General features: G+C 41.1%; 6 protein-coding genes and 1 long non-coding RNA gene across 13 annotated transcripts; 2 read left to right on the forward strand and 5 right to left on the reverse strand.

Annotated features, from left to right (window-relative positions):
• Positions 1-6,622: 6,622 nt before the first annotated feature.
• Positions 6,623-13,464, reverse strand: myorg (myogenesis regulating glycosidase). 2 transcript variants are annotated; one of them, XM_080892429.1, is made up of 3 exons: positions 13,349-13,464; positions 10,989-11,366; positions 6,623-10,806 (listed from the first exon to the last, which is right to left on the reverse strand). In XM_080892429.1, the coding sequence occupies exons 2-3, from the start codon at positions 11,249-11,251 to the stop codon at positions 9,015-9,017; spliced, it is 2,055 nt and encodes a 684-aa protein (XP_080748555.1). In that variant the 5' UTR covers positions 11,252-11,366; positions 13,349-13,464; the 3' UTR covers positions 6,623-9,014. The 2 variants fall into 2 exon arrangements, with proteins under 2 accessions (XP_080748555.1, XP_080748556.1); XM_080892430.1 differs by having other exon boundaries at positions 10,989-11,390; positions 13,349-13,426.
• A 198-nt stretch (positions 13,465-13,662) lies between these two features.
• On the reverse strand, positions 13,663-16,259 carry LOC308402202 (uncharacterized protein). 4 transcript variants are annotated; one of them, XR_013972716.1, is made up of 5 exons: positions 15,338-16,259; positions 14,619-14,926; positions 14,494-14,541; positions 14,274-14,384; positions 13,663-14,167 (listed from the first exon to the last, which is right to left on the reverse strand). XR_013972716.1 is itself a non-coding variant. In XM_080890889.1 (5 exons), exons 1-5 carry the CDS (start codon positions 15,455-15,457, stop codon positions 14,074-14,076), a joined length of 681 nt encoding a protein of 226 aa, XP_080747015.1. In that variant the 5' UTR covers positions 15,458-16,259; the 3' UTR covers positions 13,663-14,073. The 4 variants fall into 4 exon arrangements, 2 of the variants coding, with proteins under 2 accessions (XP_080747015.1, XP_080747014.1); XR_013972717.1 differs by having other exon boundaries at positions 13,663-14,194; positions 14,494-14,544; XM_080890889.1 differs by having other exon boundaries at positions 13,663-14,164; positions 14,494-14,544.
• Positions 16,260-16,432: 173 nt separating this feature from the next.
• LOC308402132 (BOS complex subunit ncln) lies at positions 16,433-23,870 on the reverse strand. 2 transcript variants are annotated; one of them, XR_013972709.1, is made up of 17 exons: positions 23,745-23,870; positions 22,125-22,287; positions 21,307-21,497; positions 20,999-21,143; positions 20,767-20,864; positions 20,555-20,632; positions 20,343-20,446; positions 19,814-19,902; positions 19,561-19,700; positions 19,286-19,464; positions 17,987-18,074; positions 17,829-17,867; positions 17,335-17,507; positions 17,181-17,234; positions 17,007-17,085; positions 16,621-16,821; positions 16,433-16,519 (listed from the first exon to the last, which is right to left on the reverse strand). XR_013972709.1 is itself a non-coding variant. In XM_080890755.1 (16 exons), exons 2-16 carry the CDS (start codon positions 22,258-22,260, stop codon positions 16,765-16,767), a joined length of 1,650 nt encoding a protein of 549 aa, XP_080746881.1. In that variant the 5' UTR covers positions 22,261-22,287; positions 23,745-23,870; the 3' UTR covers positions 16,484-16,764. The 2 variants fall into 2 exon arrangements, 1 of the variants encoding a protein (XP_080746881.1); XM_080890755.1 differs by having other exon boundaries at positions 16,484-16,821.
• Positions 23,871-26,503: 2,633 nt separating this feature from the next.
• Positions 26,504-35,337, reverse strand: fam219aa (family with sequence similarity 219 member Aa). Of its 2 annotated transcripts, none has more exons than XM_080891192.1 (6): positions 35,106-35,337; positions 30,938-31,034; positions 30,270-30,363; positions 29,504-29,584; positions 27,867-27,921; positions 26,504-27,408 (listed from the first exon to the last, which is right to left on the reverse strand). In XM_080891192.1, exons 1-6 carry the CDS (start codon positions 35,163-35,165, stop codon positions 27,250-27,252), a joined length of 546 nt encoding a protein of 181 aa, XP_080747318.1. In that variant the 5' UTR covers positions 35,166-35,337; the 3' UTR covers positions 26,504-27,249. The 2 variants fall into 2 exon arrangements, with proteins under 2 accessions (XP_080747318.1, XP_080747317.1); XM_080891191.1 differs by having other exon boundaries at positions 27,846-27,921.
• Positions 35,338-35,720: 383 nt separating this feature from the next.
• Positions 35,721-52,339, forward strand: dnai1.2 (dynein, axonemal, intermediate chain 1, paralog 2). The gene is made up of 20 exons (XM_080890435.1): positions 35,721-35,938; positions 36,081-36,140; positions 36,264-36,362; positions 36,543-36,623; positions 36,899-37,025; positions 37,837-37,892; positions 38,001-38,156; positions 38,308-38,367; positions 38,488-38,613; positions 39,015-39,099; positions 39,224-39,341; positions 39,449-39,492; positions 39,657-39,904; positions 40,116-40,205; positions 40,366-40,453; positions 40,586-40,665; positions 43,693-43,841; positions 45,635-45,734; positions 48,803-48,988; positions 52,097-52,339. The coding sequence occupies exons 1-20, from the start codon at positions 35,900-35,902 to the stop codon at positions 52,196-52,198; spliced, it is 2,094 nt and encodes a 697-aa protein (XP_080746561.1). The 5' UTR covers positions 35,721-35,899; the 3' UTR covers positions 52,199-52,339.
• Positions 52,340-61,944: 9,605 nt separating this feature from the next.
• Positions 61,945-66,684, forward strand: LOC308403185. The gene is made up of 3 exons (XR_013972873.1): positions 61,945-63,535; positions 64,196-64,892; positions 65,312-66,684. It is a non-coding gene; the product is annotated as an uncharacterized lncRNA (long non-coding RNA).
• An 11,983-nt stretch (positions 66,685-78,667) lies between these two features.
• LOC308402356 (RNA-binding protein Musashi homolog 1-like) lies at positions 78,668-104,019 on the reverse strand. Its single transcript, XM_080891125.1, has 14 exons — positions 103,859-104,019; positions 103,280-103,320; positions 102,414-102,495; positions 102,191-102,275; positions 94,547-94,588; positions 93,993-94,085; positions 87,183-87,231; positions 86,592-86,674; positions 86,311-86,428; positions 85,036-85,116; positions 84,376-84,432; positions 83,150-83,212; positions 82,773-82,927; positions 78,668-81,166 (listed from the first exon to the last, which is right to left on the reverse strand). Exons 1-14 carry the CDS (start codon positions 103,921-103,923, stop codon positions 81,125-81,127), a joined length of 1,056 nt encoding a protein of 351 aa, XP_080747251.1. The 5' UTR covers positions 103,924-104,019; the 3' UTR covers positions 78,668-81,124.
• Positions 104,020-112,127: the final 8,108 nt, after the last annotated feature.

The raw sequence follows: 112,127 nt of genomic DNA on the forward strand, positions 1-112,127 counted from the left end.
TGATGGGAGTCTCTTCGAGCCGTAGGGGGAGCTTTAGGCAGACAGCAGGTGGGCTATCTGGAGACCTGTACAGGTCAGGGCACCATGACACCTGGCGCCCCCTAGCTGCTATGGCTGGGCGGGGGAGGGTCAGCAGGGCCAACAGGAGATTGATGGCCCACCTTCATTCATGTCAAATCACCTGTCAGCACGCCCCTGGCACTGAATCCATTTTGTTCCAAGCCACCATTAACCTTGGACCACTTGGATTCATTCCTCGTCTCCGTGGACCAGGCCCCAGCAACCTTTGTCTACTTCAGCTGCCAAACTAGTTACTGGCTTTAACTTTTATCATGTGCACTGAGCTTCCATCAATACGGTTGACTTTTAAACGGTAAACATTGAGATGTGTTTGCAGAGAAAAAGCAAGACTTTATTCATTCTCTGAATTTGGGAAGACTTCAAAAAGCCCAGTGATGCAGTAATTGATGACATCAATCTCAGGGCCGTTCACCCCACACCCCCTTACTCTACATAGTTTTGGATATATCTACTGTACTGTCATTGTTACATGCTGTTTTAGGATTTGATATTGTATGCATGATCCATCCATATATGAAGCATGGTTATGAGCAGATGTTTGATCATTTCACAGGCCTATAAAAGGGCGATTGGGCTGCCAGTGGCCGCTGTAATATTGATTGATGGTGGGCAGGTGGGGGCCACAGTGCTGCCCTCAGACAGACTCTGTTTATTTATACAGTCTGCCGTCTGCCCACCTTATCCACCACAGGGCTGCATTCAGTGAATTTACAGTCGTAGGGAGGAGAGAGAATATGCTAATGATGCCGCGCAGCCCTGAGAAGAAACAAAACATTTTCAATTCAAAGTTTTCCACACCATACTATCAGGTGTATCACATTCAATCTTGAATGCATGTTCAACACATAGTGTGGTGTATACAGTAACCCAGCTCTCCACAGTACCAAAGCAATATTTGCAACTCTGTTCCCTGGGGCATACATAAATTGGATCCAATAATGAGAGGCAGTAATGATTGTCTGCATATTTGGTGTTGATTTTCAATTATATATTGCTGATATTATTGTCCTGGGTGCTGTGCAGTGTGGTGTTAAACTGAACTATTGTGTAGAAATGGATTCAGTGTCATATGCAAAGGAAGCACTGTCTTTAGACAAAATTTTGCTGTAGCCAGCCTCTTGCCAAGCTTATTCAAATCAGTAATCCGCGTGACCGGTACGCATGCATTTGCAGCCTGCGAGGTGCCGCTAAAACTTCCACTGTTTGAACAGAAACTAAAACAGAAAAAGAAAATCAAAAGGCGCACATAGCAATAGCATAGCGCACTGTATATACCCTATTTCAGTGACAGAGAAAGATAAAATGAGAGAGAGGGAGATAGTCCTCTCCACACCATTAGGGATGCTGAATACTGAAGTCCTTCTTCAATTCTAATTTTCTAAGCTTTGAAGGAGCCGGTGGTTGGATGTGGGCTGCCTCTCAGAGCATGTCTTCGGTTCCACTGAGCACACAGTAGCTTAGGGATCAGCCTGTGTCTCTGACAGGAATGTGTGCCACTGAGTGTTGGCCTGTCCGCTGAACAGAGCTGCGAGCCTCAGATCAGTGGCATTGGCTGGCCTACGGGTTGTTCTTTATGGCTGTGTCGCTGAGTGGCTGGCTCTCTGCTGTGCACACGGCAGCCCTCCAGATGGATGCTGGGACAGCGGAGGCCACAGGGCTGAAAATCCCATCAAGCAGCAGTTCCAGCCCCTTGCACTGAGAAGATGAAGCGCACCGGCACACCAGGGGACACAGGCCAAACCCTTCTGCACCTCCATCACCCTCTCCCTCTCTCTCTCCCCCCCAACCCCAATCCCTTCATGTACCTCTTTCCTTCCTCCCTTCATCCCTCTGTTCCCCTTTTTGCTTCCTTTTACAGGAGAAGACTGCATGCCCAACCAGCCAGAATATGGAGTGTGGCCCTTGGGGTCTATGGCCCTTGCTTGTTAAATAAAGGAGCTGACTGGCTGATTGATAGACCCTCAGCAGTGCCTGCACCTCACATGTTTCCCAGTTCGCTGCCTCATATATGAATCCTTTGCTGGTCAGGCCTGCGTTAGCATTTGTTAAATGCACTATTTGATGGATGGCACCAATTTTCCTCCAAAACCTAGATGAGCCACCTAAGCACCTTTCCCACTCCCCTGGTTTCTTCTCAGGTGAAGCCCATGAGCGTGAGGGGACATAAGTGTGCTAAAACAGTATCAATCAAACAAACTTGTGCAAGGCTGCAGCGGCGACTCAGTGTTTCTTCAATAACGCATGTTCTGCCATGCTAGACAATTCATTCCACCTCTTACCCCCACCGAGGCACAGAGGAGGTGCCCTGTCGGCTGTCTTCACCTAACTCCTTAATTAGACAATTCTGTCACTATTTTCTTACAGATATTACACAATAATTTATTACAGTATACTAAAACATAGGAATATTCCATTAAGAGCTTAATGTATTTTTCAGAACACTGCTAAAATGCTATTTATCAGTACTGTGAAGCTAAAGGTGTTGTCAGTTGTTTGTTTTATATGATCAATGGTTATTCGTCTATCAGCTATTGATTCAGTGCGTAACACAAATCCCAAAGAAAGCAGAAAAAAAGGAAGTGCCATGAAGTATATTAACTTATTAAAGTTATTCAATACATAATTGGTCTTGCACACTGTGCTCTACTATCACATCAACCCTCAAGCTGACAAATCTTGCTATCAGCACTGACTATGTCCCTGTAATGCCAGAGGCATGCTCTGAAATCGACAAAGGCTGCAGAGGAGTGTCAGCCTGATGCAGTGCATCGAACAGACAGGTGAAAAAGATAAACAGATGCGAGACCAGTCTCTGGGGTGTTGGGTTCATTTGTTACCTAGCGAGGACAGACATATTCCTGTCAGACAAGCCGTGGCAACACCAGATGCGAGGTCATTCTAGTTACAGAGAGAAAATCTTGGGTTAAGGACAAAGATTCTCACTTCACACAAGAGATGGCCATGAGGTTTTATTTCCCCTGTGGTCATCTACGATAAATGCTCATTCCACATTTAGCTCCAAGGAGCCAGAACGCTTTTTTAATAAAAGTGAGGCTTATTTGTCACTGTCACCTCCACAGTTCGGTTACTATGGGTGATCTGACAATAATTCAGACAAAGTACGTTCACTTAAAATTATTTTTGTGAATGAGTGACCTTATTTAGAAATGTATAAAACATACGATTCATTAATTACTTTTTTTTGTAGTGGTTAATTAACAGTAAGTCGAATAATAACATTTCAACAATATATGCAAACATTTCTGGGGGAAAAGACAATTTTCCAACTTAATTGTATTTCATGTAATGTCCTTTTTGCCAGATTTTCTCAACAACTGGATGTAATAAGCCAAGGAATGTCTAACATTTTATAAGTATTAGGTTTTTCTGTGAGAGAGATGTTTTTGATTTAATACACAGAGCGCAATCTATAATGAATAGTATGCGCTTTGCTGCGTAGGACAGAGAGCAGACACACTGAAGTCTTATAGAGGATATGGGAAGGTACTTGAGACACACTGGCTCCTAACCAGAACAACTGGCGTCTCTCCTCTGCAGATGGACACACAGGTGGGCTCACAGGTGGAGAAGGAAGAGGGGGAGGGCTCTGCCAGTTTTGTGTCCTTCTCGTTGTATGTGTGCGCGCACGTCTGCTCATGTGTGCAAACGCTTGTGTGTGTGTGTGTGTGTGTGTGTGTGTGTGTGTGTGTGTGTGTGTGTGTGTGTGTGTGTGTGTGTGTGTGTGCGCGTGTGTATAGGTGCAACATCTGGACCATGGTCCACTGACATGTCAGCAAAAGGTATCATCAGTGAAGCTACACTGCACCCTTCTGGACAACCGCAGCAGCACATGGCCTAAACAGTCTTCACGTCTAGGTTCGTTTTTACTGTCGGAAGAAACTTGATTAAAAGCTCTTAAGAGAGCTTGTTTTATTTAAATCTGTTTCCTTTTGTTTTTAACACATTAAAATACAGTGAACAACAACATTTAAGTATCTTTAAAAATATATAAACACACAGTTTTTGGAAACCTTAAAAGGTATGTTTCCATACACTGAACTAAGTCTTAAGATAATTCATTAAACTGGTATTTCTTCTGCATACAAGCATCTCCACTTCTAATCCTTTTCCAACCTTTCTCCCAGAAATCTCTCAGATGGTCCTAAAGCTCCTAAAGATCTTACATAAATTATTGTTCAGTCTATGAAAAGATAGGCACAGCCAAACAATATGATTGTAGAAAGAACACTGACAAATAATATTGATCCGGGGAGCGCACAGACAGCTAATCAATGAATGTATGTCCTCCCTGCACAGGCTGCAAGTCCAGATCAATTTTGAAGACAGATGAGACATTGGCAAATAAAGCGAAGTAGTTCTGAAGCATATCCCGCTGTTGTGAAATGGAATAAATTCCCAAAACATATGAAAGATCGACTCTAGCTATGAGGAATGGAGATGCCAGACTGTTTGAACTCAGAAAGAGCAGTCGTGTTTTATGCCGTAATTGTAATAAATATTGTGGCTTCTATCTCACAGTGTAGTAAGTTTATCTTTCTTATTCTTGGTGTCTAGTCATACACTTTTATATCACTTGCTCTCTGGCCTCACATCATGAACCACCTGATGATTTATTGATCTGAACACAGCCTCCAAATAACCCGCAGAATGGTTTCATCACCTTGTCATTATTGCCCCATGATGAGCAGGTTTCAAAAAGTTGGAAAAGTCCCTCAAGGGTGTCTCTTTCAATATTGAACTGATCAGCACATTAGTTTTCATGTATTGCAGACTTAAAAGAGGTTATAGGTTGTTACTGGCTTGCTGATTGCATGGTCAGCTTACTGACCTAAATTTCACATTATTTTTCTTCCATGCTTGTATCCTTAAGATTTTATTTATTTTGTGTGTAAAAAGTCAGACGGGCATTGTTGGGGGATTAAAAACAACTGTCAGGCATATCTAACAATTTAATATTGATTTTTTTTTTCATGCAAAAGGTCTTCAAGCACAAAATATGACAAGCCTGGATTCTTTAAAGCATTAATGTGCAAGTTTGCACCACCTTTCTTCAACACAGCCTGAATTCTTTCAGCTAAACTTTCTGGTAAGCAGTCTTCAGAAATAGTTCTCCATACTTCTCGAAGGACATTCAAAGCTCTTCTTTGGATGTCGGCTGCCTTTTGTTCTGTTTTATGTCAAAATTATTCCACACTGCGTCAAAATGTTGATGTTTGGGCTCTAGGGAGGACAATTTATCTATCCAGGTATGCTTTTACTGTACTGTCAGTGTGTTTGGGATCATTGTCAAGTTTTTAGCTGCTGCCAATTAGATACCTTCCAGATGGTGTTGCATGGTGGATCAAAATCTGGCAGTGCTTTTCTGCATCAGTTTTGCCAAGATCCTGAGACCACTGGATGAACTGCAGTCCAAAACCATGACAGAGCAGTTGTTCTGTTGTTGCTCTGCAGACACTAACTGCTGTACATCTTCTGACCTACTCCATACATACTGACAATTTGAACTGAAAATTTCATATTGTGATCCATCAGTGCATCAGACTCGCTGCCCCTGGTTTTCATCCCAGTTTTTGTGTAATTTACCATGCCTCGGCCTTTTCTCTGTGTTCCACTTGCTTAAGGATGGGTTCTTGACAACCCCCCTTAAACGGAGACCATTTCTGATGAGCCTTCAGAAAAAAGTAGATGGATCAATTGAAAGGCCAGATGCATCTCATGTTGTGTGTAAGGTCTGGATTCTTTTCCCATTTCTTAAGAACATGATTTTTAGACACTCTGCTGTAATTTTTTAGGCCAGTTGCTTCTTTTTTTCTTGTTGCAAAAAATGTATTTTATGCCTGTCAGCCTGTGTTATCTTTGGCATTTTTCATACATTCAACAAATTCTGTTTTTCTGCAACAAGCTGTAGCAACAAAGTGCCTAAAGATACAATTTAGAAAAAGGTTTTGTTTTTCGGTTCGTGCCAAGTTGTCTGTGTAGTGAACACTGGTGCATCCCTTGAGTTATGTGCTTTTATTGTGCTTGAATGATTATAAGTCAGAATTATAAGAATCAAGTGGCTTAACAAACAAAAATATATTCCAGTGAAAAACAGTCACAAGGACTGGACTGAAACCAAGTCTGACTCCTTGGAAGCAAAATATAAATAAATGAGGGATGGCTCAAGACTTTTACACAGTGCTGTACATTCATACAAACTGGCATTGGATATGCTGCCCTTTCACATTGGGGAAGAAGAAACCTTCAGTCAAAGATTCAGCTTTCAGTCTTGTTATGTGGCAAGGTGGTCTTAGACTGAAATAGCCTTAGAGATTGGCTTGGCCCAGATGCTAAGTGAGAACAGCTATAAATAGGTAGAACAGCTGTGATGTCAAAAGGCAAAAACAAAATTCAGTGGATGTCAACATAGAAGCTACATTTCAAATGGCAAAAGTTCAGCATGAACCCACAATAGGTCAAAAACAGAAACCATGAGAATATTTAAATTAATCCACAGGAAGTCAAAAAGGGACATCATTAAAGTTGATTTATCCATTTATTCAATTTTAAAAGGATTTTGAATTATGTCAAAATTTAAAACAAATAACAATGAAACAGACAAAACCAATAACAAGGTTGGGTTCTTGGATAGCCTTTGATATGCCAGTCAGAGGAATATGTTACTTAACGTATTCTAGTTTGACGAGAAGATCAATATCTGTTGCACCTCTTGATAATAGCATACATGATATTACATACTGTACTTTGATCTATAACGGTGTTGGGGGAAAAAAATAAATAAATGGACATTTGTAGCTACATAGTGAAAAAAATGATAGAAAAGCCTGAGGAGCAAAGACATCGTGTTCTGCAACATTAACATTACACTTCAACCCATTTACACATCACAAATATTACCTCACAATCAATACATTCCCATTTCCAGAAAAGTTCAGATGTTGTGTAATATTTATATAACTGCAAGATACATTTATATAAAATTGCACCTTGTGAGTTGTATACATTGTTTGTTTGTTTTTAATTAACAGTTGAGCAATAGTTTTAAGCAACTTCTTTTATCAACCCCGGTTCTTGAACTCAGAAGACCAAATGATGATGCAAATTAAAAGCAAAATGTTTTGTCTTTGTTTTCCCCTGACACATAATTTCAGCTGCTCAAAACCTTGGTCTCCAGTATAGGCAGGCCAGTTTAGCACCAGGACTCTCCATGATCTTACTGAAATAGCCAAGGCCTTCCCTTAAAATAATATTAATAAAATAAAAATAAAAGCCATACATTGCCCAGAAAACTGTGTGCAGTGTTCAGCATTGAGTAAAATGTCATTTAAACTGTGCCCTGCTAATAGGCAAATGAGTACAATTTTGACTGGCAAGAACACAGGACAGGTTTCACTTGTCTTCATTCATTTTAAATGAAAAAAAGTAGTGATGTGTGTGGATCTTGCTTAATTTTTTTTTTTTCTTCCTTGAATAGCAGAGATAATGTGCATTAACTGATACAATAACAATGTTTTTGGTCCAGTTAGTTTAAAGAAGTGTCATTCTACCACCTCCAATTAAATATGGGCCTGAAGTAATTAGCAAATAGTAATATTCTCTTCTTTTATTCTCTTTACTCTGTATTGACATTTCTTTTAAAATAGGGCTGTGATAAATGCATTTTTAAAAAAAATCGAATAATCACTTTGCAAATAGTTATTAATAACAGGCACATCACTGCCGTTTAATTAATCAAACAAACCAAGATTACAAATAAAATCATTGTAGCATTACAAGTGATTATTAAATTACACTAAATTTACAACACCTATCATTTTCATTTTTTTAAATTATACCAAAAAAATGCTACAGAACTGCTTATTATTTTGGACGTGGCAAACACTGCATAAGACATGAAAGTATTACTGCCTTTTTAGCTGCATACAAGCTTAGCCAAGATCATTAAAAGAACTGCGAGATACTTCAGACGGCCTGAGAAAACCATTACCTGAGTCAGAAAGGACAACATTCAAAGCTTAATAAAAAGGAGTCTCGTTCTTGTCTAAGAGTAGTTACATGACTCGGTGTTGCATTAGTGAGAGCTGTGCACTTTGTAATGATTAAACCTCAAGCACTGATTCTAATGAATGAAGCATTAAAGATAACTTCCTGAGAAGTATCCAATAACGACACCCCTTCAGTCATCCTCCCACCACAGTCTGTTTGGCTTAAGCTGAAATTCAAAGTGCTGCGAGGCTCAAATAACAACTTTATAGCATTCACTGGCAATTAAGCTTAACTTCTTTCACAGTTAGTAAATCCCCTTTTTAACAAATGTCTCAAGTATGTGGCTTAAAGCAGCACAGATAGTTTTAAAAATCTTACAGACACACAAAAATATGCTTAACTAATGAGTTTTAAAACATATCTTCGTTACTGTAAAATAATAAGTGGTTTGGCACATTAGTCTTGCTAGATCTGGTAAGACAAGTAGCTTATGGTGGCCATTGTTGGCTAATATTGCAAGCATACAAACATAAAAGATCGGTGTCTATCACATTTTACCATTTACAAGATTAATTCTGCCAGACACCAGAAGTTATACGATTTCAGTTTAAATCACACTAAGCTATGATTCATTATACCATAAAATACTAAAGACAATGTTGTAATTATTAGTTTAAATCAAATTGGGGAGAAAAAAAATCAGTGATGATGAGATTTTAAATGTTTTTGAGTGACAATGTTCACATTTGTAAAGTAATGTGCTGTTAAAATTTTAATTTCTATAAAAAAAAAAAAAAAAACATTTTTTCCCCCACAAATCTGTCCATATAACATCCATCCACCCATCCATCAATAAAAGGACTTGTGAAGCTTGTCCCGCAAGCAAATCGGAGCGTAAAATAATCAAGACTGTTATTTACCTCCTGCTACACCCAAAGAAAATAGGCAATTTCATCCAGGTCTACAGGATAGTCTGTGAGGTGCAATGGTTCCTTGATATCAAATCTCTCCCCCTTGTAGCTTCTCCAATGGCCAGCTGGGAGGTAGATGTCTCTCTCTTGCTTTCCAGGCTCTAAAACTGGGGCTACCATGAGGTCATCCCCAATCAGGAACTGGGAGTCAATTTTATAGGCTGTCTCATCACCTGTGGCAATCCACCACACTGGTCGTATGATTGGGTCCCCAGTGCTCAGCACCTCGCTGGCCAGCTCCAGGACCCTTGGTGCCACAAGACTTTCATGGAGGGCGGTGTATTTCCGAGCAATTTCAACTACATCATCGCCGTACTCCCACGGTGGAATAGAAAACTGCATAGAGGGCATGAAGGCTGACAGCTCCAACCAGCGGATATAAAGTTCTCGGTCAGGTAATCCACGATTTCCATATGTGCGGTTCACATGCGCATTCCCTCCAATCATATCTGGTAAAATGAACTGGTAGCCCAGAATGCTGATGGTAAGCACTGCAGGAATAACAGATTTGAGACCCAACTCATACCCCCAAACTGAGTCTCTGTCAATTGGTCTGAAAAAGCAGGATATGTTCTGGGACTGGTAACCACTGCGCGCCTCAGCTCTGTCATTGTACAGGCTTGCCATTTCTGTGTAACGTCTTGTGAAAATACTCGGGTCCCGAATGGATTCCAAAGTCTTAAATTTCCATGGTAAGTAGTTAGCCTCTCCTGCCTCAAATTTAAAAGAGGACACCCCATACCTGGATCGCAGTGAACGTAACTGGGAGGCAAACCAATCACGGGTTTCAGGGTTTGTGAAATCCAAGATGCCACCAATGCCATTCCACCAACGCACTAAGGCTGACAGTTGGCCTGTAGGTTCTCGGACAAACAATCCCCTCTCCACACAGGTATGGAAGTTTTCTGAATCATGATTAACAAAAGGGTGAATCCAGAGAGACACCATAAAATCATCTGACTTCAGCTTATGAAACATAGCAGAGGCATTGGGGAACTTAACTGGGTCAAACTCAAAGTCCCCATAGTGGCGGGAATAGCCATCATCCAGTTCCATTTGGCTACAATTGAAGTTATACTTGCGAATGTTCGCAGCATATGTCAAAAGCTTTTCTTGGTCAATGTCAGTTTTATGTAATGCCCATGTTGACCAACTGGGATGGCGAAACATAACTTCGGCAGGCACTTTGTTTGGCTTGTTGAAGTATCTGCGGACCATGTACTTGTGTATGGATGTTACATCCGATCCCACACAAACTCTGTAGCTAAGTTCCGCACATGGCATCTCCCCTGGGTTTGGCTTAAAGGAACTATCATTATACCGTGCTTGGAAGTACATGGTCTTCTCTGTGTCATTCCAACCCAAATGGAAGGGCACAGAGTTATTGATCTTGATGGCAGTGGCATTAGATGAAATCCAGTAACTCTCTAAAATTCCACCAAACTCATCACGATTCGAGTAGATGTCACTAGTAACAAATGGTTTTGGAGCCTGTTGGCCAGAAATAGAAATAGGCCAGTGTTGAACTGCTGACACTGCGCCTCCATACCAGTGTGCAAACTTGTATGTCATTGCATGCTCTACGGGAATATCAGGAACCACTTCCTCCCAGCGCACACGGTAGCATTGGACAGTATCCTTGGGCCGTACTGTCTCAATGAAAAAAATCAGTTTTCTGTCTGTGGTGCGGACGCAGCTCAGAATCTCACCTTCTTTAGAGCAGGAGTCTAAATCAAGGGTCCCTGACCTGTCAAGATTCAAAAATAACTATAAGCATTATCTCTTTACACAAATCTCACATTTCTGTTAAATGACAAAAAGTTCAGCACATATTTAAAATAATGGATTTGTATATCTAAAGGTCTCATTTTTTCTGTATATGGAAACTTAAATAGCAAAAAAATAAATAAAATAAATTGAAATACCAACCTGAAATCCATTCTGAAAACGATAGACCCTCCCTGGTTTCGGATGATGTAGCCATCTTTATTCAGATCCAGCAGCTCAGTCTTAAGCAGTTCCGCTTTGCGTAAAGAGGCTATGTAGTAACACCACGCAGTCACAGCTGCAATCACCAGCACTAGCCCGATTACTCCAGCTCCAACTAAGGGTCGAGTGTCCTTGCTGAGTTTCTGCTTGGGGATAACATCTGTAATTGTGCCCCCCGCTCCACCTGGCACCACTTGGTACATGTTTGTGCTGTTCAATGTGCAAATCCCAAAGTAGCTTTTCCACAGATCATCAATATGTTTTACAGGAAACCTCTTCTGTTTGACACTTGGAAGCTTGTCACATCTGTTTTTCTTCCTGCCATGACAACGATATACCAGTCTTTTAAAAAAAATAAAAAATTGGTGACGATGCAATATTTGTAGATTTCATATTAACACAGTATTTTGAGGAAATCAAACTTCAATTACTATTTTGATTCTTTATAAGAAAAATGTGCAGGTGTTTTAGTGCATTCATGTTTCTTTCAGTAGCAAACAGTCAGAATATACCAATGAAACTATCAAAGGACCTCCAGGAAAACAACCCCAGCCCCATCGGTGCTCTCAGTCCTTCTTGTTTCCCTGTCAGTTCAAAGCCTCCACTACATTTCCTGGGTTGTCTTACATGCTCTGCATTGCTGAACAAAGTGATTTCACAGCACTTAAAGGTATTAGGCTGTCAGAATGTAAACTTTAAAGATGTGTTTGAGATTTAACCAAACAAATCTACTGCCAATTACCCATAAAAAAAATAAGTAGATGTTCCCAGCAGTAATTCTAACCTATGAGTTCAAAATTGAAAGAATACTCATTTGTATGTAAGGAGGCGCAGAAGCAGAAAAGGGGATTTGGGCCTTAAACCTCTGCCAATGTCAGGAAGGAAAGTAAAGAATACTAAACATTGTGTTCTATCAAGCCCAACAAACCAAAACTCCAAGTAACCCACACATCATTCGGTGCAAGTTTGACAGCAGAGTAAACAAGTCTAACAAAAAGAAAACAGACTGAGATCCATTTGTAGTGCACCTCCCAGCGAAGGGAAGGCAGAAACTCTTATGGGTAAACTAATTAATGGCTGATGTTAGTTATTGTGGCTTTAACTAATCAGAGGAGATCTGATAAGAATGCACAGCCGATCTAGCGGAGTTCAGTCCTCTCCAACTCAGCTACATGCTCACTAGTCCTAACTACACTTGATGCTCATGCTCTGCCCTGGCAGCAGGGGTCGATAATAAACAAATGCTGGCTATTAATTAGCAATCTAATTGACTGATTCTGTGTTCAACCAGCCCTGGTATAGATTTCCCCCAACAGCAGTAGTGATAACATAAGCCTATCATTAATTAACAGAGAACTAACTGCTGGTAGCTCTGAGATTCAATCAAGCTGCTGGACCCAGTTAGGAAATTTACCAAGAAAGTCAGAAGATCATTTACCATTTCTAGGAGTTATTTCTTCTTTATTGTAATGGAAAACTACAAGGGTGGGTTTAAGAAGTTAACCTATGACAGTTTGTGATTTGATATTGATCATATCAGGCTGAAACCAACACTTTGGTCAACATTAATAGGTTTTTTCCACCAAGAAGTACCTAATTGTTTCATCCACACAATCCTGGAAAACTGTGCAAGAGGCCACAGTGACATCTTTCCATTTCTTACAAATATGCACGTGTGTGTAGACCAAATGATTTTTGCTTAGTTTTATGGAGCTAAAATTTAAAAAATAAAAATAAAAATGTGGCCAATCCTTTCTGCTCCAGTTTCAACGGCTTCTCACAAACAAACTCAAAGTTTTCAAGTACAGCATGTTCTTCTTCTAAAAGCTTTACACTGCATTTTTTTTGTTTAAGGTATTATCAAGAGGGCTCATATGCACCATTTCAGCTGATTCACTATCTACCATCACATGGAGGAAAAACAAACAGTGAAGTGCTGATAAAATCAGAGCAGCCGTGTGAGAAAGAAACCCTCCATCAGTCTAAATCTAAGCTCGTGCGTGTGTGCAAAATTGACTGTTGTGTGCTGTGGAGTTTTTGCTTATATATCTGTCTCTTATTAACTGCATAAATCGTGCACTACAGACAACAACAGCGCATTTCTAAGCATGTCTGTGTCTGTCGATGTATAGAGACCAGTCGTTGGTTTTGCGCCTTAGTAGGTGGTACGAGAAAGAAGAAAAATAACACGTAATCCATGTGCACTATAATTTTCGCTCACACTTGTTGCCCTTTTCTCTTCGGTTTGTTAGATTTTAAATTACATTTATAGTTTATTTTTGTGGGTTTTTTTGGCCTACCGATCAGCAGCAGTCCCCCCGTCGACTCAAAGTACAACTTGTTTGCTTCTGTTCACACAAACAGCCCGTGAAAGGAATCAAAGCGTGCTGCTGGGTCTCCGCCCTGCACACGTCCATAAACGCCTGGGAAATGTAGTTCAGCAGAAAAGCAGCGCTCTGTGTTTTCTCATTCTGCTGCGCATGTGACAGTGTTGCATGCAAATTACGCAATACTTCACAAAGAACCCGATGAACCTAAAAGTCACCAAAAAAGTGCAGTGTATACAGAAGTGAGGAGTTGATCCTTAGCAAAGTGAGGGTAATGCTTCCTTTATTTGCATCGATAGTGACACTCTTTCACTGCATTTGCTCTGGTAGTTGAAGACGGCATCATACTGTATCATTGTACTGATTCCCTTTTAATTGACACACGTTTTCCTCAGAAGATTAAAATTACAAAAACTCACGTACAGCACCTTAGGGCCTCAGAGCCTCATTTGATCTTCAAAATCATCCCATGAGAAGATCTTTGGTACCGATTGAGCACTTAACTGCAAAAGTTTCCTTGCATTACACAATGAGATAACAGCTGTGCTTGTACACTCTACATGATTCACTCTTACACCTTGTCTCACTGGGTTAATTAACAGAGAATTAAGGAAAAGTTAACAATTGCTGGAGAGTAGCCTCAGGCTCTCCGTGGACCTCTTCGGGTCACCATCTTGGAAACCAGAGCTCTAATAATCCTAATAAAGGCTTTCAGACACAAACTCTGGGTGTATGATGTAGTGTCCAGCTTGGTAGGGCTTCACTACATGGAAGCAGCTGTAGCAACCACTGCTGAGGAACCAAAAGAGAGGAAAAGGACTATCAGCAGCTATTATTAAATGCACCAAAACAAAAATGGGGATATATTTCAATATATCACATTCGACTAAATAATCACCTGTTATCCCGGCTGCTGTTAGAACAGCACCTCTGGTATTTTGTCTGTACAAAGCTGCAAGGAGCTGCAGGAGTTTGGGCTCTTGTTTGAAGCGGAGCAGCTGTATTTTGCCTGTTCGAAAGATGAAAAAAAAAGTTTTTTAATAGAATTACTAGGTTATAAATCAATAATGTTCATCAGCCCTGAGACCATAAGAACAGGCCAAAGGTTATTTGCCTACCTGAGCTGCTGTGTTGAATGTGGATGAACATGCTTTTGATAACCAAGTCTGCTGCAAAGAGAATCACTCTAAATCACTGAGTATTTATCTCTGGTCTGTTGATGGAATATACAGAATATATTTACCTTTGTGGGCTCTTCAAAGCAGTGCTGAGGTGGATGTCAGTGCTCGGGGAAGGCTCGGTCAGTTGTAGTTTCTGCAGTTTATCAGCAGAGGGCATGGCTTGTACTGTTGATGGGTTGACAGGGGGCATGTGTTGTGTTTTGTCGGTTGTATTTAGATAGCTGTCAGAACAAGTTGCAACAGGACCGTGAAATGAAAAATGTCTGACAGGGGGGAAAAGAGGGCGGCTGAAGTCCACAGGGGGCAAGGGATGAAGAAGTGCATGGGTTGACCTATTGTTTGACTGAAGGCTCCTGGGAAACAGAAAGTCCTTGGGAGGCAAAGAACAAATGGGACACATACATGTAAATTTTCTTAACTCTATTCATCCTTGCATGAATAAATAAGCACGGAGAAATTCCTGCATAATAGTAGGATACAGCTGTTATGATTCACAGAAAAATGTGCCCAACCAGTCAATTAGTAGGACACTTTTTTTTAATATAGCCAAACAAAATACAATGCATAGAGCAGTAGGTATAATTGCCTCAGATAATCCTGTCTGCCTGAAATGAGCTATATTTTTCATATTTTCTGAATCACCCAGGGTGATATAGTATAACTTCTAATTTTGGAGACAAATTTGAAAAAAAGAATAAAGAAATTCCAAAATTTCCAACAGTCACTCCGGCCTTTCATTCACACAGATCACGTAGGCAGTATTGAAAGCTGTGTGTCTTACCGCCCGGGGCTGAGGGTTGTTCCTACGGTGGGCAGAGGTCGGTCGAAGTTGAGCTCTTTTCACTGTGCCTGGAGATCTGAACTGTTCATTGTACACTGTGATGTATAGTTGGGGAACCATCTTCACTGACTGCCTTACTTACTTTTCCACGGCTTACATCCAGATCAGCCTGCCTGAATGGAGCATGCAGCATCACTCACCTCCCCCTGACACCTGCTAACTCCACCCCTTCCCCGAAAACAGTGTACCTCCTCTTTGTATTACCTTTGTCTGTGTGTTTGTTTGTTTGTTTGTTTGGAAATATTGTCTAATATTTATGGGGGTTTATTATTCCTGGAGTGTGAATACCACCTATTTCACTGTCATATTTATATATTATTTATTCTATATTTATATAACAACATGACATTTCTCTTGCATCAGTAGTTATAAATTCTGCATGAAACCCTGTCAACCTCCAAACTGATAAAACTTTTTGTTTAACCTGGAGCTATTCTGATTAATGTACTCTGTTGGAAGGAAAGCAGATTAAGGGCATCCTTGCTGAAGCAGAAAAACTCTTTGTGCTACCTGAGCACTCGGCCACTAATCCTCCTTAGCTGCAAGCCCCCTGCAGAGACACACATACCTGGGGTCACAGCCCATGACCTATTTCCCTCCCAGGGGCCTTTACAAATAAGCCAACACCAATCTCCAACACTTCTGGCCGTTCGGCTGCCTCGTAGTTAAAATAAACTCAGCGCTATCAGATCAGCAGAAAAGGAGTGAAACAGCAGAGAAATGGGGCTTCTAAAAATCTTCACCACCACCACAACCACCACCACCCAGTGTCACCTCTGTTCACTGTCAGCTTGCCACATAAGCATTAATAATTTACCAAGCGCTGTAGGGTGCCTTTGTGTCTCCAGCGCTCTCACTGACTTATCTGACAGGAACTGGCTGTTCATCTAGTGAAGCGGTTGGGGCCTCGCTTGACAGCCATGTTAAGCCCAGTCAAATCCACGCGAACAGATGCAGAGCAGAGGATATGGGGAATCATAGTAATGATCTGGCAGGAGTGTCCTTCACAGGAGCTCAAATCAGATCCAGGGCTGTGCGTTCCCAGCTTTGATACAGTTTTCATACAGCTTGAAACAACTTCTTTATTTCGTTTCATTTTGTTTCAAACGGCACACTCGGAGCCTGTTAATGTAAGTAATTTTCACAGTTAAGTGACTTCAAGTGTAATGAAAGGTACAAACATCTTTTTTTAAAAAAAACAAACAAACAAACAAAAAATTTACATTTCAAAGTAAATTCCCACTTTATATGAGATGCATGTGATCATGCAAAGAGGCTTCCTGCTGCACACCCGGCAAATGTCCAACATGTGCAGAGCTGACTTCAAAGCGCTTGTCATGGAGTCGGTGGTCGTAGTCGTAGTGGATTCAGTGGTGCTTAGTTTTAACTGCTGCTTTTAGTTTTGTGTAGAGAAAACCGAAATTCTGTTAAAAGAGAAAGAATAGGTTATTTTAAACTGGTAGTGCTTTTAGACTACGCAGAATGACGAATAAACAGTGCTGTAGCTGCACTGTCTACAGTTCCTTGTAAACAGTGTAGTTACATGGAAATATGGAATACAGTATGATTAGATAATATAATATGGACGTCAAAGAGTGCATTAACACACCTGGATTGCGTAGTAAACAATACCCAGGTAAGCAGCAATGCAGCCTCCCAGGAACAGATCAAAGGCTGCAGGCTTCACTCTGAATTAAAAAATGCACATTAGAGTTTTAATGGCTTATTAAATTTAACATATACACTAAAATTTAAAAACAGATATAATAATACCAATATCTACCTGTACATGACTATTGGTTGGCTCATTTGATCAAAGAAGGTAATATCAGGATCCCTGCAGGAAGAAATGTTGTTGATCATTATTATTGTTGTCGTGGTATGACCGATTGGATTGAAAAGATGTTCTTTCTACTCAGATAGCTGTATTTTTTTACCTCTTGTCCTGTCGGAAGGTGTGTCTGTGGACTTGCTGCAGATAGCGCTTGAATTCGTGCTCCAGTGAGTTGACCAGCAAGATATGACTGGGTTCCTTATCCAGCAGCTGAGTAGCCCGAGGGACTGATGTCAGGAAGGACATCAAACTGGAGATACGACTGTCCTGAATGTCCTGAATTACAGATTTGGATGTGGGTTTTGCAGAGGGGAAAAAAGAAATCACACAAAACTCAGCTTCTACTCTGCATGCATCAGTTCTTATGATTTAAAAAATAGACTCTGTTTAGACTTTTTCAGTTACATGTAGATATAAATCTTTAAGAAATGACATTAAAACATGTTTGAATAAATAACCTCAGTGATCCATCCCTAACCTTCAGATGATCATGAGGAATAAGCTGCTGAAAGACTCAAACACTGTGTCATGTCTCTAAACTAACACCAGAGGTCAGCACTTCTCTGTACATACCAATCAAAATAACTGGGAACTTACCAGCTGGCCCTTGAAAACTTGCACATCCTTTGGTGAACCCTTGTGAAAAATAAACACACAGTTATAACACATTAACATGGCTATTTTAAAGCAATGCTGACGTAATGAAAATTTTTTATTATATTTTCAGTATGCTGTGTTTTCATGCATTCAGTCACCTTGTCAGAGAGATTGTACATGTAGCGGGCCAGCGCTTCTGCTATGATGATGCCATTTCGCTTAAGTTTCCGGAAATCCACTTTTGACCTAGAGGTGATAGTCACATGAGTAAATATCTTTTAATGCCCTGTGAAAATACACTTGACTCAACAATCTGTTGGACAAAAACACAGTTTTGTATTTTTGCTTACGTACACCACCGCGGTGGATTTTAAATCAAACAATCAAGACGTGTTTGAAGTGCAGGCTTTCAACGTTGATTCAGAGGGTTTTACATGATAAAAATCTGCCTAGCTGAACTGTGAACAATGAGTTTTGCAGCATTTGGCTGAATCTAAGTAGAGAGTATAGCCCTGTACACTTCCAAATTCATCCTGCTGCTTACATAAGCAGTCACATCATCAATAAACAATAGTGACCCAGTCCCAACGTCTCCCACACGTGCCTATGCTATAACATTGACTCCACAATGTTTAACAGATGCTTCAGATTACGAGCTGTTTCTATCCATCTCTGCACTTCTCTCTTCCCATAATTCTGGGACAAGTTCGACTTTCATTCATCTGTCAAAAGACTTTTTTCCCACACAACTGGGTAGGCTCAGATGTTTCAGATGTTTTCTGACAAAGAGTAATCTGGCCTCCCTTTTCTTTATTATAACCAATGATTTTCACCCTCTGTACTTCCATCCCAAAGGCTTCTTTAGATTGTAGATTGATCCATGATCTATCTCCTCAAAAGGGTTCTTGACTTGGTTAGATATTGTGAAGTTGTCTTAACCATGGAAATAATTCTGTGATCATGTACTTTAGCTGCCTTTTTTGGTCTAACCAAACCACAGACCCACGCCTTTTTAAGAATATACTTGCGTTCTCTCTATGATAGTTAGTTCTGAATTTTTCAGCCTAATGATGGCTCCCCTCACCTCCACTGATATCGCTCTGAGTCTTATATTAAAAATTACAGTGAAACACTATAAAACAAATTGAACGCTTTGAGTCAAACTGAGATATTATATCTGCTTCATTAGTCATGAAATGCAAGGGAACAGTCCTCAGCTGGCTATGAGACTGCTTGTCAGTGTATTGTCTAATTAATTTTGAGCCTCTGAAACTGAAGGACTGGATATATAAATAAATGTCTGTCGGTGTAAACCTTTTGTAAAAGCTGAAAAGCTGACTTTATTCACACATTAATTCTTTTACTTAAAATACACTATTGTGGTGTACAGGGACAAACAACCTGGGCCTCAATGCTCTCAAATACTACTAATAATAATATCCATAAACAAAACTTGCATGGTGTCTAGCATAGAGCCACGAAGTTCAGATTTAGGATCTTCCAGATGAGACAGAGTGAAGCCCAGGATCCTGCGTAGGCTGTAGCGCTCATGCTCCCAGGCTACAGTAGACTCCACAAGATTGATCTTTTTATGAACCAACCCCACCTTCACCCAGGGAAATCTGGAGGAAACCACCTGGAGGGCAATTAAATAAGATATTTGCACAAATGACTAAGACTGATGAGATCTGGTTGCTTTTCTTGCACGTGTAGAAACAGCTCCGCTGGTTACCTCCTCCAGTTGTTGGATGAAAGACTGCATTGGCGTGTCGGGTTTAGGAGGGCGGGAGACGTGCATGTACAGCTCATCGCCGTTGGCCAGTGTATCCAAGCACAGGACAAATGCCACATTGTCATGGAGAAGGCTGGACTCTGGATGGAAAATATTTAGCTTTAAAAACCTGACATTTTGTGTTTTAATTCACATTAGCACATACAGCACACAGCCCACTCATGTTCAGTGAGTGGCAAAGCTGAAAACTCACCAGCGTGGTCCAAATTCTCTTCAATCCACCTCTTTGTTCCAAGGAAATTGTATTTTCCTCCTCCGGTCAAGGAGAACATTAAATTAAATCTAAAACACACACATACACACACAAAAAAAACAAAATTATTCAACAGCTTAACTTATTAACTATAACTGACCTGCACTGGCTGTTAGTTTTCCTCAAGGGTATTTCCGATCACTATCAGTCACTCAAAGCAACATCATTAGAGCCATGCAATTACAAAAGCTTTCACAGTCCAGCTGAGGTTACAATGAAAGCTAAGTTTGAAGATAGGTGTGGTCCCTGAGTAGTGAGTAACGAGGCCCTAATTTTCCTTTCCTGTTTTACTTTTCAGTGTATACTTCCTCCATACAGAATACAGTATCTTTATCCAGCAGCATATTATCTTGTTCAAAGACAGGCACAGCGGGAAAATTCATTGGAATTGCTGCGTGTTCATCTGCTTTGTAGAGACATTTATTAACTTTGCCTTTGCTTTGTAATCTTACAATGAATTGGAACTTACTGTGGTCTGGTTCTGGGACTACTGTAGAGTTTTTGGAAGAGACGGGCCAACTCAATTAGGATTGTGACACCACCGGCATTTGAGTCTGCTCCATAAGACAACCACTGTAAAATGCACACAAGCACATATCCATTTATGGTTCGAGCACAGTCTGATACTCTATCTGCTAAAATTTACACCTAATTTTAGAGGTGTTTTACGATTTGACTCACAGGGGCAAGCCCATAAGAGTCATAGTGGGCTGCGATGACTATAGTGGGTGCATCCTCTACTGCTCCTAGAAGAACTCCCTGAAATAAACATCCCCAGGCATATATCACAGAACCAAAGTGCATTTGCAAGCAGATTGAAAATTATTTAACTGATATTGGATGATCTAATCAATTTTATTCCTCTATGGGGAATTATTGGGTCCCAAACGCACCTCCAGTGTGATTATAGCATTGTCAGTGGTGGCCTTAATTGGGGCATTGTTGATCACTAAAATCTGAAAAGCTGTAGCCGTGACCATACTGCGGAGGACTGTCAACAAAAGAAGAAATGCACCAGAACCGTTAGTAATACCATACCATAACTTTCTTTTTAGTTTTCCCCGGGCATTAGTCCAAACAACCACCATTAAGCATTTGCATGTATCTCGTTGTTGTATCACTTACCTCTGACAAAAATGGATGATGTCCGGGTGGCTGCAGCCTGTTTCACCTCCTCATACATGCAGAGCAGCTGTTCATCCTCAGGTGCCACATACACTGGCATGAGGGTCTCCTTAAGCAAGGTCTCGCTTTCACTCACCATAAATGACTGAGAGACAAAATGCTTTACTTCAACCAAAGGGCAGAGAAACAATTGTAATCTTGATTAAGAGATTCTTAATATCTTCCTTATAATCCTGTTTTCTTCTGATTTCCTTAGTAATTGAGTGATGTGTCAATAACAGAATGAATGCTTTTAAGTATTATAATACCTCTACTGCATTGTGAGGGATACTGGAGATATTTTGGGGCAGCAGGATCAGGATGGCAGCTGCATTTTGTCGTTGGGCCTCGGAGTATTTTTCTGTAGTGAAGTCTTCCACCTTCATTATCACACAGCGGCGGGTTAACGACGGCTCTTCTGCTGAGCGTGCCTCCGCAACAACAATGGCTCCACGACAGCCTCGGCGGACGAGACAAGAGAAGGCAAATGATACATAAATACCAACTTGGGCAACATAGAAACTCTACTTTAAACGCAGCTTCCTCTTCCTGTTTTTTTACACAGAAAAAAAGCCTTTAGCAAACCAATCTGTTTCCAGTGGCAGTGACCACAAGCTCTCAGTGGTCAAGAAATATTAGTTCCCTCAGTCAGCTGTAATTTTTAGGTTAAAAAAAATCCTGTTGGAAGACCTTGCCTCGGCTTTCCAGCTAATCTGCACATTTTAAAAAAAATACACTGAAAATGGTTTCCTTAGAATTTGAAACATAATTTATGCTCAGAATAGGTTCTATATAATTATCCAGTTTTTCCTATATTCCTATAAAATGCTCTAAAATTGGTTACCAGATTTGTAGTGGTTTCATGAGCACCCAGGTTAAACTATAATTTGAGTTTAGCACAGACAAACTCTCTTCCTGGAACATACTGATTTCAAAATATCCTTTCAGCACCAAAGCTTGAATATGCATCATGTGGCACATTTAAGGTCAAACAAAAAACAAGCAAGACTTTAAATTTAGAAGCAATTTTATGCTACAGATTTGTCATTTTTCTTTTTTTATAATATATAGGTGTGTCTGAACTTACCATACTTATGCTGTCCCAGGTTGTACTGTTGCATCCTATAGGCAGTGAACTCATAGGACGACACGGCAGGGAGAGCGGAGCCATGCAGAGACTGCACGCAAAGCAGCAGTGCAATGGCAGCTGTGCTCTGCAACATGATGTGGCATCCAGTTGTGATCTCAGGCTAGGGAGGATGGTTAATGTTAGACTTCATAAGAGACCAGACTTCCTTCAGTGCTGTACAAAAGTCTGGAGCCACCCTTCATTTATTGCTTCCACGAAGCCAGACGTTCTTGGAATTTTTATTTAAAGTGGTCTTTAGCAATAATTCTTCATGCTTTCTGAAGATCGTTAGACAGGGGCTTGTTTTTACTTATACTGAAACCAGTCCTTGTACCTGATTATTTTAAGAGCTAAGCCACTTAACACTAACATACAAATTGAACAAGTGGAGGAAAAGTGGAAGGCCTAAAAACTATCTAGAGCTATTTGGAAGTCATGTTCTTAAGAGATAAGATAATAATAATAATAATAATAATAATAATGGATTGGATTTATATAGCGCTTTTCAAGGCACCCAAAGCGCTTTACAATTCCATTATTCATTCACTCTCACATTCACACACACAAGATCCACTAAATCCACCTGACACAGAACTCAAGAGACGCATCAGTTGGCCTTCAGTTGGCCTACTGTTCACTGAATCCTCAACAGTGGAAGGATGGGTGTCAAGAAGCAATTTAGAATCCAGGGATGGGGAGAAAAGGCTGAGGTGTGCCAAATTATACAAGAACTGTGAGCAAAATCAGTGGCAATTGTAAATTTTTGGTTCAAATCATCATTAATATGTACAGATTTCTACCTGTAAGAGGTACAACAAGCCTACAGCTTAAATGGTGGAGGCTCTGTCATGCTTTCGGGCTCTTGTCAAAACTGATGGAATTATCAGTGCCGAAAAGTGTCATCAGATTTTGATCCACCATGCAATACCATTTGAAAAGCATTATGAGAATGATCCCAAACATACTCCCAATGCAGTAAAAGCATACCTGGAAAGAAAAACACAAAATGGCTCACTATTAATCATGGATTGGTTTCCCCAGAGCTTTGACCTCAATATTAACAACATCCAAAAAGAGCTTTGATTGCACTTCTAGGCCTGGAGAACTATTCCTGAAGATAACTCAAAGAAGAAGCCTGAAGAAGAGAATTCAGGCTGTATTGAAGAATAAAGGTGGTCATACCAAATATTAACTTTCAAGCTGGTTAGAATTGTATAAACTGTTTTTGCCTTTTAAACCGTATTTCCATTTATGTTTCCACATGTTAGATATAAAGAAATGAGGGGTGACTCAAGACATTTGCACATTATATCTATTATAATATTTTGTGTTTAAATAAAGTCTTTGATAGGGCCAGCAGTGTAAGGCAGAACAGATAAGGGGACAGTAATCACCCTATTCACCACAGGTTTTACAAATACCATACAAGTTTCTAGATGGATGAAAATGAGGTATTCATCATCACCTACTAACCAGTATATGAATCTTAACCAGGAATTCCTTCGATAAGGAGCCCTTCTCTGTTCACAGTGACATTTCCGAACACAAAGTCAGTCACTAACAGAAAATGTTCCTTACCTGTCTTCCTGAAGTCTTTTCTCATGAGGCTTTCTTTCTTCCTTCCTCAACTTCGGTGTTACTCCTTCCACATGGACACATGCTACCGTTAACTCCTGGGATTCAAGGCATCTAGGTAAGCCACCATTCACCATCTGCTCCAGAGGGATCAACTCAAAGCTAATCACAAATGCCCAACCCCCTGCACTCACTACTCCATCAATCTATTGTTCCCTCCCTCCCCACCTTGCCCACCTTGGACGTAATGTCATATACTTCAGTAGGCAATCACCCATTACCAGCAGAGTCTCTGCAGGGAAGGCAAGGAAACTCTTCCAGCCAGTAGCTGTTTGTTTCATCTCCTGCAGGGAAAACTACCAGAGTCTAAAGAAGTTAAAGAATATAACTGGATATTACAGAGTCACACGGCACCATCAAAGTTGAGATATCTAATATTTATTTTTATTTTTTTTTGATATGTTGTACTATACACAGAACTTTAACACTATTAAAATCTAAATGGAACCTGTTCACAATCATCATAACAACAAATAAAAAGCTTCAGTCTGTGTATGAATTATTTCCCACATGTGAAAGTAAACAAAAAACACACAACTGCAAATAAATAGCATCAATTACAAGAAATTACCCTAAACTCAAGTCAGTGAAGAAGTCAGCTACACCTTAATTTATACATCAGCCACAAGTATTGCAATCGGTAGAAGATAATTGTGATGACTTGTGTGAAAATCCATTAGGATGATGTTAATGGTGGAAAAAAAAATACAGCTCCACAGTCACACGCAATCACTTCCTCATCATATATGCTAACTGTGCATCCACCTACTAGCTACACTGGTGACATTTTAAATTACCTACTGTGCTGTTGATGGACTTTTCTACTTTTTGCACATGATTTTATTGTCTAAACACATGGCACCTTTTTGCAAAATGTAAACTATTTTTAGTGTGCACTTTTCTAAATCAAATGCTGCAGGAACACTGAGGTTCTATCAGGGATAAAAGGGAAATAAGCAATATTTTCTGAATTGTTAATTCAGATAAATAGTTTTTTAGTTATCTCTATCCAATCAACTTTTAGTTGTTTTATGCTATAAATACGGTACTACTTCCTTATATATAGTACAGTGCAAAGGTTCATCTCTTGATGACCACCACTACAAACTTAAACGTAAACAACAAAAAGCAAAAGCAAGATCACAAAGCAAGAGTCCTTTAGGAGGTAAACATTACACACTGTATCTCCAATCGCATCAATCTTTTAGATCTTGATTGTTACTGGTGCTTTTTGTAGTCTTTCATTATCATAACAGAAAAACATAAAAGAAATCAACACATTATCAGCTTTGACAGAACCCCCAGAAACACAGCCGCACATCTAACAAGAGACTCAAAATGAGGCTCTGCACCGTAGATGCGCAGTATTTGTAACTCCTTGAATATTCGTCAGTACTTCTTGTTACTATACACTGCAATTGAATGTAAAGTGCACACAGACTCACATGTACGTTATCAGCTACGTTTCATTCAAGCTGTAGAGCTCATCGATTTTGAAATTATTTTAAAGAGATGGTGTCTCTGAATGCTTCATGATCATGAACAGTGGTACACTTCTAAAAGCTCATTACTTGAATTTTTCTGAAGCAGCTGGCGCGACCTTACATGATCATTTCTTTTGGAGTCGATTCACGTTCAAGTGACTTTTACCATCAACCAAAAAATAAATGTTGTCTGCAGAGTTCTGCCAATCTCAGAGTAATAAAATCATTAAAAAGAAAGAAGGAAAACAAAGAATGCTCTTTCAGTACATTTAAACAACAAATAATAATAATGGATTGCATTTATATAGCACTTTTCAGGACCCTCAAAGCGCTGTACAATTCTACTATTCATTCACTCTCACATTCACTCGCTGGTGGAGGCAGCTACAGTTGTAGCCACAGCTGCCCTGGGGCAGACTGACAGAGGCGAGGCTGCCATATCGCGCCATCGGTCCCTCTGGCCATCACCAGCAGGCGGTAGGTGAAGTGTCTTCCCCAAGGACACAACGACCGAGACTGTCCGAGCCGGGGCTCGAACCGGCAACCTTCCGGTTACATGACGAACTGCCAACTCTTTGAGCCACGATCGCCCCACAAATAAACAGTTTCTATAGAACCTGAAAATAGTGAATGGCATAAAGCACTGTCAACATATGCTACACGTACAGATCCTGTCCCCACATCAATGAGTTCTATTGTTACTCAAGTAATATGCACTCGTTTCATACTTTACAAAAAAAAACGTAAAAATGAAAAGGGATGGCATGTTAATGTTCCTATCTAAAAAAAGAAGAAGAATGACGGGAAAATATAAGATTAAAAAAAGAAAATCAGCATCCAAGCATTATGAGATCACTTCAACATGCTTCAGAACCCTGTATGTGTGACCAACACTACATCCCTACCAATGTATTTCCCATTTCCCACCCCTTTTCTTTCTACTACTTTCCTAAGTTTATGTGAACCGTCACCTAGGGAGGCTAATGCAGACAAACACACTTTAAGTACACATTTACTCGCTGAGCTGACACTATATGGTTTCACTAGATTTACTGATATTACAGTATGTGAACCTAAATGAGATTAACTATGTTTCTGAAAGCACATTAATGTCTCCTCAGCACAAGGATGTGCTAAGGGCTCAATAAAAACGGATAAATTATCTGCACAGGCTGGTCATCTGGGCACAGTGTTAACAGGCAACATGCATTTTTCTGCTTCTTTTTTTTTTTAAACTAAATATAAAACAACGGCCCAGTACAATCTTTGTGTTAAAGATAAACATGTAAAAGAAAAAATAAATAAAAAGAAAGGAATCTGGATTACTACTTTATTATAGCATTAGTGTTTTATCGGCAGCTGGATGATTTAGCACGGTGTTCCTGGGCTTAATCGCACACATCATGTTTGACACATATATACACAGGAAGACAAAGCAGACTGGCTGAAAGAAAAGAAAAAGAAAAACAATGGCCACTACAAAGCTTCCGATCTCTTCTTGTCCTTTGTGTACATCAGTAGAAGAAGTCATCTGCTTGGATGGGCAGATGACGCGGTAATAACAACCTGTCACCATCACACGTATTTGGTTGAGCTCCTGTCATTTTACAGTTTTTTTTCTTCACCAGCGTTGCACCATCGCGGTCTGTTTAAGCCAGAAAATCCACAAGCATGAGATGGAAGTTCAAACAAAGTCGTGTGTTTCTCTTAGAGGTAATGTTTCTGCCATCAGTCGAGTCCCTTTTGAACCAACAATGCAGAAGTAAGATGCACAGATCCTACCATAGGAGGAACATGCACAGATACTGTACATATTCAATTTTCGCATTTATAAACCCTTGGTTGTTGTTTTTTTCCCTTTGTGCCTTTGCCAGCCTTTAATTTTTCTTCCTCTGTTGCCACTCTGGTCAGTTGTTGGCCTCAGTACAGGTGGCATGGAGGAGACTGTGTAGGTGGGGTTAGTGCTACTGGATTTGACAGGCTGTGGAGGGAGCAGCCTGGCAGCACATACAAGTGGGGTTGACTGCTTTAGGAGGGATCAGATCCAGATCCTCATCATCAGGAATCTCATCAAGTCGGTAACCGTCCTTCAGGAGCTGGATGTTCAGGTCCTGGTTGATCTGCTGTGAAACCCGAAGAAACAAGTATCAGGCATCAACTTTCTATGCTGATTCTAGAAATATATAGCATAGATCAATAGAGAGAAAATAAATCTTTGTAGTCTAAATTAATAAAAAGACACACAAAGCAGAAATATAGCAGAGTACAGAGAACTTACTAATGTAATGGCTTGAGTCAAGAACCCCAAAAATATAAATAATTTATATATTTATTCTACTCTAAGTGGAAGAAATGAAAAGGAACAAATCTATCCGGATGACAATTATGGAGAAGTCATTACAGGTGAGTGTGAGTGAAAGATCGAAGACGCCAGTGTACACTTGAATGGACGCACATACGCACAGACATCTGGTGTGACAAAGGAAGTGTGTGATCACATGGCGGTTTTCGTGATTTCACCACACGATGCTGTGAAACAATATAATATGTGTATAAATACCTGGTCCCTCAGACATCTCACCTCGGCTGAGGAATATCCTGATGAGGAGTATCTGGACATGTCAAAGTCATCGTCACTGCAAGACACGACATCAGTGGTTAGACATTAAAAATGGGGTGGGGGGGCGTCGATGAAACAGTAAGTTGTAGTGATAATGAAATAGTGGGAATTGAAGCCGGTCGCAGCAGTTGCAGTAACAAAACAAAACTCAGTCTACTGATTCATGACTGCCCGTATCACATTTACAGCCTCTATTGGGGTTATTTATTCTCCAGATAAAGATATTTAAATTTTAAGACTTGCAAACCTCCACAGTTCCACTAGAAACTCAGAAGCTATTATCCAGCATAATGCATGCAGTTTACACTACCTGAGCAGCACTTCTCTTTGAAAAGGGATTATATTAATTAAAGGTGTTATATTCATCTTTCAAAGAAAATCTGAATGTAACCTTTGAAGGGAAACACAAAGTGGTGAAATTTCCAAACTACTGGACCTCACAGAAACATTTTTTCCTACCGTAGTTTCATGTTAAACACTCTTAGTTAAGACAAAGCTGTCGTAAATCGCTTATTACAGCCTGATGAATGTCACTCATGCACGATGAGATATGCGCTCATGAGATCTGATCATTAGCATAACCAACGCCTCCATAACTACTCTATATTTAGCAGAGTCAGTGGAGGCTTTAGAGGACCAGAAACTATTAAAAATGTGTGTTTGATCAGGGCTGTAGTGAGAAAAAGGAACTAAAAGTGTTAATTAGAATGTGATACAACATCTTTGGTAAGTGGTCCGTGACTAACATGAAATTTATCAAATGACGGAGATAAGAAATAACAGAATATTATAGCCTGCATTAGGTTGTGTTAAAGTGTTGAGTGATGCTGGACAAACAACAGCAGAACGACTGTGAGGCATTTGGCTGAGAGACTTTTAGGAAAAATGACTGTATCATGTATGTGGCAATGAAAAAATATGTAATTAAAAATAGTAAATTAAATTTTCTTTCATTTCTGTATCATATTTAAGCTCAAAATGTATTCAGACAAAGGTTTTGTCTATTTTTGTCCTGTTGCCTTCGTAGAGAAAGATGATATAGAGATATAGAGAGAGTAAAACGGGGAGACATTGAGTGAAGGACGTGTACATGAATCTAAAATGTGAACAATGAACAAATGGGCATCCCGCGAGGCTATGAGTCAGAGAAAGCTTGTTAGACAGAGTATATGATGCAATACATGATGTAAGCTTTGTTGGCTATCAGAGAGCTCGTTTTACAAGAGCGGGTTTGCCACATGTAGCAACACAAGGGGGTGCGAAGGGTGGGACTCATCTGTGTCAAATACTGTCCTGCTGGCACAGGGTGGATGTGAGCGCTCTCTTTGAGCTGCTTTTGCCTGTCCAAATCCTCACCCCGCTATCCTCTAATCCGGAGCCCTGGGAGAGGCTTTGCCCCTTTTTAGGATACCGGCTGTTAGGGACTCTCTCAAGTTACTCTTTGGATTAATATGCCGACGTGACAGAGAAAGGCCTACAAAAAATACAAGTTCTACAAGGCAGTTGTATTTTTAGCTCATCTGCACTCTTCCTAAAAATCTGTCTGTAAAAAAAAATGATTTTAATTAAGTCGACGTGACAACATGTACGGTACCTACCTGTCTGTGTCCAGCGCTACCAGAGGCTTCTCATCTGGGCTCTGGTCTAAGGAGGAGTAGCCTTTGTTTGGCACCACCAGCCTTCAAAAGAGAATGGAGAAGAGCACACTTCTATATTAGAAGTAAACTTAAAAAAGCAATCAGCACATGTCCTTCACATTTGTGAAGAAATCTAACACAACATTACCTGCAATACCTGCAAATGTAAAAGTCATAGAATCAAATAACAGCATTTGATATTTGTGATATGTATGCCATCCATCCACCATCCATTCCATTCATTTCCCCCTAAAAAGAGGCTAATCTGTAGCTTTCCAACTGCAGGCAGTGCCAGATTATCTTTCTGCCTGAGAGAATGTGGGTTAAGATCAGTGGGTAGCCTTTCTTATAGTTCCACTAATCCACCAGGGAGTGGGATTAAACAGATGCGACAGTAATACTGCGGGTTGCACTTGTTTCACTCACAATGTTTTAACACTTGTATCAGCCTTCCCACTCACAAACCACCAAATTTGCCTTTGCTAAAAAGCCCAATTGCATTCTGCTATAGCATTAAGGAGTCTGATGGCATCCAAAGCAGCCCTGCAGCAAATAAAGCCTTTTCAGAGGACGCACAGTCCTCATGTTTTGCATTTCAGGAGCTTTGAGCTTCAGACCTGAATGGGGAACTGAAGATAGAAAAAAATGCTAATGAGCGCAAAGTGTAACATTTGTGGCTGAGCGGGTCAGAATAACAGAGAAACAAACAGGCAGTGGAAGCCGCTACCTTGTCCTGGCATTCTTCTTGGGTTGTTGATTGACAGGACTTCCCACGGTGCCATTCTTCACCGATCCCTTCCTGGCAAGGTCCCTCTGTTTCTCTGGGCAACCACAGGATGCGAGGTCATCAGTAAATGCACCAATTAAGCTAAAAACACTGGCATTGTTCCTTGACTGTTTTTTTTTTTTTTTTAAATCGAGTTTCCTGTTTTCATGTCAAAATTGCTTTATCCAAATGCAGCCTATATAATACAGTATGCCACAGTGTAGCGAACCAAGGCTACTGTGCGGTGCAAGGTCATTTTAATATGGCATCTATTAGGACTGTCCCATATCAGCCAAGTTTTGATTGGTTGTTTAGCCACAAAAAAAGAAAAAAACATCAAGGTCAACAAGAAGAAGTGGCAACACACACAGCATCCGTTAGACAGCTGGTCTCTGAAGTTATTAGACAGTAAGAAAGACTGAAAATAATAAGGAAAATAATTTCATTGACATCCAGTATAGATAAGAAATATCACATGGTGCTTGATGTTTACGGCCTCATGTTGACTTTGGATGACACAGCAAAGCAAACCTGCATACTGTGGTATCCCACAGCAAAGGTAATTGATTTCTAAATGATAAACATGAAGACATGTCATGCATTGATTTGCGGTGTGTTGACTACAATACCTATTTGGACCTGCAGCGGCGAGGGCTTGTAGTTCATGGCCACACTTTCTCCCTTAGTGTCAGGCTCTGCCTCTGAGGTGGAAGATGCTGCGGGGTCCTAGAGAAAAAGAAAGATGTGTTAGGTTGTGTTTCTTTATTTATGACTGGCATTTAACTCTTTACTGTAGAGGTATGTGAGACTGAACAAAGTCCAGTCAACTCACTCAGACGAGAGTGATTGTCTGATTTATTACTAACCAACAAAGCTGGCAAATCAGCCTGCTTTAGAACCTACTCGGGTAAAGCACCCTGGAAAGTTTCCTGCAGCCTTCTATCGCTGCTTGGATTGCAGCATCAATAGGCTTGAGTGTTCGGCCTATGTTAGCAGCTCTCTCTTTCATGTGTGAGCAAGTGGTGATTGCATGGGGAGTTGGCTGTGGGAGAACAGAGGGGGTTGCTGTTGAAGCCACGCTTTCACCAGATTGAGAGAGGGGAGGTAGGCCGCACTTGGCCTCCTCTCCTCACAGAGCTGCACATTATGTTGATCCCACAGGCCTCCCCTTGTTGCGCTGTGTGGGACTCAGTGGGCCACATGAACGAAGGCTACCAGGCATTTGGCTTTCGATAACTTTGAATACTCTCCAGAGAAACGGGTGCTATATTTAAAAAAGGCTTTAAGCAAATAAATATCTGGAGCTGAAATTTGACACTTTAAGTTAAAAAATTCATACCAGTGGTGTATCTGAAATAGCGTATGCTCCCTGTCTGAATATGCTATGACAATTTAAAATGAATAAGTAGTGGTGGATGGCTAAAACACTTACAGTACTATACCAGTTCAGGTCAATTCTAAAAGACAAATAGAGCTGATCTGTAATCATTTAGCAGAGACAGTAAATAGATTACTGTTCCTCTCGGAGAGGACATGATGCTGCGTTTTGCAATTGTAAAGAATGCAAACCAGAACCACACCAAAATGTAATGGGTTAATATTTTTAGAATTGCTGAATAATAAAAGAGATGCTTTGCAGTTACATATCAGTCTGTTTATGGGTGAAAAAAGCTGAGTAAGCAGACAGTGCTGGCAATTATGTAACATTAGATAAGATAAACCTATTGTGCCTCATTTAAGGAGCACAGTATTCATCTACAAATTATATACAGCCAACAGTTTTGCATTTACAGTAAACACGTCTGCATTTTATTTATATATTATGCACTCTGTGCCAGTTGGACATGTAGAGCTCCAAGGACAGTAGAGCAAAGTCGATGATCTTCTGTGCTGTGTTGACGACTCTCTGGATTGCTGTCTTTTCCTGAGCAGTGCAGCTGGCAAACCTCACTGGGATGTAGCATGCCAGTGCACTTTCAATAGAGCATCTACAGAAAGACAAACAGCAGCTCTGTCCTCTGACAAGTTACAATTATGACCTCAAGAAAAAGATAAGCTGAAAGATAAAAAGCTATTTTCAACAAGTGACCCATAGCAGGTAGCTCTGCATGTTTGATTGAGGAGTTTTTACACTGGATGCCCTTCCTGACACAACTCCAAAGGGGATTTGTGTCTCCTCCAAGGATCAAACCAGGGATCTTTCACATATTAGACAAATGTGAAACAAGTGCAGCCCAAAACCAAACAACTGTAAAACAGAGTAGTTTGTGTGTGCATTTTCAGCAGCGCAACCATTAAAACAAAAAACAAAAAATCATGAAAACTGCAATAGTGGATACGATACACACATTAAAGGAGGTTGTGAAATCACAGCACACAGATGAGGTATTCCCACCATAACAAGCACAAATATCTTCTGTTCTGTGACAGGCCCGTCCCTTAGAACCTCAGGCTTACCCACCGGATTTTTACTTTGCTTCTTCGTGCTTTCCTTCCACTACAGAAAGATGCTGTGATGTTGTACGGTCACACCGCCTGTCAAATAAATCCTTTTGAAATTTTTCAGCAGAGCCTGCCAGTGAATAATGAATAGGATTCGGTATTAAGCTGTTTGTGACAGAAATTCCTGCCACTTCTTAAAAAATAGGACAACACAATTACAGACGGCAAGTAGCAGGTACCCACGATAAGCAAGTTAAAACAGGCCCTGGAATATGACAACCCAGAACACCTTGTATTAGGTAGAAAGTTGGCCCAAAGAATTGAATTTAACATTTCCAAACCCAAATGATAATCAAGCCATTGTGGAGGATATTAGGTGGCAATGAGATGCAATGAGATGAGATTAAATTGAACTAGACCTTATAAAACATGCATTAAGAGCATAGATATTCCCCAAAGACCCTGTATTGACTGCTGACAACTACTGATGAAAGATCAAAGGATGATCTATGACACTTGGGGCATTATATTTATTTATATGTATGACAATAAAACATGGGCCATCGGCCTGACCTTCATCGTGCATTCGCATACACATTCATTCACTCTGTCGTCCTGCTTGCAACCTCTTTTCTACCTGTGATGATGAAGTGCCACAAGGTTGCTGACACGGCATAAGCACCAAGCGATTGCTAGGATTATGCATCACGGCCATCCACTAGCCAATAGCAGCTAAGACTGATACATCAGGTGGCCTTTAAAACAACTGAATGCTTTCCTTATGCAAGGCAGTGATGACTATATTGCTGTCTCAGTGCGTTGCAGGGAAATCTTCCATAAATAGATGTAGCCTACAGTAATCACTGTCAGATGTTCTTGTGCTGAAGAGCATAAAAGGGAAGTTCTCAGGGAAGTTGCTTTTTTTTCCCACTGAAAGAAAAAATATCATATAGAAAAGGAATTAAACGGCTCAAACTTGAGTATTAATCTGATTTATTTGTGTGAAACAGAGTCCTGACAAAGAGGCAGGTGCCATGAGCATTCAAGCATCCCATTCACAATGAAGTTATTAGCATTAAAATGCACGGCCATATGTGGCTCAGTGGCTGAGATCGTGAGCTGAACTATAAAATAATATTTTTAAACCCACATCGCCTTTTACAGTTGAAAGATGAAAAGGAATACACAATGTGATTTCAAGACTTTTAGGGCACGTGCTGACCAACGCCACTGTATGCACAGCCTAAGCAGGGCCATCTCTGATTCAGCTTCACAAGGAAACCTCTCTGGATCAAACACGAGTGCAGACGGATCTGATCTTAACACAGCAAGGTGATCGCTGCTGCACAAAGCAAACGAGACTTTGTGAGGGAAGCCTGTTCTTGTGTGATTTCCTCAGGGGTAGTAAGGCTGGAAAAGCACGGGTATAATGTGAACAGTATGACTTGGAGCACTGCTTTTGCCTAACCCCCTGAGGCAAACGCTTAAAAAGAAAAAAGAAAGAAAAAAGGGCAGCTGTTTGAGGCTGCTTTGTTTCACATGTGAAGAAGAAGGCTTCTGTGTTAGTAATATCTGGCAGTGATGTACTGTTGATATAAAAGCACTTAAAAATGAACGCAAAAATGAACGCAGGGAATGAGGCCAGTTGTTCAATTTGTCAATAGTGACCACGACTTATTTCAAATCTAGAGAGAGAGAAACATTATAAGCAGAAGGAAACGGTAATGACGTAAGTTGCTGGTGCTGAAGTAAATCCATTTCAATTTTTTCTGACAGGTCTCGAAACTTGTCAGTGGGTAAAATATGCAGGGACTATCCTCTTACTTTGGGCCTGCTCGAGCCAACTATTACCACACTTCAGTCCGCAGTATGGGTATTCACGCCATTTGGACTCACCCATCCCGACCCAAATAAGACGTCACCAAATGACGAAATGTGAAAACAGTGAGCTGTGTCAGCTATTGATGTAAACAAGCGCATACTGACGTGAATTTGAAAGAATCACGATTTCTGCAAAGTGCGCAGTTTAATTGCTTTGAGAAAAAAAGTAACGGCTTGTTCATCTATCAGTTATTACATGTAATGCTAATATATTTATCGTACAGAGAAACCAACAGACGCGTTCCTTTCCTTTCCATCTATAGATGGTCGATTTACACCCATCCCACAGAGCCAGCTTGTCCCAGAGCTCCAAATTTTTATCGGCTAGCTCAGAGGCAGATTACATGACACGGCTATCACTATAAAACCACACAGGCGACACTAAAACTTGCCCTTTTGCCTACATTATAAACTGATTTGCATGAGATTTGTATTTTGTTTTTTGGGTGGGGGGATTTGTCTTTCGTCTCTTACCAGAGGCTGTGTCTCTCCGTTAACTGGAGGCACTTGGAACCTGTCGATTTCTTCCATCATTTTGCCAAAGCGTCGCAGAAAACGATGCAGGGGTTTAAGCTGTACGTCGAATGTACTCGAACTATGCCAGGTTTATGGTGGTCGGCAGTCGGCATCCTTCGTTAATCAGCATGATAGCTGCTCGTTTTCTTCCATCCTGACAGAGGTGACTCGACAGCAAAACAGCAGTACCGCCCCACTTCCGGGTCTATAAATTATTCAGGCAAAAACCGTCCAATCAGAGATGAGATCCCCACTGGAACTGCGCCGTGAACCAAATTCGTTTTTTCAGTTAGAATTGCAAAGGCAAGCATACGTGCGTTTTTGTGTTTTTTGTTTTGTTTTGGGGGGATTTTGGAGGGGGAAGGGTGTTTGTTTGATTTTTTTTTTAATTTAATATAAAAATACACTTGTTTCCTTTCCATAATAAACTCTCCTTATTTAGTATAATTATGTCAAAAGCATTCAGACCACTTTTTTTTTCCTTTAGCTGATAAAATTAGAATAATACTGCTAAAATAGTTCAAGTGTTGTCTGAGGGACTGAACACATCCAGCAGTCTCCGGCTCTGCGCCAACCAAAACTGGTTGTCTTGACAACCTATATACAGCAGCAGGCTACGAGCAGACAGCCCCTTGTTCTTTCTTTCTTTTCTATTCTTTTTTTTTTTTTAGCTTTTAACTAGTTTAATTTTGTTTTGTTTTTCCCTTTTTTCTTTCGAACTTTCTAAACTAGCTTTAAAAATCAAATTGAAAATGCCGGTGCCTAACAACAACGCAGCGTTTGCAAGGAAGGTAAACGTCAGCTCAGTTTAGCTGGCCTGAATTAGCTAACTAGAATATTCATGGTGTAGCTTCACGGATAAGTAAAGCAATTGTTAAGGACCTACTGTAATATAACCCACCGTATAGCTGATTGTTGGTTATTTTCGCACAGGGGTCAAACGTTCAGAAGGTACCTGGAGCAAAGTCAACGAAAGCTGCCACTAAGAAAAAGGTGGGTGTGTTTATTGGATAGGTTTTGGCGTTTGGGTGACGGAAAGAGAAGAGTGATGAATATACTATATCATAACATAATGTGATTTTTATTCATAAATGTCTTCTCTATGCAACGTTACAGGATGAGGAAGAGGCTGTGGAGACGGGGACTGGATGGGAGGAGTGGTCTCAGGGGAAAGCCCTTGTGAGGCCTCCAGATCAGATGGAGCTTACTGAGGCTGTAAGAGAAGGATGGAAATACTAATTTCTCAGGTTTAAGACAACCATGTGGGCTGAACTGAAGAAATTTGCGCAGACTTTGATGCTGTTCTTTATCATTCAGTGCCTATATTAAAATTGTTAGCTATAATTAAATTCATTGTCCTTGTGTTAAGGATCTCTCTATGTTGATAATGAATAGGAGCTGAAGGAGGACATCACAAGGATTCTGACTGCAAACAACCCACACGCCCCTCAAAATATTGTCCGCTACAGCGTCAAGGTAAAGAAGCTAGATCCAGATGGAAAAATCAAAATCACTGTTTATAGATGCAATGAAAGTATACAAAATACAGATTAAGATGTGGACTGTAGACTGATGATTGCTTCACTGTGAGCCTCTTACGTTTAGCATAAGAATAACTTGTTTGCCGCAAGTGTTATTTGTTTCATCTCAAATAATTTGATACAATCTATGCAGGTAGTCCCCATGCATTCGCTTCTCCTCTCTCTTTTAATTTATAACCAGACTAAACAAGCACATTTCGTTTCTCTCAGGAGCGTTCCTACAAGCCTATCAATGTTGTGGATCAGATGGCGGTTCACTGTGTTTTAGAGGGCAGCCTTGTGCATCAAGACTCTGAAGAGGCTCGTAAACTTAGAGTCAAGGAAGGCTTAGCTCAAGGTATTTACTGAAACATCCTACAACAGAGGATAATATGTATAGATTTTGCTCTACTTTATATATATGATGTATAAGATAAGTCAAAAAGTCTTTAACCACCCTGTATTTCTTTATATTTTGCAAGGGGGAAAAGACATTAATTGAACATTTATTGAAAAGGAAATGGAAATACATTATATACATATAGTAAATATAGCAGTAGTAGTAGTAGCTGTAGTAAAAACAATACTGTATTTAGTACAGTATAGTAATGGACTTCCTCCATACATAGTGTTGACGATGTCACCAAAAACTTTAAAACTGGGATTCATTACTCTATAAAACCTGTTTCCACTGATTTTTAATGCAGTTCTTGTATAAGTTGCTCCCCAGTTCCCTTGTGTTGTTAAAATGGCTTCTTGACACTTTCCACTTGTCCAGTTTTCTCTGATTTTTTTAAGGACACACTGCACACTATGCTGAGATATGGCAAGTTTTTAGCTCATACCTATTTTGGAAAATATTGCTTAAAACCACTTTAAAAACTTATGAGAAAGTCTGGCTCATTGAAAAACAAAATATAAAGAAATGACGGTTGCTTTCACTCTGTAGTCAAAAAAAGAAACAAACCCAAAAACTAATGATTTATTCTCAGAATTTGTTTTTGTTGCCTGTAGTGTTATATTTTCCCCTCTGTTGTAGTTGACACTTGATGCCTCAAGGTGTCGCTTTTGCCTTGCAACATAAAATGTGAGAAATACCCTGTTTCGCAAAAAGTGAGATCCCAATAGTGAGATATCAGAGATATAATAGATTTTTTTTATGTGTCTAGAGATTGCAACAGTTGATGCCACAGCAGAGTCTGAAGAGGAGAAAGCAGAAGCCTCGGTGAAAATTTTTTATAAAATAAATCTTTTCCTAAACTTAACTCTTTAAAGCGTAAATTAGTCAAAGTTTGACTTGCACTACAAATATCTGTTTGTTGGTTTTCCACAGGTTAATCCTATAGTGGATGGAGGGGATGTGGAGGAAGCTGCCGATGAGGACAGACCAGACAGTGCTGTCTCCAGAATCAACAAGAAAGAGCCAAAAGTGACTAACCAGTTTAACTTCAGTAATCGAGCCTCTCAGACTCTCAATAATCCAATGAGGGTAGGTAGGAGAGGCAAAGCCAGTATTTTGTGCAATGGTTGAAGTATTTGCTTTTAATAATAAAGTGCATTAAAAACAGTTTCAATGAGTAGATAGAGAGATTAACATAAACTCAAAAGTTTCAGTGAAGTCATTCTTAATTTCCTTGCAGGATAGAATCTGCCAGACTGAACCTCCTCCACGAAGCAGCTTCTCTGCTACTGCTAATCAGGTACTGGATTCCCTGATGTGATCAAAGGATATGTTTAGGCCACATTTGTTTTCTCTCTGTTGAGCATCAGCGAATATTTGTTCCCCTATCATTTGATGCTAATAACTCTGTTATTGGCAGTGGGAGATCTATGATGCATACGTGCAGGAGCTGCAGAAACAAGAGAAAAACAAAGAGAAGCAGAAAGGCATGCACTCACAAAAAGATAATGGCAAAAGCAAAAAGGTGATGCTGATGGAGACTCAGGTAAGTTGACGACTGAAAAACTTTACAGCCTAAACTCAACATGCATCTAATATTTGTATTTTAGCACATTTACATTTAATATGATTTACACATTCATTTAACAATCAAAAAATCTGGGAGGTGACACAAGGTCCTTAGGGATTTTTTCAGGAAGGGCATCCGCTGCCACGGTAACCCTTTGGGAATAAAGGAGCAGACAAAAGTTGCTTTATCTTGCTGCCATACAAACCATGTATATAACACCATATTAATGCATTACTAAGGGTTTTCACTGAGCTACTCATAAAACAAAATCACTAAATGACACCATAATTTTTATGTTCTCATAATAGTCATGTTTATTGTTTATTGCATGCTTTTGCAATGTTTTCATCCAGTGTAATGTCACATTTCTGTTATAGAGTGAAGATGTCACCAAATGGACCATGGCATCAAAGATCCTTGAACGAACGATCAGTCAGAATACATTTGATGACATAGCACAAGGTTTGTTTTGTTATTGTACATAACAGATAAAGAACAATGAACTACAGCCTGATTTCATAATCAAGCAAGGACATTCTCATCTCTTTTCTTCTCCTCTAATTTCTCTCCTTCTATACCGTTTCAGATTTTAAATACTTTGAGGATGCCTCTGATGAGTTTAGGGAGCAGGAGGGAACCCTTCTCCCCTTGTGGAAGTTTCAATATGACAAAGCCAAGACACTGTCTGTCACTGCCCTCTGCTGGTAGGTTGACTCACTGGCTCTAGAACGTTACCTCAGAGAGATGACTGGATTTCAATGATTGTTTGTTTCCTCTGCTGGCATGATACTGAGTCACCTGTCCTTAACAGGAATAATAAATATCAGGACCTTTTTGCTGTGGGATTGGGATCATGTAAGTTCAAAGGCAGAGAGCTGTTAGTAAGCACCTCATCTGTCACCGTCTTAGACAACTTAAATTTATCTAAATTGTGTTTTCTTTCTTTTTTAAACAAATGCTGTAAATTAATAATCTATCTTTTTTTGCAAACCACTCACTTGTGTCCCTCTCTTGGCCAGACAACTTCAGTAGACAGGGATGTGGCATGCTTCTCTTCTACTCGCTGAAAAACCCTGCCTTCCCAGAGTACATCTACCCCACCAGTTCTGGTGTCATGTGCCTCGACATTCATGCACAGCATTCCCACCTGGTGGCAGTGGGCTTCTACGATGGTTGTGTGGCTGTCTACAGCTTGAAGGAGGAGGGACAGGAGCCTGTTTACAAGAGTACAGCCAAGACTGGCAAGCACACAGATCCTGTCTGGCAGGTGCGAGTGGATGGCATGACAGTGGTGGATAGGGTGACAGAAATTCAGGATGTGTGCACTGTTCAGTCTAATTTCTGTCACATCTTTGCTTACTTTGTGTCCACTTATGCATTTTGCCATTTTGAGAGCTGAAAATAGCACTAAGAACAGCCTACTTTCACTCATGTCATTCATGCTACTGCAACCCAATACAGTGTACTTTTTTTTCTAGGTCCGCTGGCAGAGTGATGATATGGACAACAACCACAATTTCTATTCTGTGTCGTCTGATGGCCGAGTTGTGTCCTGGACACTCGTCAAGGTTAGCCGAGGAGATATACATTTTGTTGCCGTATTATATCTGTAGCTTGCACTCAAATTAGGTTCAAATTTCTCATGTGCACTGCACAAAAGCAGTTTGCTTTGGCTTTTGTATTTGTTTAAATCTAAGGAAGAATCACTGTGTGTTTACATGATTGCAGAATGAGCTGGTTTTCACAGACATCATCAGACTGACACTGAATGGTGCAGTTTCTGAGGGCACAGAAGGTGCACAGGCTCCCAGCATTGGTAAAGCTTCACTCAAATATAGTTGTTACTGTATTGATGGTAAAAGAATGCAACATTCTTTCAGTCTGGTATATCAGGGTGGTGTCTGTAATAACGTGTCTAAATAAGGTCCTTAACGTTCTTTTTTCACAGCGTCTGGTACATCATTCGACTTCCACAAACAGATTGACTACATGTTCCTAGTTGGAACAGAGGAGGGAAAAATACACAAGGTATGTATCAAGGATTTCATGCAGGTTTTGTAGCCACATGGCTAAATCCAAGAAAAAGGCCAGATTTTGTTCACTGGTAAATGTGACCTGCTTAAAACATTGTTTAGAGAGCTGTGTGCGTGCCAACCTTGTCAGTGCTCCAAGATAATGATTGTTGAATGAAAATGACACTTCCTTCCAGATTCTCACCAGAATCACACCAGAGAAGGACTTTGGTCACAGTTACTGGAGAGGTGTTGATGGGCGCACAAGCTAGTAAACAACGGTCTGGAAAAAGGTTGCGATGAAAACTAGAAAAGGGCAATTCTCCATTTTACAACCCACATAACATGTTTCAGTAAAACTACTTCAAGATAATAAGAGGTAAAAATCAAATTTCCATCTAACCGCCATATTAATAATAATCAGTGTATTATGTTTTGTAACGAATAAAAATAAATATATTCTTATTAACATTAATCTTTTATGGCAGTCCCTTGGTTTTTATGTTAAAAGGGTTACATATTAACTACAAAGCATCACCTTTTTGCATGGTTATTGTTTAGAAACACCATGCTTTGGAAATTGCGTATTGTTACATTGACCATAAAAGTAACACCTATTACTATAAAATTGTTCAGTTCTTACCACAAAGCAGATTCAGACACAGATATTAACCTAAAACTGACAAAATAGCTTTAGAATTATTCAGCTCATTTAACTATTTTAAAGAGCCATAGCAGTGGTTTTCATTAGGTATGAATCAGTAAACGTACACATTATAGCTGTGTGCGTCTATAATGCATACATTATAATTCATATGAAAATCAGATTATAAACCTTATTGCTAAACAAAGTTTATATGCATAGATGAAGGCATTCTAAGGTATTGTAATACGTGCTACACCCTGCTATCATTCTGATCAAAGGTTGCGGTAATTTAGTTTATCTTGCTGTTGTCTGTCTGTACAACTCTTAAGGATAATCATGGCTTTACACCATCTGCCCCTATCTGTTCTGAAGGATGGTTTCTCATTTTGTTCTTGGTACACTTGGTGCTCAGGAGTAAACAACTAGACATTTGAACATGCAATTTGTTTTGTGACGATTTGGGAACTTCATAGACTTAATTTTAAGCAGTTAATGTCTCTCCTTAAGAAGAGGCTCTCTGTCCTCTTCAGACAGTTTAAGTAGTTTTGGGCTAACTGCCTCTTTCCTCTGTCCTCTATGCTGTTCCCCTGCATGGTTTGGTTGCTATAGGACATTTGCCCCCCGAATGTGAGGTGAGCTCCACTGGCAGGGGTATAAACCACTGCAGGTGGTCAGTCATCCAGGTGAAAAATATAGTGTTAAATAAATTAAATGAATGATTCTTGTTGATTTTTGTAGGGAAAATAAATACAAGTTTTCTGATGCAATCTTTCTCATTATAATTTTATTCAGTTTAACTTTGGTTTCAAAGGTTTCTACCCATTGCCCGTAAAAGGCTGATGGAGTATTGTCATCACCCCACCAGGCGGGCAGGTGGCGTGGACACCTAAGTTTGTGAATGTGATAACTTGAGAACAAGGTGACATAATGTCGGAGCTTCAAACTGATATCATAGGTGCATCTACTAAAAATTATGAGTTTGAGAGGTCAGAGGTCACCTTTTTTGAAAATCTTGTGAATGCGATAATTTCAAAACCCATAACCCTGAAGGTGGGAGATGAACATTTTTTGGCTTGGAACCACAGTTTTAGGACATCAGTAAAATGTTTTCTCAGTTTGAAACTGTTTTTTCAGTTTTCCTGGACCCTGATATTCATTTATTAGCACAGAACTGTTTAAACACTTTAGATATTAATGCAAAGAGCAAAAGTTGATGAAAATTAACATAGTGGGAAGTATCTCACATTGCCATAAAGAGAATGCAGTGTGATCATGTATGAGGATAATTTGTCATTTCTCTGTAATTACTCACACAGGCTTGTTCCCATGTTGTTCAGAAGACAGCATTGTAAAATCAAATTATTTATGATAATAAATTATTAACATTTGATCCTGAGTTTGATCCTGATCCATAAGTAAAACCAGCCATTAATTTAATGTACTAGCTGGCTGTGTTGTACTTTGACTTGATTGAATTTTTTTTACAAATTATAACACGAACAATAAGTACATACATAATTATATCCTCTACATTTTGGTCTGTACACCATGTTTCTCACCTTCCTCTCTTTGCAGACTTGCCAAAAAAAAAACATGGCCTGTATGATAAAATATGTTCTGTCTCCTCAAGCTTCAAAGGTGCAGAGCCCCAGAAGAGGACAGATTACAAATCTTTCACTTAGCTGCAGGTCAACAAACAATCTACCAGCGCTCAGAAATTCAACAGTTTTACCAACACCCTATAAAGCTGGTTTTATCCCAGATTGTCTAACCTGTCCTGTCTATAAATCTGCTGCTATTCGGCTCTTTTTAAATTCTGTTCTGTCAATGCCAAACATTGAAAATCTAAAAGGTAATTCAAAGTTGAGCTAAAGTGAATTGTAATTATTACTCTAGATTAAAACAAGCTATTGTACTTGAAAGACTTTTTATATTAGCTGTCAGTGAAAAACTCTACCCAGATATGTAAAATATTCTCAAAGAAATATTCAATTTTAGGTTTTTCATAATTTCATTTTAGAAATGTAGCTCAAGTCATGGACATGTTGAAATATCTCGACAAACTTGACAAACATGGAGGTACAGACTCTTCACATTGTTAAGTACATTGGAGACACCAATCAGGTATATGAATCCTTAAAACTACCACTTTTGAGTACGGAAATGTTTACATTTTAACAAAATCAAAATATTGAAATTATTGGCTTTAATTAGATACCTTTATAGTAATGCAGTAAGTTGTTTTGTAGTTGTCTTCTGACTATTCAACAATCCTTCAGCACAGTCTTGTTATTCAAACTTTGGTATCTGAAGTTGGTGATGTCAGACAATGAAAATACTACATTTTATTTATACCGTATATGTGGCCCAAATTAAGACTTTGCCTTCTTTTCTCAGTGCTCTAAGACTTACTCAAGCCAGTTTCTGGAGACCTACGATGCCCACAGCATGGCGGTGGATACCGTAAAGTGGAACTACTTCCATCCAAAGGTTTTCGTCTCTTGTAGTTCAGACTGGACTGTCAAAATCTGGGACCATACCATCAAGTAAGACTCAAACAAAGTAATACTGTGAAAGATACTTGCACCAGCTGTAAATATGACATCATTTGCACTGTAGACACTTTACACACTGTGTCTGATCTACTGGGCTTTACGGACAATAATTTGAAAAATATCAAGTGATGCCTTGTTGATGCCAGAAGAACGAACAGTAACTCAAACAATCACTCACCCGTCACAACCAAGTTATTTGCAGTTGATGCAGATGGGCTACAGCAGCAGAAGAACACACCTCGTGACACTTCTGTCGCCTAACAGCAGGAAACTGAAGACGACATGATAATAATCTCATTCATCCTCATTCTTCTTCTAGCTGAAGGAAAATATATGAGACATTCTTTTGTTTAACAGGAAACATATGTTGCAGTTAGTTATAGAGTAGCAGTACAAGTAAAATCTTTATGTCATCATCCTTAGCAACTCTACTAATTCGCTTAAAAATATCTATCTGTGTCTATTCAGTGAAGAAGGAAAAGGTAATTATCAGTCCTACAAGCTTTTTGTATTGCATATTAGTCTTTATTACCTCCTTATAGCCATCATGGCCCAGCATCATTTCCTGACTTTATTTGACTAATCCAAAGTGCCTCCCACGACTTGCCAACACAGGCTGCTTGAATGAATAATGATAGTAATCATCAGCCCATTATTAGAGATAGGGCTTTCAAGTATGATTTGCAATAAAGTACCCTAAAGATACAAGGGACATTGTTTTCTGGAGAAAAAAGATATGGCTAAAACAACTTTTCGTAAACTCTACCACATAGGTGGGAGGTGTGGGAGCCCTGCTTTTGCTGAGGCTCATCTATCCTGTGAAACTGTCAGAGATGTCATTAGCTATTCCCAAATGAACTGAGGTCCTTGTCGCTATATAAATGTGATGCATCAAGTCTATTAATCACATAAAAAGTCTGCAAAATATGCACTTTTGTAATTAACAACTTGGATGAAAACCTTGAATCCTGGTAGCTCTGCCTCTTCATTTACAGGAGTGTGCAGTACTATTCAGCTGTAAACAAACATCTCATAAATGACTCTGTGTCAGATTTATTAACAATTTGCACCTTATTTTATACATATTCTACACCTAGCCATGTGCATGTTGTGCATCGAAGACTCACAACAGATTTAGACTCATTGTGTCTGTCACCTAGGTAAAGTAATCAGTTACAACGGCTTCTACAAACAATGGCGAGAGAGAGCATCCTTTTTAGTTCCACCAGCCACGCATATTACTTCCTGCCGTAGTAAATCAAACAACAGTTACCCACATGCTGCATGTGCAAATTGTTTTAACGTGTTAGCAAAGTTACAACCTATAAAAGTGTTACTTACTTTTTGCTCACTTTCACAGACACATGCACACGCTCTCTTTCTTCTCAATATTTAAACAAGACCTGCAGGTACCCAGTTCCAACTCTTAGAAATATCTCATTTCATGAGATATTCTTTTTTCCGGTAGTGTTCCACAAGTTAATAATGAGGAGAAATGGTGTGAAGCAACCTTCTGTTTGATGTCCATACATTTTCTCTGACTGGCCCTGATTAGGCATCGGTGTCTGGAAACAGGTGGATCATAGAAATAAAGTTCTGCTTTATGTTACGAAACCAATTTGTTCTTTATGGCAACAGGTCATACCTTTACACTGAGAGTCTTTCTCTCTGTAGACTCTAACAAGTAAGTGTTCTTGTTTAAATTTTATAGACATGTTGTGTCTCATGCGGTATACTGAAAATCATATTTCCCTCTCTGATATAATGTTTCGATGTTTTTCCAGCACTCCAATGTTCGTCTTTGACCTACAAGCAGCGGTTGGGGATGTTGCCTGGTCTCCATACTCGTCCACTGTATTTGCTGCTGTAACAACAGATGGAACAGTAAGAGTCTCTCTACATTATTTCCTAAATTTTGCAACCCGCAGCATGAGCCTAATAGATTTTGCATGTTTTGGCCCAAGAAATACTCGTCTAAACTACAGTGTGTGGATTATCCTCAGCTTTATCAAGAATGCTTAATTGATAGGACTAGAAAAATGTAGATATCACAACTGTGTCAAGCTAATTGATTAACAGTGTGGTTACATATGAAATATAATATATTCATAGTTTAGAGTTGCAGAGAATGAGAACACAACCAGTAACCAAAAGCTTGTCTGAAAACTGTGATTGCAGCCACCACACGTGCTGCTTACCTGAAGTCCCTTTTTAGACTTGCACTTCTTTCCTTTAATTCAATGGCATTTGAACCTGTCAGCTGTCATCAGGTAGATGTGAAGGTTACGTATGTTCGAAACAGATTGACAAAGCCAATAACGTTAGTTATCCCATGTCTTAAGCTTGACACTTTCCAAACTGAACATGTGAGATAACAAACAGCAGCACCAGCTACCACCTGCCACCTACTTTATTATTATCCTCATAATATAGTTATAGACTCAGTTGGCTAAGCCCTCGGCCTAGCCTCAGGCAATCAAGTTTGTTCAAACACAGCTTCATGTAGCAAAAGCGCTTCCTGCTCTCCCAGTAGTTATTGATTTCAGCCAAAAGTAATTTCACTGGATGCTGTGCTGCTTATCTCCACATATTTTCTTAGTATGGCTGCAAGCTGTCCCCATCTGTTTGTCTTCACAGCCTGCGCCACATTATAAAAGTCCAGAGTGTTGTGTCTGACACATTTCCTGTCCAGCGTGCCAGTGTGAAGTCGAGTGAGAGTGACAGGGAGGAAATGAGAGATGAGCAATTTGAGAGACACCTTATGTGGCAGTGTGTGCATGTGTGTCTCGTCCTCTCCAGTGCCAGGATTCGGTCACAATATGCCCTGTAGTATGCCCACTATCATAATTATGCAAATGATTTTACATCCAAGCCCAAGTCTTGATCAGACATTTACGTGAGAAACCATCCATTTTCACACCAAATTCACAATTTGTAATCTTAGTTATACATATTGCTACTTGTGGGAGCACTGCATATATCAACACTTTAATTGTTTAATTATAAATATCTTCTATGAACGAAGATATCTAGAATGTTTGTGATTCTTGGTTATTTTAGCCTTTAAAACTGGATCAAAGGCTATTTTTAACCATTTAAAAAACTCATTTTAAGTTCATGAGTTGGCATATATTTCACATAATATTTGTTCTTTAGAAACCAGAAGTGCCAAGATTGTAATTTACCATTTTTTCCCAGTGTGCTGAGCTCAAAATTGAATGGATCTGGTTAGACTGGTTTTAGGGATGCTTTGGCATAAACAGCTCTACATATTTGATGATTACTGAGTATGCAGGCACTAATAGTTCAAACTTTAAAGAATGACAAAATGACAGCAGAATCACATTCACTGTTGGGTTCTCAGCGCGTGATGTTAATCGGCATAATCTTCCCTAGGATACCAGTCTCCTTGCAGTACATTTGCAATTTTCTGTGACAAGTGTCTGATTAGCCTTGAGTGACTCAGCATGAGTTGTGTCCTCCCTGACGTGTATATACTGTTGATGACAACCTGACCTGCTGCTGTTGTCTCCACACTATAAAATGTCAGGCACTGTGTGTGTGTGTGTGTGTGTGTGTGTGTGTGTGTGTGTGTGTGTGTGTGTGTGTGTGTGTGTGTGTGTGTGTGTGTGAGAGAGAGAGAGAGAGAGAGAGAGAGAGAGCATGTATGCGTACTTGCTTGTGTGCATGGGTTCATAAGGATAATGACTTGCCTGGCGGGCTGAGGTGTAAGAATGACACAGACTTGTGTGGTGCAAACAAATATCTCTTCGCTCTATCTGTCCCTGCCTCTCCATCTGAGCCGACTGTCAGGGAAATAAAGTGTCAGCATGAAATAATAAAAAGTCCAGACTCATCTGCACATTATTAGCCTTCAAGGCCATATTTGCTTCCCGTGCATTTGCTGTTAACCTTTTGCACACAGACTGCTGCATCTTTTTATTTAGCATAACTTTTGTGGAACTTTTGGATTGCCATCAAAAATGTTGGATTGGATTGCCAAATGTTAAGGTCAAGTGAAAAAAAAAATTGATGTAATTGTCAATGCAACTTAAGTGAAGTTTGCTCTGAGGCATTTTAGTCCTTTGCACATTTGATTTCATTACCACCGAGTCTGCAATGAAATGATTACAGTGGTTAAACTATTAAACTATTAAAAATCCTTATTACATAAAGCTTTGTTCTCTCCAGTATAGGTTTGGCACTTTAGAAGTATAAATTCATCACAGTAAAATGTCTCTCTGCTTCAAGTTCTTGCATGAATTACAGATGTAGTCTGTGCCCTGCAATCAGGCATGACTAATGTTACATTAGTGCTTAAATGTGAACAGCAAAAACACCGTAGTTAATGGCTGCAGTGACAAGAGGTTGCAGAAAGTCACCATGCCCTGGTGGAGTATGATGATTGGTTACAAATTATGACTATGACACTTTGTGTGTAACTGATGCACACAGACAGTGTGAATCCAAGTGATCCACGCACAGTCATCTTTCTGATAAAAGGAGTGGGCTGCGCTTTGCAGTGGAATCGTCTAAAATGCACTCAAACAGAAAGAAATCTGTGATCTGGTTTCTTCTGGATAACAATGGCTGTAAACTCATTGGTATGTTGGACCTGCCAACACAGTGCACAAAACACACATGCTCATGTGGACAGCAATGCACACTCACTGAATTACTAGGAACACCCTTCCTTTCACCAGATGGTCAGTCTTGCCTCCCTGCAGAGAACTGTGCACCACCACAAAGAAGAAACACATGCAGGCCTTACTTACTTGAAATATCTGAATACTTCCTATTGTTGTTCTCAGTTTATGAGATGTGGGTTTGTTGCACATACAAACATTGTTGTTTTGGTCTACCACTGAAATGTAAGTCAATTAATCAGAGGGTCACAACTATTAAAAGATTGATAAATCTGTACCACTGGTATGATCGCTCCTCTTTTTCAGGTTCATGTTTTTGACCTGAGCGTCAACAAATACGAGGCGATCTGCCAGCAGCTGGTGGTGGACAAAAAGAAGACCAAGCTGACCCACGTCGAGTTTAATCCCATCCATCCTGTCATCATAGTGGGTGATGACCGAGGCTATGTCACCAGCTTCAAACTCTCTCCCAACCTCCGCAAGAAGCCGAAGGTTAGAGTCTTAACAAGCTTACCGCACCATTCGCGACTTCCACTTGTTCCACATCAATTAAAGCAAATCAAATGATTCATTCAGTCTAGTGTCCTGACCCCGAGCTAATTTTACTAAATAGCAAGTCTCTCCCACCCCCACCCTCCATTAGCATTACTAATTGCCTTTGTTGCTTTTTTCCCTTTATATTTATCCCAGTTAACAATTAGCCTCATTGTGTAGTGTTCTTAGTAAATGAATGAGTGTATGAAAAGCTACAATATAAAAGAAAGCTTACAGCATTTTTTTTCTGTGCTCTGAGTTTGGGATTTTAAAATGGTGAGGGCATAGAGTGCTAAAACATTACGGAGAAAATGAAGAGTAAAAAAGTATTTTTTGCTCTTCATTTTCGTATTTTTAAACTTGTAGCTATGAAATAAATCAAAAATTTACTTTGGTCAACTCACAATTTATAAGTCCCTGAAGACGCTGTTGCCACTTATGCTAATGGTTAATGGGCTGTGGAGTAATCACATCACTCTGTCTGAACATAAAAGAAACCGGGTGGCACGCTGAGTCACAACACTTTAATCAGGACACATTTAAAGTCAGCCCTACAGCCTCTCTATTCTTCCTGTGCATTGTTCACAATGGTGCATGTAAAATAGAATAAATTCTAATGACCAGTGTAATATGCATGCTGCATTATACATGGTATTGCCAAAACACAAACAGGTCCCTTTCACCTGCCCGCATAAACACGGTTTATAAAAGTACAGCATAATAAGGCATGTACACACATACACACACTCACAACACTGCCTCATTAGCGACCTAGGACCGTAGCCCTAAAGCATACAATTGGGGAATAATTGCTCAGTTCAGCACCAGTGACAGGGCTCAGAGCAATTTGGAAGCTACTGAAGCAAATAAGTATAAGACAGTAACACCCACAGTTAATATTATCAATAATATATCTTGTAAAATTCATATCTTAGCCTACCAAAACTATAAATATACCCAAAAGTGGTCTAGCCAAACTAGCCAATGTGTTGTACTTACCAATTGTAAGGGTTTCTATAAAGTAGATCATAGTCTTGGCGCTAGTACTATAAACCAGTCCAACCCTTCTGTTATCTTTTAGTGCTCTTCTCTTCTCCCCAGTTTCTAAGTCATTGTTTGGACATTCCAGAATGAACTGCAGCTTTTAGTGTCCAAAATAGAAAATATAAGAAGATAGAACTTTATTAATCCCTCGGGTGGGTTCCTCTGGGAAATTCGATATGCAATGCACATCTCAGCAATAAACAGTCACTAACTAGACAGCATTACATACAATTGTTGTACTGTCCAGTAGATTCTGCCGTGTTACTCAGTGAGTCCATTAACATCAAATGACCCTGTGTATGTTCAGTACAACACACTGTTTAGCTGTTTTCAACATGAATGTGTTCATCTCATCTCAGCCTCCTACTTTCATGCCCACAAATCAGTGATGGGTCGATCATAAAAGTCGCATTATGAAGTATTTTATGACTTATCGTTATTGCCTCTTAAATAAAACTTCCATATTAAAATTTAGTTTTCTACATAATTTGTGTAGCATTGCCAAAAAATGAGAAGACATCAAATTGAAGGCCTTACAGTAAATGGAGAAAATTAGTACACATTCATATTATACACAGACAAGTCTGCCGTTTTATGTTTTTGGAAAATAACCAGAAAAATAAGTATTTGGAAAAATAAATCCGGATATATTCAATTTGAGACAAAACCTTTATGACTGAGATCAGTTTTGAAGCTTTATTCACTTTGAGTTTAGCCTTTCACTCTGCTCTGTGAAAACTCATCACTGCCCAGATATATTATCTTGAGATATGATGGTCTTTCTTCAGAGGAACACCTTTGACTATTTCAAATGTCAAAATAGCCACACCGAAATATACAGCAAATATATTTTTTCCAGGGTTAAATTGAGGCGTTAGCTGCTCAGCTGTCATTTTTCACTATGTTCAGTTATGACTAGTTCTAGAAATATTCACTGCATCCCACCTACATACAGATACGTTAAATAGTACAGCACATACATTTTTTTGCTTTTAATATTAATAGTGTTTGAGTTGGTAAACAAATTGTCAAACGTCTGACTGTTTTCTTTTAGTAAGATGAAAAGTTCACACGAGATGCTTCGCTTCAGAATTGATTACATAGTTATTTCCATAGGTTTTTGAAAAATGACACTTTTTAAATATAATTTTTATATAAATTTAATACAAAGTCCTCCATTTTCATCATTTCATACTCTTTTTTTATTTAAAATACCACAGCACTTTAGAAGGCTTGAACTTCATCGCAACACAGAGGTTTGCAACAGGGTGTAGTCAATACCTGCAGGGGATGGCCTAATCAACAAATGTCCTTTTTTATTGAATATAATGATTTGGATGAAGTAATATCTAATGTGGATTGGTAGTTACAGTGTAACAGATGGATACACGTATATCATTGGTTAATACATACTGTTGCATCTGCTCATTAATGTGCCCACATGCCATTCTATTTTTACCTGTGGCTTTTTGAGGTTTATTCTGTTGGGCCTCTTAAATCAAAGCCGTATTAAGTATGAGTAAAGCCTGTAACAATTGTAGAGGAGCTTTGATAAGTTCTAATAAATATCCTCTCACAGAAGTGAAATTAACTCCTGCAGCAAAATAGAACTAAAGCTGTGCCATATTATATCGCTCTTAAGAGGCTGTGCTTTACTACACCCAGGAGGATTTAATGTCATCTCACCATAACTTTGGAAGATGGCTTTGAATTTGCCCTTTAGGCAGTAGCTCTGTGTCTCCATAGCAGATTTCACTATATTCAATAGACTAACATAAAATCTCTGCTACTTTTGACCCTGCATCCATTTCAATTTTTGTCTGCTTTTATTATCTTGCCCTCCTTTTTAACTCCCTGCTGGGTTTGTGGTTTCCCACAGTGCTTGGTAAGTATAAGGTCAAGTAATTTCTCATCTGTACGCGCGTGTGTGTGTGTGTGTGTGTGTGTGTGTGTGTGTGTGTGTGTGTGTGTGTGTGTGTGTGTGTGTGTGTGTGTGTGTGTGTGTGTGTATAATGTCTATAGGCCAAGAAAGGTCATGAGCTGCCTAAGGGACCAGAAGTGGAGGTAGCGAAAATGGAGAAGCTCCTCAGCCTGCTAAGAGAACCAGACCAAAACTCAGGTTAAGGTGGTCACCTTGGTTTCTAAGCCAAACACAAATAGAGTGTTTCATTGCCGTTCATGAAAAACACTTATTTTGTTCACTCTATTCAGTAAACATCACATGACAACAAACCGATATGTATATGTTTATTAAAATGTGTTCTTCCAGCTTAAGTTAAGATGTCCATCATTTATTCATAATCACATCATATTTGTTGTTGAAATTGCTGTTCTTGGTGCACATTAACCAGGCATTATGATTTGTCTGACCTCCTCTGCAGGCATGTATAAAGCTCATTTCATATGTATGGTACAAGTTAATTAAGCTAAATAGCAAGGGGGAAAGTCACAGCATTGGACAGGGAGATAAATTACCCTACTAGACTGGGCACTTGTGGACCACATCCAAACAACTGGCACACATAGTCCTGGGCACCGTTCCAGGGATGGTAGCCTTTTAATGTTCCATCTACTGAATGGTTTCTGCCTTTATTTTTTGTTTTCATTCCTCTCATTCTTAATGATCTGCAGTAAAGCGCCGCCCAGTGCTCTAATGCTCACCTGGAATAACATTTTGCTCTTTGTCTCCCAAGCTCTTTTTCTTTCTGTCTTTCTGCCATAGAGAGTTCCTTTATCCTTTGGGTCTAGATGTGATCACATCCAGCAATTTCTCCCTTATGAGTAATTCATTACATTACAATTTCTCCAAGTGTGGTTGGAGAACGCTGCCTGATCATCTCATGTTTGCAGATGTGTAATAAATGAGAGTGCCCGTGTTGTAGTAATGAGAATGTGGCTGCAGTTATACAGTTATGTTGTTATAGGAAGCATAAAGGGTGGAAGCACTTCTACTACAAAGGTCATAAATTCACTGAATCTTCGCTAGCATGTCCAGAAAATGATTTCACCCTTAGGGCACTGACTTTTAAGCATCATTATTACGTGATATTCAGCAAGTTTCTGGAATATGTGGTAATTAATTGTTGATCAGTTAATCAGTGATTCATTCAACCTCAATATATTTATGTATTTATATAATATCTAATATATGTTTAAAGATATGAACTTCTTTGTTTTCTGACTTTCTCTAAACTTAATCCATTTACTCATATTGTGTTTCATATGAAAAAGAAAATGATGAAAAAGAGTATATTAGCAGTAGGTATATTTTCACGCATGGAGTAGGAATATATTTTGAGAACCTTTTCTTTCTTACTCCTTTTTGATGTACGTGTGATCTCAGCTGTAATAGTGGAGAAGTGGTTGAGTCTTAATAATTTGCAATGGGATGTTGGTAAAACTGAAGATCTTTACGTGATCAGCGTGTGATTCTGTCCAAAGCGAGCTGCCTGTCACACATGGCTGCAGGCAGATGTCACTATGAGGGCTGCTATTTCAACTAAGCATCGCTAGTTCTTATACAACACCCATAGCAAAAGCACTGTGCCTCACAGTCCACTGATATTTATGAGTGACAGTGACACACACAGACTCCACACAGGCTCAAGTCCCTGTTCTGAGTAACATACTGTTTCTCTTTTTTTTCAGGCCAACATATGAAATAAGAGGATATATATTTAGAAACCTCCAACAAGTACTAGTCATTCTTCATGTACTGAACCCCCCTTTCTCTCAGTCTGTACGTAACCTGCAGACATCCTTGTGACCATGTGTTCCTCTCGAGGCTTTTTGTGTGTGCGTTAAACACAGATTCGCACCGGCACTCCCCCGTGTGTTTTGTCAAACCAGTTACCAGATTTGACAAGTGATCGCTGTTTAAAAATAGTTCTCTCACTCCACAACAACTCATCCTTTCTGTTTTTGTGAGGCATTTCTGATTTTAGAGCGACAGCTGATTTCTTTATTTTTTCTTTTATTTATTTATTTTTTGACACTAGGAGAGGACAAGCTTCGTTATTGCTTGCAGTCAGGCTCAGTGCTCCTTCACTTCCCTCTCCTGTGGAGGAGTACGCTGAGGTCATAGCTTGTTGCTACATTTGAGTCATTCTTCATCAGTCAGGAGGTTAACAGGTACTTGTGCTCGTTCATCTGCTGGGTTTCTGCTTCACTTGGAGCCAGCACAGGCTGCCTTTCTGGGCTAGAAGGAACCCTGCAGGCTCGGTAGAGGATTAGACAGAGGAGGAGAAGGAGGATGGCAACAAAGGTGTTGCAGGCGATGGCCACCAGTGCAGCTGTGGACAGTCCTGTGCTTCCTTCTGATTCCATATTTAAGACTGGACAGCAGTTCCCAGTGACGTTTAACCTAAATTTGAGCTTTTAAGTTGGCTCCTTGATGTCCTTAGTTCATTAGTAAGACCAAGCAGCAGCATATTTATTTAGAAAGCATGAATCTATAGGAGGTGATGTCCACAGAAGAACTTAACATATATCTCCATCATATAGTTAATTATGGTAATTATTGTGGGATAAAATTAATATGTAATATGAACATCAAAGTGGAGTGTTCCCTTCCACAAAGCGCACACTGTATTGTGCAGAATTTTTAGAGAAGACAAGCACAGGAAAGTTGGCTTGCATGTGTCACTTAAGATATGAATGTTTGCTCCTCAAGGTTCTGTTTTTCCTGATAGCTTCTTTAGGGTGACACACCAGTGCTCCGACATACAGAGGAGGCTCGCAGCACTTTCTCCCAGTGATGATTTCACAATAGTCTGTATTGTCAAAACACTGCTTATGATTCCAGTAAACGCCTGCAACTGTCTGTAAGAGAGAAACAAATAGAACAATTAGGAATAATTGAACACCTGTGGAGCATGAAATGGAAAGTGGAGCACAGTATGTCTCAGTTAACTCATCAATCTTTTCAATCAGTCTCCTTCTCCTTGCTGTTCATTGTTTTATATCAGTTTTATACTATATACTAATATATGTGTAACATTTGTACTATTTTTTAATGCCATCTCCGTCTAATTAATGTCTTTTATAATAGAAGTCAGCATTTGAGAGCACACACAGGCACAGAAGAACACAGGGATGAGGATCAAAACACTGGACACATAGGCAGGATGTATAAACAAAAGATTAATTTCAGTTTGACTTGCTGTAAACCCAAATAACCACGAACACGCTCAAAAACACACGAGGAACTGAACACAGGAACACGAGAACAGAGGAAGCAGATAGGAGGAAGCAGGCGTAAACACAGGCTGTGCAGGCAACCTGATAAACAACAGTGATAGGGACAGGATTAGAAACAAACAGGGAACTAATTGAATACAGGTTAAGCTAACATGGGAGGCACCAACAATTAAATAAAGAGGGAAAAAAACAAAGTCTGAAGACAAAACGATGACATCACTCCTCCTCCTCACAGTGTAATGAATTCAGGTCAGACTCAGTGTCCTTCCATTTTGTGGACCGTTATTGTGATAATGCATCAGCTCATTTCCTTAGATGTCTCATTTAAAATGACACAAAAACTTTGTAAAAAGATAATTAGCTCATATCTGTACCTCAGTTTTTTATTTCTTCACTAAACTTGAATTATTATTTTCAGTAAAATATAGTCCTAGAGAGTGTATTTTAAAATAAAACTCATATATCTCAAAGGCTGGATCTTGTGATCTGTGTCAGGATAGGTAATGTGGATTCGAAGATCAGGTTCATGACTTTTTACTTGATGATCAATGATCCTTTTGAGCCATTTGAGAAAGAAAACTTGAGGAAAGCCTTTGCAAGAATACTGACTCCAAAAAATGCTTCATGACTGAACTGATGGCAATTTTGATTTGACTTTGATTTAAAAAAAAAAAAAAAAAAAAAAAAAAGCCATTCAAACTGTAATCCAGCATGCTAATTTTTTACTACTACACAATATGGTTTGTTTCTACTCTTTACACACTTATTAACCAAATTAATTATCATTTTTAGTAAACAGAAAAGCACACTGTATTGCCTGAACAGACAGAAATCCCCTACTTTGAGGAAGAAGTGAGAAAGAGTGTTCAGTAAGACTGTTGACTTAAAAAAAAAGATTAAAAAATCACCAGAGTAAATTTTACTGTATCATATAATAAGTCACCTTGTTTCCCCGAGAACAGTCAACTAAACTTAGAAGGTGGATTCCAGATATCTTCTTTATTGTGAGTATTAATATATTATATATAAAGTACTATTACCAAGGATTTTCTCAGTTAACCATGCAGAACAATGGTACTGTAGTGGTATATTGAACTTACTTTCAAAACAAATGCTGAACCTCAACACTAGCTCATAAATGCTACTGGTAAACACTAAATCATTACTGGCCAGAGGATTCTTGGGCAAGGTAGCTAGGTAAACCTCACCACTGTTTTCAATCATGCAAACACTAAAAACAACACATCTACAAGGTCTAAACTCAAAATTACCGAAATAGCATTAAATCGGTCATGATGGTTAGCCACCCCTGGTATGAATGGAACATCTGTTTGGAGCTATATGAAAGCCTTCCCTTCCAGCTGAGTGGCTACGCAGGCAGCGAAAGGGAGCATATGCCCCATTTGTACACAATTATGCACACCATATCTACTGTGTTAAGCTTAAATTTTATACAGCCGCCGCTAGGTTGATGCAAATTGATCGCAGGCCACTGTAGCTTCACATGCACCAGCTCTGCTTGCACACGAGAATTCGATTTCATCTGGCTCCACAACCACAGCTAATAGAGTTAGCGCTGCTTTTGAAGCAATAATATCAGTTTGTGATTGTTACTAATCCAAATCAACCAATGGACTGTGCATTCCTACTAATCGCATCCTGTTTCCCTGCATAACTCACATGCTACAAGCTCGCTGCACACTGTGCACTTTGATTCACCAAAATAAAGTTGTGGTAACCTACTCTCTCCCCCTCTCTCTCTCTCTTTCTCACACATACATGCATACATGGTTGCTGTGCTCATCTTTCTTGACAACTGAATATCTTTAATAAAGGTGGACCAGTTGCTAATGTAGATGCACATTAACCAGACAGAAATTCACTCCCATTATTTTCCCATTTGGAGGATTAGCATGTCAATATGTTTACACTGCAAAAGCACTTACCAGTGAACAGTGAACTTATGTTGCGCGTGAATAGTGTTGTCCCGAAGATCGCTTTTTGAATCTTGTTACTTTCTAAAAACATGAAAATTCATTTTATTTGTGAATATTTTATTGTAAATGAAACACGTCACTTCATTTTACTCATTGCTATCATCATTGCCATGTAAAAGCACAGAGGCATCTAGAGTTTAAGGCACTACAATCGTTGCTCATCACTGATCTTGGGATTTGAGGCCTGTCCTGATCTTTGCTCTGCATTCTCAAGTTAGTGCTGAATAGCATGAGTACAGCCACTTCCCGTGAGGAAAAAAACGCCTCTTCAAACCCAGTGAATCACATGGATATAACCCTCTATGTGTTATTCACGTGACTCAGTTGAATCTAGCATGATTTCTATCAGTCAGTCTTAAATCTGCTTGTCTCACCTAACTATTGAGAAGCCCTTCTAATTCCAATATCTGCATGGAAGTGACAGCGCTGTCACACCTAGACTCGCTATCACCTCTTATCAGTCTCATGTTAATCAGAGTCCCCTGCGTCAGTTGATTTCATACCCCCACATGTGCAGTTGGAGACCTGGCTGCCTGCAGAGTGTGACAGGTGGATCTGATAAAGTCACAGAACATTTGATCTGGATTTGGTGCAGCCTTCAATCCTCAGGTGGAAAGGAAGCTCCATTTTTTTCACTCTTTAGTGATTAAGGAGGATACCTCAGTCACAACTGGTGATCTCCCCCTGATCTCATAACTCGCTGCGTACTTAAATAGCACCAGCTGGCCCCAGTCCTATGGAAAACATAATTCTAATAACAATCTTAACTTCAAAACACTAAGAATGTTAAGACTTTCCCATTTGTTTTTATCACGCTATGTGTTGCTATGGAGCAAAGTCTTACATTCACAGTAGTTGCACACTTACCCGACACACTGAGGCATCAGTTTTTCTACTGTTCTTTGAATAAATATCCCAGCGTATAAGTCAGCCATCTTCCATTATTCACATGGATAACAGTTCCTTCTCCAGCTGTCTGCCATACTCTGCTCTCCCCTCTGTCTCCCCCGTTTCTTTTCCTTCTCCACCTGCTCCGCTGCACTACAGACAACTGAAGACGAGGCAGGACTGCGCACTGTCTGCCAGAGAGCTCTCCAACAGCAGAGATTCAGAGGGGCGAGAGGGAGAGAGAGAGCGAGAGCGCGAGAGGAGGGGCCGTGCAAGTGGATGTCAGCAGTGATATCAAGCGTAGGGAGAGGGGAATGGTTTGGATGTAATTACACAGGCCTCCTGCTGCAGACAGGAGGAGGGGGTGTGAAGGTTGTTACGGGGAACAAGCAAAGCTGCCTGTCAGACAAAACAATGACTTCTGCCTTGCATCGCAGTTCACAGTATGGCCAAACAAATAATTTCAGCTGTCAAAAGCAGGAAACTGGGAATCAAACAAGGAGAAGCTAAATTAAGACTCAATCATAGACATGGTTTGTGGAACTCCGAGCACAATGCTCATAACTAATCTTCTAATTGAGGGCCCGGTGGCGCCTGTGTCTGGCAGCCTCGCCTCTGTCAGTGTGCCCCAGGGCAGATGTGGCTACAATGTAGCTTGCTATCGCCAGTGTGTGAATGTGTGTGTGAATGGGTGAATGACTGAATGTAGTGTAAAGCGCTTTGGGGTCCTATGGACTAGAAAAGCGCTATACAAATGCAGGCCATTTACCAAAGTGTCCAGCAGCACCTTGTCCACTTTGATCCTACAAGTGTCCCTGACCCCGTGGAGTGTAATAGTGATCCATTTATGTTTTTTTAATATGATTTACTCCAAGTGGAAAAAAAATAAACTTTTAAGTCAGAACATATGTTCTCTTCTTTTGCAGCTTATCTCAATACTACAATCAAAGTGTCAACATATCACTGCGGTTGAAAGTTCCTGTAAGTAACAGTATCATATGAGCTGCATTAACACAGAGATGTAGTCAAGACTACTAAATATCTGAATAAGCAGAGTGAGACAATCAGTAATGCAGCATTTGTGGCGCACACAGCATACCCTCATGTAACAAGACACCAAACGAGGAGATCGTGTTCTGTTGCAAAAACAGGTTTCTGCTGCAGATTCGGTCAAATTGTTCTGTCCCGTGATCTTTTATTGTTCAGGTTACTCCAAGTTTGACACGTTTGAGGTCAGTGTGGTGTATTAAGAAGTATTTATAGCAATGTATGATGGGTTTACTTGATTAAACTTGTCTGATTACAGCCAATTCTGGTCGATAGAATCGTAATGTTACAGTTTGCTGTGGATGACTAAGCGCACGTTAACGTTAACACATTTCAGTCAGACTAATATAAAAGAATCCGTCCTCTGTTTTCATGGCTCACTGTCAGAAGCTAGAGACACTAGAGCATTTAGCTTGAGGCCCCTCTGCAGGACAAAAGAATAATGACAGGGCAAACAAATGTGATTACTGCTGGCTTTAGGGTGCTGCTTTGGACCTGTGTTGCAAAAGGAATTGTGGAGTCATTGTCAGATTTTACCATGCTTACAAAAGCATCTGCATTGTGCAGTAACTGATTTCGTATCTATTTTCTGTTTGCTTTTCTGTATACTGTTGGTGATTCACCTGATTAGGACCCAGTATGTTGAAAATGTTATGGCTTTTCAGTCTACAAGGTGTTGTTTTCAGTGTGTGGACAATACGCACTTGTCCTATTATTGGCTTCTCTTTCAAACAACATGCCGCATATTGTCAGATTAAATATTTGTGCCTTGTAATTTACAGATCTAATTTTAGTCTTGCTGTTGCGCTTTTAAACATCACGACATGTAGTTCGTAAGGCTTTCAATTTCTGCTGACTGTTGTCCAGATAGCAGTGCGCTGTGCTGCACAATCTTGAGAACTGTTTAGGAGAGATAAGGTTGTATAACGTTCTCTGTGTCTTTCACGCTGACCTGCAGTGTGGCTTTTCCACCTCTGTTTAATGCGCATTTGTATTTCATGGTTCAGTGGGGTTACCGTTCTATTTTAAGTTTTCATTTAATTTAACGAAATACCCAAAAAAGCACAGTTATCCTTAAATAAGGTGTTCATGAAGTCAATGTTTCAGTCGTATGCCGCTTCCTGAATGTACTGAAAGTTTGACTTTGTCTGTGGTGTGTCTCATTTTTTTCAGCAGTCAAGCAGTGTAAGATTTAAGTATTTTAAAATGTACTTCTATCACTTTGGTGTGCCACTTTTTATGTGTAATGTATGCAATACATCGTCGTGTTTGTCTCTGAATAGAAGTTACAGTCTTTATGGTTGCCTTTGCATGCTAATTTTTGTAATTTCCTGGAGCACAGATACTTGGGGGCCGCTGTAGCAGCGCACCGAGCCGAAACACGCCCACACGTAGAGTTGATTAACATAACTTATCAGAATGGAACTGTAAGGCTGCAGGACGTGCAGTTCACACAAACAATCTGTTTTCAAACTGGCTGCACTTTTTAATTCAGTGAAGTCGTGCTAGTCTAAGCCTGCATTTGCCTTTGTGTAGAGTGTGATGACGTAGCAGAGATACAGGACAGCCAAGCACACTGTGACCAGGAGATATTTTATTTTGTATTCTTATGATCACAGTTATAATTAGAAGTATCAATCATTAATCATTTACCATTGTGGAATCTGATGACAGTATAATCTTTGGTTTATATCTATGGTAATCTGAGTAAAGATTAATGTATGCAGGTTATCATCATTGTAATCAAGTCTCAAATGGTATCCACAGCATTGTATTCACCGTCCATAACTGGAGGGTCCAGCAGGACCTTGTTCTAATTCATTTGCAGGCCTACATCAGAACATGCACATAGAGAGTTATGTAAACACGCACGTTCACCCTTATTTACACAGGGAGGTCATGTCAGGACATTCTCTAGTTGGACACACAGGCTCACAGAACTGCACAACATGACATGTCACACACTTGTTTTTCTCTAAAGTATCATCTGATGTTTGTATAAGGAGAACTTTGGACTATGGGGAGACTGTTATCATTTCCAGTAAGGTCTAACTGTGTGATGTCATCATGGGTTATATAAGGATGGGAAACGGTCCACTCTTTGGAGATCTGTGGCTGTACGCTTGTCTTCCCATGCTTCTCTTTTAGAAGTGTGTAATAAAATCACTATTCTTGTCACCTACACGGACTCGGCTGTTTTTCCTTCTTACCCAAACTGAACCAGACGTAACAACTTGGTGCCGAAACTCCGGTTGGGGGAGAGGGGAGCTTGCAGCTATCGTGTGGGTGACAAACAGGGGCGAAGGCCAGCAGCCTATCTGAGTGACGCTAGGCGACATAAGAAAGGTGAGTGCCACCTGTTGATTTTTATCCAAAGGCGCTATATTGGAAGTTAAAACTAAATTTAATTAAATAATATTCACTCAGTCTGGGTTTCTGGTGTTTGTCCATAGTGATTTGTTTTGGGTAATTTGTGTTTAAAGTTTGGGGAACATTTGACTGATAAAATTTATTGCTGTTCATTGTGGGAGCGAATTTTAAGAGGTTTAAGAGGTTATATGAGGTTAAAATAATACGGTTTAAGGTGTGTGGAAACCGATGTGGGTGGCTGGATGCCAGCAGTCACCTGGTTAGTGTAGGGTATTTGGTTTAATCGATTAGCAGAGACGCGGTCTCGGGCGTCAGGTAATTAAACGGGGGGGCTGAGAGCTCACTGTGAGGCTTTTAAAACAAGTAAATTTATTTAGGACTGGAGACGCGGTCTCCTAGGAATGTAGTTCGTCCAGCAGGTGGCACTGACCCCTAATCGCGGACGCGTGGTTAGGTTTTAGCCCGGAGTTGGCCTTCCGCGGGGATTCGGACTCCCGTCAAAAAAGGCTAGACAATCAATGGGTGATTGTCTTATACTGCATTTTTTGATCGACAGGGTCGCGGACCCGGCCGTGACCTTTTAACGTGGCTGCCTTGTGAGTTTTAAGTATAGCTGAAGGCGTGGGTTTGATACTAGCGCCAGAGGTGGAGCTCCTTTCCAGCTGCGGGAAACGGTTATAAATTAAGTAGGATTTAGTAATGTGACCGTTTTCAAGGCGGCGTACTTGAAACGTGTAATTGATCAGCAAGGCTAGGCCTGGGCTATAGGTGCTTTTAAATTAGTCAAAAAGTTAGGTGTAACCTCTTCTGGCATAGGACGTCTATGCGGGCCCGTGTGTAAATAGATTATAAATTACCTGTGTGTGTAAATAAGTTGTATAAATCTGTTAGATCTGAAACTCCGGCTAAAAACTTCATCTCTAGAAAAACTCTTTTCTCTTCTCTCCCTCTTTCTCTCAGTTGGGATTCTGTGTGTGTATGTGTGCTGGAGAAAAAAGAAAAAAAAAAAAAAAAAAAGGAAAAGGGTCTCTCTCTCTCTGTCTCTGTGAGAGAAAAAAGGTGGGGGCCGAGGGAGCCCGCGGGGCCGAGCGGGTCCGCGGGAGCGAGCGTGTATGCTGTATAGAGGAGAATGAGGAAGAAGGGAGTGAGAAGGAGCGAGTGAAAAGAGTAACCGAGTGTTTGGTGATTTTTTTATTATTTCAGAGGCTCTGGGTAAGAGTTTTGACTATATTGATTTAATTCTGTGGTTTTGGAGTTGGTGACTTTAGCTGTGAGAGTTGTGAAAAGAGCAGGTTTTTCTTTTGTTGTGATGTTAAGTATAAATTCAATAGACTGTGAGTAATCGGTGTTTTTCTGCCTATTGTGCTGCGTGGAAGACACAGAAGTGTAGAAATGTTTGTGGTTTATCTTTGTTTGACGTTTTATATAGAGTTGGTTGATTCAGGGTGATTTCTCCCGTTTAAGGGAGGAGTTGGATTGTGGTTATGTTAAAGCTTTGCTGTAGGGGTATGAGTGTGAATTTGTGCTGGCTTCACATGTTTAAATGGATGCATAGAAGTTTGTGAGTGAGAAATTGTTATGGTGGGGTTTAAAGTTAGTAAAGAGTTAAATCAACCCTCCTCAAGAGTTCAATAATTTAGGCAGTTATGTTTATACGAATATTAAATGTATGTTTAGTGTCCTCATACAGGTGTTTTTTCTTAACCTGGAAACCTGAGTACGGCAGCAGAAGACAGGCCAAGCTTTGGCTAAAAATTCACGGCTGGACACCAGAGTTGTCCCCACCCCTCCCGGAAAAAGAGAGAATGAAGTTTTAGGCAGGTTTTTCTCGCAGAACTGCTCTGGGTGCTGTGTCCCTGAATCTCACCAGTGTTAACCTCTGGCGGAAGACATGGAGAAAAGGAAAAGATGTTCCTGGTAAATGACTGAAACAAATAAAACCACACACAACCAGAGAAAGGTATGAGAAGTGTGAGGAACAGACACATGTGCGTGTTAGAGAAATGCCTCATTTGAAAAAAGTTAAATTAACCCATACACTGCATTTCGTTGCCCTGTACCTGTGCATGTGCAATGACAATAAAGTTGAATTCTATTCTATTCTATTCTATATACAGACGTAACAGACGCACCCATACATGCAATGAAGAAACAGCTTACATACATGTGCACGTACATGCAAGGTTAAAGTAGCGACACTTAACATACACCTGTTTTTAAATGATATAGTTTATACATTACTGACAAATAAACTCTCTGGGTTGCAGGACAACAACTTAACTTCAAAAGAAAAGATACTGGTCTGATGATTAAGTGAGGACACGACAAATTTAGTGGTTAAAAGGGTCGAATTGGGACATGTTTTGTTGATTGTTTAAGACAAAGGACTACTGAATGGTAGAAAATTCCTTTTTAGGTTTCTAAACAGGATCTTAAGAACTTTAACACGTACCTTTGTTGTCCTGTCAACTTGAGGGGTTATGAGTTGATTATATGGTGAGAAAAAACAAAAAAGGGGGGAGAGGAGACCCCGTTGTTTCTCCCCTCTCTGGATAACACAGCCAACACAACATCATTTTCCTGTTCGCCTGTTTTGTTTTGTTTTTGTTTTTTCTGAAAGCCGAAGCTGACCTGGACTCCTACCCTCCCCTCTACCATCGTTGCCCTCTCCGCGACCATCTTTGACCCTTTGACCCCTGAAGGCCACAGCAGCTGGACTCACAACAACAACTTGAGGATGTCAACAGTGCTGCAAAAAAGCGATCTCATGCAGCAGAGACGGAGAGCACTAAACCTAAAGCCCGTTTCACTACACGGGGGAAATTCCCAGACTGCGTCAGCTGACAGAGCTGTGACGAGACGCGCATTAAGCCCGGAGGAAAAGGGAGGGTGAGCAAAAGAATGCTGACCTCTGAGAAGAGCCGAACAGCAGAGCTGCAGAAGGCCGTGGAGCAAAGTAAAGACAACATAAATAGACTCCGATCTGACGTGGAAGGAAAAGACTCTGAGGTTTTTGCCAGAAATTGAGCATGGCTCCGGAGGAGCTGGCTGCTAATTGAACTCATCAGTCAGACTTGGAGTCCCACATACAGGACTTGAAATCAGGCGGAAGCTTGCTGGAGCAGGAGGTCGTCAGACTTGACGCAAAGCTCCAACAGCAGGAGCAAGCCCTGAAGGAGCTACAGAAGCAAAAGGGTCAAGTTACAAGGAGAAGATGCAGGCAGCTGCAACAACGGATGCAAACAGACCCAAAGAGGAGGGCAGGACCCCAGGGCATGCTTCAGGCCGCTGGTTTACCTAAACGACAGAATAGGAAGGTGATGAACACAAACATACACCAACACACAAACACACACATGAACACTTATGCACTCGTTGAGGGAGTGAAAACTGATACATACCCATGCACCAAAATCAAAATGTTGATTTAATTCACTAAGAAGTGACACACAATGCTCCAGCTGCTGCAATGAAGAATGCTTCACTGACAAAGGCTCAATGCTGCACACAACAAATTCAAATACAGAATCTGTTACAATAATAAGCCCAGAGGGCATTTGTGTGGTCTGGGGAGCAGAGTCCGGAGCGGTTTGGTTATGAAAACGATGCCTGTGCGAGATATCTGGGGCTTAAGGCCTCGACTCAATTGTTTACTGTACACTAAAAAGAAAAGAAAACAGTCTGAGCAGTGGTGCAGAGTGAAAACGATGAATTAACAGTGTGAGTTTTATTTCAGAGCGCCACATCATTGGGATGGAGATTTAATAAAAGGAGGAACACACGGACAAAGAAGAAGAGAAAGGGGGGGCAGCCCTTGAACACGATTGCCTGAGGTATTAAAGTTCTGTACTAAATTCTGGTTTCCAGTGTGAGAAAAGTCACGCAGTGCCAGTAGTAGAGCTAGGTTGAGTGATGATTCTAAATTACTGTAAGTAAATCATCGTACACCCGTTCAAGTTTCATGATAACGGGGATCTAGACTTTGTTGAACTCTAGGCAATTTGAACAGCTAAGATTTGAGTGACCAAGTAGCAGTTGAATAAAAGTCATTGAATAAGTGTTGAAATAAACTGGCAGAATTAAGAGAATTAAAACATTTCAAGAGCTCAAATTACTTAATATGGAAACGGTTCTATTTTGTTTCATGAACGCAAAACATATAGGTTTAGGAATAGGAAAAGGTTGAGGTGGTGTTGTGCTGGCACAGTTTGTTCCCAGGTAGCGCTGTGATTAATACATACATTTATGTCATCACATGCAGCGATTCCACTTATATTTAACTGTGGTGATTGTAGTGTTGTGTGTGCTTTGGCCTTTGTTAGATTTGTATTGTTGATTGTCATTTATGCTTAGAAATATTTACTTATATATGCTTAGAGTTTTGTAATTAGTTGTAGATTGGTAGAGGTTTTGATCCTTGATAGTCTGCAAACTTTGTGTGTATTAGACAGCACTTTGGGAGCATGAGAGGTCATACCGTGTCTTATTGTTTTATGGTAGGATTAACGTAGTTGCGTCTGTTCTAGTCTAAGTGCTCTTTGTTTAGATGAACTGCAGGACTTCCTCACCATGTTATCTAGGATAAACCATCTAGGGGGAGGGGGAGGCTACCCTCTTCCTGACCAAGGATGTTTGACCCTTCGATCAGCAGTCCACACACACACACACACACACACACACACAGGCAAGGTACTCTTTGTGTGTATGTAGACGTCATATGTTAATGAACTTATGCATATTCATGTAACCTCAATAAAAGAACAGTGGTACGGGAGAACGGACGAGAGCAACTGGGGTCAAGCGAAGGAACGGTGCCTGTCCGGTTCTCTCCCGTGCACGAGAAACATGAAGAAGCTTGCCTACTTGTGTCTTGCTTTGCAGTGTAATTATATTGCCTTCAACGTTCCAGCGGATGGGTTCAAGCTACAAACCTATCAGCCTTTTTAACATTGCAGGGTTTCCCTTAGAGCCCGTTTTACTAAATTCCACCTAGTTAGGTTCAAATATGCCCCTTCACAACTTTAACCCTGAATGTTAAAAAAATTATGCTTACCCAGTAGTACTGTACAATAGTACATTATAAATCTTTGCTTTGAGTAGCAATTTGACTTCTCACACTCACACTTGGTTGTGATTCTGTTTTACGATGGAGACATATAACACTGGCTGCTTCATCAATATCACATTTACAGTAGTGATGGTGATTTTGAAAATAAAAACTTAAACTAGAAATGTTGCCAATGAGGTGCAATGTTGTGCTTTTCTACTTTATAATGGTGTTTAGTTCTCAAGATTAATCGTGACCTTGCCTGTATAGCTGCATGCAATTCATACGTCCAGCTGTGAAAGTAATATATATAAATGAATGAATTTGTTCTCGTTAGATTGCTGTGGGTGATCATACAGACATGAGGATGACAGACTAATTGGAGGGAGTTTGTGTCTAAAAATGGGCTATGTGCACAATATCCTTATAACAGGTGAACAATGGCTGCATGTTGATTTACTTGAACAAGCCTGTGGTGAGCGGATCAAATGTAAACACTGGTTCAGTCAAAGGATACAGTTCAAGGAAATCTGAACTTTTGTACAGGGGAGTTAATGTGCTAAAGACCACAAAGTTGTTTCATCTTAACTGCTTGCCCAGGTAATAAACACAGTTTAAATCTATTACTTGACCATTAGGTTGTACGGTTGCCATAAAAAGTTTTCCGTGTGGTGGAATTTAGCATCTAACTGCACGTACGTCACACATGGTAAATGTCAACAGCCATTGTTTGTGTTCTGTGTGATCACAGTTTTCATGCACAGGACAAATTGCAGCACGTCAGAAAAAAAGTTTTTGGTTTGTGCTTAAAGTATAATTTTTTTTTTTAATTAGTCTCAGTTGGAAAAAAAATTGCAGGCCCATAAAAAATGAACAAAAAAATGACAATAGTATAAAAAAATGTTGACCCAAACATTTTTTTCAGCACCATTTCATAAGCCTGAGCGCATTACATTATTAAATTCTTACATAACAGGGTAATCATCTCTCTCAACAACCATCCACCTAAACTACCATTAGCATCTGTAATGATCAGGACTTGGGAGTGCTTCACGAGGCCAAAGTCATTGTCGGCATAAGCAGCATCATTGTTGACGTGGGTGTCTTTGAGCTCCCCTATTAACACAGCAGACTTCTACAAATACAGGCTGACATTTTCTCAAACGACTGCAAATGTATTTTATCAAATGTGCTGACCTTCAGCGTCAACAAATTCAATTTCATTGTTAGTCAGTTAGCATTAAATGTAACGACGATGGCGTTCAAGGTAGCACTCTTCAGATATTATGGATTGTATTCAGGGTAAAGATGAGGTCAGGCCCCCAACTTTACTCTTGTGTTTGATGCTCACACACTGTCCCCGACAACATTTCCAGAAGGTAAAACTATAGCTATAAAAACCCACTGGACCTTAAATAGAGCACAGCTAACAGGCAGTCTAAGCTGTCTGGTCAAACCAGTGGAGGGTTTCACAGTGAAAGCATCACAGCAAAAATAGAGCTGCGAGAGAAATGGATATTAAAGTTCATGATCCAAATGTATCTGAAATAGGCTACTGTGTCTATTTGTTATCTATCTAGCTTATGCCATTTACCCCAAAGCATGTGACCTAATGGAATTTTTTTTTAAATTGAGGCAAAAGTCTTTAATTCTGAGAAACAATATACATTTTGAAAATTAACAACAGTACCCATTTTTTCACCCATCCATCAGTCCCATTCTTTGGAACACAATAGAAATAATTAATTATAATCATAATTAATCAGATTTGACAGTCATTCACCGTCACTAAAAGGAAGAACTGATTTGGTTTTGGTTGTCAAGGGTCAACAAAACACTTTCTTGGTAATAACACAAGAATTAATTAATATCACAAATGTCCGATAGGATAAACATGGTGACATTTCATATTGAAAAGGCCATCAGTTCCATCATAATGTTTGTAAAAACTCTGTAACCCAGAAAACAGATGGAAATCTCCCATTTTACCTATCCTATAGATGCATGTGGTAAGCAGTAATATTTAGGTCAGCTGTGGTGTTTAAACAATGGTAATTGGCATTCAGGTGCCCCAGAAAGTAACCCCCACACAATTACATGACAGTACCAGCCTGAACTGTTGATACAAGCCATGATGGATCCATTGTCTCATGTTGTTTTACCCTAATTGTGAGCCTGCCATCCACATATTGTGGCAGAAATTGAGACTCATCAAGCTAGGAAACATTTTTCCAGTCTTCTGTTATTCAGTTCTGGTGAGCCTGTGTGAACTGTAGCTTCAGTTTCCTGTTCTTAGCTGACAGGAGTGGCACACAGTGTGCTCTTCTGCTGCTGTAGCTGATCTGCTTCGAGGTTCAACATGTTGTACATTCAGAGACGCTCTTCTGATTCTTTACTTTTGTGCTGATCCCAGCAGATCAGCACTTTCTGAAATAGTCAGACGATATTAAATTCCAGTCATCATTAAACTATATGTGACTAAGCGGACATGAATTCAACCTGACTGGCTGGCAGATGCATGGTAGAAATTCTAGTCTTAGTATGAAAAAAGAAGAAAGGACCTTTTCGTTTTTGAATATCAGGTATCTAAATGCATATCACTCTTTCTCTGCTTGCACAGCATCGTTCCCACAGTGATCCTATTTCATTTATTCCAACTAGATCAAACCGCTGCCGGATAGGAGGAATGTGTCATGCGATATGTACACATGAAGGGTCTATGCAGTGCTAATGGAAGCGACTTGTTTGAGTGGCCTATTTATGCGCACCTCGCATGAGTCATGGAGTGCTCTCCAAATTTACCGGCTGTAATGCGGCCAACAACACAACAGTACAGCTTCATGATGAATTATTGATGTGAATGCAAGCTGAAAAATAATATGATTCACTATTCTTGTGCAGAAGAATAAAAGCAGCGCGCTCACAAAGATGGAAGTCATAATCTCTTTTTGAGGCAACATGAAACATATAAATGGAAACTATTTTAATTAATTGTGCATGTGTGAAATTTTCTTCGGCACATATTATGGTCGTCATTTTCCTGTCACAAAGTCTGTCTTGATCCTTGATAATCTTACAAAGTGCTTTTCAAGTCGCCTTATCCCCGCGCTCATTTTATCTTTTTTTTTTCCATCCCGTCCTTTCGCGTTTTGCTTTGGTGTGACATCAAAGAGGTTGCACTACAATCACGCTGCATTTCTCTTTCAAGTAAAGGGAGATAATAGAACAAGATTACTGCCAAAAGTGATTTGTTAAGTGCATTAGAATAACTGCTGAAACTTGGCAGCGGGCCTGTTACATCAGAGGGACTGCTATGAATTGCACCTGCAAGTAGGAGATAGGTTTGAAAGAAGAAGAAGAAAAAACACTGCATAACTGCAAACCAAATTGCAAACTGCAGATTTTAGTTTCTCTATATGTGGAGCATGTATGTGTAATACGTCTCTCCCTGGGGACCAGGGAAAGCATCATTACCCTGCAGATAGCTGTGCAATATATGAAAACAGTCTGAAAGGCTTGTTTTTCAGTAGCAACAAGAAAACAGTTATGAGTCATGAGTTGAGACTGAAATGGACGTACAGGATCATGACTCTCCCGCTTAAACCCATCTGAATCATCCCTTTATTCCCTCCCACCTTTAGGCCACTTTATGTTGCTTCATGAAAGGATGAGTTTTGTTTGACCATGTGAGAGGCTGAGCAATCTGCCACACAGAGGGCAGATCTGCTATATTTAGCTGGGCATATGCTGCGACATATCAAACTACAGGGAAAAGTCCCGGCATGGAAGGTCGTAGTTCAAGGCTCAAGTTGTGAACTTGAGGCTGTGCAGGTCTGTATAAATACTTTGAATTGTGTGTATTCAGGGTAAATTATTGAAAAGCGATAGGTCGTAGGGTCTAACAGGGTGCAGACATAGAGATCTCAAATGCATGTAACATGATGCTTGGTTTGAGTTTACTTTTATGTGATTGTAATGCCAAATTTTACTCAGTCGTGACAGACCACACAGGAAGGAACGCAACTGCAGCAATAGCTCTTCAGTCAACAAGACAGAATAATTAAAGTGGCAAGAAATGTCTGGAACTGATTTTAATACACATATATTTTTAAAAATGCATTTAGGCAGCAGGCTCGTGCGAACACAGCTGAAGAAAAAGAGTAAACACCAAATGCCAAATATTCTAACATCCAGTCCAAATATGGGGCAAGTCCCCCCAAAATATTACAAGATACTTTATTTCCCATTGTGTAGTATCTTCAGGAGTTCTCTCATCAGACCCTTGCTGTCTGGTAAATGCAAGCAACTTTTAAACCTCACAGCCTAAGTTTGTAACACATCTTTAAGTCTCATGCAAAAAAAAAAATACAATAAAAAAACAGCAATTGTAGATAATCATAAACACGAGGCACAAAGTCAGGGATATAACTTGTAATATAATTTTTCCAGCATTGGTTTACATTTATATTAACTGCTGTGTTTATAATCAATCATCACACTAGGCAAATAAAGCTACAGAAGCAGAACTTGTGACTGGATTTGATTTCACAATTGTGTGTTTTAACATTTCTGTCATCAGAGGAAAAATTAATTTATTCTTCTTATGAATTATTTATTCTTCCAAAAGTCTCTGTGTGAACCATGGTGGCCGCCGATACGCTGCACTGCGATACACATATTTCACATGCTCTTTGTAACTGCTACAGGAATGAAAATAACATTTGTTTGTTTACACAATCATTTTCATAATAATTCCAGGTTTGATGCACAGCAGGGGATTATCTATAAATACAGTGAAGCTAATTAAGACACTCTGTGTTCTTAAAAAGGTCAATTGGGCTTCTACCTCGGAGAGATACATTTGTAAGTTATACTCTACACGCCTAAATTATTTTCATATTTCATTGTTATCAGTTGTTGTCTTTTCAGATTCTTTATCCACCATTGTGGTTTAACATAACTGGTTTTATTATCATTAAAGAAGGCATTACGTTCAGGATCTTTATCACTCGAGCTATGAGCAACAGTAAACAGTGGATTGTTTACACCTTTGTGGAAAGCTGCCTTTTGCAATCAAATCTGGAAAGACATTAGTCACTGAAGTCTACATGCCCACCAGATTTTACATTCACTGATTTTTTGTAAGGAACAACATAGACAGTAAAGTAAGCACTGTACAGGCTAAAGTAAACATGAGGTGAGTCTGAATCCTTTCGTTGGCACCTGAGCTCGTAATGAGTCTTCAACTCTCTGCTCTCTCTGCATCCACTGCACTAAAAATCCATCTGCAACACAAAGTACATTAAATGAATGACTAATTTTTCTATATTATATGTAGTGGTGAATAGTCAGTAGTGGCAAGTCTCCCATGTACAATTAAATCTATATATTATATTTATTCGATATGCATTACATGTTGTACACTGCTCCAAAAATTAAAGGTACACTCTGTAATCAGAGTATTGATCTGGTCAGTTAAGTAACAGAAGCTTTTGTTAATTAGTTTCAGCTGCTTTGATGTTAATTAAATTAACAGCAGGTACACAACAGGGACAACAGTCAAAACAGGATTTTTTTTATTACTAAACAAATATGTTGGACTGCTTTCTTCCATTTGCACAACATCTCTAAAATTAGAAATATCCCGTCTCAGAGTGACGCTGAAAAACTTCATGCATTTATTACTTCCAGGCTGGACTACTGTAATTTTTTATTATCAAGATGTCCTAAAAACTCCCTGAAAGCCTTCAGCTAATCCAAAATGCTGCAGTAAAAGTACTGACAGGGACTAGAAAGAGAGAGCAGATTTCTCCTGTTTTGGCTTCCCTTCATTGGCTTCCTGTTAAATCCAGAATTCAAAATCCTGCTCCTCACATACAAGGTCGTAAATATTTAGGCCCCATCTTGTCTTAATGACCTTGTAGTACCATATCACCCTATTAGAGCACTTCGCTCTCGCTCTGCAGGCCTACTTGTTGTTCCTAGAGTATTTAAAAGTAGAATGGGAGGGAGAGCCTTCAGTTTTCAGGCCCCTCTTCCGTGGAACCAGCTTCCAGTTTGGATTCGGGAGACAGACACTATCTCTACTTTTAAGATTAGGCTTAAAACTTTCCTTTTTGATAAAGCATATAGTTAGGGCTGGACCAGGTGACCCTGAATCCTCCCTTAGTTATGCTGCCATAGGTGTAGGCTGCTGGGGGATTCCCATGATGCACTGAGTATTTCTTCTTCAGTCACCTTTCTCACTCACTATGTGTTTATACACCTCTCTGCATTGAATCATACTTGTTATTAATTTCTGTCTTTCTTCCACAGCATGTCTTTTGTGCCCTCTTTCTCCCCTCACCTCAACCAGTCGGAGCAGATGGCCCCGCCCCTCCCTGAGCCTGGTTCTGCTAGAGGTTTCTTCCTGTTAAAAGGGAGTTTTTCCTTCCCACTGTGGCCAAAGCGCTTGCTCATAGGCGATCGTATAATTGTTGGGTTTTTCTCTGTATGTACTATTGTAGGGTCCACCTTACAATATAATGCACCTTTAGGCGCCTTCAGCATAGCCTCAAAAGCTTGGAGGAGAATCCAGGAGAGCTGGACCGGGCTGTAGAAGGTCCTTAGCCCGTCAGCAGGAGTAACTGCTCGATTGTGCAAGAAGAAACAGAATGAGGACTACAGAATGACCTCCAGCAGCCCACTGGTGTGAATATCTCTGACCAAACAATCAGAAACAGTTGTCATGAGGGTGGCTTGAGGGCCTGACGTCCTCTAGTGGGCCCTGTGCTCACTGCCCAATATCATGAAGCACACCTGGCATTTAGCCTAAAATACTGGAATTGCCAGGTTCACCACTGGCGCCGTGTGCTTTTCACAGATTAGAGCAGGTTTACCCTGAGCACATGTGACAGACATGAAAGGGTCTGGAGAAGCCTTGAAAAATGTTATGCTGCCTGTAACAATTTTCAGCATAAGTAGTTTGGTGGTGGGTCAGTGATGGAGGCATATCCATCAAGGGACACGCAGACTTCTACAGACTATGCAACGGCATCCTGACTGCCATTAGGTATCAGGATGAAATGCTTGGACACATTTCAGACCTTATACTGGTGCAGTGTTTTGGGTTCCTCCTGGTGTATGATAATGCCCAGGCTCATATGGTGAGAGTATGCAGGCAGTTCCCTGGAAGGAATTGATACCACTAACTGGCCACCACACTTGCCTGATCTAAATCCAACAGATCACCTCTGGGACATTATGTTTCAGACAATCCAGTGCCACCAGATTGCATCTCAAATCAAATCAAATCAAATCACTTTTTATTGTCACATCACATGTGCAGGCACACTGGCACAGCACATGCGAGTGAAATTCTTGTGTGCGAGCCCCACAAGCAACAGAGATGTGCAAACACAACAACACAAACGAGCAAAATACAAGAATGGCCAACCTGAAACTAATAAATATATGTACAATATATAATAGTGTATGCATTTCTGGATGTGTATACTAAATATTTTCCTACGTGTGTGTGTGTGTGTGTGTGTGTGTGTGTGTGTGTGTGTGTGTGTGTGTGTGTGTGTGTGTGTGTGTGTGTGTGTATACACATTTTTACAAATTAAATAGTAAAAAAATAAAATAAAATAATAATAATAATAATAATAATAAAATATATAAAATATACAGAGTTGAATATGTGCAAAACAAGTGGCATTTATATACAGTGTGGAGTGCATAATGTTGAAGTTCCAGTAGTGAAGCTGAGGTGTCTATGACGTGTTCAGCAGTCTGATGGCCTGATGGAAAAAGTTGTCTCTCAGTCTGCTGGTACGGGACCGGATGCTGCAGAACCTCCTTCCTGATGGAAGCAGTCTGAACAGTTTATGGCTGGGGTGACTGGAGTCCTTGATGATCCTCCCCGCTTTCCTCAGGCAGCGCTTCCTGTAGATGTCTTGGAGGGAGGGAAGCTCACCTCCAATTATCCGTTCAGAGCACCGCACTACTCGCTGGAGAGCTTTGCAGTTGTAGGCGGTGCTGTTGCCATACCAGGTGGTGATGCATCCAGTGAGGATGCTCTCAATGGCACAGTGATAGAAGGTCCTGAGGATGCGGGGGCTCATGCCGAATCTTTTCAGTCTCCTGAGAAAGAAGAGGCGCTGCTGGGCCTTCTTCACTGTTTTGTTTGTGTGTACTGACCACGTAAGATCCTCAGCCAGGTGTACGCCAAGGAACCGGAAGCTGCTCACTCTCTCCACAGCAGCGCCGTTGATGGTGATGGGGGTGTGTACTTCTCTGCACCTCCGGAAGTCCACTATCAACTCCTTTGTCTTTGCGACGTTGAGGGTGAGATGGTTGTCTTGACACCAGTGGGTCAGGGCGCTGACCTCCTCCCTGTAAGCCGTCTCATCACCGTTGGTGATAAGACCCACCACTGTAGTGTCGTCCGCAAACTTCACAATGATGTTGGAGCTGTTAGTGGCTGTGCAGTCGTAGGTGTAGAGTGAGTACAGGAGAGGGCTCAGTACACACCCCTGTGGAGCACCAGTGTTCAGTGTGATGGGGGATGAGGTGATGCTGCCCAGTCTGACCACCTGGCGTCTGTCAGACAGGAAGCTAAGGATCCAGCTGCAGAGGGAGCTGCTCAGTCCTAGATCCTGCAGTTTCCTGTCCAGCTTCGAGGGAACGATGGTATTGAATGCTGAGCTGTAATCTACAAACAGCATCCTCACATACGTGTCTCTCTTCTCCAGGTGTGACAGGGCAGTGTGTAGTGTCAGGGCTATGGCATCATCAGTGGACCTGTTGTGGCGGTATGCAAACTGTAGAGGGTCCAGTGAGTCGGGTAGTGCAGAGCAGATGAAGTCCCTGACCAGCTTCTCGAAGCATTTGCTTACGATGGGGGTCAGGGCTACAGGTCGCCAGTCGTTCAATGAGGAGATGGTGGAGGATTTGGGTACAGGGACGATGGTGGCCATTTTGAAGCAGACTGCATCTCAGACTGTCCACAGTTTCAGTGATGTCCTAATCCAGATCTTCCAATCTCATTAGAAGCATGCCCTGATGTTATCAGGCACGCATACAAGCACATGGGGGGCTACACGAGCTACTCAGTACCATCAAACGATGTGGCGTCCTTTTATTCCTAACACATTAGATCTAAGTGTTCCTTTAAATTTTTTTGAGCAGTGTATATTATATATATTTAATGTGACCTTTTACGCTGTAATATTAAGGTTCCAATAAAAGATTAGGCTTGTATTTGTCACCCTCATTCAAGTCAAGTCAAAAATCATTGACTTGACTTTCACTAATACGCATGACAATAATAATAGTACTAACATAACTCATGAAATTAGCTATGTGTAGGGTCATGTCTCAAGTTATAGTTGCAATATTCCAATATAAAGTTTTTAGAAATTCACTTGAGAAGTTTTTATGAGTGGCAACAGTGCTGAGGCTGTCTTACTGTGGTAAAATGAACAGTGCAGGAGATGGCGATGATGAGAAGCCCGATGATGACTGAGGCAATAGCCACGTAGAGCGCGTTCCTGCCCAGCCGCCTGGAGCCTTCGTAGTCTCCGCTGTAGTAACTGTTTCTAGACTGGAAGAGAGAAATCACTGTAAAGAGTAAAAACTCACCGGCAAATCTGCTAAAAACACAAAATGTGGTACGCAGAGCTCTCTGAAAAGTCTATGAAAAAAGTTTAATCAGTGGTTTTGTTTTTTGTTTTGTTTTTATTTGCCAAGTGAAAGTTTATTTCCATCAACAGGCAGCATGAAAATGTAATTTTCCAAAGCGGAAGATGAAGTAAGTTTGTTTGATGGGCAGAGCAGGTGTCTGTGTGACTGGGTTACATCTTAGGGTCCAGCACATCAGAACACTGTGTAAGCGTTACATTTAAAGCAGCCTGGACAAGAACATGTTTCATTTCTCTCTGACTCATTATTTCCTTAATATTAGAGCACAGAGCATGCATAGTCTAACACAGAGGCGTGGGCAATTCATTCTCCCAAGGGGCCACGTGACACACTGGAACTGTTGTGGAAGACCAGAGCAATAAGCTGAACTCTGCTCAATATTTATCTCTTTATAAACTGCTACTGGTAAGAGTAGATGCTACTATCAGTCGTTAGCTGTGGGCTCTTGGGAAAATTAATTGCCCGCCCATGGTCTGACATGATATTAAAACCCCATCAAGTTTTATTGTTTAGACTTACCATGATAGAGAAGACCAAAGCCACAATGTTGACGGGGTATGCAGGACAAAAGCATGTAAAAATGGTCAAACAAAGGTAGCTTTGAAGAGGAGGTGGTAGTTCCTCTACATAACCACTGTCGAAAAATTTGCTCCCACTTAAGGAGCTCTTTAACTGTGGATTTAGCACTCCAAGTGCCATCGAATCTGACAGCAAGAGGTGAAAAACCGAAATTTAAAAATGTTACAGAGAAAACAGAAGCTAAAAGAGTGTTCTAAATACAGCAGGAGGGCGTTTAAGTCTAACTTTTAACTTTGGAAAAAAATAATGAAACCAACAGCTTAAAACTCAGCTTGAAAAGTCTGGTCTTGTATACCGGGTCTAATCCTTCCTCAAAGCTGGGAAAAAATGAAGTTTGTAGGGAGAGAAGGCGAAGCAGAGCTGGGAGAGGATCACTAACCCTGCTGGCCTCCATCCAGAACTCTGACCCTGATAGAAGTGTGAGGGATCAGACTGTTTACCACTGCTGGCAGCCCACACAAACATAGTCACTGCACTGCAAGATGGATTCATGTTCTTAGCACAGCACGACACATGCATGGAACTTCTGATGAAACAATGCACCCTGTTTTTTAGTTTGTCGGGTTAAAGACTGTGAAAATTATGAATATGGGAACAAGTCCTTCAGGCATATTCACTGTATTTGTTTACTCTGTCAACTCTATCCATGCAGTTTTGGTGAAAGTTCTGTTGTTAAATTTGCTACCGAAGGGAAGTCTATGAATACTTCAACCCACCAAAATTGGGAGGACTTTCATAGACTACAGGTAAAAGTGGATGCAGACTTCTTGCAAGACTTCTTGTTGTTTCGTTCAGTACAGGAGTCTTTGTGGTGGGTCAAAATGTAACTTTATTATTCTGCACTTGTAGTTCTATCAAGTGTGACAAGATACCCAACACCACTGGCTGAAATGTAGCCCCAAACCATGACAGAGCCTCCACCATGCTTGACAGATTTTCATGCCAGTTGTTTTTTCTCTGTTTTCCTTCCTTAAAAATGGCTTCTTGACAGCTTTCCTTCTACTGAGACTATTTCTGATGAGGCTTCAGCTAACAGTAGATCAAGATCTGTATCTCTTAGGTCCTATGTCAGGTCTTGGCTGAATTGGTTTTTAAAGACATGACTTTCAGGTATTATTCATCTGCTGTAGATAGTTCTTTAGGCCACTTCCTTTTTTGTCCTCCACCGCTTTCAACAAATTTTTTACAGACATGCAGCACACCTTGCTGAGATATGCCAAGTTTTCAGATAATAGCGGCTTGGGAATCACGGTGTTGGTGCTAAAATATGTCTATGTCTGTCAATCTATGTTACCTTTGGTATTTTTTATAGAGTCAACTAAAAAATGGGAACGAATTATGTGTTTTTGTGACAGGCTGCTAGTAACAATGTGCCTAAAGATAGGATTCTCTGTCACTCATCACTGGAGTTAGGTGGAGTTTATATGTTGGAATGACTCACAGTCCAGCGTTTAGTAGTTTAAATTAACACAGACCAAAATGTTTTTCGCACCAGGCTGCAAACATGTTTATCCCTACTGTAAGGTTGTGCATTTGATTAAGGGAGCGAATCCAGCCTCAAATGGCCATTCTGTGAACTGCAACTTTTGGCACTCGTGTTTTGGCTTCATTTTTCAGCCTCAGCAGTTGAAGTTTGGCAGTTACATACGCCGACTATTTGTGCCAGTATACCAATTTAAGAGGTGGCATTTGCTCTTAAGATTTCAAACACGCAGGTCAGTTCACATGACTTCAGTGCGCATGTGAACAAATGTTGGGTTAAAAAAAAAAAGGAGTCACAAACACTTTAGAATAATTTATTAGGATTTTCAAATTGAAACTGTCAGGAAAAAAAACAAAGAAAAAAAAAGAAGAAAAAAAAAGAAAAGCATTGCTGTAAAGCTTGGCGGGGGACAGCCCAAATCTTAAACTTTAACCGAGCTCATGTAGAGCTACAAACTCCATTCAAAGCATTGGCCCTTTTCCTTACAACAGCACAACAAAAGACATCATTAAAATCAATATACAAGGGGAACAAGATCTCAAAACAGAAAAATATAGTTTCTTTTTTTTCTGAAAATAAGTCTTAATGCCGCAGAATTATCCACTTGTCGTCTGCTATTACCAATAATAGTACTATTTTCATTTGTAAGGTAAAAAATAACTTATTGCTTTATTGTAAGTTAAAAAGTTACAGTGTTGGTGTCCAGCAGTAGTTTTTTTTTTTTTTTCTTTTATCATGTCCCAGCCCGTCTGACAGAGGAACTACTGGCTGGATCAGGAAGTTTTCTGCTGTGCTGAACATCAAACAGGCTGCAGCAAGAAGGCTGAACAAACAGGCTACTTGTTTTTGCAAAGGTTGAATTTGTTCCAGCTTTTTGACTTTTCCTGCCAGCCAGCGCCGTCTTGTACTGAGGCCCCCGTATCAGAGCCGACTGGGAGCGAGACCCTGTTCCATTTCTGGTTCCCTGCCCAAAACCCTGTCTGTTCACCACCACACTGAGCAGCAACTATATATAAACAGTTATCTGTTGGTTCCAGAGGTGCACAAATTTATTAAAACGAAGTGTGGAATGGGAGAGAGTCAGGGGGGAGAAGAGCAGATGAACCCAAATGGAGCAGGGCAAACGTTCTGGTTTTTTTTTTTTCAGTACCAAAGGAAAAAAAGGCAATCAAAACGCTCCTTCGCTGACGAAAGTAGTTCCATATTACACCTTGATGTATGCGCACAAACACTCACTCGCACGCACGCACGCACACACGCAGACGCAATCACATGCACCTTCAATAGTGATAAGAGGAAAGAACATGATCGTGATTTTTCTACAACTGCTTCTCTGAGAATGTCCTTCATTTGTTTGTCACGGTGGAGAACACCGCATAAAAGAATTTTCTTAAAAGAATTAAAATAAACAAAAACATTAAGAAGAGAAACGCGCAAAAAAATATATATATAATATTTTCAAAAATCAGGAAGTGAAGTCAAGTCCCGAATCGCCAGAAACCCCTTATTTCTCCTGTTTTAAAGTTGTTAATCATCCAAAGTCCCATCGTGGTTTCATAAACTGTTTTCCACGAAGACGCAAGAGACAAATTCGCTTATTTTTTTCTCTCTCTTTTTTTTTTTTGAAAGACTTAAATCAAACAAACAAAAATATGACCTGGTAACAAACAAACAAAAATGTGTCAACTGAAAAAAAATATGTCAGACAAGCTCCTGGAAGTTTATTCGCCAACAGCTATCCTGGATAGCGTTGCGCTGAAGTGACGCTAGAGTGGACTGCCCCACAGTGTACACATAATGGCGTATGCATACCCATAAAAGTAGTGAGATGACCGCAGAGAGTAGTAAATGACATCCAGTCAAATTGCTGTTAACCCTTTTCCAAACCAACCAATGACATGCCAGCCGGTTCAGTGACCCCTCCCTCCCACACCCATCCCACACCCACCCTACCTCACCCAATGTCTATTTACAATATTTTACAGGAAGACATAAAAACATTGCTTTAAAACCAATTACAGAATAAAATACCTTACAGATTATTATGTCAATATTAATAACAATATTACAAAGGTTTTTTTTTGTTTGTTTTTAGAGACTACCAAAATATACATTTAACTTTTGTTGTTGTTGTTGGTTGGGTTTTTTTTCCCTCCATGTTTCTGTGAGACTCGAGTTAAAAAAAGGACTGTGTTGGATTTGTTCTTCCTTTGTTAAAAACGGCTTTGAGACCCATCTCATCTCGCACAGCTTTCTTTTTTTTGCCTTCTTTCTGCTTCTGTTAACATCAGCACGACAGCTGGGAAGGATTCACGATGGAAGTGAAGTTTAAAATGACGATAATAAAAACTCAAAATAGTTGTCTGTGTCTTTGTCAACGATGACAAATGTTTCCTCGGAGATTTTTTTTTTTTTTTTTTTTTTTTTTTTTTGCAGTTTCTTTTTCTCAGCTTCAAAAGGAAAAAAATGGATAACTGAGGGGGGAGAGGGGGTGGGCTCTAGTTATTAGACTACATGATGAGGACAAAAGAGGAGAAAACAGGGAAGTTATGTTGAAGTGAGATTAGTACAGCAGAAACAAGAGTTCTGGATTTAAAAAGATATTCAGTCGGTGGGCGGAGCCATATGGAGCCAGGAGAGCCCGGTAAAGAGCCGGTGGCCGGCCAATCAGGTTGTGCCATCAGTGGGCAGTCAGCATTGTGATTGGCTCATCAGCAGAGGAGACGCCCTCCCATCCCTCGGTGACCTGAGACTTCTCAGTGGTAGCCATTAGTGAAGGCAGTAGCAATCAGAGGACCCTGAGGACACACACATACACACACATAGAGGCAAAGATGAATACACTTCTAGCAGCTTTGTCAACTAGGGCTGAACGATTATGGAAAATAATCTAATTGCGATTTTTTGCCCCAATATTGCGATTGCGATGCGATATGCGATTATTTTTTAAGGTATTTGTCTTCTGTATTATTAAACAAAGACAAGCAATACATCATATAGTATGGCCAATACTATATTACATTAATTTTAAACTGTTCTTTCCTGGAAGACAGACCTCTGTTATGATGACATGAGGTGATGCATGAATTGATGACTGACATTTTTATTTAACTTCTTCAATCACAACAGTATATTTGAACATACACAATAGTTTATTTTTAGCTTACAAACATCTGAGCATAAAGTGCTGACAAGGAACCCTGGTGTAAACATTAAAATGAAAGTCAGTACAATGTGCAGATTGCAGAAATATACATAAAAAAAATCAGTGGCTTTACCACACTCAGTTTTTCGACATCTGTGAACTACTAGACAGTCATTCAATTAAAAAATAATATTAAATAAATAAAACTAATAAATAAAAAATACACACATCTTACTGATCTCTGCAGTCAGTAACATTACACATAAAGTGCAAACATAATAGCAATTGTATAAACACACACACAAACACGCCTTTAAAATTTAAAGGCGTGAAATTGGACGGTCTAGTTCTGATTAGCGTCACCGCTGTCTCGGTGGAGTTTAATAAACTCGGCCGTCTGCTTCTTGCTATCTAAAATATAACCAGACACTGGTGTAAATTCTCGACTGTCTCATACTTCTGTTTAATAAGTTTTCTGTTTGACGTTTAGTCAGCTGTGTGAAAACCAAGGAGGAACCCACCCGGGGGATTAATAAAGTTTTATTTTATCTAATCTAATAACTTTAATCTCAGCCAAACCGATTTACTCACGAACAAACAAAACACTGAAAAAAGCCCAACAATAACATTTTTAGGTTGTCTAAGTGACTTATATATTACGTTTAACCCGAGCAGCGAAACTCCGCGGTGATCTGAAAATGATGTGCCGGGAGTTGTGCCGTTCTCGGCCGCATCAGTAACCCTCGAGCTCCCGGCTAGCTGTCGAGCTGGTGGGTAGCAGACGCCTCTGAAAACGTCGAAGCACTTTTGCAAATATGGGATATCTTGATAAACCGAGCAGATATTTGATGTTTACACAACTACTTTCTCGCCTGAAAATATGTTAAAAGTTTATTTTGTGACCCAGAAAGATTAGTATGAGTAATTTTAAAACTTAGTAGCGGCCGCCATTGCTGGAAACTGGAGTTTGGCTGGGCCGCGCTATGAATTCTGGGATATGGTAGTAATTTGGACAGCCTTCGGCGCGTCGCTGTGACGTAATCGGTCTACAAATGCGGCCTCAGGAGGATGCAGCCCATGAATTGTATAATATAATCGCAGTATAATCGCAGCCTTTGCGGTTAGAAAATTGCACTTGATCATGTCGCGATATTATCGCAAATGCGATATATCGTTCAGCCCTATTGTCAACACACGTGTGCATTCATGCATGCATGTAAGTCTGAGTTGGTGGGTGAGGAAGGGAGCATGTGACCTACCCCTATACCATGGCTGAACCCTGTGCTGGGGGCGGGGCTAGCTGCACTGATGTAGCTGCTGACTCCTGAGTCCTGATTGGCTGCAGCGTACAGGTCAGCCATTGGTCCAGGGCTGCTGGTGCCCAGGAAGCCAGCTGTGCGTGAAGGGGTGGAGCCTGAGAGCCAGGAGAGACAAGTCAGTCTTAAACACTGGAGGGTTTTCTCTCTCACACACACACACACACACATAGAAACATGCACATGTCTAAAAATATTCCTTTATTTCTCCAACCAGGCCATCACGCACGCGCTCATTGTGAGTAAGGCGAGCATGCAAATTTGTAAACATGCACACACTCCTGCTGTTCACACTCTTTCGCAGACAAACAGGGACATACCTCTAACTACCGCGGCGGCTGCTGCAGCTGCTGCCATTGGTCCGTATGCAGTCAGGGGAATGGCTGAGGATTACACAACAAACAAAACTGTCACACAACACGTATGTCATGATCTACAGCTCAGTGTGGCTGAACAGAGAGCTGACCCAGAGATCTGACATGTCATTTAAATACCACTGGTGTAAGGTTTAATGATCCAACATCCTATAGCATCTGGCTTGATGCATTAAATAAGATACAAAATGATGGCTAAAATCAAAGATGATGGCGTTTCCAAGTAAAAATGTAAGTACAGCTCAGAGCCACTAGATGTCAGTGTAAAGGCGCAGCTGCTTGTAGATCGGCTGCATGCACAACACATCCAAAGGCTAAAAGTATTTACCGGCAGAGTTAGGAGCAACCTAAAAGCTTTTAGCCCAATATATCATCATATCTTGTCACCTCTGTCAGAAGTAGTCTTCAAAGAAAAATGGAAGTCGTTAGATCGTTTAGTGTACAACCATAAATCGCTCCATCAATTTCCTTAACTGCTTATCCAGTTGAAGGTTGATGGGAGGCTGTAGCCCACCCAAGATGAGTTTAGGCAAGACGCATGGTAGACCCGGGGTAGGTCACTGGTCAGTGGGTTCGAAAAGAGAGACAGACAATCACACACTTTTACATTCACACCTATGGCCAATCACAGATTAACCTAAATGCATGTCTTTGGACTGTGGGAGGAGACAGCATGCAAACTCCGCACAGAATCCAGCCGGCCAGGAGGTCTGAGCCAGAAACCTTCTTACTATAACAGTGCTAACCAATACCTGGGGGTTCATATTTTATGGTGCTTAAGGGAAAAAGACATTTTAAGGCGACCTCCACAGTAGCTTCGCAAAAACAACCGATATGTTCACAGAAACTACTTAAAGTTTGATTCTTGAAAAGTCTTACAAGGTCGTTTGCATTACCTTTGAACCCTATTTCTACCTGCTGCTGGATTGCCTCACGTGTACATAGGCGGACTATTTCTTAAATCAAAAATTAAATCTAAATCTGATTTTAAAAGTAAAAGTAAACAGGTTTGTTTTTTGGGTTATGCTGCTTTTGTTTTTGAAGAAGTATCCCAGTGATTCAGGGTTACTGCATTTAGTAAAGATGGTCTTCGTGGTTTAACTTGGGTTTCTGCTGCTAAAGAGCTTCGGGTTTTCTTTTTAGGTTCTCAGAGGGGTTGCGGCAACACTCACCTGCCAGCTCAGGAGGGTGGGATGATGTCAGGAGGGGGGTCCTCTCTAAATGGAATTCTAGAAACAGAGAAGATCCAGAGAGAGAAAAATGTCTTTGTAAATAGTCGCCATCCACCAGCCATACTACAAAGGCACACACGCACACAGAGACAATGTCAACACAGATGCACGAGCACAGAAAGTAAAAACAAAAGAGAACAAAACAAAAAAAGAAAACCTACTGTAAGGACAGGCAGGAAGGTGGGAGCAAAGGAAAAGGAGGGGCGATACGGCCAATTGAATGGGGCTTACATAAGCAGATCAAATAAACAAAGAAGAATATAAGAGGAAGAAGGTCTAATATCACAAATGAAAGGCAAAAAACATCAGTAACTAACATTCGAAACAGAAGACAGTGTTTCAGAAAGTGCAGAGGGTTTAAGTTACAGACAAGAGCACTTTAAAATCACACTTGCTGCAGCTGAAATGAAGGCGGCATGACACGCGAATCTGAGCGCACACATGAACCTCTAGCCACGTGGCCGTTGCTGTTCATACATGTTTCGCCTCGCACTGTTAAAAACTGTCAGCATGCCGCAGCCTGTAGCCTTTAGCCTTTACTCTGTCCCTGTCTGCAGGCCTAAAGAGAGTCAGTGAGCTGTGTGGCTTATGCAGACGTACCTGGGAACTGGTAGGTGTATCCGGGCGCGATACCAGAGTAACTGCGGCTGGTGTAGGTAGCAGTCTGAAAACCCGGGTAGCCTGTTGGAGAGAGAAAGAGAGAGAGGATTAATTGACTGTATAAAGGAGCATGATGGCGAACTCAGAAAATGAGTTTTAGGGGAGGCTGCTTGGTGTGTGAGCAGAAATCACGATGAGTACACACAGGCAGATCTAGCCATCTGATCTATCCAGGTTTATTTTTGGAACCACCTCAAGAGTGCAGTCATACATTCACCTGCTGCAGTGGCAGTTAGCTAAGCGATCTCCTATAAGCTAATTTCCTCTGCTCTTGTACAACAGAGTGCAGCTACGAAGGAGTTACAGTAAAGATGGCTATTATTAACTACTGAGTGATTTAAGGTCATTTATTTGATTTTGCTTTCCCTCATCCGGGGTTCATTTTAATCAACCTCGGAATATTTCGAAATTTAAGGCGAAGCTCCGGACACTTGGTGATCCAGGCATACACATTAGCTTAACGTCTGCGGGAAATGGGGTCATTAGAGATGAATTACACATGAGCCAGACCTAGTAGTATGAGTCACTGACATTTACAGGCCCTTACTGAGATTATGTATTACGATCTGAAATTTGCCAGTAGAGGGCATCAAACAACCACAAACTACAGCTGATGTAGCTCTCGGTTTTGATTTCTCAATGAGGATCTCTTCATACTGTATTTTTACTCCAGCGTGTGGAGCCCTTCAGTCCGTGACCTCTAAACATTCGATACATCACAGAGAATAACGTCATTGAAAGCAGGCGTTTAGCTTACGTAGCCTAAATATTTCTGAACGGAGGGTGTACCTACAGTATGACATTTCTTAATTTTTAAAGCAGCTCCTTCAGTGTGAATGAGGAAACCTAAGAAATGCGTTCAAATTGCTGAGCTATTCCCAGCTAAATTAATGCACAGAAGACATTTTCAAGGCACTACTGAAATTTGAGTCAATATTGTGATTTGGTTCCTTTTCTGTTATTTCTGATCAGCAACACATACAGAAATATGTCTCGTTTCGGTGTTTTTCCACATTCTAGATGTCTGAGTTTATTCTACTGTTACTTTTTTTGAGTATTTTTAGAATAAGTACAATCTAAAACTAAGCTACACACACATACTTGCATAATCTGTTATTTCTGTCTTCGTAAAGAAAAATGGTGTCAGTCAGTGCTAGCACTTGATTAACAGTGATTTTTTCAGATACTGCATTTGCTGTTTGTTTAATACTTTACCTAACATGCCAATGCCCAGCATAAAAGCGTCCATCCCGTAGGGCATCACCCTGGAACGGCCTCTGGCTGAGCCTGTCGGCGTCATCACCTCCTTGGGCTGGGCTTTCTTGCACTCCACCTGAAGCAAAGAAAACAGGGAGTTAGTAAAAAAAAACTACTGAAATAAAGACACTCAACAGTTACGCCACATGATTCGGTCTGGCAGTTGGGACACTGGGAACAAATCCCTACACCACCGAGTAAACCACGCTCTAAATATTTTTTACAGCTCACGTCCGTACCATTTTGTTGTTGATCTCATGGAAGTGGATCTCACACACTTTCTCAACCACATCTTCATTCTCAAAGGTAACAAAACCAAAACCTGGAAAAGAGCGAGAGAAAAAAACTCTTAAAGAAACCCTTGTAACATTTGAGCAACATTTGAAAGCATGTTGAATTTTCCACCTTTACACGGGCTCTGGATATGAGTGGTTATAATGAGATGGAAGAACGAGCACAGTTATCAGAAAACATGTGATCACTTTAATGTCTCCCTTTTGTAACGTGCAACCCAAAGAGCTGAGGCCAACCTCACAGGTCTTGCTTGTCAATTAAGGTGTTAGCATCATGGAGGAGAGGGGGGATAGGGCGTGGCTAACTCCACCCTGCTCCTTTCTTTCTCCCCCCTTCCCCACTTGTCTTAACTTAGATCCTGACTTTGTATAAACAGAAGTAGGCGAGAGCGAGGAAAGACAACGTTAAGAAAAATTTGTTTGTTTGAATTTTTTTTTAGCTAGATCACCAGAGCTAATGACTCCATCGTGGTCCCACTTAAGCGTATCAACATAATGCGGGCGGGTGCACATTTGAGTATAACTCTGGGTACGCACCTCTATGTCTGTTGGTTGTTTTGTCAAACATGAGCATGGCATCATCGACCTGTGAGAACAAAGCACAGAATAGATGAGCTCGGACATCTTAACACGCGCGCGCGCGTGCACATCATTACACAGCATGGGGTGCCATTGTCCCTCTTTAGCATCGGAGTAAGAGGAGAAAACAGATGGAGAGGGTGGAGGGCAGAGACTTGGGCGGGGTGACAGGTGACAAAGGAGAGAAGAAAAAAAGAATGGAAGGGTGAGAGGGGAAGAGAGCGACGGGGAAAACAGGGGGAAAGAGGGCGCCGTGTAAAAAAATAAAATGAAATGCAATATATCAGCGGTAAAAAAGAGGCGCTGAATGTTTCCCATTCTTCGCTCTGCCTCCGTCCTTCACCCAAGTTCTTACAAACTCTGTCCCGCTCTCGCCCTTCTTTTGCTTTCGTTTGTTCACCCTCGCTGTCTTTCTTTCCCTCTCTGCAAAGTTTACCATTCCCATGGAGACCATGCAAAGAATTTCAATTAGAAGAATTCACCCCCCCCCCCCCCCACAAGCACATACACCCACTCCAGCTCATTTCAATGGCTGGAGAGAAAAGAAGAAGGGCTGATAAATAATGCTGTGATGAATAACAGCAATAAGAAGATTGAAAAAAGTTAAAAGTCTTGATGTCAGGTAGGAAGCCTGCCAGTGAGCATTCTGGATTATAGAGTAGAGAACGAAGTGAGCTGAGGTTTTTGTCAACACGCTCTCCTTTTATTCTACTTCTCCCTCCACTTTCCTTTTTGCACTCACTCCACTGCCCTATTCATATTCCACCTCCTCCCCCCCTTTTTTTTTTATCCCATTCCCTCCCTCCCTGCTTCGTCCTTCACTGGCAGGAAAGTTAGCAGCTTCTGACGGCATAAGGAGACACACGGAGAAGCCAAGGCCTGGGATCAAGGTGGAAGTAAAAACTTTCACATTTTCAGTCTTTAGCAGCAAAACAACAGAGACACATGAGCGTGACTGCATGGACAGCTTCAACATTATATCATGATTATTTCAAGAAAACAACAATATATTTAAAAAGAAGACTGAACGTCGTATCGACGCTCGCAGCTTGCAGGCGGCAGCATTTGTAAGTGTAAGTAAATGAAGAGCATTTACCAACCTTCTTTTCCAATGAGCTGCTGTCACTGATGATACACTTCCTAATTACAAGTGTGAATCTATTGAAACAAGGTGCCAGCAGCAGCTGCAGGAGCGTTACAGTGCAATGGTAGTGAGTGACACAGCAGTATATACAGTGACACAGCAGAAATTCAAACGTGAGCACAAAACTAGCCCAGGTTGTGCTTTCCCTGGGACATTTAAGTAAAACTATAAAATAACTGCGTCGTGCTTTAGTTTAACAGTAACTACAGTAACTTAACCTTGCAACTTGTCAGCAGCCTGCACAGTATTGTCACACAATAAAGATGAAAGTGTTTTCTACCTGTTGTTTCTCAGGGTCGAGCTTTCTAATCAGCTGCTTAAAGCCCTGCTCTAACACCGTGTAACCACATCAGTAATTTCCATCCGCCGTTCGCTCTTCCTGTCATATGGAGAGTGCTCTAGCATGCTCGGTTGAGTCATTTGTTTACTGTTGGGTCCCACATCACGGGCTGCTAGTATCTCCTGCTTCATAGCCTGCTTTGTACTCAAGGGTGTGTTTTTGCCATGTTTGTTATTTCCACCTTTAGTGGGTCAAATTTTCTCACATTTTTTCAAAGTACCGTGCTTTGCTTGGAGGGTGCTGCAGCAGCTGCTTTTCTAGCTACCGCTCTTGCTGTCAGACATGCCTGGGCCTGTCTCCTTGCTGCTTGCACTGGGGACAATATGGCGTTGCTGTAGCATGTATGATATCGCGATATGATGTTTTTATATCAGTAAAAATAACCATATTATCGGGACGATGATATAATATGCCAAAGCCCTACCACATGGCTATTTTCATTAGGCAGCGCGTGCTGAAACCCAAACCAGTGTAACCTGAGTGCCTGAGGCCTCTGGGTAGGCAGGTCATTTGATTTCTAAAACGTATCTCAGATGAAAAACACACATGCACGCCTTCTCGTCTGATTGAGATCAAGCCTGTGCAAGTGTTTGCACCAACGAAAGTGAAAAATGATATATGCAAAGAGGATCAAGGTTGCGTCTACAGCCCTCCTCACTCTCATCCTTGTTAACATATAGCATGGGACACACACACGCAAACACACACAGAGCTCCCCCCTGTGCTCGTCTTGCTGTCCTTCATTCAGTTTTTATCCTGCAACCCCCTCCTCCTCCTCCCTTCCCCTCTCCTTTCCTCTCCCCCTCATGTCTTCCAGCCTTCCGGTCATCCAGACTCAATGACACAGCAGAGAGCCAGGGAAGAGGACAGCAAGTAGACAGCTGCAGGCCAACATGTTATCATAAGAGTAGAGTTACACTCACAGCTAGTCCTCCTGTTAGCATTAGCAACATCTATTCTGGAAGAGATTAGCAAACCCTGCCAGCCAGAGGAGATTTTAAGTATTGGAAACAGAAAAATATTACAGATAATAAGCAGTATAGTAGTGCAAACATGGTTCTGCTAGTTGTCCTCCATGAGAACAGAAAGATCTGCAGACTGTGGCCACACACCAGCCCCCCTCGCCTTTGCCAAAACCAATAAGGAGAAGATCTCACGATGTCCACTGCCCAGGGTGCTGTAAGACAATCTGATTGGATAGCTGTGAGTTCTGAGATTGACTTAGCAGCAGCTCTATCGCTAACTACTCAGCATGCATGCAGAGCCGAAGTAAACTTAAGGTCATATTCTCATAGTTCTGACATTCTCAGATGTACAGAGAACGAGGGTCAGCCGAGATCTCGAGCTGCTTCCCGAGAGCGGCATTAAAAATAACCGCTTTTTAGTGAAGCGTACCGCTATTGTACTGAAGAACAAGTGTTTGCTGACAAGTCCATTACACTTTTCTGCCAGATTATGAAAGGTGGCATTCACATTTTTTTCCCCGCCGTCTCCTCACATCTCCCTCCCTCGTTTCATTCTCGCTCGCTCTCTCCGGCCATCTCTCTCTAAACAGGCCAGCAGACAAAGTGTTCAGTCAAGCCTTCTAATCGCCAGCTCACATGGGTGAGTGGAGTCCCAACTTTTCCCGTCTGCCCTGTCCATGCTGCTTTTTTCATCCTATCCGCTCCTTCGTTTGCTTGCTAACCTACTCTCTGGGTTTACTTAAAAATGAAGATTTGAAATCATCGGGCTTTTCGTGTAGGATACAGAGAGGCAGGGTAAACAGGCATGAAAACAGAGATTTCCTTTGGATTAAACCTAATTGATTGTACGCCCAAAATGCCTGAAATGCTAATGCCTGAAATGTTAAACACACTTCTGTGTGTGGACAGATCTTATATTCAGCTTTGGCCAAAAAAAAAAAAAAAAAAAGAGCCACATGAGCTTGAGGGAAATTACAAGACCCTCATTTCAGACTTCTAATCGAAACATGGCTGCTGCAGTCTCATTGGCCTGGGAACATTTAGCAAGAGGCCCTCAGATTTTTTCAACTAGGAAATCACATGTAAACAAAAGCCTCTGACTCCTCAGGTTGGCCCAGAACACCTGACGCGTCAACAACCGAGCAGCCACCCTAGTCCAAGTAGTGAAGTTTATCTAGGTGTTCTTAGAGGCTTGCTAAAAAACAACAACAACTTCGGCACATATCAAAGACTTGCATAAGATGCAGAGTGCATTCTGTGTTTTCCTTGCAAGGCGGTACCACAGTATGAAAATAAACAGGACACTGAGTCCTGCTCCAACCAAACCTGCACCTTGTAACCAGGCTCAGATAATAAACAAGAAATACCTCCCGCTCAGCAGGAATGCACTGTGGGATCGCCGCTATCCACGATACAGCTTTGGTCTCACGTGTCCAAACAGTCCAAATATTCCCTCATCCTGCGGAGGGAGTGTTGTCTTAGATATGAGTGTCTGTAATCACCGGGGAGAAATGATTCGGCACACAGACTGCAAACAGCCATTTTAAGCGAGTGCACCGAGGAGAAACGTGTCACATGTCACAACAGCCACCTGAATCTGTGCCACGGGTCACACGCTCGCAAATCCAGGTCTTCCGTGAGCACGCGGGCCGGAATTAAACGGCGTTCTTTAAATTTGAACCAGTACCTGAAATACAGTAATACCTCAAGCATGAGTCAGAGGCCAACTGAGAGAAAACACAGGCAGACACGAGGCAGAAGGAGCTTCGTGCTGTTAATTTCTTCCAACCCATTAGGCCCACATCCTGAAGCAATGCTCATTTTCAGACTGTCCTGCTCACCAACGGCGGCAGAGGCGCACACTTAATGTTTGTGACAACTGGATCGCCGGCTGTGAGCCTCGCTCTCCGTCTGCATGGGCACAAATGCATGCAAGCTCGCATCCACGACGATGCCACTGTCACACTTTCACGAGCACGCCCGTCTTTCCATTCATGCAAATACACACTTCTCGCACATTTTTTTTAAAGGAAACGCACAAAAAAAGCACTGGATTATAGCGGGACAATGGGCGAAGGCAGGTCACCACGGCAACAAGCTGAGAGCGACTAGAGCAGGGTGTGTGTTTGTGTGTGTGAGATGGGAGGGTGTCTGAAGTACTGATTTTGGGTAAGGTGGGGGGCTGTTACAGGAGCAGCTGTTGCATTTGATTAGTTAATACTGAAAAGGCTGATCTCCATTCGCGCACACAGTAGTTTGCTAAAAACTAACCCAACATGCCACGCTTTATGGATAATTTAACACACTTATTTCTCATCAGATTGGTCCTTTTTTCCCCCCTTTAATAATCACTTTTGCCCCTCACTACTATCTCAGCATTCCTCCTTCCCTCTGCCCTTCAACCTTTTTCTGAGTTCCCCTCCCACTCTCTCTCCACGGGGGGTTTCTTCTTCCCTTTCAGTCCCCTGCCATCTCCCTCTTCCCCTCCTGCTTTTTTTTTTTTTAACCTCCCTCTACCCCCGGCCACTCATCTGTCTACACAGCATGTGTTTGCCTTTCACCAAATTTCTTTCAAAAGAGCTAAGCAGGCCAAATGCAGAAGCCAGAAATGCTAATATGTGATCAGAAAAGAGCAAAAACAGCCAACAACAGAGATAAACTAACAAACTAAGTCATGCTAAAGCTGACGGAGCAGAACCACCGATGACCACACAGCATTTTCTTTGTTTCCCCTCTTTGATATTTGCACTCTTTAGAGAAACCCACTCTGAGGACTTCTGAAGAAGCTAGCTAAGGTTAAAAGGATGTATAACAGCGCAGCATTTGTTTCTTTCACTTTCACTGCGTGCCTTCGTTTCACTTTTTCTCCTAAAATAGGTCTGCTTTCTCTTTTTAAGGTGTCTCGACTTGAACCGAAAAACGGACATGCTTAAAACAAAAGCCATAAAAGTTTTTTTTTTCTCTGTGGAAAAAAAACGTTTAAAAGGAAAGTTAAAAAAAACTTTTAGCTGGACAGAGTCAGTAGATGAATATAATCTATCAAAGGCATGCAGTCCATTAGAGCAGCCAAGCCCAACCAGAGGTACCCCAGGGTGTGCTTATGCAGCTACCAGAAGGTACACGGACAGATTGCGGGCAAGCTGAAGTAATTTGATACAATTTTTATCAAGTAATTTGATCAAAGTACTGTAACACCTGAACACAACAATTCCCCACTTATAGTGTGAAAACTTGTTAGAAGCCAACAGTAAGCTTGAAAACCACTGAAAAATGATTCACTTCAAAAATAACTGATTGAAATGTTTCTGTACTTTATTAAATTGTGAACTAAAAGTAGATGAAACACCTTAACGCTCATAAATTGTAAAAAGTTTAAAGTGTTGGCTAATGGAATGGAATTGTTAGGCTAATCGAAAAGCTAATTCTTCCTTAAAACTAAGAGAGGAGCTGCAAGCAGCCAAATGCTGACAAAATATTAGCATCCACCTTAAGAAATCTGGGTTAAAAGTAGAGGATGTAAACACCACACACCCACACGATACAATACTATCACAATATCTCACTCATGATAAGATATTAAGCTTTTGTAGTAACATATATTGTGATTTATCACCCTTTTTTCAACTACAAATTATGTCCTCAAGACAGCCAATATCTGTTTTATCCAATAAGATAAAGTTATCTCACTTCAGTTATTAATGTCAAGCACACCAACACCGTCACTTAAACCTGCCACAAATGTTGCCATAAGTCATAATGTTGCAGTTATATACAATCTGTTTCTGATAAAACAGCAATAAACTGTGATAAATTTAAAAAAAAATCACATATCGTCTGCTGCCTGCACACACTTAACCATTACATTTGTGCTCAGCAGCCATCCTGTTCTGCAGAATACAAACAGCTGGCAGCCAGTTGAGTCGACGCAATCTGTCTGTATTTATAAATTAAATAGCAATTATCTGCAAATGTCTAAAAACCTCTCTGAGAGTGATTCCAGTCAGTCCCAGTCAGAGTGCAACTGCTTGCAAAAAGGTCGCCCCCTATTATCAGGTGAGATGATAATGATTTATTAAAAAATTGATATTTGTTGTCCCTTTATTGATACAATATAGCTTTGCAACATATCTATCTATCAACTGCCACTTAAAAACCACTAAAATGCTCATATATCTAATATGATGGGTATTATCTGTGAAGGGTAAGTCAAGGTCAGACCAAGGTTGAGCAGCAGCAGTCCAGCTGAAAGACAGCTTTTCAGAGTGAAGGCTTAAGCATGATGGTTGCAAGTATTTAGTAGGTTTGTGCATTTTTTTTACCTTTCCAAACTGGTCAAAATATTGCTTCACATCTTCGATGGTGGTATTGACTGACAGTCCTCCGACAAAGATCTTCTTTGTCCTGGTCACCAGCTAACAGCGCAGAAGGAAAAGAAGAAGAAGGTATCTTTTATCACTAATAACATTAGGTCTGTGCTAGCTGCCTGCGATAAAGACACTTTGTGTTGGTTGGCGTTTGTCTAATCTCAAAGGTTGCTTAAAGCTCTTCTTGGAATTCAGACTAATTGATGTCAATTTAAGGCCTCTGAGGCGTGTGCATGCGAGCAGCATGTGTGCAGGTGAATAATCGGCGCAAGCATCCATTTAGGTGTGAGCCAGAAAATGCATGTGTGTGCGTGTGTGCACGTATACAGGCGGCAGTGCAGGAGCCTGTGTACACAGGGTCATGGTGTCAGGCTGGACAAGTGGATTGTAGCTCCAATTAGATCATGTGCCTGAGTCTAATCCCAGCCAACCAGGGCTCCCTTATTAGGGGTGACACATGACATCATCTCCACTCCTCCTTGCTGTTAACTCCTTCAGGGTGCACTCACCTTGGGCTGAGCCCGGCGGGGAAACGCCACCTTTGGGTCAATCTGTAGGGAAAAGATGAGTCATGATGAGTTTTTGTTGTCGTTTTTTAAGTGATAAATCAATACATTTGATTTGTTTATAAAAAATATATATATATAGATATCAATGCTGTACTCTTTCTGTTGTAACAGAAACAGGCAGCAAATGCATAAATAATCTACGACTGGTCATCAGGAAACATATAATCAACTACATTTGCCAAAAAGACATTTACAAGCTGCACACCTTCTACACGTTACTACATGTTCTGCTCCGTACTATTATGTTTGGGGTCAATTAGACCACAGAGATGTCTAATTCACACTCTGTTCCAATAACAGACTTATTAAGGATTTGGGAGCAGTAAGGCTACAAAGGAAGTACCATCATACTAATAACAGACACGGCATAAGCAAGTTTGGATCGCTGGCAACCATAAACACAAGTTATCCAGCCTCAAACGTGTCATTGAATGGTTGGGGGACTGGAAATGCACATAATATATATATAGGAAAGCGATATTAAAATATATCTGACATTTGATTTTTTTTTTTTCCCAGCAATGATACCGAATCTCTACCTGCTCTGGTTTTGTTGCTCAAAAGTTCCTGTTCAAAAAACCGCTGCGCACGTCAATGAATTATCACCCTGTTAACTAACTAGAATTTGTTACAACACAGAGCCTCTAAGTCTGGACTACAGGTCCAGAAATAGATCGTATGCTAATCCGCGAATATGTATAGTAGACCCTTGTTTATGCAAGCCCCCGAAAATCCAAACACGACAGCTAAACAAACACGCATAGGGAACAAAATACACAGTGAGACAGGAATATGTACTTTCTCTGAATTGTGTGTTGAGACACGACTAAATGCATCTTCGCCACAAACTACACAGAGCGGGGCAGTCTTGAATCCAAAATGAGCATCTAAGATTCTGAATATATCACACATAGATTTTTTTTTTTCTAAAATCTCACAAATCCTGACAAGCTCCATTTTGGATTAGCTCGATTTGACTGTATCCATATTCCTCCCCACTGGAATGTCTCAGCATTGGTCAAGGTTACAGATAAAATTAGAAGTAAATGAGCTTTGAATGAGCTGGCCTTTAATAATGCTAAATATGCAAAGCTCGGCCTGGCATTTTAAATTTGTGCGGAATCTCGTGTTATTCTCACTCAAACCGACGAGTGAGATGATTTTTAGGTCACAGGACCTTGTAGTGTATTATGGTCTTAGAGTTTCATCTTTGTTCTAATAATTGGATGTGTGAAGCGAAACCCCTCATGTCTCCCACAGCCGCTATCAGAGGTATTGAATTGATATTGGCAGTAAAAAGTGCCCTGTGAAATAGCTTAAAATAATTAGTTCTAATGTGAACAATACGCACGACACAAAGGAGGGTGTTCGTTCAATATTCAAACAATCCTTTCATCTCGCCCCTGTGATAATTCCCTGCTTCTGATGACAAATCTACTGACACATATATCCTTCGAGGACCTTTAAGTGCTTCACATTTGCCGCCGCTTCGAGAGCACAGCGCTGTGTAACTAAGATGCAGCTGCAGCGTCCTTGGAAGGGATTGCAGATGGACTTTACACCTTAAAGTGGGACACAAAGATGAGAAGAGCCATGTCACCTCCAGCTGGTCAGCGCACAAAGACTAAGGTGACAAGGACGCACGAAGCCACCAGCGACTATCCGCTACAACCGAGCGCGCTCACAAACAATGACAACACAGCATTTCTGTGTCAGTGTGGACCAAATGTGACATTACAGTGTTACAGATGTGTGCGTTTGCCCGCTACATGATTCAGCTTTTTTAGCCATTTTTATTTAAATGTGTCACAAATAATACTGACTTATAAACTGAACATCGGGTCACTGCCGTGATCAAGCACAATGAACATGAGTAAGAGAATTCATTTTACTCACACCGCGCATTCACACCCAGCATGGCAGCATTTGACCTTGTTCAATAAAAATGTTTTTAAAATAATTAAACATCTTTTTTGTGGCGTCTACGTTTGAAATGTATTTAATGAGAGAAGATATGTATAAACTTAGAGTTAATATCAAAGCTTTTCTTCACATCATTCCAGCCCAAATACTGCAAACTCAGATGCATCAATTTCTACACACTAGTTTCACTGTTTACTAAAAACAATAGAGTTATAGTACAACTGTACTACTGGAAAGAAACTCATTTATATTACAGCGCAATATAATTATCACAATTAAACAACTCCAAGCGTCTGTAACATCCTAATGACATCACCGGTTGGCGTACGTGGGCAAAATGTCCGTTGTTCCTCTTGGCACTGAAGTGCTGAGAGGTCACTGCCTCGGGCTTTCTGTTCAGCCCACCTGCCTTGTACTGTTTTAACACGACAAGAGGGCAGGAGCTGCCTTGAGGCGATCATGTGGCAGAGCATGAGCTGAGAATGACAGCGGTCAGACATCTAACACGAGCCACATTGTCCATTGTTATCACCATTGTAAACACATATAAGCTAGTTGTAAACAAGCACTAATGTCCAAGTCTTTTTTTTTATTCATCCAGCAGCATGTTGATTAGTTAAGTTTTCTCGGAAACCGCCTTTCTTTTAAGAAGTGTGAAATCAGTATGTTTGCATGACTCAATTCAATTCAACTGTATTTACATAGCACCAAATCACCATTACAGTCATCTCAAATTACTTTATGATGTAAAATAATAGAGAGAAATCGCCAAGAGGACCCTCGCACCTATGAGCAAGCACTTGTTGACAGTGGGAAGGAAAAACTCCCCTTTAACAGGAAGAAGCCTCCAGCAGAACCAGGCTCTAGAAGGGGCAATTATCTGACGCGACCAATTGGGGGTGAGGGGTTGAAGACGGGACACAAATTATGATTTTTTATGGGCTAATTAAATACCTAAGAAATCAAGATATGTGATCACACTGATGTAGCAGTCTTGCTAATAAATTTTAGGATCAGATTACCCATCATACTTCACATTTTAACAAATTAACAATATTGTTACAGCTAGTAAATTATCAGAAGCTCTTCAAAATACTGAAGGTTACCAGCTAGGCTACGTTAGGCCTAATGTAATATCTGTAGCAGTGCTACTACAGCTACTGTCATGCCATGCTGTTAAAAAAAATCGTTCCACTTCAGTGAAGTAACAGAATATATCTAACATGTAATTTCTACATCTGGCAGTACTCAGAGGGAGGCAATAATAAAAATGAAAACTAAAGCATCTATCAGAGTGGCGGATTAGCCTCAAGGAAGACAGATAGGCCACAAAGCAAAAAGTGAAATGACTTAGCCAGGTCACTGTTTGCAACACTCAGAAATAGCTCTTCGGTGGCTTGACATTTGAAAAGAAGCTCGGCCACGTAGCGTTCCCAATCATACTGGTGAAAGCGTAACTACTCAAGAAAAATGTGAAAACCTTTCTAGAAAGAAAAAAAAAGGTGCTTTTCCCAGACTTGACAGACAAGAGTTATAACTGAGTGTTCATGAACTGGTCTAACATCCTGCTTCATGACATCCAACCTCCGCTCATTCTAAGCAGCATAGTGACAGCAGAGCCTGCAGTATGATTTTAGTGGTTTTAGCTTTTAAGACTACTCTAATCTACGACCAATAGTCACCTCGCAGGGCGCGGCGTGTCCACCAGTGTTACAAACTGGAAAACAAAAATCAAAGCATAAATAAATTTTGAAAAAAAATGTAAAAAATGCCAAACCAGTAGATGCGTACGTGTAAAGGTGAGAGAGCACAGAGAGAAAGAGAAGGCATTCATTTGGAAAACAGAGTCAGCCCATGAGAAAGCGGGCCTGTCCAGTGTGGTGGTGCAGTGGGGCAGTCCCAGCAGGCAGCCCCTCTGATTTCATTAATTAACAGGACAAAGAGTACAAAACAGATGGGCCCGTAGAGGAACTGGGGCTCCCGTGCTACCCCCACAGGCACACATACATATACACTTACACACACACATTCACAAGCACCCAAACAATGCAGCGAGAGTGGAAACGCTAACACAAGGATACAAAGTGACATACGTGCAAAGTTCATAGGTGAAAACACAAGCATATACACACAGACATTCAAGCTCTGATACACTGGCCGAGTTTCCAAGACATTCTCGCAAGAAAAGGGCAACCACGTTGATAAAAAGACACCACGGGCTACCGTCATTATGACAAAATAATCAATATGAGCTTAACAAAAGCTATAAACACCCAAGGACACGAAAGGGGCTGACATGTCAATACATGCACACAGTGTAAGAGGGAGACTTGGTTTGGGCTCAGGCCAGCCGGGTCAATCTGCACAGCTGAAGAATGGCACAGTAATTAGTTAACGAAGCTCACTAATGAGGTCCTCCAACCTAACCCCGTCCCTACTGCTTGTAACCCTCTATGTGAGCGCCTAACCCGTGTGGCTGCTGTGCTCGGTTGTGTTTACTGTTGGGGTGGGGGGTGGGGGTTTGTGTACATTTAACATGACAAGAGAGCTCTCTCGCTCCACCTTCAGAGCTGCTCCAAGCTTTATCCCGGATCTGATGTCGTGCACGGACCTCAGGAGCCCAATCCAGTTTGTTTCATTCAATCCGATTAGTTGCTTTACAGATCCATACTAATTACAGCACAGTGCCTTCCCTTCTCTCCTATTCTTCACCTTCTCCATCCCCCTTCTCCTTGTTTCGTGCACGTCAGCATTAACAGCTAATCTTCCAATCAGGAGCGAGCAGCCCATCCTGGCATTTAAACTCTCCACTAACCAGGTGTTAGACCACTAGCAACTGCAGACTATGGGGCCTGTGGCCCACAGTGGCTGCTGCTAACATATGTCATGGGCTACAGATGAAAGCGGCTATATTAGCACAATGCTGACGACTTCTTTAGCCTCGCAGACAAGTCGCGCTAAAAGCAGCAATTTCCACCTACTATATAAAACACCTTGAAAAGGACATTCCAGCTTACTTGCGCTAAAAACAAATCACATAAAATAAAAATAATCAGTGTGTTTCTTATCTGTCTGTGCCTTCTATTAAAAATGTTTTCAGTAACCTGTATTCAGCACTACACTGGGCTTTTTAGGGGGTCGTTTTGAGAGACAGAGTTCCCTGTGAAGAAATAGCAAATGCCAAATAATCACACTAATCACCAAAAACCATAATTCACCACAATTTTTTAAAAATCTGAAATCACCGCACAGAGGGAGCGAGAAGTGGTCTCTTTTCAGAGAATATCTGGCCTCGTCTTTTACTTCTTCCCGTAACCGGTTCCAGTGAAGCATTTTCTCCAAGAGAACAAATACCAGTTGTGCCCTTCTTCTCCGGCCAGGGAAATACAGCAGCACACCAATGCCCCGAGGCCACACTCTGCCCCCGACAGGAAATCTAACCTCGAACCAAAACAACAACCTCGACAGACCCTCTCACTGAACACAACAGACAGCCTTATTGCATTATAACTGAACAATTACAACAGTTCACTTCATATTTTAACCTGTGACTTTCATTTTCCGAGGGCAGCTAGCACGATGTAACAGGACTGTAAATGTTTAATACCGCTTCTAACCAAGCAGCGTGGACCTTGCACCGGTTAGTTTGCACCTGACTTCTCACCCTGTGCATTTTCTCCTTTTCACATCGCCCGTCCCCGCTTCATGCCTTTCACATATTTTCTCGCAAACCAAAGCTCAGCATAACAAGGCATACACATCACAGCATCAAATATTCTTCCTCGTGCCTGTGAGGAATGCCTCTTTCACGTCTCAGGCTGATCAAACAATACTGTGGAGAGGGAGACTCCAGGTGTGATGCAAAAACGTTCTCTCAAATATGTTTTGTGTAGCGTTTCGAGAATTAAGCTACAAGCAAGGCAAGAAAAAAGAAAATACATCCCAATTTGGCAAATATGAGATTTGCAACAAATAAATTCTGGGCTCAAATTTCCAAAAAATGGAACAACAAAATGGCAACCATACCCCCCATTTAAAACGCCTTGTTGGATAAATGGTACCATGGCACGCTTCCCCCCGCAGACTGCTGCCACAACAACCTGAGCAACCCAGCCTTGCATTTGAGTCATTAACATTATTATTGTTTAGCCTTATGCCGTATTTTGGTTTATAATAGGGCAACGCCTAACCCCACCAGTGGCCTGCCAAGCTGAGCTACCAGAGGCGTCCAAAACCAGCGTTCACATCCCACACACACACAAATACAGAGGGTCTGGCTCTCAAAGGCTCTGGCAGCACCTAGTTTTAAGAGGTAACATGACTCACTGAGTAATATTTTGCAGCTTCTTAGAACCTACTTCCAAGCAAGGTGAAAAAGGAATAATAAAAAAATATATATGGAGAGATTACCAGCAGCAGCGCTCATTTTGTAATAAATATCAGGACCTCCAGCGGTGGTGCTTGAAGGTCTGATTATTTCACGAAACTGCATCTTTAAACTTTCTAAATTATGAAGAGTCTCACTTAAAAAAACAAACATGATATCATAATCTTGCGTACTTATAAATGCCCGACAAAACTTGACACCATCTTTGTGCCACCCAATCAACCAAACCTTAAGTCAATGCAAAATAGCTGAGAAGTTGTTATGGAGACATAAATCCCACTGGGCTGTGCAGTTACAGCACCGTCTCCTGAGGCTGGCGTCACCCCCAGCAACAGGCCTGCTCCAACAAACTAACCAACTCTACCTTTCCTCTGCCCCTGGGCCCTGCTGACTTTCTGTGCCACCGATTTTCACTCTCAAATGATCCTATTGTGTGTGTGGTTAGGAAAGACAACAAGCTGACAAAGACACACCCAGTCCCCAATCCTACAACCAATCTGCATTACCAAGACAGAGGCATTCACACTTTAATAGATATTCAAATGTGGGCCTCGGATTCTCACCAAAACAAACCAAAGAGATTCGCACTCGTGCCCAAGTCACTGTCTCTCGCAAAAATATGGATTACCTGAACACAAGGGTGCTGCCTGTCCTCTGGTTTGGTGAGTGGTTTGTGAAATTTGCCCACATTTGTTTTTTCATGTTTAAGCAGTGTAGGAGGGGGAAATCACAGAGACACACACTCACAAATCTCGGAGTTACATCACTATTTAAATTCAGCTGCTCTGACCCCACAGTCTTCCTTCTCCCTGCCATCAGTTTTGGAATCCACTCCCACAATTCTTGCCACCCCCCAAAAACTCTGAGAGCTGCCACTAAAAAAAACTTATCACTTGCTATTTCCTATGAAAAAAAGAAGAAGGGGAAAAACTTGTGAACTCTCTACTGTGCATAAAAACCTGTGAGGGTTTTTGCAAAGGGGCTCCCACCCCATTCAGGTCCCCAGGTAACCATGGCAATGAAGACCAAGAAAGAACGCTTTCATGTTGGCGCCCTGAACCAGGATTTGGAGGGGGAAATGAGCAAAAGAGGAGAGGAGGAGGAGGGGTGTGGGCTCCAAAATGCACTCCTCAACTTTACAAGCCATAGGGTTGGAGGTAAAATGCACCGAGAGAGAGAGAGAAGGGGTGGGGGGTAAGAAACAGGCTACACACTCCCAGAGTAAGAAAAGTTGCCCAAGTTGTACCATCCACTTCAAAAGTTTAAGAACTCACCGTTTTAGAATCCAGCTCGTGTCTGTTTTGTGCCAAAACCTTTTCCACACCGGCTTGTTCTGTGTATGTTACAAAGCCGAACCCTCTGTAAAACGCGGGGGGGAGAAAGCACACGCAAGTGACAAAATCAGAATGCAAACTCACGACAGCTCTCATGGAAAAGCATGGAAGAGCATGAGGCATCCGGTGATAGGACGGCGGAGCGCACACGCCTCCTTCTTACCTCGACCGCTTGGTAACGGGATCCCGCATCACCATGCACTCCTTCACCTCGCCGAATTTGCAGAAGTACTCCTTCAAGCCCTCTGCAAAGACACCGGGGAGACACTGTTAAAGGGGAAGGGAATGAGAGAAGGACTTCTCTCTAAACAGGGCCCTGGTGTGCTGTGCAGTGGCTGAAGCGAGACAATGGGGGTCGGGCGGACCACGTTGTGTTTGTGTGCGTGTGTCCTGCCGAGGTTTATACACCGGGCTCTCTTTGGCCATTCAGCACAACCAGCCCCATTAGGCCCTGCGGACCACAAACAAAGCTACACACTTGGTGACGCTCGCTGTTTTGACACAGCAGCAGCAGAAGCAGCAGCAGTGGAGATAATAACACGGGCCGTCGCAACAAGACTAAACTGTGCCCGTGCGTCAGCCTGCGCTCACGGCTCTTCGAATAAATGAATGAATTGAGCGGAGTGCTACCAATAAGGAAAACAACACACTAGCGTGGCCCATGATGACGAGCCCAACTTCCAGCTTTAACGCTGATTAATCGATCACTTTAGTGTTTTTTTCCTTTTTTTCTACTCTGAATGCCCTCCTCGGGTTATTAAGAGTGTAACGAGTGCACAGGAAAGGAAGGCAGACAAGTCGTCGTGTGCGCACGATTAATCTCCTGCGTCTCCCGACTCTAAACCTAGAGCTTGATCCTTAATGAATAGGAGGCTTTGATTTGAACTGTTCACCGCGTTTCTCCTTAAAACTTCAAGAAGCCTCGCAGGTTATCGCCACAGCTATTATTAGAGCAAACGTTATATTTAAAAAGGAGTAAACAGGAGGCTTTCATCCAGACTTATTAAAGTAGCGTGCGGGACAGCTCACCTTGTGTTGTCTGCCAACTCAGACCCCCGATGAACATTTTGCTGAATGAGAGAAACAGAAGCTGTAAGTCACAGATTTTTTTCTCAAAGCGTCTTTTAAGCACAACACATGCACATTCGTGGAGTGAAGGGGGGGATCTGGAGGATCTGTGCGTAATATAGCATCAATAAAGTAAGAAGAAAGCATCGGCCATGTTGCGAAGTCACCAATCGGCCAGTCGGGCCGTTATAATCCCCTAGAGGAGGAGGAGGAGGAAAAAAAGGAGAGGATTTTCCAGATGATGGAAGAGAAGTTACAATGTGGCCTTCTGGTGGAAAAGCGAGAAAAATAAACAAACAAGAGGAGGGGAGGGAGAGAGAAATAACAGGCGGAAAGCAAGCGGTGCGTCTGCGTCTCCTCCGCTGAGTCTATCCATCCCACACATAGAGAGAGAGACACACACACATAACACACACAGCGTGCTTGTCTTTTGTCTCGGCGCGGCTTCGCTCCCCGCACTGAACTCAACTTAAGTCCAAGGTGAACTCAAACCGGGCCGAGAGGCGAGCGAAACACGGGCGCACGGACTCGGGCTGTTACCAGGGGTCGTGGGGGGAGTTGTCCGTGCCGGAGGACAGGCTGCTCTGGCTCCCTTCCGTATCCATTCTGCTCTCCGCTGGTATATTCCCGCACTGTGAGGCGAGGAGAGGCAGTGAAGCTCCACTGCTGCTGCTGCTGCTGCTCCAGACTCAGGGGCGGGCAAGCACGATGGGAGGAGGGGAGGAGGAGGAGGGGTCGGGGAGAGGGGAAGGGGGGAGGGGGCAGCAGAGGTGGGGGTGGGGTGGTTTAAAAAAGAAAAAAAGAGGAGGGGTGAGCGAGGAAGCGCACAGATGCATATACGCTCACAGACAGACTCCGCCTCTACCTCCTTTTCCCGTAGCCTACCCGGGGCCTCGGACCTCCCCTCCTGCGCGCATTGCCTGCCTTTTATTCATGCTGCCAGTGGCGCTCTCTGTGTAGTGTTTCCCCGCCGTTCTCGTCATTGGTTGAATCACAACAGCGTGGCCCATTAATACCCTCCTGGATGTCTTGAAATGTTCGGACGAGAGAACGATTCAATAAATAAACATTTCAAAGACAAGGATCTGATTTAGGACGCACAGAATTCATCACAGGTTTTGTGTGCTAAAACTGTTTTTTTATTGTTGTTGTTTTTTTTTTAATTTGCTTGTTAGGTCTCTGTCTCTCATTAGTAATCTCTTCATATCAGCTTAATATATGAGCAAGGTTTGGGCTGCTCTACAGGAAGACATAATGGAAAAAAATGGCTTCCTGTGGTGCCAGGTTAGGCCTCAGGTGACATGAAGCATCTGTAACCAGGATACAGTTTGTGAAACAGCCATCGCTGACTGGAAGCTGCTCTTTTATTTTCATATTGCATATGTCAGCGAGGTCCTGCTTTCTATCTGTGTTATATATTGGTTCTCACACGTGATCTCACTGAGTCATAATTAAATGTGATCATATATGATCTGATTTAAACTTGGGCCTACGATGTCAGGATGTTATTTGATCTTATATATAATGTAATCAGTGCCATAGTGATGTATCATGTGATATTATACAATGTAATGCAATTTTATTAATGTGATGTAATGTATACTGATTGATAGGTGAAGTGGATAACCTTCATCATGTCATTTCAGGCTGCTGAACCAACAGCACACTCCAACCATACTAATTGGACAGGAATGGCTCAGGGAACACTTAAGGCAGAGGTGTCAAAAATAAGGCCTGGGGACCAGAATCAGCCCGACAAAGAGTCCAGTCTGGTCCACTGGATGACTTTACAAATTGTGAAGGAGGGCTTAAATTTTTGGGTTTTTAAATGTATTTTTAATAAGTTTTCCAGCTTTTTCTGATGAAGTCCTCCCATTCATATCACACCTTATCATATCACTTCCTTATTTTTCAATTGGATAAAACAATCCTTTGAAGCGGAAGCCAGAAGTGCCGTTATAAAACTACAGAAATTTCTATATTTTTTTTACAATATGTCCAAAATAAAATGATATTGTCTGTTTCAGTTTTATAATTACAGGGCAGTTTGGTCAACGAGCTAACAACATTTTTTTTTTCTGGAATTTTACACATTTATTTCTTACAGTTTAAGCCCAAACAGTGACACATTTCTTTCATTGACTAGAGCAGCATTTCTAGTCTGGAATCCCTGACTTAAGGTATGAACTGACCCGACTCCTGAAACCTCTGAATTCAATCCCAAAATGCCACCACAGCAAACAAGGATGCCCTCCAAACATCCCAGCTCCAGACACCAGGGGATATTCTTCAGATCGATGACCGAACACTGCTTTTTTTATCAGCACGAGAAAAAATGAGACAATATTGGGCGAGTGGTTTTAATGTTGTGCGTCATCCGTGTGTGCATCTCTTTTATGCAATGTAATGTTGAATGTCTTGTCCTAGTTCATTTGTATTGTTGTCATTAACCTTGTCCTCACAATCATTAGTCTTTTAAACCATCATGAAGTCCCTCTTTTCGAATTACCCTCCATCCTCATTCACCCTTAGTCCACTTGTTCCCTTCAACCTAGCACCCACAGCCATCCCTCCCATCAAATCAAGCATTGCCTGTTTGCATTCTTCACCCTTCATCAATTCTTCATCCAGTTACCCAATCACAGTACTACCCTCATCTAAAGTTAACCCTACCTAACCACCTTCTCTCTGTCTTACTACATGACAGGCCACCCTAACCAGCTAAGTGGAAGATTAGCAGCTTTACTTCTAAGTCAGCCTTTCTCTTGGCCGCGGTCAGCCTGGTCAGCTGAGGCAGTTTCGTCACATACCTCAGCTGCTCCGGCCAAAGTGAAACAAGTGTAGCGCTCACAAAGGAGCGTGAAGTGCACTTGTTTTCACTCACCACATTAAAACGCAGACACTGGAAACTAAAAGTTAACAGCATGCTGCTGTCAAAGCTACGGACCCAGGTTGTTTTGTTGAGCTTTATTGGCCGAGATTAAAAATACTACAAACAATAATAATCCATAAATACTATTTTTTCTGTCAACTCCGATCACATCAGCAAGCAATCCCTTGTCTCTGTGTGTGTGCTGCAAGTTAGAGGACAGACTGAGCAATGATCAAACACAACCCTGCACCTGACTAAAAAGTGTTCAGTCATGAAGAGTTAACTTTTCCCACCACCGCATGATGATCTGTGCATGTGCTGGTTCTGAGATGGGCCGCGGGGGGTTTGTGTGTGTGTGGCAGTGGTTGTGGGTGGGGGGGGGGGGGGGGGGGGGGGTGTTGAGTCAGTGAGGAGAGGCAGGTCAGGGGGAGGGTGTGACTGGCCTGGCGGACCATAGCGAGGGAACAGTATGTAGGACAGGGCCTTGCACTAGCTAACCTATCCTGGCTGGAGCCGTGGTTGGGTGTACTGAATTTCTGCATGCATGATCAATGGCAGTGAATAAAAAAAAGAGAGAGAGAGGAGAAAGACAGCAGCGTGGGGGAGGGGAAGGAACAAGTTGGAGCAACATGAAAAGATATAGAGAGGTTAAAGGGAAAAAAGTTCTGGTTTTACCTGAACTGTTGTGATATTGAAGCGTGCTGTTTCTCTAAGCGATTATTATTTAAAGACAAGAAATACAATGAGAGAACTGTTGGGAAACAGATTTTTGTAGCCTGAGAAACTTTGACTAAGTTGTTTTATGGGCTTAAGCAACAGCTTTGGCAGATTTTAGTGTGTGTGAAAGCAAAATTTGCACAGTTATGTGTGTGAGTGTATGTGCCTGGGTAAGTGTATGAGAAAGGTTTTCAGTGCATTCATTCCACGTCTCATTTTGGCTTTTGCTCTATGCATCTTCATCCCTCTGTCTCCTTGTCACAGAAGTTTGTCCAATCCTTGGCCTTTGTTTCCTTGACTGCATCTGACCCAGAGTAAGATTCCATTGTTGGTGAGTGAACTTTGACCTCTCGGGGCCTGGGACCTGCTCTACGCCACCCTCCAGGCAGCTCCAAAGGGCGAGGCGAGAAGTGGCGTCGAGAGAATGGTGCTAGAGAGCCAGGTTCTGATCATCTGAAAAGCTAGTGGGGGAGCCTCGGTGGACAGTTTTTCAGAGCCAGGAGCCGTCATTTGAATGTGACGCAAAATGTAAACAAGTAGTTCCAGGAAGACATCATTGAGTTAAACGTAGTCAATGGATAATGAAAAGGGATGAAAATGGAGTGTTTGTACAAGCAATAAGAAAAAAAAAAGAAAGAAAAAAAGAAAATCCTTTAAGGCGGAAGCCAGGAGGCCATTTTAAAGCGCTCCATTTGCTGTGGGTGTTTTTTCCACCTGGCAGGTGGCGAGCTGAAGAAATCATTACATGAGAGAGAGGAGAAGGGAGGAAACGAGCACACCTGTGCTTGTGCCAGGAGCCCCACCTCTTCTCCAATCACAATCCCTGCATCCCCCAGGGGAAGGTGTGGCAAAGGAAGAGACAAAGGGAGGAGTGAAAGGCAGAGGAAGGAAGAGATTGCGGGGGAGATTTACATGCCTCTCTTAACAGTTGACTGAGGGTTGAGTTAACCTTTTATTAATCAAACGCACACAAAACAAACTGGACTGGGGGTTCTGGGGAGACTTCCAAAGGTGGCTGCGGGCTTCCTGTAAGCACCAACACACCACAAACTATTTACCTTGATGACTATTTCTGTCTGACAGCCACATGAGTGTAAGCAGCGGCGGAAATCTGCACTGTAATACCACACAGACAGTTGGGCAGACGAATGCAGGAACAGTACACTCACACACACAAGCTGCACAAAGGCTTCTGCCTACACATCAGCAGAGACCTAACACTTAAAGACAGATTGTCAATACTGCACTCGCCACCATGGAAATTGGTCGGGGAATCACAGTTTGTTAAAGGACTGTCTATCCATCACTGCTGCCCTGAGTGCTTTATTAACTTGCGGATAACTAATTATCTGCTATCTCTTGTCACATCTACAAAGCCTTGCTCAGCATCGCATTAAATCACCACATCCGCTAGGTCAAAAATTAGATCTTTATTTAAATGCAATGCATAATACCTTTTTAAAAAATGCATTAAAGTAGGTTCTCACCTACAGGGAAACAACAGCGAGTGTTTATGAAGGTAGCTGTGATGATGAAGGTGTTTATTTATATTTACAGTACACGCTCCATCCTACATGTTTTCACCCTGACCTTTTTCAGGGGTTGAGATGATGTCACAGAGTAATTGCTGGAAATGACATAATGACACAGATGGAGTCACGACCATCTCTGAGAACATTGTTGTGCTGACCTAAACTAAGAGGACCGTGTGGTGACTCATCTCTTTTCTTTATAACATGGTGTTTAACACATGATGGATTTCGCACCAGGGCCTTGGAGAGCAACAACGGATGGAAAGATGGAAAAAAATCAAAACAAGAAAGGGAGAGTGAACATGAGAAATACAAATAAGATGGGTTAGAGGTAGTGTGTGTGTGTGTGTGTGTGTGTGTGTGTGTGTGTGTGTGTGTGTGTGTGTGTGTGTAGATTTGGAAGAGAGAGAGATGGATGGATGGATGTAGCTGGATGTTGTTGTTGGGGGTGATGGGAGAGAACCAAGAAAGACTGTTTTGTATTGATGGCAAGAAATCCATGCTCTCTCCAAAGTACCTTGCAGTCACAGTCACACACACACACACACACACACACACACACACACACACTACACACACACACACACACACACACACACACACACACACACACTTACGAACAAGTGGAGTTATAGTGTGTCCCTGTATCTCTTTTAATCCTTTTTCCACTCCCCCCCCTCCATTTCTTTTCACAGGACCTATCAACACCATTCCTAGCTGCTATTTATAGAAGACCACTGTCCCCCCCGTCCCCCTGCTCCCCTGCTTGCGTGTGTAGATCCGTATGTGTGAGTGAGTGTGTTTCAGGGGAACCTCGATAAACCTGTGCTTTTCACTCCTAATCTCAATGTGGCGCGATTCACTGAACAGGATACATGGGGAAGCCAGTTACAGAGATATATGTGTGCACGCGGGGGAGGGTGCGTGAATACGCTTGATTTATCCCACCTGTCCACTTGTTTCCGGTGTGTGTGTGTGTGTGTGTGTGTGTGTGTGTGTGTGTGTGTGTGTGTGTGTGTGTGTGTGTGTGTCAATCCACAACTGGCTGCTGAAATGTGTTCCACGAAGGCCTGGGAACACCCAATCATCCCTGGAAAGTGTGCTTATTTATTGCTGTGGATGTGTCTGTACGCACACGTGTATGGTAATTTTTGAGTCCTACTGGATATATCGAGATTCTTTTTATATCAACACATAGTTTAGTACAGTACAGCTGCGTTACTGCTGTGCTGCAGTGTGCAGGGCCTACAGCCTGATGGTGGTTATTGATTTATGAGCTCACAGTTAAATTGCACCCTGCTTTGTGGTCTAATCAGCAACTGACACACTGAGTCTTCACACCATCAATTTGTATGTATTTTAAAGTAATACTTTACTTCGTTTGAGGGGGAGAAGAAAGTGCAAGTTTCATAAATTCATTCATGACCTAGGATCTGTAGGTTTATTAAATGTTTTCATGAGTGACATAGTTTATCGTTATGTATAGGATCAAGTAGGAGAGTATACCTTTAAATGTCTCCAGATGTAGTAAAGTAGTCCAACAAAACAGAAATATAAAATATATTTTTTATAACTTTGTTAACTCAACTACCAAAACGAGTTATTCACCGCCTACTGAAGTTCATCAGTGTGGAAGAAAGGCTGTTTAAGTAACTTTGAACGGCATGGATGTCAGTGCCAGACGAGCTGGTCAGAGTATTTCAGAAACTGCTGACGCGCTGGGAATTTTCACACAGAATCGTTTCTAGGGTTGAAAATGCCTCGTTGATGCCAGAGGTCACAGGAGCATGTCCAGACTGATGCAAGCTAATAAAACAGTAACTCAAATACAACAGTTACAAACAAGGTATGCAGAAGAGCTTCTGAGCAGACAGCATTTGAACCTTGAAGTGGATAGGTTACAGTGGCAGAAGACCACACCGGGTGTCACTTTTGTCAGCTAAGAACAGGAAACTGAGACTGCAGTTGACACGGGCTCATCAAATTTAGATAACAGATATGAGGAAAATGTTGCCTGGTTTGATGAGTCTCAGTTTCTGCCTCAACATTTAGATGGCAGGGTCAGAATTTGGTATTAATGACATGGATGCATGGATCCATCTTGTCTTGCATCAGTGGTTCAGGCTTGTGGTGTAATAGGGGATATTTTCTTGGTACACTTGGGCATCTTAGTACCAACCATTGTTTAAACACCACAGCCTACCTGAGCATTGCTGATGACCTCGTCCATCCCTTGATGACCACAGTGTACCATCTTCCGATGGCAGCTTCCAGCAGGATAATGCACAACAAAGTCTAGCTCATCTCAAACTGGTTTCTTAAACGTTGCAGTGAGTTTGCTGTACTCAATCCAACAGAGCACCTCTGGGATGCGGTGGAACGGGAGATTCACGTCACGGATGTGCAGCAGACAAATCGGCAGCAGCTGGGTGACTACATGTCAATATGGACCAAAATCTCTGAGAAATGTTTGCAGCACCTCGTTGAATCTATGCCATAAAGAATTAAAACAGCTCTGAAAGCAAAAGGGCAACCAACCAAATACTAGCAATCTGTATCTAATAAAGTGGCCCTTTATGCAATTGTGGAGCTGCTAGAGATGAAAACAGATGAAAACACCAGACTCGCTATAATCAAATTATTTTCTCTTAGCAATAAAAAAAATTATCATCTTTCTCCTGATTATTTTCCATTTGCGAATTGTGTCCCCAGCTTTATTCTTTTTAATAATTTTCCTTCTTGCATAGTTTAGCTCGCATAGTCAGTCACCGTTAGCAAATGCTAGTAGCTAGCACTCTGTTAGTGGCTAAAGAGTGTTGTTGGAAAACAAAAAACAAAACAAAAAAAAACAGAAAATGAATGCTGCACCTAAACAGGTTTTTCCTCACACTTTAAAACCAACTCTCCTTGTGATGTCCATACTGTCTAAAACACTCTCATTACTGTAGCTAAATTTGATTTTTTTTTTTTTTTTTTTTTTTAGCCACTTCCTAGCCAAAGTTGCAAAACAACGATTCAGGAAATCATTTTAGGGTGAGCTAAAATGGTTTTTATGTCACATCCCCAATCCCATGTGCTATTATAAGATATATTAAAGGTGTATTCAAGGATGGTGAAAATGTAGATTCTATGACAATGATTTAATGTGCCTGAACACCAGATCAAATAGGGTGATAATGAGCAAAGGATTTACTTTGAGAAACAATAGGAGAAAGCAGGTAGGACCTGAATGGGCAGTAAAAAAAAAAAAAAAAAGATTTAAAAAAATGGTGGGTGCATGTATTGTTACATATGCAGTGTGTGATTCTGTGTGCATGTGTGTGTGCAGCTGTGCAGTGCCAGAGCAAAGGGAGGAGAGAGCAGAGGGGGTCCATTATAGGTCTTTGTGTGGCTCAGATTGTCCTCTTCTCTGGGAAAGTGGAAACTCAACACTCCAGTCCAGAGGTCTGGTTACCAGGTGAGAGAGAGGGAAAGAAAAGAAAAAAGGAAAAAGGAAAAAAACACAGCGTGAGAGGGAGGCAATGAAAACTGCATAGGTGTGGAAAGAGAAAACACCATGAGACTTGCAGTCTAGGAACTGGAAACAGATGGAAACTGAGAGAGATGAACCCAGATACAAGACAAACAACGATCTGATTAAAATCACAAGAGTCCAAAATGGGATGATCAAAGTGGACTCATTTTTGAA

Source organism: Rhamphochromis sp. 'chilingali', assembly GCF_963969265.1.
Source record: "Rhamphochromis sp. 'chilingali' genome assembly, chromosome: 9".
Classification (NCBI taxonomy): domain Eukaryota; kingdom Metazoa; phylum Chordata; class Actinopteri; order Cichliformes; family Cichlidae; genus Rhamphochromis; species Rhamphochromis sp. 'chilingali'.

Coding starts and splice junctions, on each gene's coding strand:
- myorg (XM_080892429.1), bottom strand. CDS start 11,251: ATGTACCAAGTGGTGCCAGGTGGAGCGGGGGGCACAATTACAGATGTT. Junction 10,807..10,988: donor GTTTTCAGAATGGATTTCAG/GTTGGTATTTCA, acceptor GAATCTTGACAG/GTCAGGGACCCTTGATTTAG.
- LOC308402202 (XM_080890888.1), bottom strand. CDS start 15,457: ATGGTTCCCCAACTATACATCACAGTGTACAATGAACAGTTCAGATCT. Junction 14,927..15,337: donor ACAACCCTCAGCCCCGGGCG/GTAAGACACACA, acceptor TTGCCTCCCAAG/GACTTTCTGTTTCCCAGGAG. Junction 14,545..14,618: donor GCTTTGAAGAGCCCACAAAG/GTAAATATATTC, acceptor TTCTCTTTGCAG/CAGACTTGGTTATCAAAAGC.
- LOC308402132 (XM_080890755.1), bottom strand. CDS start 22,260: ATGTTGCAGAGCACAGCTGCCATTGCACTGCTGCTTTGCGTGCAGTCT. Junction 21,144..21,306: donor TCCCTCACAATGCAGTAGAG/GTATTATAATAC, acceptor TTTGTCTCTCAG/TCATTTATGGTGAGTGAAAG. Junction 17,086..17,180: donor CAACCAATAGTCATGTACAG/GTAGATATTGGT, acceptor TTTTTAATTCAG/AGTGAAGCCTGCAGCCTTTG.
- dnai1.2 (XM_080890435.1), top strand. CDS start 35,900: ATGCCGGTGCCTAACAACAACGCAGCGTTTGCAAGGAAG. Junction 35,939..36,080: donor ACGCAGCGTTTGCAAGGAAG/GTAAACGTCAGC, acceptor ATTTTCGCACAG/GGGTCAAACGTTCAGAAGGT. Junction 36,624..36,898: donor TTGTCCGCTACAGCGTCAAG/GTAAAGAAGCTA, acceptor CGTTTCTCTCAG/GAGCGTTCCTACAAGCCTAT.
- fam219aa (XM_080891191.1), bottom strand. CDS start 35,165: ATGATGGAAGAAATCGACAGGTTCCAAGTGCCTCCAGTTAACGGAGAG. Junction 30,364..30,937: donor GCCGCTGCAGGTCCAAATAG/GTATTGTAGTCA, acceptor GTGGTTGCCCAG/AGAAACAGAGGGACCTTGCC. Junction 27,922..29,503: donor GTAGCGCTGGACACAGACAG/GTAGGTACCGTA, acceptor CGTGTCTTGCAG/TGACGATGACTTTGACATGT.
- LOC308402356 (XM_080891125.1), bottom strand. CDS start 103,923: ATGGATACGGAAGGGAGCCAGAGCAGCCTGTCCTCCGGCACGGACAAC. Junction 103,321..103,858: donor AACTCCCCCCACGACCCCTG/GTAACAGCCCGA, acceptor TCTCTCATTCAG/CAAAATGTTCATCGGGGGTC. Junction 94,086..94,546: donor CCCGCCGGGCTCAGCCCAAG/GTGAGTGCACCC, acceptor CTGCGCTGTTAG/CTGGTGACCAGGACAAAGAA.